Genomic DNA, 144179 nt, shown 5'->3' with positions numbered 1-144179 from the left:
CGGACCTGGCGGGAACTCCGTGCATGGATTGGACCGCGCCTAACACAGCGGCGGCTTTTAAGATGCTTAGGCAGCGATTGGAGCTGTACTTTCAAGTTAGAGGCATTACAGAGAACAACCAGGTGCCACTGATTCTGCTTCAAGTGGGAGAGGAAGGCCTCAAACGGTACAACACATGGACTTTAACAGAGAAACAGCGGCAGCAACCCGCACACATTTTAAATTGCTTCCTGGAACAAATGGAACCCTCGGGTAACTTCAGGATCTGTCGACTGGAGCTTCATTACTACAGCCAGAATCTCGGTGAGTCGCTGGACGCCTTTATCAGGCAGTGCAAGCTTCTCTCCCAGAAGTGTGATTTCAGCTCCAAACAAGAAGAGGACGACCGCTTGATAGAACATATCATTCATGTCGATCCACCACATGCCGATCCACCACGCAGAACCCCTATTGCTCTCAGGGACAAAATTAAATCAGAAATTGATGAGATGGTTCCACAGGGAGTCATACGGCGTATCAAGGAACCAACGGAGTGGGTCAGCTCTCTCACATATGTAACCAAAAAACATGGCAATATTCGGATTTGATTGGACCCAAAGCACCTCAATCGAGCCCTGATTAGCCCGTATCACAAAATAACTACAATGGAAGAGCTCAATCACAAATTTGCAGGAGCGAAATACTTCTCCAAACGTGATGCCAAGTCAGGTTATTGGTCTGTAAGAATCGATGAAGATGGCCAATAACTTCTTACATTTCAGACCCCAGCGGGCCGGTATTGTTTCCAACGGTTGCCATTTGGACTGTGTTTAAGCCAAGGAATACAGCCTGACCAGCAGAAGGTTGAAGATCTGAGAGCTGTTCCAAAACCCGAGAACAAAGCCGAGCTTCGACATTTCATCGGCCTCATGACATATTTGTCGCGCTTCATCAAGGACTTCAGTGTGAAATCCGCGACTCTTAGAGACCTTCTCAAAAAGGATTCTGAATTCCTATGGGAGCCGCACCATCAAATTGTATTTGATCATCTGAAGAATGAGGTGTCGGAAACATCTCTTCTCCACTACTATCAGCCAGAGGAGCCAGTCTACCTCCAATGTGATGCCAGTCTTCAAGGCCGTGGTGCAGCATTGCTTCAGGCCCATGGAAACCAGCTAAAGCCAGTGGTGTATGCAAGCAAAACTCTAACAGATACTGAACAACATTACGCTTGCATTGAACATGAGCTATTGGCCATCGTGTTTGGCATTGAACGTTTCCATACCTACCTGTATGGTCGGAGTTTCATTGTGCTCACCGATTATAAACCGTTGTTGATGATCATTAACAAGCCATTGATTGCTGCCCCACCGAGATTTCAATGAATGCTTGTCAGACTCCAAGGGTATAACTTTACAATGGAGTACCACCCTGGGGCAGACAATCAGCTTGCCGATGGCCTATCCCGCCTTCCTAGTCCACTCAATACAATGACAATTGACTTGGACCTGCGTGTTGACTTGGTCCGTTTCTCTTCTGAGAAGTTGTCTCAGCTACAAGAGGAAACACTTCGTGATTCTGACCTGAGTCAACTTCGAGACTTTATTATCAGTGGATGGCCAGACCATCAGAACCTCTCAGAGGCTCTTAGGACATACTGGAGTTTTTGGGATGAGCTGTCAATTGAAAATGGCGTAATTCTTAAAGGAGAGAGATAGTCGAGGGATTAAGGGAGATATGAGGCTAAGTTCGTGCAAATCAGTCTAAAAGCACCAAATTTGGCCCAGATGTAGCTCAGGGCATGCTCTAATGATTTAGCGAGAGCGCCCGAGCCGGCGACCCCCGGGGTCACCATGGCGGTCAAATCCAATATAGCCGCCGCCCGATCAAGGTTTCGGCTATAACTTTTGATCCAGATTTTATTTTTTTATTTTTTATTTTTTTTGTATACAAGATCGAGGCTCGTGAAAGAGCGAAAATACAAATGTGGTGTCTATTTTTATGTTTTTTGACCATTAGAAACACGTTGGAATGCTTATCTTTACGATTGGGTGTGTCTGGACCCCTAATTTGCATATTTCCAAGATGGCGACTACCCGAAAATGAGTTTTACCATAACTTGTGACTCTTTTGGCAAAGATGGTGTCTATTTTATGCTTTTTGAGCATTACAAACACATTGTAGTACTCAGATTGATATGATTGAATCTATCTAGAGCACTCTAATTTGCATATTACCAATATGGCCGCTATACCGAAAAATAAATTTAACATACATTTTCACCCAGATTGAGTGTAGAGTTGTAGGAACGAGTTAAGATTAAACTTGTGAAAACAATCACCTATGTATCTTACATATGTCATTTTTATTGAAACAATTCTACAAATAGAAGAGTAGAACCCATTCCAATTGATACAGTTAACAACCAGTTAACATGCATCAATTTCTGTACAAGTGAGTAGTAATTATGTCCATTGGAGGGGTGGGGGGGGGGGGGCCTGGGGGGTATAAGTTCTCAGGTATATGTTCTCAGTCCTTTTGATTTACCAGGGCGACTGTTTTTGGATAGTAGCTGTTGAGGTGATGAGTGTATTTTTGTTTTATCCTAATCACACAACCAGATTACTCAAATATCGTCGTCTCGACCCTCATTGTTGGTACAGGCACCCTCGCATCCACATATCGAGGTGCAACGGACTCCAGCTTTACAGCATTTACAGCGCCCACTACATGACGTTTTGCAGCCACAGCGGAGGAGGATGGCACAGGCTTTACTGGCATCTGCAAGATGGGTCCAGTAAGGTTCCCAAGTCTTGGTCGTGGAGTCCCAGTACCAGCCCCACGTACTGAACTCTGGGACATTTTGCTGGATGGAGGTTGCCTGATTCCAGTAGAAGCTGGCCTGCAGCAGTGCCCTTTTGACATGCTGAATCAGTGCAGCTTGGGTGGGAGGCAGGTTCTCGAGGGACTTGGTACCGTTTGAGAAAAGCCAATGTCTGGCTTCATCTACTCGGCTGGAGCCACAGCTCTTGCTGTACATGATGACGACCATACGCTCCAGTCTTTGGACATGGGTTGATCTGTTCAGGCTCTAAGGTGAGGGCGACCAGGGTTTCTGTGAGATCGGGTGTTGCCTCCCAAGCTGCCCATGCACTCATTTTCCCATGGCCCAGAAAGGCTGATGTAGTATCGCATCCTGTTAGCGAGTGGAAGAGAGGTAAAGCCAGTGACTTTTGGGGACCAAGAGCATTGCGGATCTCGTGAAAAGGAATGTCCCGGTAGTTCTTTCCGCATGTGAAGCCGATCCAGAGCTCTGTGAGGCCTAATGTGTCAAAGAAGCGGATTGCAAGTAATACAACATCGCTGTCGACCGTACGGACAAAATGCCTTTTTATGGCCATTGGCCCCAGCATGTGCCAAGTGCAGAATCATTCTCGTGTCTGCTTCAGGATGGTTACAAGGCTGAAGCGCAGATATGTCATATTCAGGTCTGTTGGAGAGTACAACATCCTTCTTGGTAGAAAGGTGAAGTTTACCCTGCATGTCATGCTTGGTGAGCTCATCACTGATAAGTCCAAATAGTTCTTTTTTGTTCTCTTCATTCTTCAGGAAGTCACTGTTCCAGTTGCGCTTTGGAATAGGAGTTCTGCCATGTCCTATTTTAGTTCGTGACCCCGTTCCTCGGCGTTGGTGAGTTTGTGCTTTGAGGTTCTCCTCTGGATACGTATCGAACACGATGTCCAAGCGCTCGACAGATTCACGGCTCATGTGCGACCTCCCAAACCCAGCAATATTTGTGTTTACTTAGTCCTGGAATGTTTTTGCAGTAATTGGCCGGACCATTTGGACCATTACTGCTCCATCGAGCACAACTACAGTGGCATCCCTGGCTGCTGCTACGCAGGTTTTTGCCGCATTCCCGCATTCAAGAATGTCCGCCTTTTGCCGCTGCGTAAAAGCCCTTGGTTGGAAATGCTGGGTGGCTCCCTCTGATTTTCAAACCTGAAGAATTCTGCCATGTCTGCATCAGGCCGGGATTGAAGGGAAAGGAATAGTTGGGTGACGAGAGTCATGTTTTGCTTGTGAATGCCATTCTTCTTTTTGTGTTTGGGTTTTGGGTCAGGTCGATTGGCAAACGTCAAGGTATTTGTCCGTGGGATCGTATCTGAAACGGGCTTGGTGACCTTGTCAAGTCGTAAACTGAATGTAGGGCCATACCAACTTCGTGAACACTTGCGAGCGATCCAGCCACTTCTGTTTCCATAACGTCTTGTGTGTTGAGTGCTATGAAGTCGTGATTCGCTGATAGAAAGGGATTTCTGTGGGTTTCCATAACCTCGGTGAAGGATTTGACATCTTTCCTGAACTTGACCTGCAAGCTATGTGCCTCTTCATGATGAGATGTTGACGATGATGAGCTGCTGTTATACACAGCTTTGAACTCGTGCACCAACCTGGCGCAGTCAGGCCCTGCAAGCATGAAGAGTGTGAGGGCTTCAGGGCTTTCATGGAGTCCAGCTGCTCCACCACAGGACTGCAGGATTTTGTTCGATTGCTCAAGGGATAGATCTTTTGCAATCAAGCTGAACTTACGTTCTGACCGCTGCACTACGAAATTCCCCTTCAAGAACTCTTCATAGATGGCAGGATTTTTTTCAGGCAGCTCAACCATATCTCGCACGTGGATGGGTAACCAGCGGCCGTAGTTTGTGTGATACATCACGTGAAACCAAGCACAGCTCATCACAAACTTGAACGTACAGCTTGAAGTGCCCTTCTCGAAGCGATTGAATCAATTGACAGAGTAGTAGCTCTAGATTCCATGATGCTGAATTATATATGAAAATATTACACATGACATACGTGAGACATGAAATAGTAGTTGTAGACATAAGTAAAACGAGAGGGTCTACCCTTATTTTCAGGATGTCTCCTATCAATTGAAATGATACGAATGCATTATTATGAGCAAAGGGAGAGCAATGCCGTCTTCATTGTGTCTTTAATGACTATTATAAAAATATGACTTCTCAAAAAAGTGGTTCTGATGACTTACGTGAGGCAGGAAAGAGTAGTTGTATACGTTGTCATTGTCCATCTTCATGACTTGTACACAAGCACTATTGTAAACAGCTGGATTTAACGGGTTTCTAATGCTCAAAAAGCATAAAATAGACACCAAGTTTGCCAAAAGTCACAAGTTATGGTAAAACTCATTTTCGGGTAGTTGCCATCTTGGAAATATGCAAATTAGGGGTCCAGACACACCCAATCGTAAAGATAAGCATTCCAACGTGTTTCTAATGGTCAAAAAACATAAAAATAGACACCACATTTGTATTTGTAGCTCATCTGGATCAAAAGTTATAGCCGAAACCTTGATCGGGTGGTGGCCATATTGGATTTGGCCGCCATGGTGACCCCGGGGGTCGCCGGCTCGGGCGCTCTCGCTAAATCATTAGAGCATGCCCTGAGCTACATCTGGGCCAAATTTGGTGCTTTTATACTGATGTGCACGAAAATATCCCAAAGGCCCTCGACTAAGAGTCATTATACCTAAGAGTATGAGAAACGACATTCTGTAGATTCGTAGAAACTCCACTCAGGCTATTTTGGACATGAGAAAACTAAACTGCTGGCGAAGGATACTGTGTACTGGTATAACGTTAACAAGGACATTGATCGGCTAGTGGAATGCTGTCCTATCTGCCAACGACACCGGAAATCTCAGCTGCCTGAACCACTACAGCAACATGACATTCCGCTCAGACCATGGAGCAAAGTCCGATGTGATTTGTTCTATTTTGATGCAGCTCAGTGGCTTGTCATCGCAGATTATTATTCCAAATTTCCTGTTGTTCGCAAACTGCCCGAGTCTGCTCCCAGTCGCACGATTATTGCGACCTTCGGACAGATTTTTTCTGAGTTCGGAATTCCTGATACGTTTATGAGTGATATTGGTCCTCATTTCTCCAGCGCAGAATTTCGTTCATTTGCTGGGAAATGGAATTTTGACCACATCACGTCATCCCCAACATACCCAAAATCTAATGGATTCATTGAGCGCCAAGTCGAGACAGTGAAATCTATCCTCCGCAAATCAAAAGTGCGGGAAATGATTTTCATCTGGCACTGCTAGCTTGGCGGTCCACCCCGGTGAGCTACAGCTTGGCAGGTCCTGCTCAACTGCTAATGGGCAGAAAAATAAAATCGCTGGTACCAACCAGAATCACCAACGTGCATGACGATGACAACCTCATCCATGAGGAGCTGGAGAGGCGCCGCTACTTACAAAAGCTCTCCCACGATAGGCATGCTCGGACACACGAAATGTCGGGCCTATACCCTGGACAGCGAGTTCGCGTTCAGAACCACAACACACATTGTTGGGAGCCGGCCACGGTTCTCTCCTCAGAACCACAACATCCATTGTTGGGAGCCGGCCACGGTTCTCGGCATGTGTGAAGAGCCACGGTCATATTTGCTCGCATCACCAAATGGTCAAACACTTCGACGCAACCAAATTCACATTCAGGAGCTCCCGGCGTGTGATGCGGTGCCCCGTCAATCTTCGGGCCAAAACAAGAGTTCTGAAGCCACAGTGAGTAGGAACAGCGAACCATATGCAAGGTCTGGTAATGAACCTGTGAATCATGAGTGTGACATCACTTGTGCGACCAGAGCAGAGATGGTTCATCAATCTCCCCAGCGTTCTGCAGGTTTTAGCCACAGGTTGCCTCCGTCACAGAACCTGACAGCTGTCCATACGAGGTCTGGCCGAGCTGTGATAGCGCCATGCCGTCTTGATCTATAAAACACTTTGTTTATCTGATGTTTGCATTTATACACTTTGGTTAACTCGTGTTAACTGCTCTGGGTTACTGGTGGAGTGTTGTAATGATCTCATGACAGTGCAGACATGTAATGGTATTATAAGGGTTTGCTGTTTTTGCTTTATTACTTTTCTTGTTGTGGGAAAGGGAGATGTAATGGTATTACATAAGTTGTAAATGATTGTTCTCTTTGACATCACCTCGTGATCTATTCTACATCAGAACCTAGAGAGAGAGAGAGAGAGAGAGAGAGAGAGAGAGAGAGAGAGAGAGAGAAAGAGAGAGAAAGAGAGAGTTGACTTTACTTTTATGTCCTTTTATTACAAAAGTATAAAATGAAGATTTTTTACAGTCAAAATAAACAAAACAGTTACATGCAATTTTACCATCAGGGAAGTCAAAACCAACAAACTGTTAAACTACCAAAAAAACACAGAAGGATATTTAATAAAGACTAGAGAGAAAGCACCAAATGACCCTCAGATATTTCACAAAAATCCTTTACACACCACATTCTTTCAAAAAGTTCAAGTTGGCTGGAAAGCGAATAACAGTAAAAATCAAGTTTTATCCGGCTCTCGCAAAAAGCTCTGAGCATTACTACAGTATCTGTACTGTACAAGTCATTATTTATCTTTGATTTTCTGGTTTTGTAAATTGCCAATTTTGCTTGGGAGATAAAGAAGTTTGCAAGAATTGTTGCTTGGATGTTTAAGGGGCCACTTGGCCCTAAAATAAACATTGGAAAATTGAAATCAATGGAAAGACGTGCAAATAGCACTTTCAAGAAAACAAAGAGAGGAGTTAAACGACTGCATTGAATATACGCATGGGCCAAGGTTTCTCTCTGTCCACAAAAGGGACACTGATCACTTGTCGCTTGTGAAAAGCGGTGAATGAGAGAGTTTGTGGGTATTATCCAATGTGCGATTCTCCATTGGAGATCACCAGCACGTTTTGGCACAGGATTTTTATAATACCATCCCCAGTTTGGGGAGAAAGGAGGAGTGTGTGGCAGGACTGCAGACCACTTACAAGGTGCTGGGGAAGACAAGGAGGGGAAAAGAGCTTTTAAACATTGGAAATATAAGGTTTTGCGGTTACCACTGGAAGAGGAAAAGGAACGGCCAAAATTTATTGGCTCCAAGTTTTCAGAGGCCGACAAAAGAAGGTTGGGGAAAGGAGAGAGGCTCGGCTCAGAGGGAGGTACAGGACGAACCAACCAAGGTTGGGAGGTACCGTAGGCATGAAGCACCACCCTTAGACATCTGTCTAGTTGGCGAGATGATCTGACGCCAGTCGCCAAGGCAATAGCAGCAACACTTAGCCACTTGTCATTTGCATCGTCTCTAAGGTGGCACACTTTGGTTATTGATGCAGCCACAAACTTTTGAATGAAGGCCCTGCTGCTTCCAAAACCTTCAAAAAGTGAGTTGCAAAACAGTGGCTCGTTAAAGAACATGGATCTCTCGTACGTAGTACGATCCCGATGGCTTTTGAGAGCTTGCCATGCATTTAACAAACTTCGGTAGAAAGAGGGGAGTGAAGAGAGATCAAACATTGTCAAGTCCATTAGAAAAAGCTCCTTAGCATGACCGAAATTCTCAAACCGACCCAAAATGCAGCATGCAAGTTGCCTCCAAAGCACAACAGGCTCGTGCAAAAAGGACCATATCGTACGTAGACGAAAAGCCATGATTCGGCATTTTACATTGACAAGTCCTTGACCACCCTCAGGTATCGGCAAATTTAGTCTTTCCGGTCGTAGCCAATGCATTCCAGACCAGAAGAAATGAGTGACGCTCTTCTGTATTCCGTCGATTAACCCAGCAGGTGGTTGCAGAGCCAAGACCTTGTGCCACAGAATGGAGGTAACCAGGTTGTTTATGACCAATACTCTGCCACGGTAAGACAATTGGCGGAGTAGGCCTTTCTATTTTATTAAAAGCAGTTCAATGCGTTCAGGCAAACCTTCCCAGTTATGCCTGATGAAATCTCCAGGACCTAGAAAAACTCCCAAAAACTTGATCCCATCTATTCTCCAAGCAATATTTGTGGGGAGAAGCGGGGGTGAAGGGGGGGGGGGGGGTGGGGAGAATGGGGGGTGGGAAAGGGATTCGAGCCACAGTGCCTCAGTCTTTTTCCAATTGATTTTTGCTGATGAGGCTCTGTTAAAAAGTGCTAAAGCATGCATCATCTATCTATAATTCCAGTAATCTCTGTCTGTCTGTCTGTACGTCTGTACGTTTGTCTGTGACCGCTGTTTCTCGACAACCACGGGTCCGATATACTTTTAACTTGCCAGGTATATTGCTGGGGACCCGAGGATGTGCCTTTTCAAGGTTTCATATTAATCGGACAATTACTTACCGAGCTATGTCCAAAAAACGATTCAACCAATCAGAGAGCAGCGAACGATCGCGTGTGCCGGCGTTGCGAATGGACCAAACCATTCCATGTAAATAGAGGGGGGGGTTCTGTGGTCGTTGCGAATGGACGAAACCATTTCATGTAAATAGAGGGGGGGGATTGTCACTGTACTCGCAAGCCGTTCGCCGTTCGCTTTGGCGTTGCGAATGGACCAAACCTTTTCATGTAAATAGAGGGGGGGGATATAATTTTAGATAGATATATAGTACGGGCATATATATAGTACGGGCATGCCCTAGTCTTAGCAATATCATCAGAGTTTTTGATACACACACATATATCATCAGCGTAGGCAATAGTCTTTATAGTGTGGTTTAAACCTCTCACAGTGAAACCAGTCAAAGACTTTCGAAGCGTGTTTAAGAGGGGTTCAAGGGAAAGGGTGTACAAAGCACCTGACAGTGGGCAGCCCTGCCTAACACCTCTTTTAATACAAAAGGGGGGCACAAGCTCATTATTTATGTTTAGCAGGGCAGATACGTTTGAATAACACATATGTATACATGATAAAATAAAGGGTCCAAAACCAAATCGATTTAAGACTTCGGACAAGTATTCATGCGAGACGTAATCAAAAGCCTTCTCCTGATCTAGGAAAACAAGGCCAACACTTTCATGATGAATATCACAAACATCAATCAAATCGCGAATAACAGAAATACTGTCATGGATATTACGACCAGGAACACAATAAGTTTGGTCCATGTCTACAATGTTCTTTAGGAAGGGTGAAAAACGTAAGGCAATAGCTTTGGAAAAGATCTTGTAATCAGTACATAGTAGTGATATTGGCCTCCACTGGGAGATGAGTAAAGGGTCGCCTTTCTTTGGAAGCAAGGTAAGTACTGCTCTTCTGCAGCTCAGCGGGAGTTCCTTCTTTTCGAGGCTTTCCTGGAAGACTGATAGCAGTTCAGGGCCAATTAGGTCCCAGAAAGATTCGAAAAATTCTGACGGTAGACCGTCGATGCCAGGTGATTTCCCTTTGCCAAGGCTCTTTAATGCGATGGAGAGTTCCTCAAGTGTGAGTGGTTTCTCCAGGCTCAGCCTTTGCTCTGGGGTTAAGGTGGAAACACCGTCAAATAAGTGAGAGACACCATTTAGGTCAACTTCTTTTGTTTTGTAAAGGTTGGAGAAAAAGAGTCTAGCTTCCCTCTTGATTCCTTCAGGGTGAGTGATGACAGAATTGTCAGGGCGTTTTAGAGCAGTAATTTGGGGGTGAGGAGCCTTCGATTCAAAATCAAAGAAATATCGGGTTGGCGTGTCCAAAAGGTTGAGCTGCTGAAACCGTAATCTTTTTAATGCCCCTTGGGTTTGGTTCTCAATTATTGTATTAAGGAAAGCTTTCTTTTCTTTCAGTCTCAGTTCTTGTTGGGGAGAAGAGTGAGTTTTTAAATTTGTTTGAATTTGTAGAATTTCCTTTTCTAAAGTAGCCTTTGTTCTACGTTCCTCTTGTGTTCTTAGGAAACAAAATTGTTGACAAAATCCTCTACATTGGGCCTTTATGTTGTCCCACCACAAACGCTGATCTGTAAACTGGTGTTTTTGATTTAATAGAACAGACCATACGTCTTTGAAAGCAGCCCTAAAGGAGGGGTTTTCTAAGATGGTGACATTAAGCTTCCAGAAAGAATGGCGATTCAAGGACAGATGTGAATGGTAATTCACAGTAATTAAATGGTGATCTGAAAAACCAGAAGGCAAAATTCCAGTGGTAGGGGAGAGATTAAAAAATGGTGAATTTATATAGATCCGGTCGAGCCTAGCTAGGGATACTTGGTTGTTTGTGATCTTGCTCCAGGTAAATTGATGCGTCGTGGGATTTTGTTGCCGCCAAAGATCCTGAAGCTTAAAATCCCTTAATATCTCTGCTAATAATTTAGCTGGTCCGGGATGGGGCTCCGCACCGTTCCTATCTAGGTTTGGTTGTAGAGTGCAGTTAAAGTCACCTGCCATTACAATACACCTGTGCAGGTCTATTTGCCTCATATAAGGCCCTAATCTAGCGTAGAAGCGTTGCCGCTCAGTGCTATTTGAAGGGGCATAAACGTTCAACAAAGTAAAATTTGTGTTATTAATAACAAATTCTAGGGAGGCTAGATGCCCCGGGATTATGTTTTTAAAGGAAAGTTTTGATGGATGGAAATGGGGATTCAAAAGAAAAGCCACTCCCGCAGTTCGGGAATTAGCATCACTAAAAAAATTGGTCGTTTTCATCATCCGGTTCCATTCTGCATGGGATGCTGGCGTAGTGTGGGTTTCCTGCAAGAAAAGTACGTCTAAAGTTTTCTGTAGTGCAAGGTTCACCACTTGGAGTTTGCGCAGCTGACTCGCGCCACCATTTATATTTAAGCTTCCAAATCTCATTTGTTTTGTTCATCTTTTGCTCTCACAATGTACTTTTTCAGCCTGCTACATTGGGCTTCTGTGAAATGGTGGTCGCTAGGCCGGCGGATGATGTTCCTTGCCGTGTCGATAAACCCGTGCAGGTCAGAGAAGTGATCTTTAATGTCTACGTGTCTCTTTCTAAAAGTGTGGTTGAGGAATTTCAATATTTGGGCTGGTAAGACGTTGGATTCGCTTGTTGTAGGGAACTCCTCAATTTCGTAAGATTCCTCATCTGACATGTCGGAACCACTGTCTGGGAAACTTTCAATTCCTGGTTCTTGGGGCTCTGAGGTAACTTGTGCTGTGCAGGTGTCATCCTGCTCCATATTAATAGGAGCAGGAGGGGGTAGTGGAATTGAAGGAGCTTCGGGTAGTGGGAGGGGTGCGGGGGAAACCGTCGCCGGTTTGACAGTTTGAGGTTCCCCATCAGTTTTACCAATGTGCTCAGGCATGTTATGTAAGGCCGCCAGCACAGGTACTGCTGGGGTTAGAATATTTTCATTGTGCTCAGAAATTGGAGCCGCTGGAAGTACGATCAGGTTTTCTGCTATCACGTTTCCTCCTATTTTTACGATCGGGTCTTGATGCACTTCGGCATCATTCACAGAAGGACACGGAACAGCTTTAATTTTCCCTTGAGGAGGGATGTAATTCCCCTCCGTTGCATTGTGGGGGAAAGTCTCAGGTAAGGGCTGGGGATCTACATTCTCATGCATGAGCAGTTCGTACCGGTTGCTGGTAGTAGTTTGGTCGGACAGAGGCATTCCCGCAATGTTTGACTGAAAAACTACCACCTTTTCGTTACGAGGTGTAACTGAATCCTGGGGTGTTTTTCTCTTCCTTAATGAGGAAACAAGTGTAAACCCATCCCAGATGTTCATGTTCGTTTTATCAGCGGTCGTTAAATTTGGTGCGATGCCATCCGAGACAGTAGTTGGGGGAGTTTGACCGTCAGTGTTGGGAGGTAGTGGGGGGTCTGAGACAGTAGTTGGGGTAGTTTGTCCGTCAGTGTTGGGAGGTAGTGGGGGGTCTGGGACAGTAGTTGGGGTAGTTTGTCCGTCAGTGTTGAGAGGTAGAGGGGGCACAGTATTGTCTAGAGAGCCTGTCTGCTCGATCACAGAGGGTGCAGTTCGGGGACAGAAACGTTTTAAATGTCCGAACTTTCCACAAGTGAAGCATTTTAATGTCTCGGTTGACGCATATACTTGGTAGTCGTGATCTTTTATACGGAATTTAATTACCACGTTTAATACTTTGTCCACGTTGGATGTGGGAAGTACAATGTATGCCTGGCGTCGGAAAGACATGACGTGCTTCGCCTGTTCACTCCGACAGCCCAGCGGCAGCATTTTGATCTGGGACACGACTGTACCATAGCGCGATAGTTCCGCTAACAGCGACTCATTTTCTACAAACGGGGGGACGTTGGATAGGAGTATTTTGACAGCTGGGGTATCGAGTGGGGAAACTAAGACGAAATGTCCATTGTCTGTGGACAGACCGGCCGCGACAACCTCATGCACGAGGCTTTCCTCGGCTAAAAAAACAACGATACGTTTATTCATCCGTGACGCTGCACGGATCTGTTCCATTCCAATGATATTCCCAATAGCAATAACAATGTGTTCCACACTAACCTCATCGGGAGGAACGCACACCACGCCATGCTTCCGTGTGAGAGCTTCGATCCCCTTCGAAAGCCGCATACGGGGAACGTGTCGACATTTTACTAATTCAAATTACCCGGGCTAAGGCTAAGCCGAGTTGGGGTCGGGGGAAAAGGAAGGGGTCGGGGGAAAAAGGGGCGTGGTCGGGTATAGTTTTCTGTAAAGCAAGGGGGAAAAAAACCGCAAGGAAAACGCCACTCGGCATGTACCAGCACGAGAAAACGAACGCGGTAAAACACACCTCTTAATGAGGAAAGGGGCGAAAACCCATCGCAACTCCTTAGAGTGTCGATAGGAATACGACTCACCCGTCGACCTCACCGAAAGGTGTGGGCTCTCTCTCTCTCTGTATCTCAGAGGAAAAAAGTAGAAAAGCTAGAAGAGAAAGAAAAAGAATCGAGACAGCAACACATGTAAGGGATGTACTAGGGGGGAAAGGGGGGTGTGGGGGGGGGGAGCGGGCAGAGGGAGGGTAGAACGGGTAGGATAGAACGGGTAGGATGAGGAGTTGCAGCAGCGGGTTGTTGAACTGGGGTGGTGGGGGCAGACAGAGAGTAGGCAAACGTGAGGATAAGAAGAAAAGTGGAAGAACAGAAATTAAGAAAGACAACGAGCAAGGGGGGGGGGGGGGGGGGTTAGAAAGATCAAAGGTTGGAGCAGCTCACACCTCACCACACATGCACGGCTGCCATCTTGCCATGCCCAAACAGCTAACGGCGAGAGAGAGAGAGAGAGAGAGAGAGAGAGAGAGAGAGAAAGAGACTTTTGACGTCCTTTTATTCCAAAAATTATAAAGTGCATGGATGTACAGTGTATAAAATCAACAAAGCCAAAAACAAGAGAAAACGATGAAGCGAGGAAACAATACAGATATATGCGTTGATCAGATCAACTTTTACCGAAAACAAATGCAATCTTCTGCAGCAATACTATGAATTGTAGAAATTATGAACAATCATGAGAAAAATAATACCAACTCGTTTTGGCGGACTTCACAGACACTTTTCAAACACCATTTTTCCACAAATCCATCAATTTCGCCCATGCTCTTGGAAAACTCAAACTCCTGTTTTAGCCTTGCAGCACACAGTGCGTTGAAAAACGTCATGACCTTGCATTGATGAATGGGCTTACCAATTCCGCTCCTCCTTTCTGGACAGGTAAGTAGCAAGCTTTGCTGTAGCTACAAAAAAGCACAACAGTTCATATTCCTTGTTGTGTTGCCGTCTCTTTTTGAGCCCAAAAATAAAGGATCGAAAAGTAAATCTGAAATTCATTTTGAACGACACAAAGTCTAACCATTCAAATAAAGGAAAAAGTCTTTCACAACCAATAAAAAAATGAAAAACATCCTCATTTACAGAACAAAAGGGGCAACATGCAGATATTGGGGCAAAATTCCATACATATGTATTACATGGGATGATCCAGTGGGCAAGGCGCCACTGAAGATCACCTGTTCTTTTGTTGATCAGCTTACTATACATTGATTCCCATACAGGTTCATTGGGGGGCCCGGCAGGGAGTAGCCTCTTCCATCGTGCTACTCCATTTAGCGGAGGAATACCAAGAACTTGAGATAACCACCACCTATACAGGCTCTTGCTGCTCTCAGCATGCAATACACTTGTCCCTGTGCTAACAGGTGGAAGTTCCTTGGGAAAGCAGTCAAAAATCAGTTTCGGAAACGGGGACTCGTTGGGGTGTCCAAAAGTATTCCAAGTCCAAAGTTTCTGTAGCTGATGACGTTTTTGAACAACCTTCCTCAAAATCGTTCCAATTGTCCTCTTGGACCGAATCGCCGTCAAGGTTGAAATTTCCTCCACATTCCTCCACCCGACACCGGAGTTTGGCCGAAGGTGCCATACTTTGTTTATGCCTGCCTCAATAAAGCGTTGGCACAAATGGCGACTCTTGAGAACATCAGGGAAGAGAGGATTGAAGAACAGGGGTTCAACCTCGAACATCCCTGGGGAGTAGGTGTCCGCTTTGCGGCTCACGGAAAGTCTTTCCCAGGCACTGAGAAGGCTCTGGTAAAATATGGGGAGCGTTGATGTATTCACGTACTTGAGGTGAGTCAGGAATACTTCGAGACCATAGCCGAGTCTACCCGCCTGCTGTAAAATATGGCAAGCCAAGGCATGGTTTGGCAGGTTTTCACCAAACAGGAGGCGTTGAATGGAGCACAGGCGAAAAGCCATGAGACGGGATCTCACGTGAACAAGGCTCTGACCACCTTCAGATGAAGTAAGGCATATTACACTTGGCCGCAGCCAATGATGGCCTCCCCAAAAAAAGTCCACAAGTTTGGCCTGTATCCTGTCCAGCAGCACTTCTGGTGGTTGCAGGCAAATAAAGCGATGCCACAACGTTGCAGCAACCAAGTTGTTTGCCACTAAGACTCGGCCCTTAAATGAGAGGTGCGGTAGGGCTCTTTTCCACAGGTTCAGCCTCCTGTCTATTTCTCCAGTCACACCTTCCCAATTCCTTTTCTCAAATTGTGTAGAGTCCAGGGACACACCAAGGTAATCAACACCATCTGTTTTCCACTCCAAGTTTTCTGGAAGAGCAGGCAGATGTGTTGAGACAGGTAGGCAGCTATTAAGGTATGGTACCCAAAGAGCTTTGCTTTTCGTCCAATTAACCTTCAGAGATTAAGCCATGAAAAAGGTTCTTAAGGACTTTACAAGAGCAACAATGTCTTGGTGGTTTTTTATAATGACGCAAACATCATCTGCATAGGCCGATATAGTCATTGGTGGGCTTCCAGGAAAACAGGTCAGGCCAGAGATATTCTTTCTCAGTGTGCAAAGAAATGGCTCCATTGCTAGCGCAAAAAGCAAACCTGAGACTGGGCAACCCTGCCGTACCCCCCTCTGAACCTTTATGGGGGGAACCAGTTCATTGTTCACCTTAATTACACTGGAGATGTCAGTGTACAATAAAGTTATAAAGGCCCTGAAAATTACCCCAAACCCACATGCTTCAAGAACATGGCACAAGAAAACATGGTCAATGCTGTCAAAGGCTTTTTCAAAGTCTAGAAAACATATTCCAAAATAATTTTGGTCATGGCGAGCATACATTAAATCCCGCACGAAAAAAATGTTGTCGTAAATCGAACGACTGGGGATGCAGAATGTCTGATCAGGTAAAACCAGATCACCAATGACTTTTTTTAAACGATTTGCCATTGCTTTCGAAAACAATTTATAGTCAGTACACATTATTGAAACCGGTCTCCAATTCTCCATCCGCCGGAGGTCTCCTGACTTTGGGAGAAGACTCACCACTGCTCTCCTTAGGCTTAGTGGCATTACACCTTTTCGCAAGGATTCTTGGATTACATTCAATAATTCTGGGCCCAAAATGTCCCAAAATTCCATGTAAAACTCAGCTGGCAGGCCATAAATTCCCGGAGCCTTTCCAGATTCCATTCCAACCAGGGCACGCTGTAATTCATCAAGGCTTAAAGGCACATCCAGCTCCAGGCGTTGAGTCTCAGTTAGGGTTGGGAGATGGGAGGTAAAACATTTTATTTTATCCTCATATATATCTTTTTTAGCAAATAGTTCAGAATAATACTTTCTAATAGTGATTTTTACCCCATCAGAACTTGTAATTTCATTCCCACTGGGGTCCTTAACTGATAAAATAAGCTGGGGAGGCTTCGTTTCAGCTTCTAAGTGAAAGAAGGCTTTGCTAGGACTATCCGATACTTTAATGCTTTTTACTCTCAGTCTAACTAGCAGTCCTGCAGCCTTCTCCTGTAATAGTTCCCGGAGTTGGGTCCTTTTTTCAAGGAGCAATTTATAATTTGTCTCATTTTCCTGCTCTGCCATTTTGTTTTGCAGTTTTAGAATTTCGGTTTCCAACCGTGCCAATGTGATTTGATTTTCATGAGTGATATGGGAATTAAACTGTTGACAAAACAGTCGTATATGAGTTTTCATATTATCCCACCAAAGGTTAGTGGAAGCAAAGAGGGGCTTTTTTCCAACTATTGCTATCCATAGGATGCGAAAGGCTTCCTTAAACAGGGTATCATCCAAAAGGCTTGTATTGAATTTCCAATAGGCGCTCCTCCGTTTGAATTGTGGGAAAGATAGGCCCATCGTGACCATGTGGTGGTCAGAGAAGATGGAAGGGGTAATAGTTGAGGAGGTTACAATATTCCTTAATCGTGGGGTGATGTACCAGCGGTCAAGCCTCGCTAAGGATACTTGGCCATTGGAGCATCGACACCATGTAAACTGCCGGTCATTTGGGTGCATCAATTGCCATACATCCAAAAAAGCCCCACCTGAAAGGAACTGGGAGAGGTCACCATGGGACTCGAGATGTGGTTCCGGTGAATTTCTGTCTATTTTGGGCTCTAGCGTACAATTGAAATCTCCCCCCATGCATATGCACTGATTTGGGTCAAACAAGTTTAAATGGTTTATCACTTCAGTAAAGAAGGCTTTACGGTCAGTACTCTCGCTTGGTGCATATACATTAAAAATAACAAGCTTCAGGCTATTGATCACCAATTCTAGGGAGGCAAAACGTCCCCGAATCACCTCCTGAAAGAGGCAAGATTCAGGTACAAGTCCTGGTTTTAGCAAAAACCCCACTCCAGCAGATACAGATGACATATTACTGAAGAAACATTTACCTTTGAACATGCTGCTCCAGTCATGTTCAACCTTCTCAATAATATGAGTTTCTTGCAGTAATATTACATCGACTTGTTTCCTTTTGAATAAGCTATTCACTTGGATCTGGCGGACGTGACTGGCCCCACCGCCATTTATATTGAGTGTTGCAAGATTAAGCGTCTTCATCACTCATTAGTATATTTTGTCTGACACTGTGAGTACTCACTCTTTGCCTTTGTTAAGATTTTCTTTAGTCGATGAAACTGCGATTTTGTTAGGTTTAGTTCCTCAGATTTTTTTATGATTAGTTTTGCAGCCTGAATAAAGGGAGCCAAATCAGGGAAATGATCCCCAATGATGACATTTCGCTGTCTATACGTTTCATTGAGGAATGAGAGAACAATATGGGGAGGGGTTGGGGGTTGATCTGGCATTAATTGTGATAATGCTGTTACCTCCACCTCCTCTTCCGATTCTGATAAATCAGAAAGTGGTCCAATGGGGTCTGGGTCAATACCGTTTTCTTCTCCTGCTATGCAACCTAGCCTTCCCTTGTCTGGGGGGTCCACGCAGTGCTGTGTTTGGGAAACATCAGCACATTGTTTACTGATTTCCTCAATTGGCGTGAAATCATTATTCCCACATTCCTGTGGATTTATGTTTCCGCCCTTTTCTGCTATATTGGCAGATTTATTATGGATGTCAGCCTGTTCGGCGACATTCGCTTGGATCAATGATGCACCATTCACGGTATCGTGGCCTGAATTATTTACATCATTAGTGTCGTCTGTGTGAGTAATGGAAGCGCGTTGTTTTAGCGGCTGAACTCTGATGCTCTTTTCTGGGTTTTCCTCTTTATTTATTTGGTCCGCGCTTTGCAGAGAGATTCCAGGTGCATCCTGAAGAGTTTTTTCACTAATAGCCTGCAAATCGAGCACAACCTTTTTACCTGCTCCAGATGAGTCACTATCATGCGGAGCCCTTCGTTTACTCGTCCCCACTTTACTATCAGTGTCCATTTCAACGTTTTGCTGAAGAGGAATAAATACGTTCACGCTTGGAACACTGGATTCACCCTCATTAGGAAGTTTAGGCGGTGGCAATGCGATAACCCCCCCCCCCCCCCCACTGGGAATCTCAATTAGTGGAGCAACGTTAACCTCCCTCCCACTGGGAGTATCCATTAGTGGAGCAGCGTTTACCTCCCTCCCACTGGGCGTATTCATTAGCAGAGCAGCCTCCTCCTTACAAACTATGGCAGTGTGACCTGTCTTGCCACACCTGACACACGAGGCTTTGGGACAAGGACGTTTTAAATGTCCATACGCTCCACACTGAAAGCATGTTAAGGTGGTGGACGATGCGTATAGCTGGAAATTTGCCTCTTCAAAATTAATTTTGAAAGTGATGTTGAGGCCTGTGTCGTCCCCACGGTCTGGAAGGACCATATACACCTGTCTGCGGAAGCTCATTACGTGCTTAACACGTTCATTCCGACACCCAAGAGGGATTGTTGAAATCCTCGATACCATTTTACCGTACCGTGATAGCACGGTCATTAACTTGTCATTTGGGATAAATGGAGGTACGTTAGATATAACCACTCTCGTCGCGGGGGTTAATAGCGGCGATGCCATCATAAAGTGACCGCTTTCCGTGGTTATTCCCGCACTTACCACGTCATGGACGAGTTCCTCATCCGAAACGAACACCACCACTTTCTCGTTCATACGCGAAGCTGCACGTATATTTTCATCCCCAACAATGCTCCCCACAGCGAGGATGATGTCCTCGACAGGGACTCCATCCGGAGGCACGCACACAAACGCGTGCTTCCTGGTTAAGCCTTCAAAGTCATCGCGACGAGAGCGTGCATTCGCCATTCCGGCGAAAATACCCCCCCCTCCCCCCGCTTGTCCGAGCCGGACAAGAGGGTATCAAACCTAAATAAACGAACTAAAGTAAATAATAAACGTGCATTATAAGCACAGAAATGGCTTACAACGCGCCGTCAACGCCAGTAGGCCGCACCCAAAATGGGCCCGCTCTCAATCCTCTCTCTCTCGAAGGCAAAGGTGTAGAACAGTTGAGAACAAATGCCAAAGCACACAGGATGGAAAAGGAGAGGGAGGGGGGGCAGGGGAGGGCAGGAGAGGGGGGAAAACTCACGACGAACTCACCAAAACACAGAGCAGTTGCTCACAGCCGCCATGACGCTACACCCAACGCACCGACGGCCGATAGGTGGCGACAGAGAGAGAGAGAGAGAGAGAGAGACAAACAAAGAAAGAGAGAAAGAAGAGCCCACGCCTTTCGGTGAGATCGAGGGTTGAGTCCATAGCACTCTGACGGGTTGTCATGATTTCTCGCCCCTTTTCCTCATTGAGAGGTGTGTATCCTCGCGATAGTTTCGCTCGTGCTGGTGTATGCTGAGTAGCGCTTTTCCCTTTTTTCCCCTCTACTGGTACAGAAAACTGTCCACCCTCCCCAAATCCATCTCGGCTTAGGCCGAGGGTTTTCTGATCGTCGTAATGTCGGCACGTTCCCGCTACGCTGCCTTTGAGGGCTTGATGCGGAAACATGGCGTGGTTTGCGTTCCTCCTAACGAGGTCACCGTGGAAGACATCGTCATTGCGGTGGGTAACATAATCGGGCTTGAGAAAATCCGTGCAGCTTCACGGATGAACAAACGCCTGGTAATATTCGTGGCTGAAGAGCAGCTTGTACATGAAATTGTGGCGACCGGTTTCGGGTTTGTCTTCCGAGAATGGACATTTTGTCCTGGTCTCCCCACTGGACACCCCAGCCGTGAAAGTCTTGATATCAAATTGTCCCCCATTCCTGAAAAATGATTTAATTTTAAAAGAGCTTTCTCGGTATGGTACAGTGGTGTCACTGATCACAATGTTATCTCTGGGGTGTCGCAACGAGCAGGCTAAACACATCATGTCCTTCCGGCGGCAGGCGTACAATGTGTTTCCTACATCCAATGTAGACAAGGTGCTCAACGCGGTATTTACGTTTCGTGTGGATAATCACGAGTACCAGGTATATGCGTCCATGGAAACGTTCAAATGTTTCAGCTGTGGGAACTTTGGGCATCTAAAACGGTTTTGTCCACAAATTGCCCCCGTGGTGTCCGAGCAGACAACACGCAACACCCCCTGATACTGTGACAGAAAACGTACCATCGACATCGAAAACCTGCGGAAATGATAACGCTTGGGATGGGTTTACACTCGTCTCCTCTTTGAGAAAGAGGAAAACACCTCGGAATGTCCCTCCACCCCGTAAGGAAAAGAAGGTGGAGTTAGACTCCAAAGCATTGGACTCAAGTACCACCTGATAAAACATCGATGAATAAATCAATATGAAGTATTGCTAAATGTGAATGCAGATCCTCTGCCTGCTGCCGATATGGACCCTCAGCCTCATGTGGAGGAGATGCATGCGCTACCTCCAGATGAGGTTGGAGTTCAAACTACATTAAATCCTTGTGCGGATTATGACACGTTGGGTCGAGACTCGACTGGGGGAGTAGGGGGGGGGGGGGCAAAAAAAGCAAATTTCGACCCCTCAGTGTTCCAACGCACCTGATGGCGATCTTTCAAATTGAATAGTCGTTGTACCGGCCAATTTAGAAAATGTACCTGAGCACAATGATTGTCCCAAGGAAGAACCTCAAATTGTGCAACAGGTTGCAGAATCGCCCCCCCCCCCTCCACCCCACATTACCCGGGGTTCTGGTGGAAACTCTCCCTCAACCTGTTCCTACAGAAACAGGGCAGGATGACACCTGCACACCACAGAATATTCTGGTGTCTCAAGAGCCAGGGGTCCCAGATAGTGCTTCTGACATGTCTGAGGAGGAATCCTATGACATTGAGGAATTCCCCATATACAGCGATTCCAACGTCTTACCATCGCAAATACCAAGTTTCTGAACCAGACTTTTAGAAAAAGATATATTGAAATAAAAGATCATTTTTCTGATCTACATGGGTTTATTGAAACAGCAAGGTGTATTATTCACCGACCTAGTGACCACAATTTCACGGAACCCCAATGCAGTAGGCTTAAGAAATACATTGTTGAGGCAAAAAATGAACTAAAAGGATGATATGCATATTTCCCTTTCCTTACCTCTTTTACATCTCTATGACGATTCTTGGTAGCCTCAATATAAATGGTGGTGCGAGCCAGTCTAGGATGCTCCAAGTGGTCAACCTTGTAAGGCAACGGAAACTAGATATGGCTTTCTTACAAGAAACCCACTCTACTCCATCGTCTCACGCTATATGGAATCGAATGATGAAAAAGGCCGGCTACTTTAGCGATTCAACCTCTCGTACAGCAGGAGTTGCATTTCTAATTAATCCCCATTTTTGCCCGCTCCAACTCTCATTTCAGGAAATAATCCCAGGTCACTTCGCTTCACTGGATTTTGTTGATGGGGACATTAATTTTACCTTAATAAATGTCGACGCCCCTTCAAAGGGCACGGACCGACGAACCTTCTATGACAGGTTACGACTCCACATGATGCACTTAGACTTGCAGAAGTGCATTATAATAGGCGGTGATTTTAATTGTACCCTGCAACCTGAGTGCGATCGGAATGGCGCAGAACCTCACCCCAGACCAGCCAGACTGTTATCTAAAATAATGAGATTTTGGTTTTCAAGATATCTGGCGGATACAAAATCCAGGTGCCCATCAATTTACCTGGTGTAAGGTTGCCAATAATCAAGTGGCCCTTGCCAGACTTGATAGATTTTATATAAATTTGCCATTTGCAAACCTCTCCCCCACCACTGAAATTTCCCCGTTTGGTTTCTCTGACCATCACCTCATTACCATGAGTTACCACGTAGGGTTATCTCCAAATTGCCACTCTTTTTGGAAACGAAACATTTCCATATTAGATAACCCCTCCTTTAGGAATGCCTTTGAGAGGGTGTGGTCCAGTCTGAGAGGCTCCAAATCCCGTTTTAAGGACCAGCGATTGTGGTGGGACAACACAAAGGTCCAAATTAGAAGTTTCTGTCAGCAGTTTTGTTTTCTAAATACACAGGTAGAACGCAGAATGAAAGTTGAGCTGGAGAAGGAGATTCTCCAGATTCAAACAAATTAAAAAAACCCATCCTACCCCCCAACAGAAACTAAGACAATGTGAGAAGAAGTCTCTCCTTAATAATATAATTGCTAATCAAACCCAAGGAGCCATCTCTCACCCCGTCCATTATACACATGGACGAGATTACGCTTTCAGCACCTTTACCTCCTCGATTCTCGGACCCGGTTTTTCTTTGAGTTTGAAACAAAATGTCCTCATTCCCAAATTACTGCTTTGAAACGTCCTGATAATTCAATCACGACCAACCCTGTAGGAATTAAGAAGGATGCAAGACTCTTCTTCTCTACACTTTACCAGACAATAGATGTCGATGCAGAACTTCGTCCTAATTTGTTTGATGGTGTCGGTTCACTAACTCCAGTGCAGAGAACGGATTTGGAGTCACCGCTCACGCTTGAGGAACTTTCTGTTGCCCTTAAAAGCCTGGACAGAGGGAAATCACCTGGCCTGGATGGTCTGCCAGTGGAGTTCTTCGAGAAATTTTGGGACGTGATTGGACCTGATTTGCTTCTGGTTTTTCTGGAGAGCTTGAAGAAGGGTGAACTTCCACTGAGCTGCAGGAGAGCCGTGCTTACTTTGCTTCCTAAAAAAGGAAATTCATTGCTCATATCACAGTGGAGGTGTCCATATCCAGTGTCCTTATTGTGCATGGACTATAAAATTTTCTCAAAGGCTTTGGCCTTGTGTCTCTCACCCCTACTAGGAGACTTTATACACATGGACCAGACTTATTGTGTTCCTGGTCGCAATATTTAGGATAATATCTCTGTTGTCCGAGATGTCATTGAAATCTGTGAGATTAATTATGAAAGTTGTGGCTTGATCTTCCTCGACCAGGAGAAAGCTTTTGACTGTGTTTCTCATACATATCTTTTTGAAATGCTAAAATGTTTTGGTTTTGGACCTCTCTTTCTATCCCATATACAATTATGTTATTCAAACATATCGGCTATCTTGAAGATAAACAATGAACTTGTACCCCCCTTTTGTGTTGGGAGAGGGGTAAGGCAGGGCTGCCCTCTGTCAGGAATTTTGTACGCTTTATCCCTTGAGCCCCTCTTAAATACCTTTCGAAAGTCCTTGTCTGGTGTTACTTTTGGAACCCACCCCTTAAAAAGCATTGCTTATGCAGATGACATCTGTGTCTGCATCAGACATTCAGAAGACGTTGGTTTGATGATGAGTGCATTGGATCTCTTCAGCAGGGCATCATCGGCCAAGATAAATTGAACAAAAACAGAAGCGCTGTGGCTTCAACCCTCTACCTATCCCCTACCTGCCCCCCTGTTTCCTCTCCCTCCACCTCTCCCTGCCAATCTTTCATGGAGAAGAGATGGAATTAACTTCCTATGGGTGTTCATTGGTCCTGGGAATTTTGTGAGGCATAACTGGGAAGGCTTGTTGGCACAAATTGAAGTACTCTTACTGAAATGGAAGAACTTCTTCTGCCAACTGTCCTACCAAGGTAGGGTACTAGTCATCAACAATCTGGTCACCTCTACGTTATGGTACAAGGTTCTTTCCCTGCAGTTGCCCTAAACTCTGGTGGAGGACATACAAAAATGCATCACCCATTTCTTCTGGTCTGGAAAGCATTGGCTGAGACCAGAGATTCTAAACTTACCAACTGCAGAGTGTGGCCAAGGGCTTGTCAATGTCAAGTGCCGCATCATGGCTTTCCGCCTACGAACAACATGGCACTTCTTGTTTGAACCATGTTTGGCCTGGAGACAGCTTACCAGCTGCATCTCATGTCAAGCGGGGAAGTTGGACCTTGCACAGGAGCTGTTCCTATTGGACTCGACCAAGATAGACCTATCGATGCTACCTGCCTTTCACCAAAGCCTACTGAATGTGTGGCAAGCCTTTACCTGTCTCCGTTATCCCTCGACTTATGTTCGATCCATGTTCTTCAACGAACCATTATTTCACAACTCTGTATTTGGTGATTGTGTGAATGAAAGCACCTTCATTCAACAGTTTATAAATGCCTCAATAACAAAAGTGTGTCATTTGAGAAACGCCACCAATGACAGGTGTATCAGTGCTACCGCTCTGGCTTCGTCGGTTGGCATTAGATCGTGTCGCAGAGTAGACAGCTTTTTGAAAATGATGCTTCGCATCTACTGTGCCTCAAATGGCTGGGCAAGCAACCCTCCCGTACCCACTTCTGAATCTTATCCACCCTTCCCCAATCTTTGTCTATCTGGTTCTCTCAGTTTGGAACCGATTCGTTTTGGCCGCTCTCTATCCTTTTCTGGTAGCAATCGAAAGACCCTGTATGTGCAATGCTTAAAAATCCTTTTTCCTTCGTTGTCCTCCCCTGTATCCTGTAGATGGCCTGCAGTCCTGCCGAAAACCCCTCCCCTTTACCCTATTTGGGGGTGGTACTATAAACAGCCTGTGCCGAAACGTGTTGGGGATCTTCAATGGAGAATTGCTCATTGGATCCTACCCACAAATTCCCTAATTCACCGCTTTTCGCAAGCGATAAGTGAGCAATGTCCATTTTGTGGACAAACTGAAACCTTGCCCCATGCGTATGTATGCTGTGATCGGTTAACTCCTTTATTTGTTTTCTTTAAAATGTTACTTGCACGGCTTCCTTTGTCTTTGATTTTCCTACCTTTATTTTTAGCCCTAGTGGGCATTTCAATTCCCCAACAACAATTTTAATTCATTTCTTTCTTGCGCTTGCCAAGTTGGCGATATATAAGACAAGGAAATCAAAGATACGCAATGATTCTTATAGTACAGATGTTTTGGTTATGTTTAAATCTCTCTGTGTTTCAAGAATTAAGCTGGAATTTTGTTGTTGTTCTGAGGTACAACTCTTTGAGAAGCAGTGGTGTGTGAGAGATGCATTTTGCAAAATAGCTGAGGGTCAGGTAGTATTTACTATGTAGTTGATTTCCTTCATACTTGCTTGTTTATTTGCTTATATTTTGTTTATTTATCATGCAAAGGTTTGTGCAATTGTTGTGATTGTTTTTCTTTGAATCATTTATTGTTTTTTTTTTACTTTTGTAATAAAAGGACATAAAAGTCAAGTCTGTCTCTGTCTCTGTCTCTGTCTCTGTCTCTCTGTCCCTCTGCCTTCCACCCTTTACATTTCTCCTGCCTGCACCCCAGTATGAAGATTGCATGGTGGCTTCTGTCACGTCAATGGCTGTTTCTTTTTCTCCTGCATGGCTCACACTAATTGATAGATACATTTCAGGGAGACAGAGACGAAACTACTGGAAATACTAGGCCATCATTTGAATGGGAAATACAAGGCCATCATTAGGATGGGAAATACTAGGCCATCATAAGGATGGGAAATACTAGGCCATCATAAGGATGGGAAATACTAGGCCATCATTAGGATGGGAAATACTAGGCCATCATAAGGATGGGAAATACTAGGCCATCATAAGGATGGGAAATACTAAGCCATCATTTGGATGGGAAATACAAGGCCATCAAAAGGATGGGAAATACAAGGCCATCATTTGGATGGGAAATACGAGGCCATCATAAGGATGGGAAATACTAGGCCATCATAAGGATGGGAAATACTAGGCCATCAAAAGGATGGGAAATACTAGGTTGTGGCGGACACGAAAGCACTGACGTGGTGACATCACCCCGCACACCAACTGGGGGTGGGCCACGCCGGGGAGAGAGGCGTGGCCTCAGGATATACACGGGGCGCGCAGCCCCGAGCAGCTCAGTGCTGCAGTTTGAGTGCTTTGAATAAAGACTCTTTTGTATGAACCGCGTTGTCCGCTTGCTCCTTTCGTAAGCCTTAGCGCGCGCTTCATTTAGAAGGATTGACAGACTGAGAGCTTTTCACGATTCTGTGGGTGGTGGTGCATGGCCGTTCTTAGTTGGTGGAGCGATCCGTCTGGTTGATTCCGATAACGAGGGAGACGTCGCACAAGAGGGCCGCGCCCGCCCAAACGCCGTTACAGTACCTTCGACCGCGAGTTGCTCAGGCTTCACTTGGCGGTCAGGCACTTACGCCATCTGTTCGAGGTCCGTGCGTTCACGGCCTTCGTCGACCACAAGCCGCTGGTCTTCGCGATGGGCAAGGTCACCGAGCCGTGGTCGGCCCGGCAGCAGCGTCACCTCTCGGCCGTGTCCGAGTACACGACGGACATCCGGCATGTCGCGGGGAAGGACAACCCGGTGGCGGATTGCCTTTCCCGGACCGTCGCCCACGCAGTCCACCTCGGCATTGACTATGCCCGGATGGCAGCGGACCAGGCCGCTGACCCCGACGTCCAGGCCTTGCGGACTGCCGTCACGGCCTCCGCATCACAGAGGTGCCGTTCGACGGTGCGGGCGCGGCCCTCTTGTGTGACGTCTCCCTCGGGCGGCCTCGCCCCATCGTGCCCGTGGGCTGGCAGCGCCAGGTGTTTGACGCCATCCACGGCCTGTCCCACCCGGGCACGAGGGCCTCCCAGAGGATGATCGCCGACAAATTCGTCTGGCATGGCCTCCGGAAGGCCGTCCGCGGCTGGGCCAGGACGTGCCTCGCGTGCCAGCGCGCCAAGGTGCACCGGCACACCCAGGCCCCATTGGCCCCATTTACGGTGCCGGAACGCCGGTTTGACCACGTCCACGTGGACCTGGTGGGACCTCTGCCCCCCTCGCGGGGTTTCACCCACGTCCTCACCATGGTGGACCGCACCACCCGGTGGCCGGAGGCCGTGCCCTTGGCGTCGACGACGGCGGCGGACGTCGCGCAGGCGTTCATCGCCACCTGGGTCGCCCGGTTCGGTGCCCCCTCAGACATCTCGTCCGACCGCGGCCCCCAGTTCACCTCGGAGCTCTGGGGGGCGGTCGCGCGGGGGCTCGGGGTCCGGCTGCACTGAACCATGGCCTACCACCCCCAGGCTAACGGCCTGTGCGAGCGATTCCACCGCTCATTGAAGGCCGGGCTCCGGGCCACCCTCCGCGACGGCGGCTGGGTCGACAGGCTCCCCTGGGTCCTGCTGGGCCTCCGGACGGCGCCCAAGGATGACCTGCGTGCATCCGCGGCGGAGTTCGTCTTCGGGCAACCGCTGCGGGTGCCGGGCGAGGTTCCTCCCCGACTCCACGGCACCATGGGCCGCGGCACAGCAGCGCTCCGCTCTGCAGGAGACCGCCCAGAGGTTCGCCCCGGTGCCAACGGCACGCCACGGGCACCCACCGACGCACGTCGCCCCGGAGCTACGCACGGCGGAGTACGTCTTCGTCCGCCACGATGCCCACCGGACACCACTGCGGCCCCCGTACGACGGGCCTTTCCGCGTGCTGGAGACAGGGGTGAAGCACTTCACCCTGGACATCGGCGGTACTCCTGACCGCGTTTCTGTGGACCGCCTCAAGCCAGCCCACCTCGACGTGGACCATCCACCACCAGTGGCCCGACCCCCGTGTCAGGGCCGCCCCCCTGTGGGCGGACCCCCGGCACCGCCCAGCCCGCCGCCACGCCGCCCAGCCCCGCCGCCACGCCGCCCCCCGGGCCTGCACCCATCCCAGGGGCAGCCGGAGGCATCCCAGATGGCATCCCTGCATCCCGGACGCCGCCAGTCGCCAGGGGGCGCTTCGGCCGGGTCATCCGTTTGCCCCGCAAACTGACCCTTCAGGTGCGCGGGGATTCTGGGGGGGGGCGCGTGTGGCGGACACGAAAGCACTGACGTGGTGACATCACCCCGCACACCAAGTGGGGGTGGGCCACGCCGGGGAGAGAGGCGTGGGCTCAGGATATACACGGGGTGCGCAGCCCCGAGCAGCTCAGTGCTGCAGTTTGAGTGCTTCCCCGGCGTGGCCCACCCCCACTTGGTGTGCGGGGTGATGTCACCACGTCAGTGCTTTCGTGTCCGCCACAAGGTCATCATTCGGATGGGAAATACTAGGTCATCATTTGGATGGGAAATACTAGGCCATCATAAGGATGGGAAATATTAGGCCATCATAAGGATGGGAAATACTAGGCCATCATTAGGATGGGAAATACTAGGCCATCATAAGGATGGGAAATACTTGGCCATCATTGAGATGGGAAATACTAGGCCATCATTAGGATGGGAAATACTAGGCCTTCATAAGGATGGGAAATACTAGGCCATCATAAGGATGGGAAATACAAGGCCATCATAAGGATGGGAAATACTAGGCCATCATTCGGATGGGAAATACTGGGCCATCATAAGGATGGGAAATACTAGGCCATCATAAGGATGGGAAATACTAGGCCATCATGAGGATGGGAAATACTAGGCCATCATATGGATGGGAAATACTAGGCCATCATTTGGATGGGAAATACTAGGCCATCATAAGGATGGGAAATACTAGGTCATCATAAGGATGGGAAATACTAGGCCATCATAAGGATGGGAAATACTAAGCCATCATTTGGATGGGAAATACTAGGCCATCATAAGGATGGGAAATACTAGGCCATCAAAAGGATGGGAAATACTAGGCCATCATAAGGATGGGAAATACTAGGCCATCATTAGAATGGGAAATACTAGGCCATCATTCGGATGGGAAATACTAGGCCATCATTAGAATGGGAAATACTAGGTCATCATTCGGATGGGAAATACGAGGTCATCATAAGGATGGGGAATACTAGGCCATCATAAGGATGGGAAATACTAGGCCATCATGAGGATGGGAAATACTAGGCCATCAAAAGGATGGGAAATACTAGGTCATCATAAGGATGGGAAATACTAGGCCATCATTTGGATGGGAAATACTAGGCCATCATAAGGATGGGAAATACGAGGCCATCATTAGAATGGGAAATACTAGGTCATCATTCGGATGGGAAATACTAGGTCATCATAAGGATGGGAAATACTGGGCCATCATAAGGATGGGAAATACTAGGCCATCATTAGGATGGGAAATACTAGGCCATCATAAGGATGGGAAATACTAGGCCATCATTTAGATGGGAAATACTAGGCCATCATAAGGATGGGAAATACAAGGCCATCATAAGGATGGGAAATACTAGGCCATCATAAGGATGGTAAATACAAGGCCATCATAAGGATGGGAAATACTAGGCCATCATAAGGATGGGAAATACTAGGCCATCATTAGGATGGGAAATACTAGGCCATCATAAGGATGGGAAGTACTAGGCCATCATTTAGATGGGAAATACTAGGCCATCATAAGGATGGGAAATACTAGGCCATCATAAGGATGGGAAATACTAGGCCATCATAAGGATGGGAAATACTAGGCCATCATAAGGATGGGAAATACTAGGCCATCATAAGGATGGGAAATACTAGGCCATCATAAGGATGGGAAATACTAGGCCATCATAAGGATGGGAAATACTAGGCCATCATAAGGATGGGAAATACAAGGCCATCATGAGGATGGGAAATACAAGGCCATCATTTAGATGGGAAATACTAGGCCATCATAAGGATGGGAAGGCCATCATAAGGATGGGAAATACTAGGCTAAAGCGCGGCGTTACGCGCGCTGCTTGTAATCAAGGAGGAAGCGGACAACGCGGTAATTTGGTAAGAGTCTTTATTCAAGAGCTCACTGTAACACTGGCGCGCTCCGGGCTGCACGCCCGGTGTATATCCTGAGGCCACGCCTACCCCTCGGCGTGGCCGCTGCCCACTTGGTGCGCGGAATGATGTCACCACGCCAGTGAGCTTCCGTGTCCGCCACACGCGCCCCCCCAGAATTCCCGCGCACCCGCGGCAAACGGACACCAGAATTCCCGCGGCAAACGGATGACCCGGCCGAAGCGCCCTCTGGCGACCGGCGGCATCCGGGGTGCAGGGATGCCAGGTGGGATGCCCCCGGCTGTACCCGGGATGGGTGCCGGACCGGGGGGCGGCGTGCCTGCGGTGCTGGGCGGTGCCGGGGTCCGCCCGCAGGGGGGCGGCCCTGACGCGGGGGCCGAGCCACCGGCGGTGGGTGGTCCACGTCGAGGTGGGCCGGCTTGAGGCGGTCCACAGAAACGCGGTCAGGAGTACCGCCGATGTCCAGGGTGAAGTGTTTCACCCCGGTCTCCAGCACGCGGAAAGGCCCGTCGTACGGGGGCCGCAGTGGTGTCCGATGGGCATCGTGGCGGACGAAGACGTACTCCGCCGTGCAAAGCCCCGGGGCGACGTGCGTCGGTGGGTGCCCGTGGCGTGCTGTCGGCACCGGGGCGAACCTCTGGGCGGTCTCCTGCAGAGCGGAGCGCTGCTGTGCCGCGGACCATGGTGCCATGGAGTCGGGGAGGAACTCGCCCGGCACCCGCAGTGGTTGCCCGAAGACCAACTCCGCCGCGGATGCACGCAGGTCCTCCTTGGGCACCGTCCGGAGGCCCAGCAGGACCCAGGGGAGCCTGTCGACCCAGCCGCCGTCGCGGAGGGTGGCCCAGAGCGCGGCCTTCAATGAGCGGTGAAATCGCTCACACAGGCCGTTAGCCTGGGGGTGGTAGGCCGTGGTTGGGTGCAGCCAGACCCCAAGCCCCTGTGCGACCGCCCCCCAGAGCTCCGAGGTGAACTGGGGGCCGCGGTCGGACGAGATGTCTGAGGGTGCACCGAACCGGGCGACCCAGGTGGCGATGAAAGCCTGCCCGACGTCCACCGCCGTCGTCGACGCCAAGGGCACGGCCTCCGGCCACCGGGTGATGCGGTCCACCATGGTGAGGACGTGGGTGAAACCCCGCGAGGGGGGCAGAGGTCCCACCAGGTCCACGTGGACGTGGTCAAACCGACGTTCCGGCACCGTAAACGGGGCCAACGGGGCCTGGGTGTGCCGGTGCACCTTGGCGCGCTGGCACGCGAGGCACGTCCTGGCCCAGCCGCGGACGGCCTTCCGGAGGCCATGCCAGACGAATTTGTCGGCGATCAACCTTTGGGAGGCCCTCGCGCCCGGGTGGGACAGGCCGTGGATGGCGTCAAACACCTGGCGCTGCCAGCCCCCGGGCACGATGGGGCGAGGCCGCCCGAGGGAGACGTCGCACAAGAGGGCCGTGCCCGCGCCGTCGAACGGCACCTCGGTGACGCGGAGGCCCGTGACGGCGGTCCGCAAGGCCTGGACGTCGGGGTCAGCGGCCTGGTCCGCTGCCATCCAGGCATAGTCGATGCCGAGGTGGATTGCGTGGGCGACGGCCCGGGAAAAGGCAAATCCGCCACCGGGTTGTCCTTCCCCGCGACGTGCCGGATGTCCGTCGTGTACTCGGACACGGCCGAGAGGTGACGCTGCTGCCGGGCCGACCACGGCTCGGTGACCTTGCCCATCGCGAAGACCAGCGGCTTGTGGTCGACGAAGGCCGTGAACGCACGGCCCTCGAGCAGATGGCGGAAGTGCCTGACCGCCAAGTGAAGCCCGAGCAACTCGCGGTCGAAGGTACTGTAACGGCGTTCGGGCGGGCGAAGCTGCCGGCTAAAGAACGCCAGCGGTTGCCAAGCTCCACGCACCCATTGCTCATGCACCGCGCCCACCGCGTAGTCCGAGGCGTCGGTGGTGAGGGCGATCGGCGCATCGGGCGCCGGGTGCGCGAGCATGGTGGCGTTAGCCAAGGCGAGCTTCGCGCCCGTGAACGCCGCGTCCATCTGCTCGGTCCAGGTGACGTCGCCTTTGCCCGGCTTACCTCGGAGAGCTTCGTGCAGGGGGTGCAGAAGCTGGGCGATACGGGGCAGGAACCGATGGTAAAAGTTCACCACGCCCAGGAACCCCTGCAGCCCCCTGATCGGTTTGGGGGCGCGGAAACCCCTTCACCGCTTCCACCTTGGCCGGCAGGGGGACGGCTCCGTGCCTGGTGACGCGGTGTCCCAGAAAATCGAGTTCGGCGACGCCGAACCGGCACTTTGCGGGGTTCACAATCAGGCCATGCTGGCCCAGGCGTTCGAAGAACGTGCGGAGGTGGTGTAGGTGCTCTTCGTGGGACGCGCTGGCGACCAGGATATCGTCCATGTAGACGTATACAACATCCAAGTCGCGCAGGACGCTGTCCACCAGCCGCTGGAATGCCTGAGCCGCATTCTTCAGACCGAAGGGCATCCGCAGGAATTCGAAGAGTCCGAACGGTGTGATGACCGCCGTCTTCGGGATGTCCTCCGGCCTGACGGGAACCTGATGGTAACCGCGTATGAGGTCCACCTTCGAGAAGAAGGACATGCCCGCCATACGGGCAGAAAAGTCCTGAATGTGGGGGACGGGGTAGCGGTCGGGGGTGGTGGCGTCATTGAGACGGCGATAGTCCCCGCACGGTCGCCATCCCCCGCCGGGCTTCGGCACGATGTGCAGCGGCGACGCCCAAGCACTCTCCGAGCGCCGAACGATGCCGAGTCGCTCCAGGGTAGCGAACTCCGCTTTTGCTACCGCCAGCTTCGTCGGCTCGAGGCGGCGTGCCCGGGCGTAGACCGGTGGCCTGACGGTGGGGATGTGATGGGCCACCCTGTGCTTGACGGCCCCCACCGAGAAGGTGGGCCGCGTGAGGGCCGGGAAGCCGGCGAGGAGGTGGGTGAATTCGTCCGCTGCCGGAAGCGTACAGATCAACGTGGCCGGAACCGAACCGTTCAGCAAGCCGCTTGGCAAGCCGCTCGGTGAGCCGCCCAGTGGGCTGCTCGACGAGCTGGGCAGCGCACAAGCGAGTGAGCTGAACGTCTCGGCCTGGACAAGACGTCTGTGCTTTACGTCGACCAGGAGCCCATTTGCGCACAGGAAGTCCGCGCCAAGCAATGCCATGGGCACGTCGGCGGTGACGAACGACCATTGGAAAACCTGCCCTCCGAACCGCAGAAAGAGGCAGCGTTTTCCTTACGTACGGATGGGCGTCCCGTTTGCGGCAAGCAGCGCGGGGCCCCCGCCCGCGGCATGCTTGTCCGACATACCGGCAGGAACGACACTCACCTGCGCTCCTGTGTCGCACAGGTAACGGTGCCCGGATAAGGTGTCCGTGATGAACAGCAGGCTGTTCGAATGGCTGGCGCTCATTGCCACTATCGAGTGCCGGCCCGGGCGTTTCCCGACCTGTCGAAGGAGCATGGCGGATGACACTGTCGAGCCTCGTGGCCGAACCTTGCGTGGAACCGGCACCAGGTGGTGGAGCTGCAGGAGCGCGGCTGGCTCCGCCAGGCCGGTGGAGCCGGCGGTTTTCCCCGCGGTGGTGGTTTTCGCCGCGGCGGTGGGCCGGGCGTGGCGGCGGCCACGAGGTGCATATCAGCATGCTGTGTATGCTGTGGAAGCTGATGCTGTGGATCAGCCTCGGCCTCGGGATCCACGAGGTGGGCTGCACTGACTCTCGCCCACGTGTCCGAAGCCGCGAAGTACCTGTCTGCCTCGGCGGCCAATGCTCGGGGTTCCGTTAGCACTGTCCCGGCCAACGTGAGGCGTACCTGTGCTGGAAGTTGGCGACGGAAAAGCGCCCGGAATAGAGAACCAGGGGCTTCGTCGCCCAACAGTGACAGCATATGGTCCATTCGGACCGACGGGCACGTGTCGCCGAGCTCGGGGAGATCCAGGAGGCGGTCGGCCCGTGCGTCCTCCGTGAGGCCGAACGTGGCTAGGAGCAGCTGCTTGAGTGCCTCGTACTTGTGGCCGTCCGGTGGGTGGCGAAGGACGGACACAACTCGAGCGGCCGTGCCGGGCCCGAGGGAGGCGACGACGTGGCAGTAGCGCATGTCGTCGTTGGTGAGGCGCCGAAGCTGAAACTGGGCTTCGGCTTGGACGAACCAAACTTCGGCCTGGGCCTCCCAAAATTCGGGAAGTTTAACCGACATCGCGTTGTTGGGCATGGCAATGGCGTCGTGTTTGGAAGGATCGCTACGGCAGATCCAACGTCGAGGGTCAACAGTAAAACGCGGCGTTACGCGCGCTGCTTGTAAACAAGGAGGAAGCGGACAACGCGGTAATTTGTAAGAGTCTTTATTCAAGAGCTCACTGTAACACTGGCGCGCTCCGGGCTGCGCGCCCGGTGTATATCCTGAGGCCACGCCTACCCCTCGGCGTGGCCGCCGCCCACTTGGTGCGCGGAAAGATGTCACCACGCCAGTGAGCTTCCGTGTCCGCCACAATGCCATCATTTAGATGGGAAATACTAGGCCATCATAAGGATGGGAAATACTAGGCCATCATAAGGATGGGAAATACGAGGCCATCATAAGGATGGGAAATACTAGGCCATCATAAGGATGGGAAATACAAGGCCATCATTAGGATGGGAAATACAAGGCCATCATTAGGATGGGAAATACAAGGCCATCATTTAGATGGGAAATACTAGGCCATCATAAGGATGGGAAATACTAGGCCATCATAAGGATGGGAAATACTAGGCCATCATAAGGATGGGAAATACTCGGCCATCATTAGGATGGGAAATACTAGGCCATCATTAGGATGGGAAATACTAGGTGGAATATTATTTTAAAAAATGGCGGCAAGGCTGATGGAGGTATATGGAGAAGGGCAGGCTAAAATGAGGTTTGGATTGTAGGTCTGGCGGCTTGATCTGTAGCAACTGTCGGGAGAATGAAGACAAGCACCCAGCCAGGGGGAGGAGGCAGGATCGGAGGCACGGGCAGTGATATCCATGGAGGGTGGGAACGGATCATGAGCGTGGGGGTGTAGGCGTCCACTGGCCAGTCTCGGTTCGCACCAATGGTTCCTGGTGTAGGAAGGGTGTGAAGTAGGCTCGGAACGTGGGTCATGGCACCCACAAAGTGTACCCTGCTCATAGTGCTTGTCGCTTGTGAAACTGCTATTTCTGCACACTGGTGAGTACACTGTGTTCGGTGGTGCCTGCACAGAAAAATACCTCGTGTTGTTCCAAAAACAGGTTTTCCTTTTTCGGAGAAAGTTAAGTTTGTTAAAATTGCGCTCGAAGCACGTTACATTTCTGCATTGCTGTGGTCATGGCCAGACATGGCACGTTTCGTGTTTCGGAGAAACTTTCTGGACTCTTGAGAAGGCCAAACGTAATGTCTCGGACGTTAAAACCATTCTTACACGTTTCGTTTTAACAAACATTGGCTTTAAAAAAGCATTTTTCATTGAACACAAAAATCTGCTTTGGGTATTTCAGGGATGTTTCAATGAAGTAAAATTAACAGTTTCCTACGTTTGTTTATGCAGACTGAATCGTTTCGAATCATATTGAATGTGATACATAACATAATATTGGAAATACTTATGGAAACAGATGCAGTGTGTGCACAATTTATTTTTGGTATACAGAGTCGAGGCTCGTGGAATAGCTGGAATACTTAACGGATCAGGTGCAACGGGACTACAGGAAGAGTAGAGAGAGGGACGTCAACAACAAGATTGAAAAACAATATGGAGGGAGACTTGGACAAATATTGGATGGAGGGAGGAATTAGGGGTGGGAAAATATGCATGGGCTGAGCCTGGTGTTGGCTTAGCGGTTCGGGTGCCGGCTTGGGATTCTCGGATCCTGGATTTGAATCCCGGTCGATCGCTGAATTAACGCCAGGGGGGTTGACTCAGCCCGTCATCCTTCCGAGGTCGGCAAATTGAGCAACAGTTCACTGGTAATTCCGTGCGTGTTGCAAGAGGCGACTAACATTTTGGCGGCAGTAAGAGCATCCGGCCATAAAATAGTGCTCCAGAAAAGGGGACCACAGTGCCCAAAAAAGGGGACCACAGTGCCCCAAAAAGGCCAACCCCTGCTCTGCGGGGAAAATGGCCTCTAAAGGTGGTTCAAAATATGCATGGGCTGGATAACATGGATACAGAATGGAAGCAAATTCCCAGGAAGGAAAAACTGGAAATTTTGAAGGAGGAGGATTTTGGAAGTGAGGGTTATTGAGGGTAGCAAAGATCATGGTTTTGCATTGGACATGATCTGAGATGGTCGTTCAATGACATTGAAGAGGATGTGGAAGCTGGTTCCACATTCTGGAAAAAAGTACCAAATGAGTGGAGGTGAGCAGTGATTGTAGGTGGATAGGATTTTAGGTGTGCAAAGGAAGGACTTTGTCCGATGGAGGATGCCCAGTCGGCGGCTGGTTTTGGAGGCCAACTTTGAAATGTGGTTTGCAATAAAGAGTAACAATTGCACCTGAGAGATGCATGTAATACATAAACAATGCATTATTCTCCCACCTCTGGAACAAACTTCATCACTCTCTTCAATCCTTCTCTTCTCTCCAGGTCTTTACAACAGCTGTTCACCACCATCTCTTATCTTCCCCCATCCAAAACCTTGATCTTTTCTACTCCCGTTAATACACCCCAAATCCACCTCCTTCAATCTCCAACTTCATTCCTGAAATTCATAGTGGTGTCCACTTCTTTTATACCGTGTACACCCCCCCCCCCACCCCCCGCCCTCGCCCCAGCCCTCTCCCTTCCACAGATCTCCCGATGTCCCTGCTCTCACATGTTGTACTCGTGTGCTCTTCCCTCTCTCCCCCCCTCTTGTCTCCCGCTCCCTTTATTATATGTTTTATGTGTACGTTTATGTTTTTTTGTATTTAATGTGTTAGCTCTTACACGTACCTCGACTTTGCATAATGTACAAACATATATATATATATATTACAGGATATATACAAAAACATAATGAATACCTTGTGTAGCGCCTTCATATTTTGTATGTGAGCCCTTTTCCTTATATAGAGCTGCACCCTATTTTCATGCTGCCACTGTTCATCAACGTAACCCAGGCAAAAGTTTTCAATGAAACTGTACTATGGTAACTTTAATAGTTTACTCGGTAATGTATCGCCGCTGTGGTATGTTGTTGCAAATATGCTGTAATTGTACTTTTCACAATTCATCCAAAGAGTTTCATCACAGTTTGACATTGTCAGGATCCATATGGCCCCATATATCCTCACTAATGTTCATATCAGGACTGTGTGGTTCCAAAGAGTTTTTCACCACATTGGCTCTATGCTTGGGGTCATTGTCATGTTGGGAGATTAATCCTCATCCAATGGAACACATTCCTCATGCAATGGAATGATGCATCAGAACCAACATGTACCTGTCCGCAGTCAGTGAACCTTCACTTTTATGCAAATGTAGGACATATTTGGCTGAGATGTAGATCCACACTTGTATTTATCGACCCCCATGCTTCACTGTACGTGTTGTACGCTGACCAATAAACTGCTCCGTTCCGCCTTTGAACAAACTGCTATGTATTTTGCCATAACTGTTCAAACTTGAACTCCTCTGCAAAGACTTCCTTCCAGGTTTGTTCATTCTACTGTTTCCTTTTACTGCCCCCTTTCAGCCTTTTTGATTGGTTGTTTCTCCCCGGAAAAGGTCTTTGGGCAGCTCGGGCATCATTGAACTAATATGTATCTTACTGTTCTTGAACAAAGCTTTACACCCTTGGAGAGGTTATTTGAAATAAGACCTTCACTGGATCGTCATATTTGACATAGAGAATATACCCTGAGGTACTTAACATAACTTTTGGAGAGTTTGGCCTTTCTTCTTCGTCTGCTTCAATTGTTAACATCACCAGGGATTTGCGTAACCTCCTCAGAGTCTTCAATACAGCTCATGCTGAAACATGAAGTCAGGCTGCAAGCTGCCACAAATAGCCTTCACTAGCTAAGACTTTGATTTATATGTGCTTGTCATGTGATATTTCCTTCCCAGCAGTGTAGTATTCACGACACATTCATAACACCATAATGATAACACCGCTTATACTTTCATAGACCTGCAGGTGTTGTAATTTTCTGATTGCTTGCCTGACAAGCAATCAAAGAGATTTTACAATGAAGAATTTCATATATATATATATATATATATATATATATATATATATATATATATATATATATATATATATATATATATATATATATATATATGTATCTATATATATATATATATATATATATGAACTTCACTTCAATCACCTGGTTGATCAACAATGGCATGCTTGAGTGGTTCTGTATAGGGATCTTTCCCTTTAAATAATGACCCTCATAATGAAATCCTTCAGTTCTCGTGGTTAGATATTCATTTACTGCTGTCTTTAATCACTCTAGAGGCTTCTGACAGGGGAGGGAAAACAACAAAAAAATTTCAGATTCCACGCCTGACTAGGCCTGTCCGTTTCTGAACAACATTTAAGGGCAATTGGGATGCTCGAGGCTGGTGTAAGCCAGGTAACAATTGCCCAACGTCTTGGTTGCTCACAGCCTGCAATTTCCAACCTGGCCAGGCGTTACGGTTAAACTGGAACTGTGAATGATGGTCCACGAAGAGGAAGACCACGGGTAACCACCCCAAACCAAGACCGCTGGATTGTGCTGCAGCATCTTCGTGATCGTTTCTGCCCTGCGACGCAAACAGCTGCAGTGACAAAAGGTCGCCACAACAACCGCATCAGTGTCTCTACTGTGCGGAGGTGCTTGAGAAGTCAGGGCCTGATGGCAAGACGTCCTTGCAGAGGTCCAGTGTTGAACGCAGTGCATCTGCGGAACAGACTAAGATGGTGTCTGCAGCATCGCCGCTGGACTCAGCAACAGTGGAGTGCAGTCTTGTTCAGCGATGAGTCCAGATTTTGCCTCCATGCTGCTGATGGGCGTCAACAGGTATGGCACAGAGGTGGGGAAAGATATGCATCATGCTGTATTCGCCAGATCAATAGTTGGGGAGGACCCAGTGTGATGGTATGGGCCGGCATTTCCACCCGTTTCAGGACACCTCTGGTCGTCATCGAAGGCAATCTCACTCGTCAGCGTTATGTCAATGAAGTTTTAAGACCTCATCTGCTGCCATTTCTCCAGGCTCATCCTGACATCGCAGTTTTCCAGCAGGACAACGCTCGACCCCTTGCTGCTTGCCTGACTACCAACCTCCGACAGGAACAGGGTGTTGAAGTGATGCCTTGGATGCCTTATTCCCCTGACCTCAGTCCCATTGAGCATTTATGGGATGAGCTTGGTCAACGTCTTGCATCGAGGAGATCAAGGCTGTCAATCGGCAAATTCTCATTCAAGGCTTGCAGGAGGAGTGGCACAGACTTACCCAGGACCGCATCAGATGCCTGGTGCAGAGCAAGCGTCGGAAGTGTACAGCCTGCCTCACAGCTCAGAGAGGACACACACGATATTGAGGACTGCTGTCATTCTGCCTTTGACTGTTAGGAGTGTTGTGTCCATTCCTGTGTCATTTTGTTTTGACTGTATTCAGGTGTGTGCCTTTGTGTTGCAGTGCTGTGACTTTTGTTGCACCACCCCTTGTGATGTTCATGCTTTTTATTTTTTGTGATTGAGGCAACCTCTTGTTTATTGACATGTGTTTAGTAAAGATAGCTGAACTTTACCCTCTGTGCTCAAATATTTTTCATTTTTGCGTGGAGGATTTCAATGAGTGTCCTTCTAAAGATTTGATAAGTTTTGTTTGATGTTAAGTATATATATATATATATATATATATATATATATATATATATATATATATATATATATATATATATATATATATATATATATATATATATATATATATATATATATATATATAGTTACGGATTCGTCACTTCCGTTGTGGTTTTCATCCACTTGAAACATTTTTGGTTCCATGTACTATTATTGTTTTCAAAAGGTTTATTGTGTATGAACTGTTTTCAAAAGGTGAAAAGTTAGTGTTAAAAAGAAACAGGAAACCGGATCGGGAACCAGACGACGAAGAGGAAGAAGAGGAAAAGAAGGCGGAGCGAGTGGAGTCGGACAAGAAGCATAGTTGCTTTGCGGTCTGGAGCGAATGTTGACGAGCAGGAGTCACGAGTGAACTTTGGGTTTCCCAGGAAAGGGATTCCTGTGACAGAGTTGTTATCGCTGTGACAGATCAACCTGCGTGTCAGGTTTTGCGGTGGATTCTGAAGAGAATCATCGTCATCATCGTCCTGCCGTTGCACCACGAGACCGGGCGGTCGGCCATTTTGACTTGCGCGCTTTGCAGCGCTCAAGGTTTTTTGCCTCGTTTTAGTCACTGTCACCGCATTCAGACGTGGATCTGGCGTGTGTGTGTGACGTGGCTTTTGAAGGTTAATTTGTGGTTCGCCGACTGTGAGCCGTGTAACGTCAATACCCGAGGGTGTGATTTCCCAGTCGCCTGGAGGGAGCCTTTGGATTTCCAAGTCGCCTGGAGGGTGCCTTTGCACAGCTTTGGCAGCCGGGCTGTACCTGCCAACCCAACGGGATTCTGGTCTCGATTGGACCTGTCGATCGCTGGAGCGGATCGACTCTGGCTTGAAGCCGGGGATTAGAGACATTGGGGATGTTCTTGTTTCACTCACCTGGAGCACAGTGAGTTATATATTATAAAACTGATGGTACCATCATAGGATATTGATTGTACTTTTGATTCATATTATTGTTGTACTGTTATTCTTGTGTGATCTTAATACAATATTTGTTTGTAACAATTGGTGTGGCTTCCCCAGTGATCTTTGACAAACAGAATAACACATTTTTCTGCCGTGACTCCTCTCGGGGCTCGGAGGTACACCGTGACCATATAGACTTGGCATTTAATATGGAATATTTTTTTGTGGGGGTGAACTTACTTTTCAAGATGTCTTAGAACCAAAAGTTCATTGGAATTATGTTGAAATTATTCTAGATTTTGTTAATGTGACCTTTAAAAGAAACAAAAACCACATTTGACATTTTGAAACAAATAAATTGATCCTTGAAAGTGATGTAAACTGATATCGAACTCAACTCATGGACAGTACTGTGTTAAACATCTGTACGTTTTCCAGAAGTATCTCTTTATTTTGCACATTAGCCAAAATTTTTTTAAACAAAAACAAAAGTTAAATTACGACTGGGATTACGGACAGTAAAATTACAGTTCAGTACTTCGTGTAACCCCCATGAGCTTTCAGGAGAGCACGTACACGTTGAGGCATGCTGTTCACGAGATTTTCCAAGGTTTGGACAGGAATCGCTTGCCATGCAGTGACAATAGCCTGCTGCAATTCACGCACAGAGGTCGGTTGCTGGTCCAAGTGGTCGATTTGACGCGTTAATTCTGCCCACAAGTTCTCCATCGGATTCATATCCGGGGACATGGCAGGCCACTCCATATGCTCTACACCACGGTCAGCAAGAAAGTGTTGGATCATGCGAGCACGATGAGGCCATGCATTGTCATCTTGGAAGACAAAGTTTCCTCGAAAGCCTGCAGAGCAAATGGAAGCAATGTTTCTTCCAGAATGTCCCTGTACTTGAACTGGTTCAGGTTTCCATTCAGAGCAACCAGGTCAGTTTTGCCCCCTGCATGAAAAGCAGCCCAAACGGTCACCCCACCACCTCCAGCTTGGACTCTTGGCACTATACAATCTTTGTTGTAGGCTTCATGCACTTGTCTGCACACTCGGACGCGGCCATCTTGACGATAGACCAGAAATCTAGACTCGTCACTGAAGATCACGTGATTCCAGTGTCCTGGCTGCCATTGACGGTGCTCTCTGGCCCACTGCAATCGACGCTGGCGGTGTTGTCTGGTCAGGCGTGGCTTTCTCAGGGGACGCCTGGCACGATAGCCTGCTTGAACCAGTCGTTGGTTGACGAGGCTTCTGCATACAGGCACATTTGTCAGTTGCTGCCACTCAGCCCTAAGCCGATTAGCTGACTTGCTACGGCCATTGCGGACTAACCGGTGCAGCTGGCGATCATCCCTCCTTGTGGTTCTGCGGGGATGTCCTGGCCTCGGTATTGGAGTAGAGACACCCCTCTGAGCATTTCGTTTCAGGATCTTTGACACCTGACCTTGAGAGATGCCATACTGCCGAGCAATAGCACACTCTTTCATGCCGTAATTTCGTAAAGCCACCACTCCATGACAAACAGCATTGTCGAGTTGACGGACCATCTCCAGAGGAAGCGGCAATAACTTTTGGAGACGTGCAGCAGTTGTTTTCCACGAATACAGAACGCAACAACCCTTGTATACCCGACTGTGAAACCAATCGTCAAATGCACCTGTCCGTACATTTTGCCACGCCACCTGTGATATAATTCTGTTGTTGAATTCTTGCTGCGACAGACAATCAGTGACATGGTTCTTTTAACAAATAAATCACCAAAGTGTAAAAGAAACTCACCAGATTGATATACTGAGTTAAGAAAGTAAACCCAAGTCAAGAAAAAAAAAATCCATATTAAATGCCAAGTCTGTGTATAACTGTATATATCTATATTATTTAACAGGAGTGTCTGTCTGTCTGTCTGTCCGTCCCCAAACTACTCCCTCAGGTTTGGGGCTAGCCCCGCCAAACCTCCTGTGGAATGTTTTGGGGTCCCAGTAGATGTTGTAAGGTAGGTCGGAGGTTTCAAAAATTCCTCAATAAAATTATGATTTTGAAATTAACTTGAAACGAAGCTGCCGCAAATCCGGAAGTGGACAGATGACGGCAATGAGCTGGTTTGATTATATCTCAATACAATCGTCATTTAACACAGTATTTTGTTGAAGTATCAATTTATGATTGGAATAACGTTTGGAATTGAGTGAATACAATTACGATTTTAAATTCTTAATTGTATTCACCCAACCGTACAGAACTACTCCACATCCGGATTTAAATATTTGTTTATGTCACGAATGTTGGTGAAAGTATATTTTTTATATTAATGCTATTTAATTTTAATTTGTGATTGGAGTTATGCTGTTTCGAATGAAAATAGAGATATTGATTTCAAGTGAATGAGGAATTGCCGTGACGGTTTCTACTTTCTAAGTGTTACATTCACGGATCACCATATGCATATTCACCATTGACTGGGTATGGAACCATTCAAACAGGTACGTTTTTCCTGGATGTCCTTCAAGAACCTGCTGTCCATGCTTGATGTTCAACTACAGGTGGCACAGGAATGTGGAATTTATTGGTTCCATGGTTTCTAAATCGTCGGTTTTTTTTAACCCAAGTCTTTCATGAACCTGCTGTCCATGTATGACGTGCGACTGAAGATGCTACAGAAATGTGGAATTTATTGGTTTCATGCTTTAGCATTAACCCTTTCTGCATTGTCTGTTTGCTGATGACCTCCCACCCATGCGTAGTACCGGTTCCTCGCTAGTGTATATATATACACACATATATATATATATATATATATATATATATATATATATATATATATATATATATATGTATATATATATATATATATATATATATGTATATATATATACACAGTCACGTGAAAAAGTAAGCACACCCCATGTATAGTTTTGACTTTTTCAACATATTTCAACATACAGCTATTTGATCTTCATTTCAACAATATTGATAGATAAAGGTGATATAATGTAATAAATATCATGAAACATTTACATTTTGTAGTCCATTGTATCATTTAAATAAACATAAATGCAAATTTCGCATGTGGAAAAAGTAAGTACACCCTTGGCTCTAATAGGTGGTATTGCCCCCTTTGGCAGAAACAACCTCAAGAAGGCGTTTCTTATAACTGTCTACCAGTCTCTGACATCGACTGGGAGAAATTTTTGCCCACTCCTCCATGCAGAATTCTTTCAGCTGTGCGATGTTTGAGGGGTTTCTTGCATGCACAGCTCGTTTCAAATCCGCCCACAACATCTCGATGGGATTTAGATCTGGGCTTTGACTTGGCCAGTCCAGAACCCATCCATTTCTTTCTTTTCAGCCATTCCTTGGTGGATTTACTGGTATGTTTAGGGTAATTGTCATGTTGCAAGGTCCACCTTCGGTTGAGCTTCAACTTTCCGACAGATGGCCTCACATTATCCTCAAGCACCCTCTGGTACAATGAAGAATTCATCGTGGTTTATACGATGGTGAGCTGCCCAGCCCTGATGCAGCAAAGCTGTGCCAAACCATAATATTTCCACCACCATGCTTTACAGTTGGTATCAGGTTCTTGTGGTCAAATGCTGTCTTTGGTTTTCGCCAAACATGTCTTCTGGTACTGTGGCCAAATAGCTCTACCTTTGACTCATCTGTCCAGAGCACATTTTTCCAGAAGTGCTGGTCTTTGCCGAGGTGTTCATTGGCAAACTTTAGTCTTGCCCTGATGTTCTTTCTGGACAGCAAAGGTTTCCTCCTGTCACACCTCCAATGTAGATCACATTTGTGCAGCCTGTTTCTAATGGTAGACTCGTGCACTTTGACATCAACAGTGGCAAGCGCTACCTGTAGGTCCCGTGATGACATTCTGGGGTTCTTAGAGACTTCTTTCAGCATCTTGCGGTCTGCTCTCAGGCTGAACTTGCTGGGGCGGCCTGGCCTGAACAAGTTGGCAGATGTTTGGAATCTTCTCCACTTGTAGATGATCTTCCTGACAGTCGAATGATTGATTTCAAATTGTTTGGAGATCTTTTTAAATCCCTTCCCAGACACGTAGGCATCTATAACCTTCTTTCTGAAGGTCTCAGAGAGCTCTTTTGGTCTAGGCATGGTGACGCCGCACACTTCAACAACAAAGAGCAAACCAAACTAAATGTCTGAGGTTTAAATAAGACAGGTTCCTCCAAGATCCTCTCCAATGATGTTCTAATCATTTGCACCTGAGCTGGAGCACCTGATTCTAATTTTAGGTATTTGAAGTAGTGATAAATGTAGGGGTGTACTTACTTTTTCCACATGCGAAATTTGTATTTATGTTTATTTAAATTATACAATGGATTACAAAATGTAAATGTTTCATGATATTTGTTGTATTATATCACCTTTATCTATCAATATTGTTGAAATGAAGATCAAATAGCTGTATGTTGAAATATGTTGAAAAAGTCAAAACTTTACATGGGGTGTACTTACTTTTTCACGTGACTGTATATATATATATATACTATATATATATATATATATATATATATATATATATATATATATATATATATATGTATATATATATATATATATATATATATATATATATATATATATGTATATATGTGTATATATGTATATATGTGTATATATATATGTATGTGTATATATATATGTATATATATATATATATGTATATATGTATATATATATATATATATATATTTCCGGAAACAGAGTACGGCACTCCCCTTAGCGGGGTGGGGGGGGGGGGGTTAATCCCCCTTCTATTTGCACTGGCCGTCTCCGCTCCTGAAGCTACGCCGCTCCCTCCACGAGGCAGGTGGGCAACTTCGCTCGAGACCATGGACAAGATGTTATTTTGATTTTGCTGAGCGGTTTTTAGCAGCCCGCGGCTCGAGCCATTAACAAAAACTAAACCCGATCCTAAACGTTGGCCAAATCGTGCCACAGGTGTTCAATGTGGAAACCTCTAAAGCGACCGAATGTGAAGAAGCAAAAGGGGTAAAGAAAGAACACAGGGATTTATTAATTATTTACACACAACCAAAGCAGAAAAGAAAAGAAATGTAATTTACAGGGAAATGGAAGGAGCAGAAGGACACAGAGCAATTTCTAGCTTATCTATACAGTCTTACTTATTCCCCAGACAGAACAAACAAGACAAACTCACGTACACAAATGGATGAATGAGGGGCTGATATGGAACGGCAGAGGAGGGTCCCGGCAGATGGTAGGCGTCGAGGTCCGGCTCCAAGCTTGCGCTTCGGTCCATGCTTTTTGGGGTCGAGGCGAAACCCGGCACACAGCTCCGCTCCGGGCTGGCAGCAAGGCGGCGGCAGGCACACGTCTATCGTTCGTTGCACGCGGCAGAGCTGGTTTTTGCCTCGACACGCCTCTGGCTCTTTCGGTCATCTGCTGGTGGGGGCTTCCCCCCCCCCCCACGGGTTATATAGCCACACCCTACCAAGCCATAGCCACTCCTTACCAAGCCGTGCCCACCGAGTCCTGGTTGGGCGCAAGGGCTTCCTGTCTCCACCTCCTGAAGACGATGGGCCTGCCACGCCCTTCTCCCCCGAGTTGACCGCGTGCGTAATGGAGTTTGGACTGAAGAAAACAGCCCAATGCAACGGTGGCGAACGCCGCAGAAAACCGCCCAATGTTACTGGCACTTTTGAAGAGATGATTTGGGGGAAACTTGAAAAGGGAACTATCTTATTCGATTCGGTGCAATGCAGTGTCAATTAATGGGAAACAGAGCCTTATACTGACATAGAATAAGAAATAACTATAGAGAGTTTCTATGGTGGCCTACGTGCTTGAACATGGACTAGCTACGGTGCACTCATTTCAATTAACAACCAATTAAAGGGGAAATGTACATAGGAAATTTTAATACTAAATTTACAAAGTGAAGGTTCTGAAAACCGTAACAATATATATATATATATATATATATATATATATATATATATATATATATATATATAGATGTTCAGGATCCCACAGTGTCCTTCATGAAGATAAGCGAGCTATCTCCGACACCTTGGCTAAGTATCTTACTTCAGCATGGTGATTTGGTGATAAATATATATATATATATATATATATATATATATATATATATATATATATATATATATATATATATATATATATATACATACATACACAGAGCGTATATGGCTGGCAAGTCAGCTTCGGTCAGCTCTGAACTCTCTCGCTTGGGTTTGAATCTCGACTCGCCTATAAACTGTCACCCTGATGTTTTGCGTTTGTGGTGATACATCAGTGTTTGCTTCATCCCTCTGGTAACCATTGAACTGAATATCCCTTCTGCTGGCATTAGTTAGTGGATGTTCAGGATCCCACAGTGTCCTTTATGAAGATAAGCGAGCTATCTCCGACACCTTGGCTAAGTATCTTACTTCAGCATGGTGATTTATCCATGATTCTAACCCCATCCAAAGTAACTCCTTTAGCAGAACCACTATATATATATATATATATGTATATATTTGGTTTAATTATTGATGGAATATTATCTTACGTGACTTGGTAGTCATTTGAATAATCCTGGAGCTCTGCCCTGGTATGCAACTGCCAGCTGGACTTTTCTGGCCTGGCATGCCATGGAATTGTGTGGTGGCAGGTGAAACAACTGCCTACAAGATGAAGTGTTTTGCACTAGATGTTTTTTTTATTCTTACAATAACTATTATATAAGCACAAGTTAGTATGATGGAATTTGAAGTGTTTGAAGATCATATTGTCAATTGATTGGGTGGTGAAGCCATCCAACCTCGTGCACACACGTTTCAACCACTGTTTACAATTGATCGTGAAAGTGTTTCAGACAAGAACACACTTGCTGATTGGGATTGTTAGCCTTAAAATGCATTATATGATCCAATACAGTTGTGCTACTTTAAAAACTGCTACATGAAGTTTGACTCAGCTATTCAACGTAGGGTGCTAGCAATACAGATTACACAGGAAGGACACAACCATTCAAATGTTGAGCATTGTACTTCTCACCCAACTCAGCACTTAATTGTGACTTTGTGTGCCGAAAATTGCAGTAAATCGAATCCACACCACTTACTGTACCGAACATAATTACAATGTGATAACATGTATTATTCCAGGAGACGTACATATTGTTTATTTTTCCCTTTTGAAGTAAATATCCCCTTCCCAGGCAGCCCAAGGTACAGAAAGTAGCTGGAGACCTTGCGGTGCAAGAAATTTCCATCCGTGGCCTTTGCAAGTTTGGACGTCTCTTGTCCTGCTGCTATGGATGGCACGTTGGAGAAACTGGTGGATGTGAACGTAAGTAAGCCCCCACGGTGGTTATTGTTACTTTACTTAATCTTCATTCCCAAGCTTGGTGTTTTTTATGCGCATGCAGTAATTCCCCATTTTTTCGACACGAAAATCAAACCCTTGCTGGAATGCCTTGGGTGCTTGTGAGAATAACAACTGTTCGCAGCTGCTCTCAACACGTGCAACGTGATGCAATGATTGAGCACCAGTCTACAAGATTATTTTGCCTGATTATGATGAGACCAAAAACATCATATTTTGGTGTATTACGCCTATATTTTTTATTGTGAAATTACAAACTTGCTTGTTACTTTTTATGAGGTCATCTCACCTCGATTCTCGAAGCGATGAACTTATAAAATCGGTCGTGATGTCCAGATGTTTTTCTGTCCGTCCGGTTTTCCATCCGTTAACTTTTTGCTATTTTTTTGTTATTTTCCCTTGTCCCCGAGCTGATTGTTTTGAAAATTGACACATGAATACAAGGCAGGAGCTGGCACAATTGCTCGGTCTTCGATTTTTGGATCATGGGGGCTCCAAGGGGGGGGGGGGGGGGAGGGGGCGGGGTTAACCCCTAAATGTTGGATCCCCACTGGTCCCTTATTTACCAACCGATTGCTCTGAAACCCAAAAACAGTCCTTCTACTCGATGGTTTACAGGTTCGCTCATTCTTGGATTTTTTATTTATTTCAGATCAGGGGGCTCCCAGAGGGGGTTCCCCCAAATCAGCAGAGGTATGAACTACAACCTGAAGAGATGACTGTCAGCCCACTCGGGGTGGGGGGGGGATGGGGGAGAGCTATTTTTAATGTTCTTTCTGTTTTGAATAAAAAAAGGCCTGAACAGCAGCTGTGTGGTCACGTCAACAGTGGCTGCTTCCTTCGATATATGTATCAGTGCTGTTTTGATTTCTTGAAACCAGTGCATTCCTTTGCATCCCGATCACACATGAACAACTACAACAATGAATGAAGTTTTACCCGAGTTTTGCTTCATGTGAGATTCTTCAGGGGTCACATAATCAGTCGAATTACAAACATCCAACAGCTTTTTTGAAGGATTGCTTTTGTCATCATCAAGCATGGTCAGTTTTTTTTTTGTTCTTGTTGATGCAAATCAAGTCTGGCAGATAGGTATGCCATGGCCTGTCCAACCGTGCTATATACAGAACATGATGCATGCTGTTTGAATCTGCATTATGCCGAAACTATTTTAGTTCTGCCCAGATTCATCTTGTGGTTTCGTTACTTGGAGACTCAACACCAAAGCCATTCCCAGTACTGCCACACATAGCTGTCCTAAAATCCCAGCAATTAGGCTGCATTGCATTGGACGTGAAGTCCAGGCTCAAAAAAACAATACAAGTTGAAATTGCATATGTATTCATGGAAATGTGTATATATATAAAAACTAGCGGGGTCACCCGTGGGAATCCCACGGGCATGGATGTGTGTGACATTTCGACATATTGAGTTAGATGCTGCACCTGCACATTCAGTTATATAAAATGGTTACTGGCAATAATTGATCACATCCACAAATGATGTAATCCACACAATTTATGTACTTTACATAACGTTAATAGGAATACATACATGCCCGTGTAGATGGGAAATACAGTTTGTTTGAAAGAAATCACAAATATCAGAAGAAAGTTTTAAAAATTTAGAACTATTCTCACTCAGAGTTAAACAACACCGTAATATTATGCGGTTGCTTCAACGTTTTCGTTGAATTATATGTCATCATTGTGAGATTTTTTTTGGAATTTTTTTTTTTGAAATGAGATTTTTAGGCAAAACGGCAAAAAAGCAACAGAACAGCTGTGAAACAACATCAAAACAGCAGTGAAAAAGCATCAAAACAACAGTGGAAAGCGTCAAAACAGCAGTGAAAAAGCATCAAAACAGCTGAAAAAGCATCAAAACAGCAGTGAAAAAGCATCAAAACAGCAGTGAAAAAGCATCAGAACAGCTGTGAAAAAACAGCACTGAAAAAGCATCAAAACAGCAGTGAAAAAGCATCAAAACAGCAGTAAAAAGCATCAAAACAGCAACAATAGTCCGGTGATTTTTCAATCACCGCAACTAAATGTGTCGGAGTAATTAACTATTTTCCTTCGTGACCTCCTTTTGTTGCCTGAATGGTGTCACTGCAGGACCTCCGGGTAAACAACATTACGGGTGAAGATTCCACTGCGGCCATCAATTTTTCCCTGTTGGCCATTACTGACTACCTTTACCTTGACATCCTCAAATCGTTTAGCACGCGACAATGCAACATATAATTGGCCATGGCTGAAGACGGGTTCTGGTAGGTAAATCCCAACTTTGTGTAATGTTTGACCTTGACTCTTGTTTATTGAGAAAGAGAATGCCACACGAACTGGAAATTGATGGCGTTTGAGTACGAATGGTAGTGTTGTATCGGAAGGTGCAATACTAATCCTGGGTAAAAATGTGCGTGTTCCTTTGTGACTGCCAGAAATTATTTCTCCATCTATTATGTTTGGCAACAATCTTTTAACAACCAATCTTGCACCATTGCACAGTCCCTGTTTCGGATCAAAGTTACGGAGTAACATGATGACAGCACCATCTTTGAGACGAAGTTTGTGCAATGGCATTCCAGAAGGAGTTAATTGATTTAGGAATTCCATAGGATAATTTAGTGCCTCTTCAGGGTCATCACAGACAATGGAATCAGCGCTGAAGTACGTCTTTTCTTCCCCAGGAAATGCATCCAGTATCTCATCGTTGATCACAAATGTGGATTCATTCTTTGGACACAACACGGCTCGTTGTGCCAGCGCATCATAGTTTGAATGGATTTCGTTCAAATTACCAAAAACAGCCTCTGCTAAAGACATGTTGTCTTCTACACAGATACGATCAGGCAGTCGTATTAAATCTGAGTCAGGAATTGTTTCCACAGTCCCATTTCCAACCGACAGTAACCATTTTGAGAATTCTTCGTCATCATTAGCTCTCATGTTTGATTTTAAGTTCAGCAGTTTGAACTTTGGCCACAACTTGCTACGCTTGATGCATGTGGCGATGATTGCTGCAGGTGCAGCGCGAGGTACAACGGGCAAAACCTGCCTGAAGTCCCCACCAAGAAGTAAGACCTTTCCACCAAAAGGAATGTTGTTGCTGGTTACATCCCGGAGACATCGATCAACAGCCGCTAAAGCATATGCTGGAGCCATAGGTGCTTCATCCCAAATGAATAGGTTGGCCTTCCTTAGAGTATCTGCATCTTTACTCGTAGGTGATATGTTGCATGTGGAGTTTTCCAAAATGGGCACTGGCAATTTAAATCGATGGTGCGATGTACGGCCCCCTGCTAGCAATGTTGCTGCAATGCCCGAGTACGCCATTGGAAGAACCAAACGACACTGGCCTTGCAAGATGTGCAGAAGCGTATTATAGAGAAAGGTCTTGCCACTTCCGCTCGGTCCATCAACGAAAAACAACCGGTTGCCTGTGTACTGGTCCCTACAATGAACGGCCTGTAGGACCTCATCTACAATTTTGATTTGGTCATCATTTAGTAGTTGTCTGTTGTTTTCACCTTTTTCATGTTCATCTCCCGGTACATACTGATAATCATCGCTCGAAAGATCTTCAACAGTGTCTGGAGGTACTGGTAACTGAAATGCTTCCAAGGTCTGTCCATGTCTTAGGAGGAAGGACTGTATTTCTCGCAATGCCATGAAAATACTTTGTTCCAAGATATGGCCGCTGTGCACAAAATCTTCGCAAAGGTCGTTTTTATATTTTTCCCACAGTGCCGACGTGTCTGTTGGTGTGCAGAATATGCATAGGGTTGCAAAAAGAGATCTCAATTGTTGTGGCATGGCAAAGATAACTCCATCAGCTAAGGACCTGTCCCATTCTGTATCATCTTCTGTTAAATGTAATTTCCTGGCTGCATCCTTGTATGTTTCACAAACTGCTCCATCTACGGTTCTGAGATCTTCAAATGATGTTTTACCAGGGCAGTGCAGCAGGAGTACACGAAGATGAAAGCGCTCAATGTCCATAGGGCTTGCCGAAACCATGCGTCCGATAACCTTGTTGCCGCCCCGGCGTCGAAGTTTCCATGTCTTTTGTCCATCTTCAAATACGTAATATTTTGGAATGTCATGGTACAGATAACTTCGTGCCTCAGGGTCTCTCTGGTTTAACTGAAACCAAGCTGTAAGTGTTGTACCCCTATGTCGTACAATGGCTTCTTCCTCGTTACCATCCCTGAACACAACAGTCTGCAATTCAGGTAAGTGTACCGCAAGTCTGGTGATGGAATGGGACTGTTTGTGCATTTCAAATTCCATCAATCTCCATGCTGCCTCTGGGGCACTGACATATCTACAGTCCAAATAGGTCTTTATTTCGTCCACCTCCACTCTCCCGCGCTCTCGAATTTCGATGCTGGCACAGTCATGTCCCTTGTACACATATTTAAATAAGTACTTTATACTCTTTATGCTTGCGCAAACCTCAATGTTGATGTGTGCTCTGTACTTCTTCAGTAAATAAGCATTGAATGGGACGACATATTGGCAATCAACATCGGTTCCATGAACGGTTATGGTGGGTCCATTTGGGGGACGCTTGTAAAGGGCATAGCCATCTATGCTCGCAAGTGTCTCTGCAGCATACGCTTTTGGAAAGCCTTTACTGCACACTCCATCTTTCACACAAATCGAATGGCGATTTAAATTGCCACACGGACCATGTATCATGTGAGACTTCACCAAGGAATGGATCTCTGGTGACTCATTTGAATTAGGAATTTGTGCGGAAACAATTCTGTCAATGTCTTCAGCGGTACAAATTTTATCTTCTTGGCACAGCATGAGTAATATGTGGGCATGCGGTAGGCCACGCTTCTGATACTCGACGACGTAGAGAAATGCACGTACTTTGCCCAACACGTGCTTCTTCGTTATATCGTCGATTAACTCTTTTAATTTCAGATGAAACACGCGTGCCACTAAATCTGGTCTGCCTTCAGCTCGTTGGTGTTGGCCGATGTTTTCTTGTATCTCTGTCCATTTTGGATTACACGTGAACGTGATGAAAAGATCTGGTTTTCCGAATTTGCGAACAATGGCCATAGCATCTTGGTAGTTCTGCTGCATAGCTCTGGGACTCCCTGCAAAACTCGACGGCAAAATGACGATACGACCGACAGGACGTTGGTTATCAGCAGCAACGTTCTGGACGTGGTCCAGTAGTCCTCTGTATTCCATGGCTCTAAGGGTTTCCTGATTTTGTTTGAAGTATTGCAGTCGATTTGCTTCTGCCTTGCAATAACCGTCGACAACATACTGCTGGAACAATTTCCCCGAAGAATGGATAGTGCTGAATTCATTTCGAATAGCCAGTCGGTAGGCATAGAATTCACGATGAGTTACCTTGTTTCGAACCGCAGTCTGTCGCTGGTGAGGCATGTTTATCATCCATCCAGGCTCGCCATGTGGAAAGAGAATGGGATATGTCATGGGATCAATGTGAGAGGAAAGTGGAGAGAGATTGTGTAAGCCCTGGTCATGCAAATGAACCTGGAAATCCCTGTTTGCAGGTGGTTCACCATCTTGTCCACTAACGAAGACAGCAGCAATTTCATCAGCAGTTGGTATGTTGTAACGTCTTTGGTCGTCTGCACACAGTCGACGAAAATGCATTTCCAAGGTAGAAGGGAGGCGATCTTCAAGGACAGCTTTCCTGATTTCTTCCTGTTCACGCTCGAACATAGTCTTGTAACATGTGACATAAGGATTAACGTCAGATAGTATGTTGTGCAGTTCTGCCATCAATTCTTGCAAACATCTGTGATTCTCAGGTCGATTCATACGTTCCTTTGTAGCTTGAGCTGTATCCAAAATAAATAATTGTGCAAATTGTGCTTGTTCATGTACATGTGATGGATGTAATGGACCACAGCGATGGTAAATTTGACCGTGGATTTTGAAACAGTATGGTCCATTTCCTGGAGGAGATGAGATCTGAGCACCCATTGATGCAAAAGCTAATGCCGAATTGTAATTCCGGATATTGTCTCGGAAGTTGCGACATTTTCCATCGTCACCCTGATAAAGTTGTTGCAGTCGAGCAGGTACGGCAAATAGTGGAGGCAATTTAACTTTTCCCTTGGAACAACACAGTGTAAATCCATCCCCTTGTCCTGTTGATTCATTTGTGAAATGGTGTGCAGAACAGTACACACATGGTGACGTCATTGGACCGCATTTATGCTCTTGAACAATATTATCGGATACTTCGGCCGGATCCATTATGGCTGCGGTTGTATATGTTTGCTGAGCACTCCAACGTCTTTGTTGCTCAGCATGCCGTGCGAGTCTGTGTTGGCGTTCATCGACGGTCTCGTTCTCGCACCTCATCGTTGTTGCAGCAGCATCCTGTGCGAGTCTGTGTTCACGTTCGTCGAGGGTCTCGTTCTCCCTCCTCATCGTTGTTGCAGCAGCATCCTGTGCGAGTCTGTGTTCACGTTCGTCGAGGGTCTCGTTCTCCCTCCTCATCGTTGTTGCAGCAGCATCCTGTGCGAGTCTGTGTTCACGTTCGTCGAGGGTCTCGTTCTCCCTCCTCATCGTTGTTGCAGCAGCATCCTGTGCGAGTCTGTGTTCACGTTCGTCGAGGGTCTCGTTCTCCCTCCTCATCGTTGTTGCAGCAGCATCCTGTGCGAGTCTGTGTTCACGTTCGTCGAGGGTCTCGTTCTCCCTCCTCATCGTTGTTGCAGCAGCATCCTGTGCGAGTCTGTGTTCACGTTCGTCGAGGGTCTCGTTCTCCATCCTCATCGTTGTTGCAGCAGCATCCTGTGCGAGTCTGTGTTCACGTTCGTCGAGGGTCTCGTTCTCCCTCCTCATCGTTGTTGCAGCAGCATCCTGTGCGAGTCGGTGTTCACGTTCCTCAACTGTCTCGTTCTCCTGTCTCATTCGTTTTCTTGCTGCAACCTGTTCAAGTCTGCATTGACGTTCGTCGACGGACTCGTTCTCCCGTCTCATTCGTTTTCTGGCTGCATCCTGTTCAAGTCTGCATTGACGTTCGACGACGGACTCGTTCGCCCTTCTCATTCGTTTTCTAGCTGCATCCTGTTCAGGTCTGCGTTCTTCATCCATTTTGGAAATGGAAGTTTCCACGCACCGCATGAATTGTCACGATCCTCAATAGGAAGTGTCTCATAATTATCAAATGACAAATGGCAAGTAAATTACATTGTGAAAATTTAATATTTCAAATAGACCTATTTAAAGTGTATGCGCAAATAACTAATAAATAAAAAAACGAAGAAATATGTCTCGGTAATTTCCTGAACTCGGTAATTTCTCGGTAATTTTACTTCCGGCTAAAAATGTTGAATGAAATAAAAACGAAGAAATATATGTCGTTTTGTGACGACTGTCACCAAAGGTAAACGGTGAATTCACTCGGTTTATTCGGTTCGGCTCGGTTTAAAGAAAAAGCGATAATGTCGAAATGTTGACGTCTGTGTCATGTTGGGCGGTGTATGATACTTGTTGGCTGTTGGGCGGTGATATGGTGTATTTTTAAAAATATATCTCTGCGTTTTCCCGCGTTGCTGACACCGAGTCTAAAACCATGATGGTGAGTTATATTGGAGATAAAGGCGTGAGAGAGACTCAATGGCCTTGAAGTTACAGGCATTTGAGAATTCATTTCGTTCTATAAACGGCAACTTTCATCGGATTTTCTTCTCGTTTTTTTTCAACCGAGTCTAAAACTATGTTAGTGACTGTGAAAAATGAAATGATATATCGAATTTAAAATAGATATCGACACATTGCCGTCGGTGTCATGTTGGGCGGTGTATGATACACCATGACGCGATTTTAAAAAATATATCTCTGCATTTTCCCGCGTGTGTGGAATGTTTGTGGAAAATTAAAGATTTCAAATAAACCTATTTAAAGTGTATGCGCACATAACTAATAAAAAAAACGAAGAAATATCTCTCGGTAATTTCCTGAAACATATTTTACTTCCGGCTAATATGTTGAATGAAATAAAAACGAAGAAATATATGTCGGCATCATTGTTGACGTTTTTGTGACGACTATCATCAAACGAAATAGTAATATATCATAACGGAAAAGCAAAAGCGAATTTTTAATATATATCGACACATTGCCGGCGGTGTCATGTTGGGCGGTGTATGATACACCATGACGCGATTTTAAAAAATATATCTCTGCATTTTCCCGCGTGTGTGGATTGTTCTCAATTATTGCTGACACCGAGTCTAAAAGTAAAACCATCGATAAAAATGAAATCATATGGTGAGTTAGATTGGAGATAAAGGCGTGAGAGAGACTCAATGGCCTTGAAGTTACAGGCCTTTGAGAATTCATTTCGTTCTATAAACGGCAACTTTCATTGGATTTTCTTCCCGTTTTTTTTCAACCGAGTCTAAAACTATGTTAGCGACTGTGAAAAATGAAATGATTTATCGAATTTGATTTGAAATAAAACTGGGGGAGAGCAAGACACCACGGGCCTACAAAACAGGACTCAAAGCTATGCGAGTTAATAAAATGGTGGATATTTGTTTATAGCCACTCCCAGAATGGGTGGAGCTACTCTGCAAACCGAGTAAGCCACACCCCGGACAGACACCCAACAGATAGACAGACAGACAGACAGACAGAATCATCTACGGCTATTATAATATAGATAACCACCTTTAGAGGCCATTTTTCCCCGCAAGCGGGGGTTGGCCTTTTTTCGGGAACCGTGGTTGTTGTTGTTTCTTGGTCCCCTTTTTGAAGCAATGTTTTTACAGCCGGATGCCCTTCCTGACGCCAACCCTTTTTGCCGCCTTTAACGACAAACAGGGAATTACCAGTGAACTGGTACTCAATTAGCCGACCTCGGAAGGTATGACAGGCTGAGTCAACCCCCCTGGCGTTAATTCAGCGATCGACCGGGATTCGAACCCAGGATCCTAGGCTTATCCTAAGCCGGCACCCTAGCCGCTAGCCCAACACCAGGGATCTAATGCAGAAATGTGTACAGAAATGTGTACAATGTGTACAGAATCTAATGCAGAAGTGTACAGAAAAAAATGTGTACAGAATCTAATGCAGAAATGCAGAAATGTGAAATGTGAACCCAATGCAGAAATGTGTGAACACGGAAAATGTTACAACTTTGTCAAAGTGTTCGGTCAGGTTTGCGACTGACAGGACGACGCAGACATATACACTTCATCTCTGAGCCATCTAGTCTGGGTTTGAATCTCGGGCCCAGGAGGTGGGAAAAAAAAGAGGAACAAATGAGTGGAGATGAGCAGATATTCTGGATATTGTGAGTTTTACTAAAAGGGGATTGTTGGTGAACTACGTGTGTGCAATGCAGATACTCAGGAGGAGGAGGGGACAAAGCACATAAAGAGCAGAGGGTGCAAGACCAGAAATGAGATGGTAAAATACAGAGACCACTGACATGTTGGCGATGGCGGAGTGATAGGCCCACCGACTCAGCTTCAGTGCAGGAGATTCAAATACTCCTGAAGGTCTTGGTTTCCATGGTGTCAAGCTGAGCAAGATGTGAAGCAGGGGAGACAACCCAGATGGGAGAGCAGTACTCCATCAAGCTGCACATGAAGGCCTTGAAGGTGGATATGAGTTCAGCTGTGCCAATGAAGGGCTTCTTCATAATCGAGGATGCCCAGTCAGTGGCTGGCTTTGGAGGCCAACTGAAATGTGGCTTGCCCAAGAAATATCATGGCGATAGTGAGACCCAAGAATTTGAGTGACAGAACTTCTTGGAGAGGATTATTCAGAAAGTGGATGGGAGGGTTGTCCAGTCGGTCTTTTCGGAGATACATCGTAAGAGTGTGAGATTTGTCAGGATTGAAAGACATGTTCCACTTGTTTGACCAGTCTGTGATTTTGTCCAGGTCTGCAGAGAGTGAGGAGGCTGCAGACTTCCGATCTGAGGGATGAGGCTTTTCCAGAGAGTCGGAGAGATCATTGATGAAGACCAGAGAAAGCACAGGGCCCAGAACACTGCCTTGGGGAACTCCAGCCTGAACAGGAAGGGGAGATGAGAGAAAACCATTCAGGGCCACACGTTGACTACGACCAGAGAGGAAGTCCACAAACCATGCGTGGAGATTTCCATGGATTCCATAGGAGGAGAGTTTGGTGAGCAGAGCTGGGTGCCAGACCGTATTGAAGGCACGTGATATGTCAAGGGAGACAGCTCTGATTTCCTGTTTGGCATTGAGGATCTCCATCCATTGTTGAGACAGCAGAAGCAGCATGTCCAGAGTAGAGTGACCTGGTCTGAATCCAAATTGATGATCGGAGATCAAGCCATTGGAAAAGAGGAAGGATTTGATGTCAGAAGCGATGATTGATTCCAGGACCTTGCTGATGATTGGGAGCAGGCTGATTGGTCTGTAGTTGCAAGGATCTGTTTTTGCACCTTTTTTGTGTAAAGTGGTAATGTTGGGACACTCCTCACTGCCCTCTCCCTACCACACACTCCTCCCTCAACCATGGTCCTCTCTCTTCCCCACTCTCCTCCCTCGCCCACTGCCCTCTCCCTCCCCCACTGTCCTCCTTGACCCCTGCCAGACTCCTCCCCTCCTCAGACGCACATAAGGCGCAGCTGTAAATCTATCGAGACAGAGTATAGTTGAATTAATGGTACAGAAGTCAGAATTCCACAGAATCTGACACAGACAGTTCAGAAGAGGACAAGATAACACAGTACGGCCGATAAAATGCATATACAGAAGCTAACGTATGTACATGACTTACCATTTAATGCATACATGTTTGTATTTCCATGCTATCTTCACTTTTGATATTGCCCACCTTTTAAACAAATAATATTGTGAGCCTTAATTATTTACTTTGAACAAAAATGAAAATCTAGTGAGATCGAAAAATATACAAGTAGCAGGCACTAACTAGAACTATGTCAAACTTAAAGCTGGAATGTGCTTTAAAAAAATAAGTTGGTGAATAAATGCGAAAAGAGTTTGGCTGTTTAAGTTTGAGCTTTTGTTGCCATTAGCAGTTCTGTAGATACAAGTCTGAACTGGCATCTCGGTGGCTGTGAAAGGCACTCACTCCCCTCAAGCTCAAAAGTTATATTATTGAACCTCACCAACTATTTCAAAAAAAACAGTGCAATGCACAGGTGATGTTTTTCCCTGCTAGATCTTACCTTGTTGTGCTGCATTGTAGAATTTGTTTTCGTATCGCTCAGGTCGACTCCTCAGATAGCCGGAGAACAAAATCTCACCCTTTTGACGTTTTTTCTCTTTCTACCTCTTTTTTTTCCTAAAGTTTTGTCTTTTCTGCTTCTTCAACGTTATCCTATTCCCGCTCCTCATTTAAAAACAAAAAGTAATTTAGTTTTCACTCCAAAACACGATCTCACTCTGCCTTACACCTATACTTTCTTCTTATCTCCCCCTTTTCTCAATTTCTCAATATTGATGATCAGAGATCAAGCCATTGGAGAAGAGAAAGGATTTGACGTCAGAAGCGATGATTGATTCCATGACCTTGCTGATTATTGGGAGCAGTTACTCTCTTGAAAATCCTCTCTATCTCTTTGCTGATGACTCTACTCTCTGTCACTCCATTCTTCATCCCTCAGATCGGCAGTCTGCAGCCTCCTCACTCTGCAGACCTGGACAAAATCACAGACTGGGCAAACAAGTGGAACATGTCTTTCAATCCTGACAAATCTCACACTCTTACGATGTATCTCCGAAAAGACCGACTGGACAACCCTCCCATCCACTTTCTGAATAATCCTCTCCAGGAAGTTATGTCACTCAAGCTTTTGGGTCTCACTATCTGCCATGATCTTTCCTGGAAAAACCACATTTCAAATCTGGCCTCCAAAGCCAGTCGCCGACTGGGCATCCTCCGTCATGCGAAGTCCTTCCTTGGCACACCTGAGCTCCTCACCACATACAAGGCTTTCATCCGCAGCTCAATGGAATACTGCTCTCCCCTCTGGGCTGGTGCTCCTGCCTCACACCTAGCTCGTCTTCACGCTGTTGAAACCAAAGCATTCAGAATCATTGGAATCTCCCGCGATGAAGCTAACTCCAAGGGCCTCTCACTCACTCACCGCAGGCATGTTGGTGGTCTTTCCGTCTTCTACCGACTCCTCTCTGGCCTTTCCCCCCCAGCTCTCTCTGGGCTCCGTCCCGCAAATATTCCTACAGGTCGCACAAGATCTGCCTGCAACCCTCTTATGGTTAAACTGCCAAAATCAAGACTCTCTGCTCACCTTCACTCCTTCATTCCTCTTTTCTCCCGCCTCTGGAACAAACTCCCTCACTCTCTTCAATCCCACTCCACCCTCCAGGTCTTTAAAACAGCTGTTCACCACCATCTCTTATCTTCCCCCATCCAAAACCTTGATCTTTTCTATCCCTGCTAATTTCACCCCAATTCCACTTTTTTGAAATACCAACTTCTGTCTTGGAAGTCCTTGGTGTCCTTGTGTTTTATACTTCTCCAACCCCCCCCCCCCCACCCCCCTTCCCACGCCTCCTCCCCCCAAGCCCTCTCCCTCCCACACATCTCCCTGCTCTTAAATGTTGTGTGCTCTCAAGTGTTTGTGTGCTTCCCCTTCTCTTGTCTTCCGCTCCCTCTTTTTATATATTTTGTTTGTCTGGTTGATTTGTTTGTGAAGTAAATGTCAGCTCTTTCACGAGCCTCGATTCAGTATACAAAAAAAATAAAAAAATAAAAATCTCCAAACTGAATATTCATTGAAGGAAATGCTTCTTCCTTCCTTTAAAAGCTTTTTAAAAACATTTTAAAAGTGCTTCACTTTCTTTATTTTTCTGTCATGAGTAACCCACATGATCTTCTTCTTTATCATGATCTTTATCCTCTTCTTCTTTTTCTCCTTCTTCGCCCTTTCTCTCACCTGCGTCCATCAATCTACCTCCCAAACCTACAGCCCCACCTTTCTCAAAAAAGAAAGAAATTCCTTCCACACATCCCATTATCTTTATCTCAAAATGTCGATTTGGAAATCTTAATAAGTCCAGTTTGTAGAGGTTGTTTGATCATAACAATCAAAACACATTCAGGTTATTTTAATGGTGTCAAACCCCTCCATGTCAGTACCCTCACCCCCCCCCCCATCCCCCACATCTCCTACAACCCCACCCCTTCCATATGTCCCCCTCTTCAGCATTCATCCACTTCATATCCCCTCTTTCTACATCCCCCCTTAACCCCATCCCCTCAAAGCTTCCACCTCACCACACCAACTCAAAGTTTCTCCCTCATCCTGCACCCTCCCATCTTCCTCCCTCCCCTACTAGTGTAGGCTGCTATGTCTTAAAAATGGCTGTCGTGTTTTTTTTTTGTTAAAAGCAAAATTCCACTTGATTCCTTGTCTTTGGGGTGTCACGTGTTCGAAAAAATAGGTTGTTAATTTTTTTAAACGGATTAAGGGTGTCAAATCCAAGATGCCCACCAAAATATATAAATTCCATTAAAACTGGTATTCTGAACACAGTATGAGGTCCAAATTAATGATAATACGCATAATTTCAATACCAAGGAGTTCAAAAACAATTAATTTCAATATGGCAGTCAAATTCAAAATGGTGGAAAAATCCAAGATGGCCGCCACTTCTTAAATAACCACAGTACAAAAACTTAATGTTCTTGATAACACAAATTGTGAATGATGGAAAAGGTCCATTTGGTGGTAATACCCGCACAAGCAATGCTTAGCCGTTGGGGAAATATGTTACTGATTCGTTGAAAACGGTGGATGGCAGCCATCTTGAATTTTAAAATGGCTGCCATTAGAAACACAGGCCGATCTTATTATTTGAGTGAGTGAAAACGTCTACATCCTCTACCAGTATTACAATATTGATTATAATCTTGACATTAATGTACAAAGCACTGTTTCTATTTTAGGTTACTATGCTGTCAACCATGTCCATCCCCAGATTTTGAAGTTCAGGACAGATTAGCAAGCAAAAAAGTTGTTAGCTGTACCATGGTAGGAGTCCTTACCCACTCAAGATATACCGTATCTGAACAAGCGTTTTGATAGTAGCCAGGTTAGTGAGTAGTATTGGAAAATGAACCAGAAACTTAAGCAACAAAACAAGAGAAACTGAATAGCAGAAAACAATTTGCATTGACAGTAAAGGCGGGCAATGGTCCTTCAATGATCCTTTTTATACATCCACGGTATGTACTGATTCCTGTCATATTGTATTATATCTGTAGTGCATTAAACACTAGTTGTCCTATGTACACATTTGCTGTTATACTTGTAGGTTAGAACGCCCTAAACCCTGTTCCTCCCCTTCTCCGAAGTTTGAACAAGCATCTCGTATCAAAGTTGATAAGAAGCCACGGGTAGAAGCCCTGACGACAAGCACAAAACACAACGTAGTGGATTTATTGCCAGGTTAGTGGTGGATTGTTAAGTGTAGTTACAGTTATATGCAGCAACATTGGATACTTATTATGACGAGTTTGATTCTACATTGATAGTGTTACTGAAACAAATATCAAAAGCTGTTAATACATCAAATAGTGATATCTTTTAAAATTGGTGTCACTACAACTATCATGATGTATACCTCACTCTCCTTAATTTGAACCTATAGGTGAGGTTGATACCCGTGATGGAAGCTCTTTCCCCCGACAAGAGGCCAAAATCCGTGGATTTCAAGCTGTGTTTTATTTGCCAGACTGGTGTTCGGCAAGCTGACTACAAAAGCTATGTAGCAAAACCTGCATTAGATTCCATTCAGAATATCATTGACTCTGCTCAACTGCGATATGGATATGGAGACACAGACTATGCTGAACTGAATGCCCGTGTTCAGGACTTTTCTGCAGAACAACTGATAAATGAGGGTGTTTCCTATCACAAGAGATGCTATGCAAATGTTACACACAAAGGTAACATTGATAAGGCAAAGACATGATTCAAAAAGGCAGCATTAGTGGGAGATGTTGCTGTCATACGACAGAAGAAGATAGGACGTCCTTCTTGTTCTGCAGCGGATTCTCCTTCGACGTCCGTGAGAGGTAGAAGAGAAAAATATACTGACAATATCAAATGTGTTGTGTGTGCTGAAGACACAAGAGTCAAGCTCCATGATGTTGCAACCAAGAATATGGGATCCCAGTTTATGGAAATTGGCCGAAACACAAATGATGTAAATCTGAAGGCAAGGCTAAGTAATGTTATTGCAGCAACTGATCCCCTAGCAGCAGTTGCTTATGATATCAGATATCATCTACCTTGCTTTGTAAAAGCAAAGAGGGACATTGCAAGAGCGAAGGAACCCAGATCAGCAAAAAAATTTGGCCAAGCCATATCTGACCTTGAGATACTTGAAGTAATAGCAAATGAACTGAAAACTAGAGAAACTGCTTTGAACATGAATGATATTCAAACAACTTACATCAACATATTAGAAGGAAACGGAGTGCCCTTAACTTCCAAACAAATGTACAAACCGTTCCTAAAGCAGCTGATTCTGGATAACATCCCTGATGTGCACTTCAACAGACCACCAGACAAGACTAAACCTGAACAAGTTCTTCCAACTAAAGTAAAAGAAGCAGCTCTGTCAACTGCTCTAGAGACAGAAGATTTCACAGGAGAATTGAAGATCCTGTTGAAAGCAGCCACAATAGTAAGACGAGATATTGCCAATTCACCCAACTGGAAGTTCCGTGGGACATTTCAAGACTATGAACCACCTCCACTGTTGTACACATTTTGCAAACATGCCATTCAGGGACCAAGACCAATTCAAACTGAAAGGAGGAGAACATCTGTAGATCAAAGTGCCTCCGTTTTAGCACAGCACTTTGTTCAAGCTTACAAATCTGACAGACAGGTGTCGTTTACACCAAAACACTTAGGGAGTGACTTCAGAAACCTCTGCGAAACTCCTCTTTCAGTGGGCTTGGCCTTAGACGTGCACAAGAATACAAGATCGAAGACCCTTGTATCAAAGTTGGAACAGCTTGACATTGGCATCAGTTATTCCAAAGTTATGGAAATTGAGACTGGCATCGCCAATACTGTCAGAAAGCAAATGGATTCAGTAGGTGGACTTTGCCTACCACCTTGGCTAGTTAAGGATACATTTGTTTGGTATGCCTTAGATAACATTGACTTTCTGGAAGTCACGCCTTGCGGTATGAACACGCTCCATGGAACAGCAATAGCTGTTTACCAGTCCACAGACCACAACAAGCCAGCAATGTTGCCCAAAGTCGAAATTGACCGTACATCAAGTTCTCAAACATTGGTTGATGCCATAGAATGTGAGTATCACACATGCAAGAAGCCGGAGATTATACAGAAGAAGTTTCCGTGCAAGCTAAGCAGCTCTCATCCCATCACAGATATGAGCAAGAAGACCGATATGGCATGGATAATTGGCTGTTTAGATCTCGAGGAACATAGCGATGAAACGCAATCACAAACCACTTCGTCAGAAACACAACTCAGGGAAAGAGATGACGAACCTCAAGCACAAAACGAGACTCCAGAAACACATCTCGATACAGTTGAAGATCAAACACAAGCAACACAAGCAAAATCAAAGTCTCAAGGAACATGGGGTGCTTTTAACTCCCTGCTGTCTTCTTCAGCGAGCCGAACCAATGTCTCTTTAGTTCCACCACTGATATGATCACCACCTACAGACTACGGAACCCTTTATACTGGTCTGATGAGAGCACATAATATGACAACTCAGGTTCATGGAAAAGACAAAATAACAGTGATGACACTTGATCTCCAACTCTATGATATGGCAATGAAACTATGGGTAGAAAGAGATGAAATGAAGAAGCAGTTCCTGTTTCGGCCTGGTGAGTTGCACGTAGTCTTCTGGGCATTGGCGGCATTAGGCAAATACGTGGAAGGAAGCGGCATTGACCAGGCTTGGGTCGAAGCTGGACTATATTCTCCAACAACCGTAACGCAAATCCGAAATGGAAAACATCTCTACAGGTCCCTAGAAGCACATACTGTAACATTGCTTGCTCTATACCATCTCTACTTTGACAGGTTCCTAACAAAAGCACCAGAAGAGAAAGTGTTCCTAAGTGAAGCGTCCATTGATTTGGAAAAAGCATATCAGAAAGATATCAGCATGAACACAGGCAACCGTCAAAACCTCAGAGATGCCGTCAGAGAAACCATGACCATGTTCGAATCTAGAGATATCCTCACAAAGTTGGGACAGTTTGAAAGCAATCCAGCACCAATTCAACACTACATCCATAACTACTTGAGGCAGTTTGAAACTATCCTTCAGTATATTAGAGCTACCAGACAACGGGACCTGCTGCTGCATATGGAAAGCACTGAAGCTCTTATCAAGTACTTCTTTGCTCACAACCACCTGAACTACGCACGTTTGCTCCCTTTGTACCTGTCAACAATGCAGCAAACAGAACATGTTTTTCCAGATGTCTGGGCAGAACTCCTGAAAGGAAATTTCTGTGTGACGAAGGGGATTGCTGCATTCACTTCAATAGGTCCAGATCACGGAATTGAGCAGGAGAACCGCAAACTCAAGGTCATTGGAGGCATTACTGGAATAACCCAAATTGAGAGAGCTCTAGACCGTTTCTTCCTGATTGCACCTGACTTGTCTAATCTAGTAGAGGAGTTTCAAAGAGAATATGGCATGGAAGGTGCTGATACCAGAGACCAACACCACGAGATCACAGGGGGAAAGTCCACCCGAGTAATGAGAAATTCCGCTAGATTGACAGAGGTATTTGTTGTTCATGGAGACCCATTCGTAACCGATGAGAGTGACCTGTGTAACCTTCTTACCAAGAAAGTAATTGATGAAAAGGTAACAAAGGACATAGTAGACCGCGATGCCATCGGAAAACAGTTGTTCCAGACATTTGTCAAAGAACGCCTTACAGAAGGAAAACTTTCAGTGTGGGATCCAATGAAGAGAAAGAACATAGGCACTTTCAAAAGTGCCAACACAGTGAAGAAAGTGAAAGCAGGTGACAAACTCATTAAAGTCAAAGAAGAACGAGGACTCCTACAGAGGTTTATAGTAGCATCAAGAAGCCGTCCAGACCTTGATCTAAAGGACTGTATTGGGAAGTATGAATTTGGAATTGTTCCACGTGCCTTTTTCGCTTCGGATGGGTCACTTCTCCTAGCATATGACAAGGCTAAGGTCCTTCATCATCTTGAAGCGCTAGTTACCAAGGAGCAACCTAGCCCAACAGAAGCCACAAGCGATCCAGCTAATGCCATACCGAGTGTTTCTGGCGACCAAGTATTGAGTGAAAACTCCCAAACTGAAGTACCACCCCAAGCCGAGGCGCCTGAAGTACAAGAAGCGCAGCCTGAGCAAGAAGCTTCAACTGACATGTCCGACATGTCTGAGAAATTTAAAGTTGTAGTCATAGATGGCATGGCCCTCGTTAACTCCATCTCCAAGACAGAAAAAATGAAAACATGCAGTGATTTTGCCATGTCATTTCTTGAAAAGCTTATCAGGATTGCAGCTAACTACGACGAAGTAAGACTGGTATTTGACAGATACGTCGAAAGTTCTCTGAAAGAGCAAATGAGAAAAAAGAGAACAAAGGGAAACTCGACCTACTATCACATCCAAGATAGTACACTGATCCAGAATATTTCCTTGAAGGACTTCCTTTCAAGTGTCAAAACCAAGGCAGAACTTGTAGAGTATTTAGCTGCAAAGACTCTGGATCACAGCAACAGCTCTGCCAACAAATTGAAGAAGTTCATGGTAACCTTCGGCACTGAGACAAAAGGCAATGTAAGTGTGCCTGATGAATTGGTAAAACACGGTCATGAAGAAGCGGATACGTTACTCTTGCTCCATGCCCTAACAGTTAACGGCGATGTAGAACTTGTAATAGACTCTCCAGATACCGATGTCTTCTTGCTGATGATCCACATGTATCCACAGCTACCTGCTGAGACATATTTCCTTACCGGAAAAGGAAAACTGAATAGGAAAATTGCAGTCAAACCTATCTTTGAAAAGTTAGGAGTTAACCGCGCCTCAGCTATTTTTGGGTTTCATTCTTTCACAGGATCAGATATGTGTGGCAGGTTCGCCGGCAGGACAAAGGACTGGTGTATGAAGGTGTTCATGTCCTGCGATGATATGATACTGGATTCACTTGCTTCACTTGGCAAATCTGCTGCTACACCCTCTCCAAACGCAATTGACCAACTGGAAAGGTTCGTTTGCTTGTTGTACAGATCCAAAACACACACCAAAGTAAATGCACTACGATGGTTCTTGTACTCAAATCGACAGGCCGTGGGAGAGAGTCTGCCTCCAACCTCTGGATCATTGACACCACACATTCTGCGAGCACATTATATTGCAATGATATGGATGCAGGCATGCGAAAGTCAACCGTCCCTTCCTTCTCCCACTGACTACGGATGGAAGTCAGAGGAAAATAGATTTCTTCCGGTGATGTGTTTGAACCCTCCAGCACCAGAGGCCGTGACTAAGCTGGTAAAATGTGGCTGCAAATCAGGATGCAAAGGAAACTCCTGTAGTTGCCGCAGCAATAAACTCCTATGCACAGAGGTCTGTAGCTGTTTGAACTACGGCTGTAGCAACAATGAACAATCAGCTCAGAACATTGTGGGAGATGAACACGAGGACTTGTAAGGTAAAACGGATGATTGTGAGACAGGAATATTTAAATATGGTCAAACAGGAAATTACATTACGCTATCATTGTTATAGCAATGTGGACCTTTGTGTAAAACAGTGGTAGCCATATTGGATTTTCTCACTATTTCTCACTATGGCAGGTATCCACCGATTTCAACGAATCAGTAACATGTTTCCCCAATGGCCTAGCATTACTTATGTGGGCATTACCACCAAAATGGACTTATTTCATCATTCACAATTTGTGTTATCAAGAACATTAAGTTTTTGTACTGTGGTTATTTAAGAAGTGGCGGCCATCTTGGATTTTTCCACCATTTTGGATTTGACTGCCATATTGAAATTAATTGTTTTTGAACTCCTTGGTATTGAAATTATGGGTATTATCATTAATTTGGACCTCATACTGTGTTCAGAATACCAGTTTTAATGGAATTTATATATTTTGGCGGCCATCTTGCATTTGACACCCTTAATCCGTTAAAAAAAATTAACAACCTATTTTTTCGAACATGTGACACCCCAAAGACAAGGAATCAAGTGGAATTTTGCTTTTAACAAAACAAAAACACGAAATGACATAACAGCCTACACTATACCCCCCATAATGCACCCTCCCAGCCTCACGATAATGCACAGCCACCCACCCCCATAATTCATACTCACTCTGTCGAAAATAAAATTCTGAGTAGCATATCTCAGAACAAATTGGCAGTCATTCTCAAAATGATCCCAACAATCTGTTCGTCTTTCCAATAGAACAATAAATCCCAATGCCACTTCTTCAGATCCTCCTATTATTCTTTAATTCCTTCCTTGTGATGACCTTCAGCATGCCCAACCTAACCCAATCTTAACTCTTTTTCGAACTACTCATTTCCTTCCTCTGTGTCTTTTTTTTACTCGATTTAAGGCTCGTAGTCTGACAAACATGGACATACAGCCAAATACAAGAGACACAACACAAGACTGTTAGATGAGAAAAAAACAGCCACTGAGCTTGGGGGAAGGGCCGTCATTCACAGGCACTCTGGGTACCAGCGACGTCACAACAATGGCGCCACCTTTCTCACCACACTCAGTGGGACATTTCCAAAGGAGGAATTTCCTCCTCCCCGTTGATGCCAACTTAAGGGGATTTTCCATGCTCTATCCTTTTAAATGCTGAATGTCAAGAAAGGAACATTTCAACACAATATTTTAGGCTATGAGTTCCGATTGTGAAATATGGAAGCAGATTTCAAATACCACCTGTTAATAAGCCTATACGATATATTATTCAATCTTGCCAGGAGCCGATCACATTGCACCAATGCACCTAGCCTCACACCAGCCAATCAGCGTAACCGTGAATGGATGAACGGACAGCCATCTCTGTTGTATATATATATATATATATATATATATATGTATATATATACATACATACATTACCGGAAGAAGAACTTCCCAAACAATATTTGATTTCCATTGTAGAAAGATTGCCACGAGTGTGTTCGGCGGTTATATCTGCAAAAGGTGGCTACTTTGCTGAGTCAAAAATTTAAATTAAATTTTGTTAAAATGATTCTATGATTTATTTTTTTATCTCCAATTGTTTATTTGTTCTATGCTTAATTTCAGAGTACATTGAGACATTAAACTGCGTAAATTTAAATAAAAACTGGAAAAATTGAGGTGTTCTAAAACTTTTGACCGGTAGTGTATATATATATGGATTGTTTTCTGATATCAGTCTCAATTTCTGGGATTTTCCATTCCAGGTTTTCATTCTGAAACGTTAGTAAGTAGGTTTCAGCCATTATTCCCTGTGGTGTCAAAATTTGATTTAATTTATTAATTTGTCGTTTTATTGGTTGTTTAACTTTCCTTTTCATTGCTTTATAAAGCTATTTGCAAGCCACCATGCAAGAATGGCAAGTGTGTAGGACCTGGAAAGTGCAAGTGTTTACCTGGATACACAGGAAAGACCTGCAACCATGGTAGGTGAAGACATTGGGCATGCCATTTTATTATTATATTTAAGACTATAATCTACTGGGTATATTTTTTGTATAAAGAAATTCATTGTGGTTTGCTTTTAATATTTTTTTCCCATTACCACCATAATTGATACATTGTGAGGGTGCATGAAAAACCCTTCATTTTGCACTACATACCTTATCAATTTACGAGCCTTAATGTCTTATAACTTAACGCCATCTGTATGATTCAAAATAATGTTTATTGCAACATGTTTATTGCTCATGCTATGTATTTTTCATGTGTGGAACATTTGTTGTACCAAAACATTAATATATATGATAGAGCAGTAAAGTCAAATTCACTCTTCAATAATTTGACAAAAAGAAAGTCTGTAAGCTCTTTGTTTATTGAAAATGCAATTACAAACATTTTAAATGTATGTTTTAATTTTTCTCATGATATGAAATATACTGTACCGGTAACCGAAAATCATAAAATTAATAAGTTCATTTTATTTGATTGCAAAATGTGTTTGCTTTCAAATGAAGTACAGATACACAATTGTAATTCATCTATATAACCGAAAATATATATATATAAACCTTGTGTGTGTGTGTGTGTGTGTGTCGTTGGTTGTTATTTCCATTTGTGGGTTTCAGAAGATGGAACGGATTCTTCCCAGGGCTCAATGTATCCTCTTCCATTTCAGTAAGGGATCACGATACATGGACCAAGTTGTGAAGTTTTCTTATTCTCAAAGTTTTGTTCCTAGTGCTCCTTTGAGGAACGTCACCGAGCCTCAGACAGCTTCCAACTGTACTTTGTTTGCAATTATATTTCCAGAGATGTTTTTTACGGTCTCCGTAAGGTTCTTCTTAATCATTCCCGTTGTTCCAACTATCACTGGTACAATTTTGGTTTTCTTCAGAATCCAAAATCTTTTGACCTCATATTTGAGATCTTGGTCTTTAGTCATTTTCTTGATTTCTGTGTTGTTTAGACCAAAATCGCTGGGGACTGACACCTCAATTAGCAATGCCTTTTTTTCTTGTTTTTCCCTAAGTACTGCATATGGTTGCATTGTTTTCTATACCCGTGCTTGATGGGATAATCAGGTCAGACATGAGCATTACTTTCTTGTTTTAAATGATCGCTTTTGGTTCATGTTTCCATAAGTTTTCTGGGACTGGGATATTGATTTTCTTTTGTAGAAGTGCCAGTAGATTACACTCTAGATACTTTGGTGTGCCTTTGGGTGTACAGCTGTTCTGACATGAGTTTTTTTACATTCCAATAGGAGGTGACTCGTGCTTTCTCTTTCTTCCTTTCAAAATCTACACTTGTCCGATTGACTCAGTCCCACTATATTCTTAAATCTATTGGTGTAGTGAGTGTCCTTGGTCTTGGCCATTTATAATGATTCGTTCTACATCCCAGTTGAGCTGACCTCTTCTTAGCCAATCCAATGAGCCTTCTTTGTCTACTACCATTCTGTCCAACCTTTTTTTTTTATACCTTCCTGCTCTTTTATCATTCTCCCAGTTGTCGGTGTATATCTGTTGATATTTCCATTTATATTTTTATTTTGTCTTTTTATAAACGTTGGTGCTGTATTTATTGCTGTTTCAGTTTCATGTGTGACATTTTATTTGAGGTTTGATGTGTTTGTGTGTGTGTGTCTGTTTCACAAAAAATAGGTTATTCTAACCAAAGCTGTAACAAGGTGTACTCTCCCCAATTTTGACACAAATAGGAAGGAGGAGACCATATCTCAGGAAAAACTTTCATCCAAATTATGAATAATAATTTTCCCTCCATTTTATTTTGTATTCATTGGCTTGTGCTGTTTCATTGTAATTTTCGATAAGGTCATTCCCTCAGCTAGAATACAATTTTGGAAATTCCTGCTTTGTTATTTTATATAGACACAAAATTATGACATTTTGGCACTTTTTACCGTTCGGTGGTTTTCGTGTCTGAGTGTTTTTCTTGTTCAAAAAATACACGATCCCAACGATTAGTCACTGAAAGCAAATTGCTTCATGCTGTAGACTTGAATGAATGCGGTTTGAAACCCCGGCCTTGCAAGCACCGGTGCATGAATACGTATGGGAGCTTCCGTTGCTACTGCCTCAATGATTACACACTGATGAGTGATGGTTCATGTGTTGGTGAGTGTTCCAACTTCCACTACTCATGTCCGATCCTTATTATGTCTCACAAGATGTTCATTGTTATAATAATTATCAATCAAGTAAGTCATTTTAAGAAAAAAATAATTCAGTTCTGTATTTTATATCGGATGTAATTTTTTGTAGACTTCCATTTTTCAGCAAAACCAAAATACCACAACATCAATACGGATGTGCAATTTGCACAAGTATTGTAGAAATGACTTTTGTGAACTTACACAGTCCACTCTTCATTTATACAGTGCTCTTTGAATGATTATTACTGACCACAAACTTGACTGGTTTTGTGACAAACAAAATTTCATTCATGCTATATTCATAAAGACATGCTAATTTTGAAGATTATGATTGGACGTCACACTTAATGATGAAGATAATCTTTGCAATTCCTCACCTCCTTTCTTTACTCTTTTCCTGCTTGTTCATTCCATTGTGTTTGGCCCACTGTTAATTCTACCTTGCACTTACATGAGCCTCACTCCTGTAAAATATATAAATACGAGTCATTGAAATGGATTGCACTTACTGACAGTTAAGTAAACTGATTATATCAATATGTTACTCCCCAAAACTTACAGCAAACTGTTAAGCAGAATACCCAATACGAAGATCTTTGTAAACATTTTAGACTGATTAATTTTATTGCATTCATACATTTAGTGATTATATTTTCCAAAACATTATATGACCAACTTTGAGATTTGAATGATATTTATTAGTCCCCATCGAACACAAGCTCATGTAAAATCAAGGCAAAGTGATTGTGTACTTATCTTCTATATAATGTTAAGTTATTGATATAGCAGCTAGGCCATTTGCAGTTGTAATATGATGAAGGGAGGAAACTTTTCAGGTCGACGTACATTTCTTACTTGCATACATGTGCCAATCACAGATCCATGGGCATGCTCAATGAGGCGCTGCCAATATGGCTGTGAGGATATAAATGGATTGGTGCAATGCACGTGTCCCTCCCGTGGACTGCATCTTGCTTCTGATGGCCGAACATGTCTGGGTAAGTTGACGCACTGAAGATAACTTGTTTTTTAAAGTTGAAGTTTATATGTTTACAAATGGGGTATGCTTACACCTTGTAAGCAATAAGTATGTAGGAACATAATAAATGGAAGCTTTATGATTTGAGGCAAGCATCAATGACCTCTGCTAGATATCATTTGTTTTATTTTGTTTTTGCTTTTTACAGACTAGTTTACGATTTTTTAGTAAATTTTCATTGAGGATTTTATTTCACAGTTATCAGTTATAGAACCACCTTTAGAGGCCATTTTTCCCCGCAGAGCAGGGGTTGGCCTTTTTCGGGCACCATTGTCCCCTTTTTGAAGCAATGTTTTATGGCCGGATGCCCTTCCTGCCACCTTCCCTGTTAGTCGCCTCTTGCGACACACAGGGAATTACCAGTGAACTGATAATCAATTTGCCGACCTCAGAAGGATGACAGGCTGAGTCAATCCCGCTGGCGTTAATTCAGCAATCGACTGGGACTCGAACCCAGGATCCTAGGATCCCGAGCTGGCACCCTAACCGCTAAGCCAACACCAGGCTACAGTTAACAGTTATAGAAATTACAATTTTCAAATGCTAGATATTGATTGAGGTTTTTTTTTTAACGGACGCTTTTACAGTTTTATATGTAAATTTTCATTTACAGACTCTCTTTCGTTTTCCCCTTACACACATTATTGTCATGTTTATTTCACAGTTTACAATCATATAAATTACAATTTTCCAATGCTAGATAGCGATTGAGGTTTTTTTTTAAACGCACGTGTTTACGGTTTTTTACGTAAATTTTCATTTACGGATGCTTTCTGACGGTTGTGGTTTTTCTCATGATATGAAATCAAGTCGAGACCTCGTTTCCCAGATATGAGGCTTCATTGAAATCTATCTCCACATACCCTATACGCACAGAACAAGGAATAATATCAGAACAGCAGCAAAGATTATACTGACATTTCATTGTCCATCGGCAAGCAAATAATTCATTACTTGTCATACCTTCTCGAGCGTCCGCTCACAAAAGATAGACACGAAATCAAAACTCCTCCTTTCTCGTACAACCCGTTATATTCCGTTCTTAAGGCTATTCCATTTGAATCCTCTTCTTCATATTTCATCACATTCACCCTCGTTAAAATACAATCTAGTGAACAAACAAGTAAGCAATGCAACAGTAACAAAGCAAAGCTCTACCAACCAAAACGAGTTGGCGGTTGGCACAATCTTCCAGCACGAGTTCGATAAATCCCCTCAGTTTCCGGGTCCCCAGATTCACAAAGAGAATCTTCCTAATCAGTCTGCCCCTTTTGAGATATCCATGACTCCAACGGGATCTCCGTTACCTTGACATTATCAAGCATTACTTTATCCCCGGTCGATCCTTGCTGCGACTCACTTTGACGGGTGAACCTGAGATTCCGTTTCCCGTGTCATCAGCAATGTGCTCATTTCTCTCACCGCAAGGCGCTAGATGGTGAATAGATACAGTAGTCTCACGCCCGTCCAGAAACCTCACACGAGCATACTCTGGATTTGCCTCTAGAATTGCTACGTGATCCGCCAACGGCTCGTATTTACTTTGTCTGACCACTCTTCTCAGAAGAGCCGGACCGGGCCCGGTCAACCAAGAGGGCAACGCTCGCCCGCTAGCACTACGTCACTGAAAGTGAAACATCCTTTCATGTGGAGTTTCATTAGTAGCGGTACACAGTAACGACCGGATTGTGTGCAGTGCATCAGGCAGTACACGTTCCCACTGCTGCAAAGGGTAAACCACGCAACTTGAAGCTCATAGACTGGCTCTCCAGATAATTCCGTTATAACGTTCCACCAAGCCATTGCCTTGAGGATTGTATGCCGTGGTACGGCTTGTAGCGACACCTCGATCCTGGGGAAACTGTTTAATCTCTCGAGACAGAAAAGCCATACCTCTGTCGGAGTGAATGAAAGCAGGATATCCGAACACATAAAAACAATTGCCGCAAACATTCAATCACCGTTGCAGAAGACATGTCAGGGCATGGAAAAGCAAACGGAAATCTGGAGTACTCGTCGACAACAGTAAGAATGTATCGGCGTCCCCCAGCTGCTGGCAACAGACCCTTGAAATCAACGTTCAAACACTCCCACAGTCGTCCGGCATGAATCAGCGTCCCTATAGATGGTTTATAAAAACTTGGTTTTACTTCGGCGCACACGCACACTTCGGCGCACACACTTTACAAGCATGTCTTGTAAAGACGTCTGACGTCATCAATAGAAAAAGGCAAATTCCTGCTATGCACGAAATGAGGAAAATCGAGTCACCCCGGGGTGACAGAGTGAATAATGAATATCCCGTAAATCGCCGGTGATCATTCCTGAGCAGACAGGTCGGGACAGAGCGTCGGCAGCCAGATTATCTCATCCCGGCCTGTGAATGATGTATAAACTGAAGTCAGCTAATTTTACGTGCCAGCGAGCGATTTTCTCATTTTTAATCTTCTGCGTATGGCGTCCATCATACATGGATGTGGCGGACTGCTGGTCCGTGATTAACTGGAAATGTTTCCCTAGAAGGAAATGGCGCCACCATCTGATGGCTTCCATGATCACGTAAGCTTTCTTCTCGATAGCAGAATGACGTTTTTCACTATCAGACAGTGTGCAAGAGAAAAAGGTGACCTACCTTCCTGCTTGAATGAGGGTAGCCACGATAGCACAGTCCGAGGCATCTGTATCACTCATAAAAGGAATAGCCTCGTCGATCGAGGTCACAACAGCATTAGCTATGTCTGTTTTCAATAGCTGAAAAGTGGCCTTCACGGCTACATTCAGTGGAAATATTTGGCATTCCACCAAAGGCCTTATTTTCTCTGAGAACCCGGGTATCCACTTGGAATAATGCGCGAACAGCCCCAGTACTCTGCGCAAGGTGCTCGGTCGGTGGGAGGGGACATTTCTAGCAAAGGTTGTAGCCGAGCAGTGTCAGGTCGTATCTCCCCAAAGATCCACTGTTTGGACGGAATAATTACACTTCTCTTCGTTGAAGGTCAGTCTGTATTTCTTTGCGACATCCAAGAACCGCCGTAAATTTGAGTCATGTTCTACCTGATCGTGGCCACATACGGTGACATTATCGACATACACAAAAACATCTTTCAGTTGTTCCCTGGTTAAAATGTCATCCATCACCCGTTGGAAACACGAACCCCGTTTGTGACTCCGAAAGGAATTATACGAAACTGATACAGCCTTTGACCAGATTCGAAAGCGGGGCAAGGTCGATGATTCTCCCTGATAGATATCTGGTGGTACGCACTTCAGAGGTCCAAGGAGCTGAATACCCGGTAGGTAGATATCTCTCTGACCATGTCATCCATTTGGGTAGTGGGTAGGCGTCAAGTTGGGTAAAGCGATTGATCGTCTGAGAATAGTCAATGACCATATGCTTCCAGTGATTAGGGTTAATGACAACGAGCACTTGAGCCCTCCAGGGCGAGCCATTAGGCTCGATTATACCCTCGTTTAGAAGCCGCTTGGTCTCGTCAGTGATAAATTGTGCATCTGGCCGCGAATATCGCTGAGATTTCACAGTTATAGGGTGACAATTAGGGGTTAAGCATGGGAACAGTGGGGGTGATTCAATCGACATCTCCGTCAAGCTACATACTGAGAAGACTTTAGAGGGTTGTGCACTGTCGAAGTGCATCTCTAAACATCCGTGCCTATTCAAAAAATCATGTCCCAGGAGAACGTCGGAGCACAGATTCGGCAATACCGTCATTTTAACATTCGACTACAGTATCTCGTTAGCTACCAAGTTCACCACACAGAATCCTTTGGAGCTTTGCCATGGGGCCGCTGATGCCATGTACATGCGCTGAGTGGCCGGCACAGTGGACCAGCCATGTCTGCGAACAAGATCCTGGCTGACATAACTTTCACTGCTCCCAGTGTCGATCAAAGCATCTGCAGCTTCGCCGTTAATCACCACAGGAATCATAGCCCTCGCGGCAGGAATCATAGCCCACGCCAGGCCGTGAGGCACAACCCCCAGAGCCATCCTCGGGGCACGTGTGCCCGCGAGCATCGTTCATCTGGTCCTAGCTGATCGACAAACTTTGGCAAAATGTCCTTTCTTACCATAACTATTACACAGTGCATCTCTAGCAGGGCTTAAGCTCCTAGGACGTCTGCGATTCCCGCAAAAGGAACATTTGCATGTCATCGCAGCAGGGGTCGTGGCCGCCGTGGTAACCAAAGCACTCTCCTCAGCATCTAGATTATCGTCAAGCATATCCAGGCAAGCGGCGTGCGATGGACAACTTGTCCCTGCAGCTGATACCGTGTCCGAGTGTTTCTCGGCGGTAGCAGCGTTCTCTGTCATAAAAAGGTCTTCCGTATGTCTCCGATCGAGTCTGGGCCAGCTGCAAAACTCGGGCCCGTGCGTACGCATCCTGAAAGGTCATAGTCTCGGTCTCTAGCAGCCGCTGACGGATGGCCGGAGAAAGGAGACCAGTAAGGAAAGCATCTTGCATTAGATCATCGAGGGCCATCTGATCCAGCACTCCACAGTCCTTGCCGAGTTGTCGTAACTCCTGCGTATACTGCTCCAAAGTCTCAGTAGCCTCTTGCCTGCGCGTAGCAAGCAAATGTCGAGAATAAATAATGCTTCGTCGTTTTACATAGAGAGCTTGCAGGACCACTACAGCGCCGGCGTAGGTTTCATTGTGGGAGAAATAGTCATAGACATTGCTGGACACATTGCAGGTGAGAACCTCCATCTTCTGTTGATCTGCTTCATCCACGGCTTCGGGCAAGGCTCACATGTAGAGCTCTAGGGATTTGAGCCAGTGGGTCCAGTGTCGTCCAGCATTGCTGGCATTGGGATCGCCGTCGAACCTCTCTGGTTTGAGAAACTTGTCCATGGCACTCGAGAGGTGAGATGGATTTCAATAAATTGTTATATCTGGGAAATGAGGTCTCGACTTGATTTCATAACAATTTATTGAAATCCATCTCATATACCGGCTTCGATGTCCGGTGGCACTCCAGAAGGTACCGAACATTAAAATCAGTCAGTGGTTAGAAAGATCTTTATATATTAGATGATACATATGTTTCATTTCTTTTTTTTCCCAATACCTCTCTCAATTTTGGCCAAGCAGCTGTTTAATTGCCATACATAAAAATCTGCATAGATGAACAAGAAAGAAAGACGTGCGTTCGTTTGCATATCTTCCATTCTTCACTCAACCATTTTCAAAAACGTTAACTGTAAATCCACATCAGCAGATCCAAATACATTCAAAAGGTTATTTGAAATAGTTACTCCCAATAGTTAATTAAACATCCGATGCAAGAGTTGAACACAAGTTAGCAAAACTTGCTTTTCTTTTCTGGTTCCTATCACAGCCATGAATCCTCCAATAGAAGATCATATCAGCATTTCACATCTTATTCACAGATGTCAATGAGTGCAAGATGAATAGAGTGGTGTGTTCACATCATAAAACGTGTGTGAACACTTTCGGGAGTTACCGATGCAAGTGTATGGAAGGATTTGATCTGCAATATGTGCATGGAAAGTTTCAGTGCAAAGGTCAGTATCATGGATGGTGCTTTACTCCAATTTTACTGCTTCTGAAGCATGAGGTTTGCCTTTATATTGCATGTGAGTCTCTTTTTTTTCAATTATGCTTAGTTAGTACAAAATGGTTGCATTTGAAAGCGTTTTGTGATTATATGCTTTCAGATATGGATGAGTGTATTCTTGGGAAGCACTCTTGCAGTGAGCATGCCACCTGTTACAATACTCCAGGTTCATACAGATGCAAGTGTAATGCTGGTTTTCGTGGCAATGGGCATGATTGTTCACGTAAGTAAATGTACATTGGTGTCATAGGTAGGGAAAGAACAGATCAGAAATGAATTTCGTTAAATAAAAATAGATCAATTATATTATAATATATACAGTCGTGGCCAAAAATATTGGTACCCTTGCACTTTTTTTCAAATAATGCACCATTTCTTCCAGAAAATTGTTGAAATTAAAAAATATTTTGGTATCCACATATGTATTTCTTTGGTTTGAAGTGGAAGAAAACAAAAAAACTTTTAAAATTACTAAATCTTAGCTTATTCCACACAGAAATTCTAAAATGGCCCGGACAATATTATTGTCACCTTTTAGAAGTTTTTAGACACAATTAGATTTCAGGCAGGTGATTCTCCTTTACTTTGGAATTGAACTCACCCGTGATGAGTTGCCGGTGCCTGCAATATAAAAATAACTCATTCAACCAGTTTGAATAGACAAAAGGAGTCATTCTGCTGTTTTGTGTCACTGTGTGTACCGCAATGAGCATAGACAAAAGAAAGAAAACCAGAGAATTGTCTCAGGAGGTCAGACAGAAGATTGTAGCCAAGCATGGACAATATCAAGGCTACAAGTTCATTTCCAGAGACCTTGCTATTCCTGTGTTCACCGTACGCAATGTTATCAGGAAGTTTAAGGCCCATGGCACTGTAGCCAACCTACCTGGACGTGGCTGCAAGAGAAAACTTGATTGAAGATTGCAGCGAAGGATTGTTTGAATGGTGGGGAAAGCACATCGATCAACTGCCAGACAGATTCAAGCTGACCTTCAGACACAAGGAACGACAGTTTCAACTCACACCATCCATCACCAACTCAATGAAAGGGGTTCTATGGTAGGAGACCAAGGAGGGAACCCACTGCTGAGAAAGCCTGATTGGAGTTTTCCAAAACACACCTGAACAAGCCAAAATCCTTCTGGGAGAATGTCCTGTGGACAGATGAGACCAAATTAGAGCTTTTTAGTCAAGCACATCATCTCTATGTTTACAGAAAACAAAATGAAGCCTTCAAAGAAAAGAACACCTCCCCTATAGTAAAAGATGAAGGAGGTTCAGTGATCTTTTGGGTTGCTGTGCTGCTTCTGACACTGGGTGCCTTGAATGTGTGCATGGCATCATGAAATCAGGAGATTACCAAGGCATTTTGGAGCGCAATGTTCAACCTAGTGCTAGAAATCTGCGTCTCCATCGAAGCTCATGGGTCTTGCAGCAGGACAATGACCCCACACACACTTCAAAAAGCACCCAGGAATGGTTCAAGACCATTCCCGATGGACTGTTCTGAAGTGGCCATCAATGAGTCCAGACCTAAATCTCATTGAACACCTGTGGGGAGATCTGAAAACAGTAGTTGGGAGAAGGCGCCCTTTAAATCTGGGAGAACTGGAGCAGTTTGCCCAAGAAGAATGGGGCAAACTGCCAGTAGCGAGGTGTAGGAAGCTCATTCATGGCTATAGGAAGCGCTTGACTGCAGTTATTTTGTCCAAAGGTCGTGCTACCAAATATTAAGTCTTGGGTGTCAATAATTTTTTCAATGCCATTTCTTTTTATTTTCTGATTTGAAAGGATATATTAAGTTCTGAATCAAAAACAAAGGTTCTGTAATTTTAACAGTGAAATAATGAATTGTGGAGACCACATACTTTTGTCAATTTTAACTTATTTTTAGAGAAAATTGTGAGGTATTTGAAAAAAGTGCAAGGGTGCCAAAATTTTTGGCCACGACTGCATATGTATATATATATATATATATTTAATTGACATATGTGGGAAAAGTACACTCCCAGACCAGGAATCAAACCCAGGTCCTCTGGTGAACCATACCAGTGCTCTGCCATCTGAGCTATCTGGGCGACTATGACCAAGCATGCAATTTGTAATAGCGAACATGGATTTGTACTCCCATTGGAGGAAGACCCTCTCGTGAGCAGGCCGTTGGTGCTCCTATGGTTGGCAGCGAGTGCCCCTGAAGCATTGACGGAAAGAGAGTGGCAATCATATGTGTGGTAAAATTTCACACTCAGCCAGGGTCGCCGAGATAGCTCAGATGGCAGAGCAATGGTACGGTTCACCAGAGGACCTGGGTTCGATTCGTGGTCAGGGTGCGAATTTCCCCATATATTTCAATTAATTAATTATAGTTCTGTTTATATATATATATATATATATATATATACACAAAGATTTGCGGTTGGGAGTAAATCCAAATGACTCCATGGTAAAATCTCCAACCTTTAATTGAACAAACAATGACTTGTTTTGTTTGTTCAATTAAAGGTTGGAGATCTTACCATGGAGTTATATATATATATATATAAATGAATGAATGATCGTTGTAAGGCCATTTTCCCCGCTGGAGCGGGGGTTAGCCTTATATATATATATACACACACACACACACACATTGGATTTATCCTGTTATGAAAAGTGTTACTATATCCTTAAGAAGTAATGGAAACCCCCAGAAAGTGCTTTTGGTTTCATATCATAACGATTTATTTTGTTATCCCATCTAATTTAGTATATTTGCTAGTGAACTCAGACTTGTTTACACCACTGAACATGTAGCTCAACTCTCAGCTATGTGTATAGCATGACAACATATGAAATCCTATTACAGTAACAACTGCATGATCTAAGAACAACAAACTTTGCATGCCATGCGAATGCATTGTCTTCTGCATTGCTAAAGTTCAGCCATACATCGACAATTTGCAGTTGGAAAGAAAAGATCAACAAAGGGAGTTCTTCAACTGCAAGCATCATCACGATTTCGTCAAAATGAGCTCACTGCGACCCCTAGGGCGCTTCTGCAGCACTTTTATTATAGTCAGGGCCTTTAGGGATATTTTGGTTCAAATTCTTCCAAAAGCATCAAATTTGGCGCAGATGTTGCCCATGCCATACTCTTTCGATTTTTGACGGGCACCAAGGGCGGTATGATCCGGGGACCATACCGGTCCATCCCGCCATGTCACCTGACCTATGACGTCATAAGTAGGATATGCATCCAATCACATGGCGTACTATAAGTGGTCAAAGTTCAAAATGAATCGATCGAAAAATGAAGGCAGGGATCCATTTTAAAGGTTTTCATAAAATCCAATATGGCCGCCAGGTCACATGACCTGTGACGTCATATTTATGACATGTATACAATCATGTATACATGAACCCGGATCATGATCGCACAAAAATTAAACACAAGGATATGGCATACAGTTCATAAAACATCAAAATCCATACATTTGTAATTAGACCGATGAACTGCATATGCCTGAAAATTAGGAAATAGACGTGTAAATATTTACTCTAATTGTCAAAAAGAAGGTCAGAGTTCGATTACCCAACCCAGAAACATAAAATGGTGAACCTCGCGTAAATCTTGACAAAAAACTCAAAAACCGACATGTTTGACTCAAAAATGACCTTTAAGATGACCTTGAGGGTTGACCTTGACCTCGAATCATCAAAATAACATCATAATTGGATTCCTCGACCTCGAAAACCCCTGAAAAGTGGTATCATACATGATTCCAACCCTTTTGGTTATTTAACTGATTTTCCTCTAATCCGGGTGGCGGCCATTTAGTATTTCGCCAATATGGCCCCCCCGGGGGGGGGGGGCGCCCGTCTTGGCGCCAGTCAAAAATCGAAAGAGTATGGCATGGGCAACATCTGGGCCAAATTTGGTGCTTTTGGAAGAATTTGAACCAAACGGCCCCAAAATATCCCTAAGGGCCCTGACTATTCCCTAAGGGAATATTTCCTAAAATATCCCTAAGGGCCTGTGTGGAAGGTTAATTATGCTGCAGACAAATAGAAGTACATCTGAGAGGGACTATTGGGGCTGAGCTACCTATAACTTGAATTGATGTTCAAGCCACGGCAGATGGTAGGGGAACTTTGTTGTGCTTATGATCCCCAACCAGGATGATACATATTCACAGCTTTCTGGTTAGGCCACAGCTCGAATAATGTGTTCAGTTAAACCATCTTATTTCTTCACATTGTTGTCTTTCATTTTTAAGTTTGCCTTATTCTTCCCTCCGACCCACTCTTTGAATTGAAAATGAAAAAGGAATTCACCATAATGTAGATTGCCAGTCTTGCCATGATCACCTGGAAATAGTTGCGATGTATGTGTTTAAATAATGGGATGATTGATATTCTGCAGAATATCATTTTCCTGTGCTTTCAATTTCCTCGTACATCATTGTTTGAAGTTGAATACAGCCACACATGAAATAACACATAAGCTATAACCGAGCCAAGAAGAGGGGGGTCATGGGACATTAGAATAAATGGGAAAGACATGAAGGCTTTGAAATGAAATCACAATTAAATTAATAAAAGGAATATTATTTACACGAGTGACATGTCATCAGATATAACAAGCAAATTTGAAACTTCTCCACTTACTCGAGCAATCCTTTTGTACCCATTTCTCTTCATTATTTTAACTTACATGGATTAATACATGTACCTTTTAAAGTCATCACACTGTCCAAAAATAAAACAAGTACAAAAAGTTTTAATTAAAACAAAAGCCGCGTCGATGTTACACAATGCCTAGATGCAGCTGTGCCTATAACGTCGATGTTATAGGCACAGGACATTCCTATTGATTCGATTACTTGATGTTATTTTTGTGCAAAGTGAAAATATATCTCGGCAATTTCCCGTGTGTGGCGACGAATTTTTAATATATCTCGGCATTTTCCCATCTGTTATTTCAGGCGGTGTATGACTGACCATGCCGCGATTTTAAAAAAATATATCTCGGCAATTTCCCGTATGTGGCGACACGTGAACGAAGCTATGCTCCTCTCTCCACATTATTGTAACGACATATAAATTAAATATTTCATCGTGACGATTGTCATCCAATGGACGAATTTTTAATATATCTCGGCATTTTCCCGTCTGTTATTTCGGGCGGTGTATGACTGACCATGCCGCGATTAAAAAAAAAAATATCTCAATGGACTTGAAGTTACAGGCCTTTGAGAATTCATTTCGTTCTATAAAGGGCAACTTTCATCGGATTTTCTTCCCGTTTTTTTTCAACCGAGTCTAAAACTACGTTAGCGACTGTGAAAAATGAAATGATATATCGAATTTGATTTGAAATAAAACTGTGTGAGAGAGGAAGACACCACGGGCCTACAAAACAGGCCTCAAAGCTATGCGAGTTAATAAAATGGTGGATATTTGTTTATATGAAGCCTCTCCCACAATGGGTGGAGCTATGGTTCCCAGAATGGGTGGAGCTTTGAGGTTTTGTCTTCTCTGCAAGAACAACAAGAAGAAGAAGAAGAACAAGAAGAATAACAACAACAACAACAGCAGAGGGCACTCTATGACCAGCGTCTGTGACGCGGCTAAAAATAAAAAAATTAAAAATACAATGAGCATCCTGAAACTTGGAGCTGCCTATGAATATTTGAATAGGAAATGATGTGTGACCACTTTGCGCTAGGCCATAAACTTAACAGATGTGTAATGGTCAAGCAGTGAATTACAACTGATGACCGCACTAGCTACTGCTGTTAGTATCTATTGGATGAACATTTGTCTCCCTTACCTCTAGCCACGAGTGAAAGCAGACATGATCCTCCCAATGTGTTCATTGGAGACAACAAGCTGCTTGTTGCACCACCTCATGCAAGCCGCCATCAGACCTTCCATACAAATGAGGTGATGCCAATCCCAAGAGACATCTGGGAAAGGAAAAAGATGCCAGGATACTGGAGGTGGGAAAACGAAAAAGTAGAAAACCCCAAAAACAAAATTGTCCCTGAGCTTGGGAGAAGTGAAGAAGTGGACGGTGTGGAAGAAAATGAGGAGGATGTGATCGAAGAAGAAGAAGAAGAACATGTACACGGAGTAAAGAAAAATAAGGAAGAGGATATGGAGGAGGAGGTGGAGGAAGAAGAGGAAGAAGATCAAGAAAAGGAAGCGAAGTGGGAAGAGAATGAAGGGAGTGAGGAAACGAGCTTGATGGTGGAGAAACCAAACAAATCACGTGGAGATGTTTACGGTACCCTTTTCATCATGCTTTATAACTGGACCAAAAAATATTTTGTACAAATTGGTTTATCTTGTGTGATTATATCCCAAAGAAAGAAAAATTGTTTGTTCGATTTAGCTGAGAACATTCATTATACAATTGAGATCAAAATGTACAAATATTTAACAGAACCGTAAAGCTCAAATGAAACTTAAAAAAAATTGTGGTCATTTAAGAGACGTGTTTTCGTATTAGTAAGGGCATTTTATGAGATATTTCACAAATCTGTTAACTAAATTGTTACCAAAAAATTTCTTCACCAATATGTTTGTAAAGGTGTGTTATAACATGTGTTAAAATGTTGAAGTTCAACTCCCGTGGGAAACCCAGAAAAAAAGCTGTTGAATTCGGGTACCGAAAAATTATTTTCGAGAATTTTTATTTTTTTTAATCGGCCCTTAAGTAACTTATGAGGGGTCAAATAAGGGTTTTTCATGATTCTGAGTTGATTGTTAACATTTATATTTTCACTTTTACATTTACACACAAAGTAGCTTTTATTTCACATACATATATAATACTCAAGAGTTATTTCTCATTCACAATGTCAGAAGTTTCAACAGTCATTGTCTATGTCTTCTTCAGACTCAACAACATCATGACTGCAGTTTCTGCATGTAATGCCATTACAGACTCCACAGGCCGAGATGCACGTGACCCCATTCTTCTTGCAGCTGCATCGCCGGTTGCTGCAATCTCCATGACAATTACAGCTCGTGAACTGCAATAGCTCCTCAGGAGCCGTGGGGTCCAGTGTTGGAACTGGCTCATACCCATGCACACCTATTGTCCATCCATAGTCCACATCCACAGTTGGAGTGTGGGAACTCAGGATCGTTGGCTTTGATCACCCACCCCGCTGCCCAGAGTGTGTCACCTGGAGTGAGGAGTGGCTGATCATGAGCCAGGGAGGAGGAAAGCTCAGCGAGGGGGAGAAACATGATCGCGTTCGTTCCTATCTGTTTCCTGTTCGTAAATGGAATAATCTTTACTTCAGTTCCTCTCAGGATCTTAGCTTTGTCGAGTGCCTTCAACTTCACCCGGGGGAAAGCTGCTGTTGTCTGTGGATCTGGCAAAGGTGGTGCCGGAGAGGTGACTTCGATCCAACCCATTGAGTGAAAGGGAGAGTTTCCGTGAATAGAGACAATGTTTAAATCTATATCGTCTCCAACAAACTGAGTGACTGCATTGTTTGTTTCCCCAACCTCCATAAAGACCACCTGATCATTACTTGACAATTCACTTTCACTGGCTGGCACTTTGGCTGTCATCACTGATTGATCCTCAAGCGCAGCATCAACCGCAACCTCATCATTGATCTGTTCATCGGTTTCCTCCACAATGGTGTCAAGAGTGCCAGAAGTATCTGGAACATCATCTCCACTCCTACTATTAAGGAAGCAGTATTTGTAGTTTTGTGTCTCCGTGTAAGACTCAGTGTATCCCAGCCGGTGGAACTTGTTGAGCATCCATTTTGACCCAAATCTATGATCAAGTTGTATGGCAAGCCCCATTTGGTGTGGCAATACTCCAGACCGAGGTCGACAGGCCTTAATAAAATTCTGCCCCCAAACGGCAACTCTTTTGTCTGTCTTGACAATCGGTCTCAAGAACATCTGAAGGCTTGCAGGAACAAGTGTCAGCTGACTATCGATGTCAGTCATACTGTGTGTGGTGGGGTATGACTTTGGACCTAAATCAATCAAGGCAATATCATTGGATATGAACTTGAGTGCCGTCTTTATGATCTGAGTCTTCTCATCTCCATGGTCAAGATTAGCATGATGCTTATCAGAATATTGTCGGTGCCATCTTTGAGACAGAGTACATCTGCCCTTCTTTCCTGTGTTGTGAAATACAAGGTGTCTTCGTATTTCTCTAGAAGTTTTATCTTTAGCCAATGCTTTGAATAAGAAAGGCTCTTCTCTGGTGACTGATCAAACTCCTGCAGCTTTTCATGGACTTGGTCCATGTTCATTACCCCATGCTCTAATTCTGAGTCTAACCATTCGCAGAATTCAATAAAAACTGCCTCTCGCTCCTCATCAATACTCCTCTGTCCTCTCTTCCTTTTTCCTTCCTCATCAGTCTTGGACAAACTGTCACCTCTCGCAAACATAAGTTTGCATCGCAAATGGTACAGTGTTTCTTCTGCTACCAAGTCGTTGATCCCTTCCAGGTGTACAGTGACTTCAGTGCCCCAGTCATCCCCGTGACTCCGTGCTGTCTTCAGCAAGCTTGCCTTCAGTGTATCTGCAGTCAAATTATCTGGCACTCTGTATTTCTTTCTAGCTTGTGCTGGATTATTTTTGTAGAGCTGGGCTGGTTGGTTGCAAAGAATGCATACATCCTTATACAGGAGGTCAACTGACTGTGATCTTCTAGAACTGCAGCCAGTTGATGAACTGAACTCACAAGTAGTGCGTCTTCTCTTCAACTTTGATGACTCTTTCTCTGCCTTTGATGCTTGAGCTGACTTCTTGGTGGTTGCAACAAAGTTGTTGTATAGATCATTTTTACACTTCTGGTGGTACCTCAGTTTTCCTTCCTTTTGAGCCTCCTTCATACGTTCCACAACAGTAACATTTTCGACAGTTTCTGCTTGTTTCAATAAAGTTGAGTATCCCTTTGGAGTTGCCTGTATGAGCCTTTCAGCTGGTGTATCCGAGCATGCACAGATGAAGCAATTGAGCACAGGTGGAGTAACGTCTTCATCCATATTGCTAGACTCCATGTCCTGCAAAGTAGAAAATGAGATATATTTAGAAATTATTTTTCCACAAAGGAGTGTCTGTGGTGAAATATAAATGTTAACAATCAACTCAGAATCATGAAAAACCCTTATTTGACCCCTCATAAGTTACTTAAGGGCCGATGAAAAAAAATAAACATTCTCGAAAATAATTTTTCGGTACCCGAATTCAACAGCTTTTTTTCTGGGTTTCCCACGGGATTTGACCTTCAACATTTTAACACATGTTATTACACACCTTTACAAACATATTGGTGAAGAAAATTTTTGGTAACAATTTAGTTAACAGATTTTCATATGTTTCCCTTACTATATGTATTTTAAATGATTTCCTGTTTATGCAAATTGAAAGAAATATGTATGGTATTCTGACAACATTACCTTGAATTGTGTGTTATAGCACATTATAACTAAATAACTGTAATCATTATTATTCTCACTCCGTTAAGTCATGTCCAGTGAATTATCATTTTCAGCTACATACAATATTAGCAATTGGTGACTTAATTTGAATAAGTGATTCGGGATTAACAAACACTTACAATACCGGATCCGGATAGGCCGGATCTGCTGACCTGAACGAAAATCTAATCGGCTTGTTCTTGTCGACTAACTACCTTCATCCACCAAGTTTTGTCATAATCCGTCCACAACGTTTTGAAAAATATAGTTTCTGGCCCCGTCTCTCAATGCTGAAGGATGACTAAAAAAATTAATGTATCCGGATCTTCACCAAAATCGAATCAATTCGGCCTTGCTACACCTGTTTACCAAGTTTCATCTGAATCCGTCCATAACTTTTTTAGGTATCCTGCTCATAAACAAACAAATAAATAAAATATATACAGTATATTAACCGGATCCGGATCCTCATCAAAATCCTCCTATTCATTGTCAATTGATCACTGGCTTCGACACCAATACGAAGTTTTATTATGGACCATAGGCATCAAAACCTATATATATATCAAACAAATAGTTTCAAATGGAGCACCTCGCTGCCACTAGAGCATTTGAATTGCATCAGATGTGGCAATAAATGCAAATTGTTGCTCCCAGCCAGCTTGACGGCCCGATGATGGAGGATGCCATTTACATTTTTGCCGTCTCCATCCCTACCCCATTTAAAATCTCGCGTGGGCACGGGCAACTTGCTCGTCTAATCAACTTGTCCTTGTCACACACCCACACTGTCAACCAGGTTTTGTCCGAATCTGTCCCCAACTTTTTGAGATATGGTGCTATATATAGTTTTTGGCCCTATCTCTCAATGGTGAAAATTCACTCAGAAAATTATGGTATCTGGATCCCGGCCTGATCTTCACCAAAATCTAATCAATTAATCCTTGTCAAACATCTCACCAGTACACCAAGTTTCATCGAAAATGCATCCAAAACTTTTTAAAGATGTCCAACCCATATACAGACAGACAAATGGGTGAAAACATAACCTCCATCACCGTCGGTGGTGGAGGCCGGAGGTAACAAACCTTATAAATCTGATACACTCTCCACCTCCCATCCCCACCATTTGTCAGTCCACCCCTCCACTCACAATCCCTCTCACTGATCTCCTTACCTAGTTTGCATGTGTGTGATGGCATTTTGAATGTGAAAGTGGTGTTTACCTTAATTTAGGTGATTTGTTGGCCTACTTCATTTGGGATCTCTCATGGAAACTGCATTCCTGCCCAACCTGAGACCTTTGTAGTAAAGAGAACATTAATACCCAGACCAATATCCTCAGGGCAACAACAATTTGGCAAACAGTGCCTAAGGGTATTTATCACCATATTTTGTAGTAATGTATTTTTTATTCACACCTTCATATCAATTCCAAGTCGGTGAACTCCCATCATGTGCATGCCAACTTGCTTTTTGACCAACAGTTGCAAGATGGCACCACAACCTCACACTAAGTTTATTTCCATAATTATCTTTAATATGTTAACTACTCAAAGTCGGAGTGAATATTGTAATTCCATAACATCTGTGTATAGGTTGATGATCTGTGTACAATTAGCGCCAGTTTTAGTAACCTCTGGCGTTAGCTCCTCTCAATGCTAATGGGCAGGTTTGCCTCCAAAATGTCTGCTACAAGATGAATTGCAATGGATATATTTTTAGGAAAGTCATTTGTTAAGTAATGATGTTTTAAGTGCCTTTGGTTTCGATCAGGTCATATTCACTGAATGTTAATAACTCCCTCTTGCCCTAAAGATCATTGTTTAACTGAGGTATACTACTCATGCTATATCACATGCAGAGAGAAGAGAGAGAGAGAGAGAGACAGAGAGAGAGGTGAGAGAGAGGGAGAGGGAGAGAGAGAGGGAGAGGGAGAGGGAGAGAGAGAGAGCAAGGAGAGAGCAAGGAGAGAGAGCAAGGAGAGAGAGCAAGGAGAGAGCAAGGAGAGAGCGAGAGAGATAGAGAGAGGGAGAGAGAGGTGAGAGAGAGGGAGAGGGAGAGGGAGAGAGAGAGAGAGAGCAAGGAGAGAGCAAGGAGAGAGCAAGGAGAGAGCGAGAGAGAGAGAGTGGGATAGAGAGAGAGTGGGATAGAGAGAGAGAGTGGGATAGAGGAAGTGTGAGAGAGAGAGAGAGAGAGAGAGAGAGAGAGAGAGAGAGAGAGAGAGGGAGAGAGAGAGAGAGAGAGAGGCAGGGAGATAGAGAGGGGGGGAGAGGGAGACGAAGATGGAGCAGGGAGAGAGAGAGAGAGAGGCAGGGAGAGAGAGAGGGGGGGAGAGGGAGATGGAGACGGAGCAGGGAGAGAGAGGGAGAGAGGGAGCAGGGAGAGGGAGCAGGGAGAGAGAGGGAGAGAGGGAGCAGAGAGGGAGCAGGGAGAGAGAGGGAGAGAGGGAGCAGGGAGAGAGAGGGAGAGAGAGGGAGAGAGAGGGAGAGAGAGGGAGCAGGGAGAGAGAGAGGAAGCAGCGAGAGAGAGGGAGCAGGGAGAGAGAGGGAGCAGGGAGAGAGAGGGAGCAGGGAGAGAGAGGGAGCAGGGAGAGAGAGGGAGCAGGGAGAGAGAGGGAGCAGGGAGAGAGAGAGAGCATGGAGAGAGAGAGAGCATGGAGAGAGAGAGAGCAGGGAGAGAGAGGGAGCAGGGAGAGGGGGTGAGAGAGAGGGAGAGAGGGAGCAGAGAGGGAGCAGGGAGAGAGAGGGAGCAGGGAGAGAGAGGGAGAGAGGGAGCAGGGAGAGAGAGAGGAAGCAGGGAGAGAGAGAGGGAGCAGGGAGAGAGAGGGAGCAGGGAGAGAGAGGGAGCAGGGAGAGAGAGGGAGCAGGGAGAGAGAGGGAGCAGGGAGAGAGAGGGAGCAGGGAGAGAGAGAGAGCATGGAGAGAGAAAGCATGGAGAGAGAGAGCAGGGAGAGAGAGGGAGCAGGGAGAGGGGGTGAGAGAGAGAGAGAGAGAGAGAGAGAGAGAGAGAGATCTTTTTCTACCCCCCTTAAACTCCCCATTCTGGAGCAAATTGTGACATGTCGCAGGTAAAAAGTATTAGTGAGGTTTATTCAAGCCTGACTGCATGCACGGTATTCGCCTCCCTAAAAAAATAGCGTGAGGTAATTTTTGAACAGCCCCATATTCGAGTTGAACAATCCATGACTGTGTGCCAAATCAGCTAGTTCTAATATTACCGTGGGGAGCATGGCCATGGATTGGAGGTGTCGAGTTAATCTTTTAATAACGCATTAAATGTGGGTTTCAAAACCGCGCTGTTCATCTTTTAAGTTACCGGATTTTGTCGTGACCGTTGTGACCACAATGCGGTCATTCTTGTTCATTCACCGCAAACTTCGTTACACAACCTCAGCACATTACACAACCTATTTGGAGCCTTCTTGTATTTCCAAATACACAACTTATTTGCAAATGGCCAGAATTATTTATACAGCTGTGACATCATTTCATACAGGAATTAACGCTACTAATTCACAATTCTTCAGTGAGCTATAATTATTTTATTTTAATTGAGAACAATAAAATTATTCCTGCAGCTTTGTCATTGAAACAGTATTGTCATAGTTGCTTTTGCTGCTATTGTAAGGTACTCAGAAAGATATTGTTTGTCTCATGGCTTATGTTGCAGTCCCTCCAGCCAAATCCCTCAATGGTTATGGCAACGTACACCCAGTATTCATTGAGGAATACTCAGAGGAGCCCAGTCCTGCCTTTCCCTGTAAGTGCCTCATGTGATTCTCAACATAAATACAGGTAAAGGACAAATGTGAACGATAAAGGATGCTTGTATGTCATTCTGTAGCAATTCAACAAATGGCTGCCGCTTAAACATCCCAGATTTTCTTAAATTGGATTCACAGAGTCAGCACAGTTCTTGAAACTCCTGCAAAAACCCAAAAGCATTTTCCAGTATTGGAGAGTCCTGGGAAACTTGTCCTTGTCATTGAAAATCGTGGAAAATCGAGAAAATTGTGCAAATATAAATAATTTGGCAATTGCCCCCCCCCCCCACCCCTTTGTTAGAATTATTAATTCCGCTGGTCTCTTTAAGCTTTAAGACAAAACTACCAATTTTAACCTCCCCCAAGGATTTACCATAAAAGCCGCATCAAAATGGTGTATCAGTTGGTCACTCCACACCATACAGAGCTAACCTTATAGCATTGTGCTAATTTAGATTCAAAGTTCCTCCTGAGTTAGTCCCCGCTGATGTTATTCTATTATATCTGCCCCTATTTATGTGTTAGTGGCTTCTGCCGTTTATCCATTTAGATCAAAAATATTAGAGGACCCCTGGGACTTTACACATATCTACACTGTAAAAGGAGCCGTGCTGCGTTTGTGCATGCGAGTTCCAGACCCCACTATACCTTTAATAACCCTTAACACCCCCCAAACCCCCTTGATACCCCAAGACCGTTTAGAACCTTAAGACCTTAAAGAATCTTGAGACCCTTACAACCTTCAAGACTCCTCAAGACTCCTTAAGACCCTTTATAACCCAAAGAACCTTAATACCCCGAAGACTGTTTGGAATCATAGAACCCTCAATACCCCTAAGAGCCTTTAGACCCCTAAGACCCTTGAGACCTTTTATAACCCTAAGACTCTTTAGACCCCTAAGACCATTCAGACATTTTAGACCCTTTATAGCCCGAATACCCTTTAAGACTCTTTATACCCCTAAGACCTATCAGGCCTTTAAGAGCCATAAGACCCTTTAGACCATTTATAACCGAAAGAAGCTTTAAGACCCTTTAAGACCATTTACACATTTAAGACCCTTTATACCCTTTAGAAAAAAAATTAGAAAACGTATTGACCAAAATTGACCAAATTCATTCATTCATATTGACCAAATTTGTTGTGAATAACATTCAATCATGTAAAACACTTCATTGGTCAAATTTTAGAAATTACCAAAATGCTGTTTCCATGGCAACTATTGTTTATTTGGATTTCGCAAATACACGGTGTCCTCGCTTAACGTTGTCCTGGTTAACGTTGTTTCATTATAACGTCTATACTAATTAGATACCAAAGCTTCACAGAACATCGTGATTATTTACCTATAACTCGCTATTACGTCTTCTGGTTATATAAATGCCATGGAAGGTCTTCGGTGCTACTACGAAATATATAAAGAAAAGAAGAGGGAGAACAAGCAGTCATTCATTGATGCTTGTTTTCGGAAGCGAGGAAAACGGTCATCTCAACAGCCAGCAGAAGACTTCACGTCACAGCAAGGGGGAGAACCCTCCGGGTCTCAGGGATTCGCCATACTCCCATGCTCCACCAAAATATCTTTTTTTATTGTTCTAAAGGGTGATTTTTTTGTAGTTTATTTTACATTTATTTACAGTACTGTATTACAATGTACAATACAGAATATATAAACAATGACAAGTGCATAAATTTACTTAAATGTAATGCATTTAATGGGGGCAAAGGAACCTAAACCCCTTCTCCCCCTATTTACATTAATTATTATGAGACAATTTGATCCATTAAACGTCGTTTCACATAATGTTGTGATTTCAAGAATGTAACCAAGATGCTAACCGAGGACCAAGTGTATCATGCTTTGCACAACATATATATTTTTAATCACTACCGATAGTTCTTCTTCTGAGTGGACCGCCATTGTCTATAAGGTAAACCTGTACCACGTGTCACAGTCCACATCATCACTTTACTTTGAAATTCCCCTTTATACCAATACACACTCCAAAAAATTGTTCATTGGAGGAGAGACATCTACGAACCCTTTGGAAACGGGTACCCAGCTAGTAATTGTAAATCAGCGGCGCTGCTGCGGTGAAGGTGTTAACAGAGACTCGCCTTGGCATACAGTACTGTACCCATGTACTGTACCGGTACCTATCTCCGCATCATTACTGTGTTCGAGGGAATCATAATCAATTCCTTTGTTTTAGGTTATTATTGTCCTTAGTGATTTTTTTTAAAATCGTGGCTCCCAAAAGGAAAACTGCTGCTAGTGGTGAACCAAGTGCAAAAACGTCGAGGAAAGTAATGTCTTTGACAGAGAGTTCTGTTTTGGATAAGCTTGGTCGAGGCAAGAGTGCACGGCACCACTGCCGTGCACTTCCAAAGTGCACGTTCAAAGTGCACTTCCAAAGGGTCAGACATTATAGTGTTAACGAGTCCAGTATCCACTAAGTAAATAAATTAGCAGAAAACATAAGGGCTCCCAAAAGAGTAGTGAATGCTCTGGTTTTGCCCCATGAGCGAGGGTGATTCCGGTAAACTGCTCCAGTTCATGACAAGTGGGTTTATAGCTGAAAGGAAACGTAACCCCCGGGTAAAACAAGGGTTTACTGCAGTCCAAAATCCTCCTTATATGTGGAGAGCATAATTTGTTGACTTCAATTTGTTGACTTCAATGGAATAACAGGAGACAATGTTTCATTCTTATTCCCGTGGTGTATTCCAATGTCACTTGTTACATAAAGCATTTGTATTAAAAGTCCTGGAAAACAACTTTTTTGTCCTGGAAAACTCCTGGAAATTTGGTCTTCCTTGGCTGTGCGAACCATGATTCCTATGTTGTGCCATATGACAACCTGCACAGCTATAGGGATGCATTTCCAGTATTTTTTTTAAGTGGCAAAGCCTCTTTAACTACTTAAAGTGAGCCCTTAGAAATCGAAATTTATAAAAGATATTTCAAAAAGATATTTGAGCTTTTCAGATATAGCTAAAAAATATCTAAAACAATGATGTTCATGGTCCACTAATTTTCAGCCAAAGTTAGGTTCATGGAAAAAAACTTGAGGTCAAACTTCAAAGAGAGAAATATTTGACAGTCTCTCCCCTCTCTTCCTGTCTTTTTAATGTTAAAAAACCCCCTGAGATTTGAAGGATTTAGATGTATCTCTAACGGTCATTACGAGGGTTTTTGTCTGCACATATGTGGAGCTCAAAGTTTTGATCACTGGATTTGAAAACTTTCAAATCCGTTTATCTTTTTCTAGGTTGAAAGAAAACATCTAAAAACACTGGAAATCGAGAGATCTCGCAAAGCTGTTCATTTTAACCTATATAAGTATATACCCTACCGGCGCATTTCCAGTCAACGAGAGAGTGCCCCAGAGGGGCTCGATACACTTTAAGTAGTTCATGTTTAAAGTGAAGGAGAGAGGGGCATGGCTTGCTCAAAGTGGCCAGCAAAATTAGTCCAAAATTGACAAGTAAACTTTCCACTTAATTACTTAAATACTTACTGTTTGAGTCTTGAAATTTCTTTGCTAATAAGCTACGGTGTAGACTTTGGATGTACATTAAAAAAGCGGGTTATAAAATCATATGGCGGTGTCAGGAGGCAATCAAGTGACTGATACTTTGCAAAAATTATCAGTCAAAACCTCATGGGGCTGTTTTGTAAGATTTCTGAAAGTTATATATTGTTTTGTAGCATTGCTATTTACTACAATTGTACTAAATTTGTTGTACTTACCCTCTTTCCTGTTATCCTGTATGCTTAAAAGTAGTAGTTAATATAGGCACTCACCCACAAGGTATTCCATATGTTTAATTCTGCAACAATATCATAAAGATGGACATTTCAAGGTTTATTTACATTTATGAGCATTCAGCATAATCCATTACAGATATATCTTCCTTCCTAAAGTGCTGTTTCTCAATTGTTCATTACCTCGCTCAGGAAATGTAAACAAGTTTGTTAAATAATAAACATGCTATACTTTTTGTACAAAAACAATAAGAAAATGGTTGATTTGTCTGCCGTGAAAGATGAAAAGGTGCTGACAAAAACAAAACAAAAGGTAAAGCCCAAAACTTCAGCACCTTTTCATTAATGTTTCATTTTTCTCCTTTCCTCTCCTTCCTCTGCTGCTGATACATGCCCTTTCTGCTCTTATGTAAATGATGAAGCAACATAACTATTTAATACACCTGTTATCACACTTTATTCAACAAGCTTCCATTTTCTATCCCTCATTGGGACTACACCTGTCCTAACCCGCTCTTTTACCTTCAATCATACATACTTTTAAAATTTCCTTGAAACTGTGTTTAATGTTCCTTCTCGTATGCCTTTCATAATCTATTCTAGTTTGTTGAGTTAGTTTCTTAACTAGCTGGAGAGTGTAAAGATGCTTGATTCATGCTGCAAGCGCACAAAATTCAGGAAGGGAAAAAATTGTTGGTGATATATTGTTGGACCCGGTATACGTTGGGGATGCATTCCTGAAAAGTGCGCCGAATATCGAAATGACGCAAGTTAATAAGAGTTAATGGAATAAGCGAGGAATGTGTTCCTAGAGTCTCCACTTGACCTATTATATTTTACTTTTTACAGATGATATTACCCCTTTTTTGATTAATGGCTGTTATATTCAAGTATACATGCGTATATATACTGGATATTTGCACACACACACATATATATATATATATATATATATATATACACAAAGAATTAAGTTAAGCACCCCCCCCGTTTTTTTACAACCTCGCACATTACAAGTTTGTTGTCGTCAAAACAGTGTAATATACCCATGTTATTGCTATATTTTCTGGAGAAGTGATATTATGGTCACATAAAAACATAACAATCATGCCGTTTTCAATATTTTATTCTGAATAATTTAAGGTGAAATCTTTTGGGAATTTTAGGCATATTTTCACCTCAATTTAAGTATGGAGCTATAGGTCCATCACGGACAGTGTGGATGACGTTTATGTTTTCTAACGTACAGTCATTGTTCTGAGAAGACCTCTAGCGATCTTTGCGTCAATAACGTGTGTAGGACCCACGTGATCGGATCACTGACTCAACCAATCACTTTTTTTCACTTTGATCACTCACTTTCATCAATGGATAATTGCTAATGTCATACCAATCATTATTTGATCTCACATACCTTAGAATATATGCCAATGTATACATATACACAAAGAATATATATTAGGGGGTGCTTACCTTAATTCGTTGTGTAGGGGTGCTTAACTTAATTCTTTGTGTGTATATATATATATATATATATATATATATATATATATATATATATATATATATATATACAGAACAATTACCAGACATATTTAAATAAAAATAAAGCTCTTCCAGAAAAGTGGTCAAAGTTGACAGCACATCTTCTCACATGAAAATTGTCATTTTTATAGGTGGTACATTGTAGTCGGAGGCAAACTTAATAACCCGGCAATATAAACGGCACATTTACCAGCATCCATTCGACGAATAACATCTAATTTAACTTATAAGGTAACGCTTTTACAATGCTTCTCAGCAACTTTACAGTACAACACATTTATTTGTGCTATGCAAATTACTGTAGTTCTTTCGGCAATTTTGCGATTTCCCGATTTGGTACTTTTGTGATGTATTTTGGTGTCTTTATCAGTCTTGTAAGTTCTCATAATTCTCAAGAATAAAAGGTATGCTCTTAGTGATTAAGGCCTAACTTTTAATGTCTAACTTTTATTGTGAAACAAAAGTAAACTTCAAAAATTTCAAATATACTTGATCTAATCAAAATGTTTACTGGTTCTTATTTTACTAATTATTATCGGCAAAAACATGCAATTAAAACGCAAATGCCTCATGAAAGTAACTACACGATGTAAAGCTAAACATGGACCAAAAAGGTGAATTCACTGGACATTCTGTTCATATATGGGACACAGGGGATGTCCCATATATATTCTTTGTGCAGAGAATACAACCTTAAATAATATATATTAACTTAACTACAGTTAGCCGGATTTGGGTTATAATCTACTTTGAAGGTAGAACTATTTGGAGAAAAAGAAGCAAAAGTTGATAAACAAATGTAGTGGGAATATCTTAGCTTGTCTAAATTTCAGCAAATGAGATAAATCAGGTTCTAATAACTGGGTAACTGCAGTTCACAGTTGAGTGTCCTGTTTGGGAGCAACAATTCTGTTCCTTAATATTGTCTTGAGCACATAAATTGCCTAAAATATCCTCTCACACAAGTACGTTGAAGCAATCATTTAAAAAAAATTGTTTAAAGGAAAGAAATTGTTGAAATTGTTTCCGAGAGTTGCGGATAAAATTGTTGCAAAAAATTGTCGGTACTTTAGGATAATCATGATGTAAACCATTGTAGGCCTACAGTAATACCCCGATTTATGTCTCTCATTTTAACGTCGTTTCACAAATACGTCATCAAGTTATTGATACCACTAATTGACTAGCGTCGCATCAACTCGCACACATGCTTTAAAAGCCGTAGGCCTACGTATTAATCTCAAAAGTTGTGGACGGATTCGGACGAAGCTTAGTGAACCGGTTGGGTGTGCAACGAGAACGAATCGATTCTATTTTGATGAATATCCGAATCCCGATCCAGATACAATAATTTTTTGATTTTTAAAGTGATTCTCCACCATTGAGTGACAGAGCCAAAAACGATATATAGCACGATATTTCAAAAAGTTATGGACAACTCAATGACAAACTAGGTAGATGAGTTGGTTAGGTGACTAGAACTAGCCGATTCGATTTTGATTCAGGTCCAGATTCAGATCCGGCCTATCAATGGGCCAGCGGAAGTATGCCCTCTACCGAGTACTGTTCTAATTTGTCTTGTAATGTTTATGTTAAGACAGATTTGGTGCATTTGAAGCCAAAATGGACAACTGATGTATCTACTGAACAGAGCAAAGTCATTTTAGAGCTGTTCTGACTGTATTACTTTTTTGCTTTTCACAGCGGTGATGATCAAGTGCAAATTTGAGGAAGATATATGTGACTGGTCCCAGGATGTTGCTGACAACTTGGACTGGGAACTGGCCCACAGTGATGAAGGTATGCCAAAGGTGCACAATGACTTAATCCGTAGCCTGTGGCCTTTTTTTGCACATGGCTCGGTCAACTGCTTTGACCACAACCACAGGCAGCATGGAACCTGAGCATGGTGGAGATTCACTCCGCGAATGACCGTGCATATGTGGTCACAAACATGCACCCGAGCAACGAATGCACTTTGCACTTTGAACAGGTTTAAACCACCTTGGTATGGGTTATTGGCCGGGTATTGGGTATTGGCGCCAATTTAATTTCCCCAGCTGTTATCAATTAAAACAAATATGTTTGTGCAGAATGGATGACATGCACACAACAACTTAGGCAATAAATAAACAATTTAATAAAAGCACAGAAAAAAACAATAACGAAATCCCAAATGAAGATTTTTTTTTTGAATAAATAATCACGAAAACGTAACAAAAAAAGTAGGGAAACTAAACTCGCGAAGGGCCACACACAAAAAACATCCCTACAAAAACCAGGCGAGATAGAAATTCCAGGCTGGAATTTCCCAAGTCAAACAGGGAGGTGGTTTTTGGCAGCTGGGGAAGCAGAATGTGCTGCCAGCAATGTTCGCCAAAGAAGGCTCATGAGGGCTGTCTCAGTCGACTCACTGACCCAGAGAGCACACCACGTTGTCCACTCCCCTCACCCACTGTCCCAGAGAGCGCACCACCTTGTCCACTACCCTCACTCACTGACCCAGAGAGCACACCACCTGGTCCACTACCCTCACCTACTGACCCAGGGAGCACACCACCTTGTCCACTACCCTCACCCACTGACCAAGAGAGCACACCACCTTTTCCACTACCCTCACCCACTGACACAGAGAGCACACCACCTTTTCCACTACTCACCCACTGACCCAGAAAGCACACCACCTTGTGCACTACCCTCACCCACTGACCCAGAGAGCACACCTCCTTGTCCACTATCCTCACCCACTAACCCAGAAAGCACACCACCTTGTGCACTACCCTCACCCACTGACCCAGAAAGCACACCTCCTTGTCCACTACCCTCACTCACTGACCCAGAGAACACACCACCTTGTCCACTACCCTCACCCACTGACCCAGAGAACACACCTCCTTGTCCACTACCCTCACCCACTGACCCAGAGAGCACACCACCTTTTCCACTACCCTCACCCACTGACCCAGAGAGCACACCACCTTGTGCACTACCCTCACCCACTGACCCAGAAAGCACACCACCTTGTGCACTACCCTCACCCACTGACCCAGAGAGCACACCTCCTTGTCCACTACCCTCACCCACTGACCCAGGGAACACACCACCTTGTCCACTACCCTCACCCACTGACCCAGGGAACACACCACCTTGTCCACTACCCTCACCCACTGACCCAGAGAGCACACCTCCTTGTCCACTACCCTGACCCAGGGAACACACCACCTTGTCCACTACCCTCACCCACTAACCCAGGGAACACACCACCTTGTCCACTACCCTCACCCACTGACCCAGAGAACACACCTCCTTGTCCACTCCCCTCACCCATGAGGTTTCCCAATCCGTTCTCCTTTGTCGCTCCCAACTAATCACGCATCGCTAAAGCTCAGTGACAGCATTGTAGCCCAATTAAATGGTAGCATGGCTACCAAGCCATTCCTGAACTAATCGGTGCCGTGACTATCAAGCAGTGCAGTCACATTGCACATTGACTGGCGCATCACCAATCAGTGGAGGCTTGTAGGATCATCAGAGATTCTTCCTCTTCCCCAGGGCACGAGGTCGAGGGGGAAGGGGTGGATGGATGTGCTGCAACGTGGACAATGACAGGCCCAAAAAGTCTCCCTCTCACCCTGTCTCCACCCAGTTAGACACAAGAGACCCATGACAAGACATCCATAACCCTTTCTAGCTACCTAAGGTTAACACCATCTCCCAGTGGTACATCAACAAACAGGATGACTTGTATCTCTATGCACGTGTCATTAATACAGTGTTTGAAAGTCGTATCATCTATGGGGATGCAAATGAAGGTCTCTGCCTTTATTCTAACAATTGAACCTCCTCCCTCTCTGCCTTCTTTCACAAATGCAACGATATCTATCTGCCATTCAAGGCTCGTGGGAGAATTTTAAATGCCACAGTCAGAAAACAAAACGAGCAATACAGTTTATTTAAGGCATTGTGTGAGCATTTGCAAATATGAACCTCCATTGATGCATTTCTACATTTCAATTGCTTAAGGTTACATTCTTGCTTCAATACATTCAGAAGAAAAAATACTTTAAAAAAACAAACTCTTGTCCAAAGAGAATGATGATGCAGCATGTTGAGATAAGCTGCAGAGGAAGTTAGAAGGTAGAAGCTGATCCTGCCACAAAGATAGTCAACTGCATGGCAGTGGGCATTCATATGGCTTCAGGATCGGACTCTTGCTGCTTCTATGTCCCCATGATGAGGCAGGAAAGCAAAACTAGATCTATTGCTGAAAGAATAAAAGATCTGAAATGAGGAGTCCTTTGATCCAGTAAGATGAATAAATAACAGATCAATTGATTTATTGAAGGTCGAGTATAACGTTTGTGGAGAACAGAACGTTTGTGGAACCGCTAATTTCACCCCAACTCCACTTTTTTGAAATACCAACTTCTTTCCTGGAAGTCCTTGGTGTCCTTGTCTTTTATACTTCTCCCCCCTCCCCTCCCCCGCCCCCTTCCCACGCCTCCTCCCCCCAAGCCCTCTCCCTCCCACACATCTCCCGATGTCCCTGCTCTCAAATGTTGTGTTTTTGTGCTTCCCCTTCTCTCCCCATCTTGTCTGCCGCTCCCTCTTTTTATATATTTTGTTTGTCTGTTTGATGTGTTTGTGTGATAAATGTTAGCTCTTTCACGAGCCTCGATTCTGTATACAAAAAAACAAACAAACAAAAAAAAACATTCAATTGCTTTAGCCAGAATATTCAATTGTGAAGGTACCATTTCAACATCCAATGTTCCATGAAGCTAACACCACTTCAGCAAACTGCTGAAATGTTTCAGACCCTAATCTCTGAATAAGAAATGCAATCGGTTTCCTCAGTACAAGAAAATGCAAGGCCTAAGTGACACACCAATGAAGGCAGAAGAAATCGACGTAATTGATTCCATGAATAACCACAAATAACCCAGTCCTGATGGCATTTCAGCCAAAATATATGGAACGGAGCACCTGGTTTTGATCAATGTGCTCGTTTCAAAGGATGTTCGACACAAGAGAAGTTATTTTCTTCGACAGTTTTGCAATCGTCCGTGCCCAGCAAACCGCTGGTTGTGTCAAATCGCTCACTTGACTGCTGTACCATCTACATTCTGGTGTTGCACTGTGGTTTCTGTGCCAAAGCACCATAGACATGATCTTCACAGTTCAGCTACTTCATAAGAGTTGAATACAGTAGTTTATTGTCATGAAGTAGGGTTGTGTTCATGAAAGTCACCCAAGCTGTGATCACAAACTATACTACACTAATAACTGTGTCATCCCAGGACTCCCAATAGCTAATCTCCAGATATATGTCAAAACCTTTGTTGAAGCAACTCAGAATTTTGATCGCGTTCTCAATCTCACCAACATTGAGGGATTGTATCAATACTACAAGATGAACCACAAGTTCCTCCATATATCTACAGTGGACTTGTGAAGTTGAAAGTCTCACAAATCCTCTACAACTTCGGCAGCTAAATCGCAGATGATGTCTCCACTGACTGTGAAATTGAAAGCAGCGTCGGTAAGGCATCATCAGCTTTCAGCCACCATCAGGAAGTCACAGTACTTTGTCCTCCATCGACAAGCTTAGAGCGAGATCTCTTGGCAAAAATTTGCTTTAGTATTATCAAATCCAAAGCTATTACGATGGCATAAAGTTTTATATTGATTTCACTTCCCTTAAACAAATTACCCTGTTAAAATTTTAATATGGACCACTCCTCCCCATTAAAAAGTAAAAAGGGAGCACAGGCTAAATTCCACTTTCTGCCATTTTCACTAACTTTTTTGTCTGCACTAACCGCCAACTAATCCAATTCCATGATAAAAATGTTCCAATTCCACTTAACTCTCCTCTGTTATGGCTCGGCCTGAGAACACACTTCTAAGTAAAACCAAAACAATTACCTGCCAATCTGTTACAAACACTACTGTAACCGTAATCAATAATGAATATACCATACCTTAAACAAAATCAAAACAAGTACAGATACATTCAAAGTACAACACCCCCATGCCAAATAAATAAATAACATCCTCCAGCGCGGCATTGCCGGGGCGCCTCGGGCGCCCGGTGATACTGCCATGCAGCATACAGAGACGGTATTGGGAGGGAGAGGTGTACAATAATTGATTCATTAATTGCATAATTAAAATCAATAAACAATAATCATAAAATAATTTCTTAATCAATTGGCTAATAGCATACCTAAACCACCAGTGTTTCATCTGAAGCTGTAACATTTTGAAAATTAATTAAATAATTCATTAATCAAAAAAATTAAATAATTAATTGATTAATTGATTAATCAAGAAATCTAGGCCATAATGCACAGGGAATTTACCCTTTCTTCCATGCAACAGAGCTATGGATTACCCAATTGCTTCACTAAAATTAAGATAATAGCCGGCGAAGCCGGTGTTGTCAATGAACGCGTACGTATTATGTTGAAAAGCCAGATTTTGCCGGATCCCTTGAGAATTTCGAAGCTTTGACGCACCAAATCGCTCAATGGAGGCCGCCATCTTGCGGATACGGAAGTATGCATAACAAATTGAAAAAAGTTCAATAGGAGTTTGTTTCACCCGTCTTTTTTTGATTCACAATCTTATACACCTTTAATTTGTAATTAAAATAATTTAAGACCAACCTCGGCCCGCATGGGCCTGGTTATCTTCAACGAAAATCGTCATCAAACACCGGAACCAATGAGATTCGAGCATTTGAAAAAATATTTCAAAAACCAAATCGCTCCATGGAGGCCGCCATCTTCCGGATGCAGAAGTATGCATAAAAAAATTGCGAAAAAGTTCAATAGGAGTTTGTTTCACCCGTCTTTGTTTGATTCACAATCCTATGCACCTCTAATTTGTAATTAAAATACTTTAAGACCAACCTCGTTCCCCGGGCCCACATGGGCCCTGGTTATCTTCAACGAAAATCGTCACCAGTTACCGGAACCAATGAGATTCGAGCATTTGAAAAAATATTTCAAAAAAGCTTTTTACCACATTTCGGACGCTGAAAACGGCGTCAAATATTCTAAAATTGACGAAGAATTATTTTTTAGAAATCTCGCGGCCGTAGGGGATAGTTTTTCACGGCCGGAAATATCCGAAGTTGAGATGGAATTCACCGAATTAATCAAGAAGGAAATTTTATAAATTTTAATCTCATCTAGAATGCAAATGGTGTCATTTTGAACTAGGTACGGTACCTACTACACCTATCTACTACCAACTACCTAACCTACTGATGCCAGAGTGATGGGTAAAATAGTGGCAAGAGGCTTTGGCTTCGCCGGCTCATTGTGGTTTTGCAGTCGGGTACTAGTATTATATTAACCTCAAAAAATCTTATCCCCATGTGCTATAAGCAGCTTATTTTTAGAAAATTGCTATAATTTGAGTCGAATTTATCAACATAATTTCGTAAATGTTCGTGAACGTGCCCGTATTCACGTGACAATTTTTGACGAATCTGCGACTTTATTCCAGAACTCACCAATGTTAATGACGTCAACGGTCGGAATTGTCCAATCGCGCATCGTGTTTTATCGAACTTCGGTTGGACAAAATGGCGACTTCCATTCACGGAAGTGCCGGAAACCTGTGTATTATGCACGTCGTTTTGTCCAATAAATCCAAGTTTATCCGTTTGACAAAGGAATCTTGGAATAAATATGTCGAATTTGCTACTAAATGGCAAAAGTATGACTGCAAAGAAGCAGATGCGGTGTGAGAAACGGCGACGAAACTCGGGCTACCTTTCGACGATGCACTGTCATGGGGAAATGCACTGCCGTCGTCAATGTCAACAAGCAGCGTTGGGTACCACTACGAATGCTATAAGCGTTTCTGTGACAAGTAAAGTCAACAGAAAGAAAGAGGCCCATCAGAAACTATTATCTGCAGCTAAAGGGGAGATTTCGTCAGCTTATTTCTTGTCGCTATTAGTCTAGCTAGCCCTACATTTAAGTTGTGACTTGTGTGTACATGACATGTCCTCGGCCCTAGGCTCGGGCTAGGCTGTACTGAATTTCACACACACATTCAAAAGATTCAGACATGACGATGTTTGCCCTCGTACTGAACTCTGAAGTATGTTTAATTCAGAAAGCTTGTTGGTGTTATTTTGTTTATTTGAGTGTGCAACTTGTGATCAATATAAGACTTTTAAACATGTAGGGTATTTGGCAAAGTCACCAGGAATAAATATTTAGAGGTCTATTAATAATAACTTTTCCTGAACTCGAGACATATAGATCTACGGTAAGTCATGAAATTGTGATTGTGTTTATCGTGCTATATATTTATTGGAATGTAATATTGTAAGTAATGTGTACTCGTGTGTGTTAATGCATACATATTGTAAGTATGTATGCATACAATGTAGCTGGAAGAAGTCGAAGTGCATTGCAACCAAGACAACTGAAGAGGCAGGTGGTACTGGAACCCGTCCCAAGTGCTGCAGTGAGATAGGTTTGCGTTGCACTGACCTATGCACGTGTACCAGGTGTAGTAATAGCATTGAAGATTTAAACTCTGATGATGACAACGATGATGAGGAATTGGACTCTGAGGATGATATATGAACTGTATCAATACCAGTAAGACTTAAGAATTGGTAGGCTGGCTTCCTGTTGCTTTTCTGAAGAGCTACCATTTGATCACAAAAGTCTTGAGTAAAACTGGTATGTTTGGTAAACATTGGTAAACATTGGAAACCAAAAAAATGTGAAAAGCAGTTTTTTTACATGAAAAAATTACCTTTTTTAACAATTTTTTTTAACTTAATCCTGCAATGTTTGAGTTGAGTTTGGCAAATTGAATGCATGCAATTATTAAAAGTTTTACTCCAATTACTTCCCAAGCAGTTTAATTCTTTAAACATATCATCTCGACTAAATTAAGTTGCCATATTTGCCATATAGATCGTTTACCATTGGTTTCTATGGATTTTCATCAAATGCACGGTAAAAAAATTATGTGCACCAAATGCACGTGGGGATAAGGTGATTTTGACTCGGGATATAATTTGGAACTCAAATATAGCAATTTCATGCAATCACCACCCTTGTTGCACGGAAACCAACATTGAGACCTTTTTTGCCCATCTATGCAATAGCCTAATTAAAAATATCCTTTATAGCCACATCACTTGGTCACTGTCGTGTCCAAATATCAGCTTCCTAGCTCAAAAGGTGCTTGAGATATTGCCCAGATGAGAAAGGAAATAAATAAGTACTTAATTAATCGATAATAATTAAGTAATTAATTAATTAAATAATTGATTAACCAAAAAACAAAAAATAGCGTTTTTGCCAAAGGACTTGCTCACTATTGTGCCAAAATTTCAGCTTCCTAGCTCAAAGTATGGCTGAGATATCGCCCAGATAAACAAGAAAGAAAGAAAACAAGAAAGAAACCGGAGTGAAAACTGAGTACTCCCTTTCAGTGCGCGTCATCACCGGGCCCCCTTCGGTGCCGGGTGATGACGTCATGCAGCGCCTGGAGACATAATATGAAAGAAGCGGTGTGCAATAGCAAATACAAAGAAAAGAAAGAAAAATAACCACATGCGCCATTCTGACAAACAGTGCTGAATACAGTGACCGATCACTCCTAAATCACACCCTTTGCATTGTAAAGAACAACAACTCAACCGCCATTTCACCTGTTGTCATTGTATTCAACAATTTTTTCATTTCACTATGTCGTTATGATGAATGTATAGGCCATAAAATCCAATGTTTAGGAGACATGCATGTTGAAGTATAGAATTAATGGCCTGCAATGGTGGCCATGTTAAAATTCAAGATGGCCACCATAGAGGGCATTGAAAAAAAATGTTTTCTCTTTTGGTGCATCATATGATGAAGAAAATGTATCGGTTTGGAAATCTCCAAGGAACAAAGCATTTTTTTTTTTCTGCACATCATGAACCTGACCATTTGCAAAGGGAACGTAAAATGAACAATGTGAAAAACCTCCATAGAGATCAGTTAGGTATTTTGGTGAGAAGGAAGTTTGGCAGTCAAAACATTAAAATTGTATGAGTTTGCATGAAAGTCAATTTTCATATTTAATGCATTGATTTTAATGGGTTGTGTGTATGTGTATACTGCATTTTCACACTCCCAGGACCATATAGTACTTATATGCAAGTATCCAACTCACCAAGCTCTGAACCCCAACGTATTGCCAGACTCTGGCTGGCACTGCCCAACACCTCTTCCATCGAAGTCTGCCTCTCTTTCTATTACCGCTTGGTGGGGCCTTGGCCTGGTCACCTGAGGATCCACATTCGGCATGGTGAGGTGGTGGGCCCAGCTGTCTGGGAGAGGAGTGGTGATGGGGATGAAACCTGGAGGCTCTCAGGCCTAACGCTACTCCCACCGAGAGATTCAAACACTCCACAGAGTGTGAGTTATGTCGGGATGCACTTGATCAGTTTTGCCAGACTTCTGCCATTTCGTGGATTTTCACTTTTTGCCTCAAGTTTTTTTTAATTTAATGTTTGACTTTTTTTTCATTTCCTCTATTTCGCAATCCAGCCCCTAATGGTGGTCGTGGTGGTTCTTGTTGCATTCTGATAACCTTCTGAGTTTTGGTAAATAAAAAAAAAAGGTAACGGGGACCGAAAGGATGTGATGTGGAGGTAGGGCCATCGTGCCGGGGACCGAAAGGCTCCGCGCAGAGATGGCGCCTGGAACCTTGGCCCAAGCATGCTTCCTCCCCAGAATCGAAAATGCCGGACGGACCCAACCAACAGGAGACCAACCACCCGCATGCATTGCTCAGCTTTCCGAAGCCGAGCTGTGATGACGAAAATGTATTTCCGCACCGAGAGGCTCGAGTATAGTGGACGAATGGCAATAGTGATGGCGAATGGTATCCGGTGTAGAGGGATGGCAGATCTACCATCCCTCGCATTTTGGGGGCACATGCGCTTTAGATTATGGGGATGGCAGAGAAAACCGCTCTGACTGCTCTGACCATGACCGCGCTACCCTGACAATTCTGGGCAGCAGGGAAGAATGGGGAAGATTTAGCCCCCCGCCTTGCATTTGGGGGGTACAACCACCGCAAAGAGGCGTCCCCAATAGTTGTCTTGGTATAGTTATCTAAGTGTGCGGAACAAGTCCTGACCAAGAAAGGTCATTAATTACACTGGCATTTAACTGAGTGGACCTTCAACTCATATGAAGTTTCCATATTTGCGAGCGTTGAAAAAGAAGATGATGCAAATATGTACGGATGAAAGTCACTTCTTGAACGGACTTGAAAAACTGCCATCAGGGAGACAGTTTCCCTCTCCGCTTATTTATAAGAACATTTTCAATAGTAATTTGTACCACATTTAATTCAAGTGTTAAATTCAAATTCTTAGCCATTTTGCTGTTTAATCCATCTTACCTATTTTACCTGATATTCTTATTCCTTTTGATGTTTTATGTTTCAACATGATGTTTTGAACTTACAGTGTCACTGAAGAGGAATTTCCATGGATACAGAACAATAAAGCATATTATCAAAATTCCAAACAATTTAACTCGTTCACTTCATTGGGTAATTCATACATGATTAATCACAGAACATCAAGCATGAATACAGTCAATCTCGTACGCTAAACCTCAATCATCGTTCAACATTTATGTATTCGTATAAGGCAAAAACAGTAATCAATAGTTCATTTCAGTCACTCTAGATGCCAGGTAATTATGATAGAAGTTGTAAAGCCAAACACAAAACAAAGGATGACATTGCCCACAAACCCCGTTTCAATAACTTGGGAATCACTTCGTTTCTTGTAGCTTTCCTGTACATGGACCCGTCAGGTGAATTCCAGTCATATGAGTTCTAGTCATACTCAGGTGAAATCTACTCGTACAAGTGTCACTTTGTAACAGCAGCAAAAAAATAGTTATGTGAAAAAGTAAGCACACCCCATGTAAAGGTTTGACTTTTTCAACATATTTCAACATACAGCTATTTGATCTTCATTTCAACAATATTGATAGATAAAGGTGATATAATATAACAAATATCATGAAACATTTACATTTTGTAGTCCATTGTATAATTTAAATAAACATAAATGCAAATTTCACATGTGGAAAAAGTAAGTACACCCTTGGCTCTAATAGGTGGTATTGCCCCCTTTGGCAGAAACAACCTCAAGTAGGCGGTTCTTATAACTGTCTACCAGTTTCTGACATCGACTGGGAGAAATTTTTGCCCACTCCTCCATGCAGAATTCTTTCAGCGGTGCGATGTTTGAGGGGTTTCTTGCATGCACAGCTCGTTTCAAACCCCCCCACAACATCTCGATGGGATTTAGATCCGGGCTTTGACTTGGCCATTCCAGAACCCTCCGTTTCTTTCTTTTCAGCCATTCCTTGGTGGATTTACTGTTTAGGATCATTGTCATGTTGCAAGGTCCACCTTTGGTTGAGCTTCAACTTTCCGACAGATGGCCTCACATTATCCTCAAGCACCCTGTGGTACAATGAAGAATTCATAGTGGATTCTATGATGGTGAGCTTCCCAGGCCATGATGCAGCAAAGCTGCCCCAAACCATAATATTTCCACCACCATGCTTTACAATTGGTATCAGGTTCTTGTGGTCAAATGCAGTCTTTGGTTTTCGCCAAACATGTCTTCTGGTACTGTGGCCAAATAGCTCTACCTTTGACTCATCTGTCCAGAGCACATTGTTCCAGAAGTGCTGGTATTTGCCGAGGTGTTCATTGGCAAACTTTAGTCTTGCCCTGATGTTCTTTCTGGACAGCAAAGGTTTCCTCCTGGCACACCTCCCATGCAGATCAAATTTGTGCAGCCTCTTTCTAATGGTATACTCGTGCACTTTGACATCAACAGTGGCAAGAGCTACCTGTAGGTTGCGTGATGACATTCTGGGTTCTTTAGAGACCTCTTTCAGCATCTTGCGGTCTGCTCTCGGGCTGAACTTGCTGGGGCGGGCTGGCCTGAACAAGTTGGCAGTTGTTTGGAATCTTCTCCACTTGCAGATGATCTTCCGGACAGTCGAATGATTGATTTCAAGTTGTTTGGAGATCTTTTTAAATCCCTTCCCAGACTCGTAGGCATCTATAACCTTCTTTCTGAAGGCCTCAGAGAGCTCTTTTGGTCTAGGCATGGTGACGCCGCACACTTCAACAACAAAGAGCAAACCAAACTAAATGTCTGAGGTTTAAATAAGACAGGTTCCTCCAAGATCCTCTCTAACGATGTTCTAATCATTTGCACCTGAGCTGGTGCACCTGATTCTAATTTTATGTATTTGAAGTAGTGATAAATAAGGGGGTGTACTTACTTTTTCCACATGCGAAATTTGCATTTATGTTTATTTAAATTATACAATGGACTACAAAATGTAAATGTTTCATGATATTTGTTATATTATATCACCTTTATCTATCAATATTGTTGAAATGAAGATCAAATAGCTGTATGTTGAAATATGTTGAAAAAGTCAAAACTTTACATGGGGTGTACTTACTTTTTCACGTGACTGTATTCGTTATAATTAACAGCAACTTATTTGCAATGCATTGTGCAACGCCACATGTAATCTCGCACTCAGCGGCATGTTTTCTGTGAACTGGAACTAAGGCAAAGTCGTGACCTCACCGGAAGTAGGTGAATTTGAAGCTCATGCATCTCCAGGCTTCTTGCTGCCTCCCTCTCCAGACAAAACCGAAGTTCATCCTTGTCCGAAGTAAACGTCCTCTTTCCTTCAAGCCTCAGCAGCAACCTTCTGAGCCATCATAATATGTGTAAACATGCCCTCTTCGTGGGTCTGGATGTCCAGGTTCCCAGGAAAGACGTCACTTCCGCCATTTTTCACACCAAAAATGCCGGCATTTTTACTCCTGCATTCAAGGTCGAGATGGGTTTTAGCTTCCATCCACATCAAAGCGATGCCAGCAAGTTGGTGGGGAAATGCCGGCATTTGTCTGGAAGCTGATGCGATGTGAATATTGTTTTGATATCCTGGAAGCATTCTGCCTTTCTTTCTGGCAAGGTGAATTTTAGAACAAGGTCAGCTGTTGCCTCCCCAATGTCACAATTATTGATCTACTAGGCATTTTTACCTGTTGCTTTGCTGACAGATGTAATCAAAAGACAGCATGTTGTATTTTACAAACATTCTGCTCTATTCACTCCATCATTTGTCTTCCATCTGCTTGGAAGTCAGCTAACATAACGTTCATCAACCATCCTTGCTTCTTATATATGGTGCGAGCAAAAATCACTTCCATTTCGCTGCAAAGCTCAGGATTGGATGCTTTGGTTTGAACCTCCGCTTAAAATGAGTTAAATTAAACATTTTGAAAATTATTCTCACTCGGATTTCAACATCACCGCAATACATATTGGTAAGTTGTTTAAACTTTCTTTATATAAGAAGACAACTTGTAATACTGGATACCACCAGGTGGCGATATGTATCGTACATGTTTGCATAGACAAAATTAGGGGTCTTCCCCCACACACTGAAGCCCCTCACCCATCCATATATGCGACCCTGACAGAAACCATACTTGGGATACCCTTGGGCAACATGCAAAATTTGGTTGGATTTGGTTTAGTAGTTTTTCAATTTTTGAAGCCTATATAAACAAACAAACAAACAATTACTACATATAAACATACACATTCACTTTTATAATATAGATGTACATGACAATAATGAGGCTTTACTACTTGTACGTCTTAAAAAGAACAACAACAAACATGCAGTTTTGTGTTGTAGGCTGTTTTTGAAGTGCAGCAAGGAAGAGGAAATGTCAGCAGCATCGGCCTTGCAGCTGTTGTCTTTCAATCTGGAATCTGCCCTGAACATGTTCTTGAAGAAGAGTGAGCCCCGATACTTAGTCCATTACCTATTTCTCATTTCAGTGACTGATTGTTTTGTTTTTTGATTTTTCCCCTTTACACGAAACCCAGAACTTTTTTTCCCCATAATCTTTCTTTGGTTTCATCCACCGATTATTTATTTAGTTTTTAATAAATGTCATATTCAGATGTGTTCTTGGCCTTTGTGAGACAAAATAGTTGTTGAACATCTTCTGCAGATGCATTGTGGCTCTTGGTAATACATTGTCCTGTCTCCCTCCACCAGTGAAGAGTGGCTTGGTTCGGGTCTAGCATTTGACAGTCACGACGACTCGTGATCTGGGTTCACACCTCCTACCCATGCATTCTCTGCTGCACAGCAGTGAGAGTTGTCCGCAGCCTCCACATCATGACTGCGGTACACCAAAAGTTGATTCGTTATATGCCTGGGCATCAAAATAAAATACTGCACACTGCATTATAGAAAATATGATTGATGTAGAAAGAAAGTATCAAATAAATAATGTTATGAAAAAGGCGATGCTTATCAGCATTGTAACCTAGCTGTGGAATTTAGTAAAGCCAGATGAGAGCACCAGTCATCGGGTGCTTTGGGTGAATACAAAACAGAAAACGTGATAAGCACAACAAATTACTTGCATGCGAATGTTATGCCACCTCTGATAAATATTCTATCATTAACATCAACAGTTAGTAAGGCATATACATGTGTGTATATATATATTAATGTTGGTACACGTATAATTAAAATGTATTGCCTGCCAAAGAGGTTTATTGTCATAAATCAGAGTTAATAATATTTACCTGATTATTCTTCCCATTGTATTTACAGCATGTTGCTGCCCTTTTCTTATGTTGTGTTCCTATCAAACCAAAACATTCATTAAACGATTGAAAGAAAGACCTTGTGTTGGGGTGAAACTTTTAACGCCCTCACATGGTTTGGCATTCTCCATTTTTTGGCCAAGTCATTCACGAACTGGGAACCCACGCCTGCAGTTAGAATGGTAGGATTAGTGTTAAAAGGTACACTGATTTTACACTACTACTCCCATAGTTTTGAGGCCCTTTGAAATGCACTTTTTATGCGACAAGTACAAGCCATAAATAATTATTTCCTATTTTAACTCATGAATGGCGAAGACATCTTGCGTATGGCGTACACCAACTCCTTAATTGTGTCATTTTAGTGTTCATACAAGAAGAACCACCTTTAGAGGCCATTTTTGGTGGTTCTTCTTGCGTTCATACACACTTCGATAATAATATGGTGAGTTCCCATACAACGAATTAAAATGCAGGAGCTCATGTTCCCATACAAAACCATTTCTGCTGCATTGAAGGTTCCCAAGAGCACAGTGGCCTCCATAATTCTTCAGTGGAAGAAGTTTAGAACAACCAGGACTCTTCCTAGAGATGGCCGCCCGGACAAACTGAGCAATCGGGGGAGAAGAGCCTTGGTAATAGAGGTGACCAAGAACCCGATGGTCACTCTGGCTGAGGTCCAGAGATCCTGTGTGGAGATGGGAGAAACTTCCAGAAGGACAACCATCACTGCAACACTCCACCGATCTGGGCTATATGGCAGAGTGGCCAGACGGAAGCCAAACAGTTCAATCTTGGTTTCATCAGACCACAGAATCTTGTTTCTCACAGTCTGATTCCTTTAGGTGCTTTTTTGCAAACTCCAAGCGGGCTTTCATGTGTCTTTCACTGAGGAGAGGCAGACCAGAGGAACTGCGTCACCAAGCATATAAATTATTACCAATCTTGTTGTTTATTTTTCATTGAATTATGCTACATTTTGTTTGATTCAACGTGTATTTAATGGTTGTTTTGATTTAACATCCCAAGGTGTGGTTTCAGTGGTGCAACGATTTTGATGTCCGGTTTAAATATTGTTGCGGTTTTAGAACCCACACTTTTGTAAATAAATAATCACTTGTAAATATGACATTAAAGGTTAAAGGTTGCACCCCTAGTTAGTCCACAAGCAACACGTAGGCCACCATAGGAACTCAGTTGTTTCATTATTATGTGTTTTAGATAAGGCCGTGTTTCCAATAGTTGAATCTGCGTTGCATCAATTAAATAAGAGTAGGTCCCCAATCCAATTCCAGCCATTTTGCCAACCTCTCTCTCCCAGCGACGCCATTACGCGCCTATGCCAGCAGCAGCCGCCTCCGCGCTCGCTCAAGCCGCCATTAACCATGCGGTCAGGCCCGAGGAAAAAGGGGGCGGAACTCCAAGAACAAGGTGTGGCCTGTCAACCAGCCATCAAAGGCGTGGCCGGTAAGCCTTCACCAGCCAACCAGAGCTGATGTAACATCGTCGACGGGTGTGGCTTTATGAAGCGCGGAGTGATCTTGGCTCGCATGATATAAGCGCGAACACAATGCCCTTTGACGGGACTGCACAGAAGGACTTCTTTCGGAGGACTTACGCGGTGTTGGAGGCGCGCACATTTGCAAAGAACTTGTACGGACTTATTCAGCGGCGCTCATGTGAAAGGACTTGGTCGGGAGAGTGCATTGAAGAGAGAGATACGGCAGCACTCGAGTGGAAGGTTGGCGGTAAAAAGGACTCGGGTTGGAGACGCGCTTATACGAGTTGGTTGGAGATGCGCTTATACGAGTCTGATTGGGAAATGCGCACGGGTTTGGTTGGAGACGCACTTATTAACGGACTTGTCCAGGAGCACACACGTACGGGACACCAGCCTCCCTCCCCCCCCCTACTATATGTAAGGTCCGGTCGCGTTTACAAGATACGCGGAGCTGCCTGCCGGGTTTTCGCCCGCTGAACCGGAGCCCGGACTGGAGCCCCACCTGGAGCCTGGACCCCATCACCGGACCCTCTACCTGACCACCTACCAGCTACAATCCCCGTGTGAGTGTGTATGTTTGTTTGGGGTATAGAATAAGACTGCTTTAAGACTGCCCTGTGTCCTGCTTCTTCTTCTTGCTTTCTTGTACATTCTTTCCTTTCCTCTTTTTGTTTGTAATAAATTCACCTGTTCCTTCTGGTTTCATCTTAATCCCTTCGCTTTCGTCTTTTCTCAATTGAGTACCTGTGGCACGATTAGGAACCGCTCAGAATCGGGTTTAGTCTCTTTGTTAATAGCTCGGATCGCGGATTGCTATCTGCTCGGCATTGTCCATCACATCCGTGGTTCGAGCTGGAGTTATTCCCTCGTTTCCGGCTGGCGTTGGTACTTAGGTAGCAGCGAACCCCGAGGCCTAGCAAAGCCTACCTAACGCCGCGCCGGGAAGGATGTTATAACTTCTAGGACTCGGGACGGCCAGCTAAAAAGACAAGGGGATTAACCCCCCCTTGATAAGGGGAGCGCCGACCCCCAACATCCGTAACAATATGAATGGCACGAGTTGTTCCAGAATGGCATTGATTGGTGGTTCGGTGTCCCCACCCTTTTTCCCTTATATAAGGGAGGGTATAGAGTTGTTTTGCTTTACTCTTTAGAAAGGTCAGTAGATGCACGTTTATCCGTGTTGCTGATCGAAACGTCGAGCAGTTGTTGGTTTGCTCATTAAAGGTTGGAGAACTAAAAATGGATTCATTTGATATATATATATCAGTAATTAGGCGACTCCATACTATCAGTGGTGAACCACCATTAAGGTATCCCATTCAGCTATCGCTGTACCTTAACGTACATTGCGTGGAGACGTGGAGACGTGGCGTACATATGTGGCAGTGGCGTCAGTGCGTGCGCCCATTTGGTTGGAGAACTAAAATTAGATTATTATATATATATATATATATATATATATATATATATATATATATATATATATATATATTGTCGTGTGTCTGCCCTGTAGTGAACACCGCAGGGCAACAGATGACCAACCGAGCTTTAACTCCGAGGCGTTCAATCCAATGGCAGACCTTCTTCATACGTGAGGGCAAGGAGTGGGGGAAGGGCCGCGTGCACTTACCTGCACGGGTCCACCGGACGTCTTCGAACCTGCGATAATTAACTCAAACCGATACAGAATTCAAATGTACAAAAATACCAGCTTTATTGAAGAAATGCCGGTAACAAAGAATGCATAATAAAAATAGGATTCCTAAATGGGATGTCCCCATACAGACCCGTATACACACAGAGGGAAAAATAAAGGTGGAAAATAAATGTGTGTGTTTCTCAACTAGGCACTTAGCTATGAGCGGCTCCTGAACCCCGTCAGGAATCGTCCAGGCCCCGAGCGTGAAATCCGGGCACAGCACAGGCCCTGGCGGGAAGTAGGCCTCAGCACGCCCTTGTTCACTCAGCCTCGCTCGTCCTCGTCGTCCGCCTCACCAGCACCCACGTCTCCCAGCGCAAGAGCGCTATGAACTGTGGCTGCACGGCACCGATGATCCAACACAAGAGCTTATCGGCGACCGTTCACCTCTGGTCCACAAGCCGGGAGAAGGGCAAGAGCGATTGTGAACATCGACCGTTTGTTGTGAAATCCCGAAGCAGAGAGAGATATAAAATCGTGACCATTCTCAATGAATGTCCCTCGCTCAAGAGCGCACCATATATGTGACTGTTCGCTATGGAGGCTAGCCCAGAGGGAGTGATCGAACCAAAGAGACAAAATGTCAGGAAGCGACAGTTCGCCACCAAACGCAAAAAAATAAGAGACAAAATGTCGGCCCTCCAACTCCTTTGTACTCAAGGCTCTGATGTCATCTGACGACGTTTGCATCCCCACTCCTATCAGCTAGTGCCATTTCATCGCTCTTGGTGTCCTGACCAATCGCTGCTCTTCGGGGCATGGCCTTACGAGTCTGCCTGCTTGATGTGGTGATGTGGATGCTGGCAGCACCAGCGGTATTGTTCAATGTCTTGTTCCGGTCACTTTTATTTAGTGTTATTAATGCGCGATTTCTTGCTATGTGTGTGTGCTGCATTTTCAATTAGGAACAGAGGAAAAAAAAAACAGAGGCAATTACATACAGGGGATTTATTACCCACTAGTACAAAGCCCGTAAAAAATGATGGGTTGGAACAGTTTTTGATGGTAGAGCCACGTGAGCATGCCAAAGTTTGTGGTCTGGGCATGGTGTCATGGGTGCATATATCATCTTTATTTGTGAGACATCCTGCAGACGTAAATGAACACTTGCTTTACTCTGCACACATTGCACATCCAGTGCAGAAAATTTCCCCTTCCTGTGCCTTGTATTTATTGTGATTTAAAAAATACTGCTTCTGTACACTGACCTTGAGGCTCAGTTTGCAAGCACCGTCTACAATTCCAATGTAAGAGGCATAATTACTCTTCTTTTGGGTCTTCGGAGTCCCTTTTTTAATTTTTTTGGATACAAGATCGAGGCTCGTGTAAGAGCTAACATTGATCACAAAAAGACAAACTGACACATAAAACATCAAACATGTGATAAAGGGAGCGGGAGACAAGATGGAGAGCAGGGACATCCGGAGATCTGTGGGAGGGAGAGGGCTTGAGGGGAGGAGGCATGGGAATGGGGGGGGGGGGGGGAGAGGTAAAAAAACACATGGACACTGCTAGGACTTCCAGAAAGAAGTCGGTATTTTAATAAAGTGGATCTGGGGTGAATTAACGGGGGTAGAAAAGATCAAGGTTTTGGATGGGGGAAGATAAGAGATGGTGGTGAACAGCTGTTTTAAAGACCTGGAGGGAGGAGTGGGATTGAAGAGAGTGAGGGAGTTTGTTCCAGAGGTGGGAGAAAAGAGGAATTAATGAGTGAAGGTGAGAAAAACGTCTTGATTTTGGCAGTTTAACCATAAGAGGGTTGCTGGCAAATCTTGTGCGACCTGTAGGAATATTTAGGGGACATTCAGTGTTTTCAGCATATTTTGGGTCTTCAGGTTCATCAGTGTCTTTTGGGTCATTTGATTATTTTGGGTCCTCTAGGTCTTTTGATTCCTTTGAGTATTTTGGGTCCTCGATCTGGATCTTTGGGGGTATTTTGTGTCTTAGGGGTAATTTGGGGTCCACTGGGTCCTCAGGGTCTTTAAGTGGCTCCAGTCTTTTCGGTCTTCATGTTTTGTTGGGTCTTCATGGTATTTTCAGTCTTCTGTATCCTTTCAATCTTTTCGGTCTTTGGGTTTTTTGGGGTCTTCTTGGTCTTTAAGGGTCTTTTGGATATTTTGGGTCTTGGGGTCTTTTCGTTTTTCTGGGTCTTTTCGATCCTTTCAGTAACCGGGATATTTTGGGTCTTCGGGCTCTTTTCGGTCGTTAAGGTTCTTTGGGTCCTTTGGGTCTTCGGGGTATTTTGGGTATTTTTAATTTTTTCGGTCTTCGGGGTATTTAAAGGTCTTTGGGGTATTTTGGGTCTTTGAAGTATTTTGGGTCTTCATGGTCGTTTGGGTCTTTAACAGTCTTCAGAGTCTTTGTGGTATTTTGGGTCTTTAAGGGTCTTGGGGTATTTTGGGTATTCGGGGTCTTTATGGGTTTTTGGGGAATTTTGGGTCTTCAGGATCTTTTGGGTTTTTGTGGTCTTTTGGATCTTTAAGGGTATTGGTGTCTTTGGGATATTTTGGGTTTTCAGGGACTTGTCGGTCTTTTACGTCCTCTGGGTCATTTGGGTCTTCAGGGTCTTTAAAGGTCTTTGGGGTAGTTTGTGTCTTTGGGGGTATTTTGGGTCTTTTGGGTGTTTAACAGTGTTCAGGGTCTTTTTCGGTCTTCGGGGGGTATTTAAAGGTCTTTGGGGTATTTTGGGCCTTCGGGGTGTTTATGGGTTTTCAGGGTCTTTAAGGGTCTTTAGAGTCTTCATGGTCTTTGGGGTCTTTAAGGATTTGGGGCCTTCTGGGGTTTTTGGGTCTTTAGAGTATTTTGGGTCTTTAACTGACTTCGGTGTCTTTGGGGTCTTCAGGGTATTTTGGGTGTTTGGGGCCCATTGGGTCTTCAGGGTCTTTTGTGTCTTTGGGGGTATTTTGGGTCTTTGGAGTCCTTGAGGTATTATGGGTCCTTGGGGTATTTTGGGTCCTCTGGGTCATTTGGGTTCTTGGGATTGTTTGGGTCTTTTGGATCCTTGGGGTCTTTTGGGTTTTCAGGGTCTTTTGGGTCTTCCAGGTATTTTGGGTGTTTGGGGTCCATTGGGTCTTTGGGATCTTTTGGGTCTTTGGAGTCCATTGGGTCTTTTCAGTCTTTTGGGTTTTTGGGGTCCTCAGGGTGTTTTGGGTCTTCGTGGTCTTTAACAGTCTTCAGGTTTTTTTTTTGGTCTTTGGGGTATTTTGGGTGTTTGGGGTCCATTGGGTCTTCAGGGTATTTGGGGTATTTTGGATCTTCAGTGTCCTTGGGGTCTTTTGGGTCCTTGGGGTTGTTTGGGTCTTTTGGATCCTCGGGGTCTTTTGGGTCCATTGGGTCTTTTCAGTCTTTTGAATCTTTGGGGTATTTTGGGTCTTTGGGGTATTTTGGGTCTTCAGAGTTCCTGGGGTCTTCATGGTCTTTTGTGTCTTTAACAGTCTACAGGGTATTTTGGAAGTTTAGGGTCCATTGGGTCTTCTGGGTCCTTGGGGTATTTTGGGTCTTCAGAGTCTTTTCGGTCTTTTAACCGGTTGACACACAGTCGTGTTCAAAGATTGCCCCTTAAACCCCCCCCCCATCCCCCCCCCCCCCCCCCCCAAGCACGACTCAAAGACTTTAAAACCTAGCCTTATGAAGGGGGACAGACACACAAACACACACACACACACACACACACACACACATTGTGTTTTATTTGGTAGATAATGCCTAACTAATTAACATAACCCCACCCTTCTCATGGGGACAAAGATACGCACTTACACGACATCCGGTCTAAACTAATTTCCTATTTATGATAAATGGGGTTTCTTCTTCTTCACGACAGTCGGAGCATACTACCTATACAATTCTACCTGGCTCTAAGGTAATCATCGTCTAGCCCCCATAAACGTAACAATATATATATACAAGTACACATACATTCAAAGTACACCGCCCCATGCCAAATAATTAAATATGCTGCAGCGCGGCATTGCCGGGGCGCCTCCGGCGCCCGGCAATACCGCAGTGCAGCTCATTAAGGCTGCATTGGGAGGGAGAGGTGTACACTAATTGATTGATTAATTGTATAATTAAAATCAATAAAAGATTATCACAAAATATTTTCATAATCAATTGGCTAATCGCATAACTAAACCACTAGTGCTTCATCCGAAGATGTATCTTTTAGAAATTTAATTAAATAAGTCATTTATAAAAAATTAAATAATTAATTGATTACTCAATAAATAATTAATCGATTAATCAATAAATAATTAATAGATGAAATGATTAATCAATAAATCAAAAATATCCTTGATAGCCACATCACTTGGTCACTTATGTCCAAATATTAGCTTCCCAGCTCAAAAGGTGCCTGAGATATTGGCCAAATGAGAAAGAAAATAAATAAATGATTAATAATGAAAATAAATAAATAATAATCATAAAAAAATTAAATTGGTAATCAATTTGGTCAGAGAACACATAAACTACCACTATTTCATCAGAATCTGTAACTTAAAAAAAAAATTTTTTTGGGTCATTAATCGAATAATTAAATAATTAATCGATTAATTGATTAATTAATAAATCAAAAATATCCTTTGCAGCCAAATCACCTGGTCATTGGCATGTCCAAATATCAGCTTCCTAACTCAAAAGGTGCCTGAGTTAATAATGGTCAGAAGATAAATGAAATTTAATTAATTAAATAAGTACTTAATTAAACGCTAATAATTAAATAACTCCTCAATTAATTGATTATTCAAAAAACAAAAAATACCGTATTTGACAAAGGACTTGCTCACGACTGTGCCGAAATTTCAGCTTCCTAGCTCAAAGGATGGCTGAGATATCGTCCGGACAACCAAGAAAGAAAACAAACAAGTACACATACATTCAAAGTACACCGCCCCATGCCAAATAATTAAATATGCTGCAGCGCGGCATTGCCGGGGCGCCTCCGGCGCCCGGCAATACCGCAGTGCAGCTCATTGAGGCTGCATTGGGAGGGAGAGGTGTACACTAATTGATTGATTAATTGTACAAGTACACATACATTCAAAGTACACCGCCCCAATGCCAAATAATGAAATATCCTACAGCGCGGCATTGCCGGGGCGCCTCCGGCGCCCGGCAATACCGCAGTGCACCTCATAGAGGCTGCATTGGGAGGAAGAGGTGTTCGCTAATTGATTGATTAATTGTATAATTAAAATCAATAAAAGATTATCACAAAATATTTTCTTAATCAATTGGCTAATAGCATAACTAAACCAGAAGTGCTTCATCCGAAGACCTATCTTTTAGAAATTTTATTAAATGTCATTAATAAAAATTAAATAAGTAATTGATTCATCAATAAATAATTAATCAATTAATCAATAAATAATTAAGCAATTAAATGATTAATCAATAAATCAAAAATATCCTTGATAGCCACATCACTTGGTCACTCATGTCCAAATATTAGCTTCCCAGCTCAAACGGTGCCTGAGATATTGGCCAAATGAGAAAGAAAATAAATAAATGATTAATAATGAAAATAAATAAATAATAATCATAAAAAAATTAAATTATTAATCAATTTGGTCAGAGAACACATAAACTACCACTATTTCATCAGAATCTGTAACTTTAAAAAAAAAAGATTTTTTGGTCATTAATCGAATAATTAAATAATTAATCGATTAATTGATTAATTAATAAATCAAAAATAGCCTTTGCAGCCAAATCACCTGGTCATTGGCATGTCCAAATATCAGCTTCCTAACTCAAAAGGTGCCTGAGTTAATGGTCAGAAGAGAAATGAAATTTAATTAATTAAATAAGTACTTCATTAAACGCTAATAATTAAATAACTCCTCAATTAATTGATTAATCAAAAAACAAAAAATACCGTTTTTGACAAAGGACTTGCTCACTATTGTGCCGAAATTTCAGCTTCTTAGCTTGAAGGATGGCTGAGATATCGCCCGGACAACCAAGAAAACAAACAAGCAAACAAACAAACAAACAAGTACACATACATTCAAAGTACACCGCCCCATGCCAAATAATTAAATATGCTGCAGCGCGGCATTGCCGGGGCGCCTCTGGCGCCCGGCAATACCGCAGTGCAGCTCATTGAGGCTGCATTGGGAGGGAGAGGTGTACACTAATTGATTGATTAATTGTATAATTAAAATCAATAAAAGATTATCACAAAATATTTTCATAATCAATTGGCTAATCGCATAACTAAAGCAGTAGTGCTTTGTCCGAAGATGTATCTTTTAGAAATTTAATTAAATAAGTCATTTATAAAAAATTAAATAATTAATTGATTACTCAATAAATAATTAATCGATTAATCAATAAATACTTAATAGATGAAATGATTAATCAATAAATCAAAAATATCCTTGATAGCCACATCACTTGGTCACTCATGTCCAAATATTAGCTTCCCAGCTCAAAAGGTACCTGAGATATTGGCCAAATGAGAAAGAAAATAAATAAATGATTAATAATGAAAATAAATAAATAATAATCATAAAAAAATTAAATTATTAATCAATTTGGTCAGAGAACACATAAACTACCACTATTTCATCAGAATCTGTAACTTTAAAAAAAAAAATTTTTTTGTCATTAATCGAATAATTAAATAATTAATCGATTAATTGATTAATTAATAAATCAAAAATATCCTTTGCAGCCAAATCACCTGGTCATTGGCATGTCCAAATATCAGCTTCCTAACTCAAAAGGTGCCTGAGTTAATAATGGTCAGAAGAGAAATGAAATTTAATTAATTAAATAAGTACTTAATTAAACGCTAATAATTAAATAACTCCTCAATTAATTGATTATTCAAAAAACAAAAAATACCGTATTTGACAAAGGACTTGCTCACTACTGTGCCGAAATTTCAGCTTCCTAGCTCAAAGGATGGCTGAGATATCGTCCGGACAACCAAGAAAACAAACAAACAAGAAAGAAACCAGAGTGAAAACTGAGTACTCTCTTTCAGCGTGCGTCACTGCCGAGCCCCCTTTGGTGCCCGGCAATGACGATTTGCAATGCCTGGAGATGGCATAGGAAAGGAGCGGTGTACAACAAGAAACCAGAGTGAAAACTGAGTACTCTCTTTCAGCGTGCGTCACTGCCGAGCCCCCTTTGGTGCCCGGCAATGACGATTTGCAATGCCTGGAGATGGCATAGGAAAGGAGCGGTGTACAATGATTAATAATGAAAATAAATAAATAATAATCATAAAAAAATTAAATTATTAATCAATTTGGTCAGAGAACACATAAACTACCACTATTTCATCAGAATCTGTAACTTAAAAAAAAAAATTTTTTTTGTCATTAATGGAATAATTAAATAATTAATCGATTAATTGATTAATTAATAAATCAAAAATATCCTTTGCAGCCAAATCACCTGGTCATTGGCATGTCCAAATATCAGCTTCCTAACTCAAAAGGTGCCTGAGTTAATAATGGTCAGAAGATAAATGAAATTTAATTAATTAAATAAGTACTTAATTAAACGCTAATAATTAAATAACTCCTCAATTAATTGATTATTCAAAAAACAAAAAATACCGTATTTGACAAAGGACTTGCTCACTACTGTGCCGAAATTTCAGCTTCCTAGCTCAAAGGATGGCTGAGATATCGTCCGGACAACCAAGAAAGAAAACAAGAAACCAGAGTGAAAACTGAGTACTCTCTTTCAGCGTGCGTCACTGCCGAGCCCCCTTTGGTGCCCGGCAATGACGATTTGCAATGCCTGGAGATGGCATAGGAAAGGAGCGGTGTACAACAAGTACACATACATTCAAAGTACACCGCCCCATGCCAAATAATTAAATATGCTGCAGCGCGGCATTGCCGGGGCGCCTCCGGCGCCCGGCAATACCGCAGTGCAGCTCATTGAGGCTGCATTGGGAGGGAGAGGTGTACACTAATTGATTGATTAATTGTATAATTAAAATCAATAAAAGATTATCACAAAATATTTTCATAATCAATTGGCTAATCGCATAACTAAACCAGTAGTGCTTCATCCGAAGATGTATCTTTTAGAAATTTAATTAAATAAGTCATTTATAAAAAATTAAATAATTAATTGATTACTCAATAAATAATTAATCGATTAATCAATAAATACTTAATAGATGAAATGATTAATCAATAAATCAAAAATATCCTTGATAGCCACATCACTTGGTCACTCATGTCCAAATATTAGCTTCCCAGCTCAAAAGGTGCCTGAGATATTGGCCAAATGAGAAAGAAAATAAATAAATGATTAATAATGAAAATAAATAAATAATAATCATAAAAAAATTAAATTATTAATCAATTTGGTCAGAGAACACATAAACTACCACTATTTCATCAGAATCTGTAACTTAAAAAAAAAAAATTTTTTGTCATTAATCGAATAATTAAATAATTAATCGATTAATTGATTAATTAATAAATCAAAAATATCCTTTGCAGCCAAATCACCTGGTCATTGGCATGTCCAAATATCAGCTTCCTAACTCAAAAGGTGCCTGAGTTAATAATGGTCAGAAGATAAATGAAATTTAATTAATTAAATAAGTACTTAATTAAACGCTAATAATTAAATAACTCCTCAATTAATTGATTAATCAAAAAACAAAAAATACCGTATTTGACAAAGGACTTGCTCACTACTGTGCCGAAATTTCAGCTTCCTAGCTCAAAGGATGGCTGAGATATCGTCCGGACAACCAAGAAAACAAGAAAACAAACAAGTACACATACATTCAAAGTACACCGCCCCCATGCCAAATAATGAAATATCCTACAGCGCGGCATTGCCGGGGCGCCTCCGGCACCCGGCAATACCGCAGTGCACCTCATAGAGGCTGCGTTGGGAGGAAGAGGTGTTCGCTAATTGTTGATTAATTGTATAATTCAAATCAATAAAAGATTATCACAAAATATTTTCTTAATCAATTGGCTAATAGCATAACTAAACCAGTAGTGCTTCATCCGAAGATGTATCTTTTAGAAATTTTATTAAATGTCATTAATAAAAAATTAAATAATTAATTGATTAATCAATAAATAATTAATCAATTAATCAATAAATAATTAAGCAATTAAATGATAAATCAATAAATCAAAAATATCCTTGATAGCCACATCACTTGGTCACTGTCATGTCCAAATATTAGCTTCCCAGCTCAAAAGGTGCCTGAGATATTGGCCAAATGAGAAAGAAAATAAATGAATGATTAATAATGAAAATAAATAAATAATAATCATAAAAAAATAAATTATTAATCAATTCGGTCGGAGAACACATAAACCACCACCATTTCATCAGAATGTGTAACTTTAAAAAAAAAAAATTTTTTGTCATTAATCGAATAATTAAATAATTAATCGATTAATTGATTAATTAATAAATCAAAAATAGCATTTGCAGCCAAATCACCTGGTCATTGGCATGTCCAAATATCAGCTTCCTAACTCAAAAGGTGCCTGAGTTAATGGTCAGAAGAGAAAGGAAATTTAATTAATTAAATAAGTACTTAATTAAACGCTAATAAATAAATAACTCCTCAATTAATTGATTAATCAAAAAACAAAAAATACCGTTTTTGACAAATGACGTGCTCACTATTGTGCCGAAATTTCAGCTTCTCAGCTTGAAGGATGGCTGAGATATCACCCGGACAACCAAGAAAGCAAGAAAACAAACAAACAAACAAACAAGAAACCAGAGTGAAAACTGAGTACTCTCTTTCAGCGTGCGTCACTGCCGAGCCCCCTTCGGTGCCCGGCAATGACGATTTGCAATGCCTGGAGGTGGCATAGGAAAGGAGCGGTGTACAACAAGAAACCAGAGTGAAAACTGAGTACTCTCTTTCAGCGTGCGTCACTGCCGAGCCCCCTTCGGTGCCCGGCAATGACGATTTGCAATGCCTGGAGGTGGCATAGGAAAGGAGCGGTGTACAACAAGTACACATACATTCAAAGTACACCGCCCCATGCCAAATAATTAAATATGCTGCAGCGCGGCATTGCCGGGGCGCCTCCGGCGCCCGGCAATACCGCAGTGCAGCTCATTGAGGCTGCATTGGGAGGGAGAGGTGTACACTAATTGATTGATTAATTGTATAATTAAAATCAATAAAAGATTATCACAAAATATTTTCATAATCAATTGGCTAATCGCATAACTAAACCACTGGTGCTTCATCCGAAGATGTATCTTTTAGAAATTTAATTAAATAAGTCATTTATAAAAAATTCATTGATTACTCAATAAATAATTAATCGATTAATCAATAAATAATTAATAGATGAAATGATTAATCAATAAATCAAAAATATCCTTGATAGCCACATCACTTGGTCACTCATGTCCAAATATTAGCTTCCCAGCTCAAAAGGTGCCTGAGATATTGGCCAAATGAGAAAGAAAATAAATAAATGATTAACAAGTACACATACATTCAAAGTACACCGCCCCATGCCAAATAATTAAATATGCTGCAGCGCGGCATTGCCGGGGCGCCTCTGGCGCCCGGCAATACCGCAGTGCAGCTCATTAAGGCTGCATTGGGAGGGAGGGGTGTACACTAATTGATTGATTAATTGTATAATTAAAATCAATAAAAGATTATCACAAAATATTTTCATAATCAATTGGCTAATCGCATAACTAAACCACTAGTGCTTCATCCGAAGATGTATCTTTTAGAAATTTAATTAAATAAGTCATTTATAAAAAATTAAATAATTAATTGATTACTCAATAAATAATTAATCGATTAATCAATAAATAATTAATAGATGAAATGATTAATCAATAAATCAAAAATATCCTTGATAGCCACATCACTTGGTCACTCATGTCCAAATATTAGCTTTCCAGCTCAAAAGGTGCCTGAGATATTGGCCAAATGAGAAAGAAAATAAATAAATGATTAATAATGAAAATAAATAAATAATAATCATAAAAAAATTAAATTATTAATCAATTTGGTCAGAGAACACATAAACTACCACTATTTCATCAGAATCTGTAACTTTAAAAAAAAATTTTTTTTTGTCATTAATCGAATAATTAAATAATTAATCGATTAATTGATTAATTAATAAATCAAAAATATCCTTTGCAGCCAAATCACCTGGTCATTGGCATGTCCAAATATCAGCTTCCTAACTCAAAAGGTGCCTGAGTTAATAATGGTCAGAAGAGAAATGAAATTTAATTAATTAAATAAGTACTTAATTAAACGCTAATAATTAAATAACTCCTCAATTAATTGATTATTCAAAAAACAAAAAATACCGTATTTGACAAAGGACTTGCTCACTACTGTGCCGAAATTTCAGCTTCCTAGCTCAAAGGATGGCTGAGATATCGTCCGGACAACCAAGAAAGAAAACAAACAAGTACACATACATTCAAAGTACACCGCCCCCATGCCAAATAATTAAATATCCTACAGCGCGGCATTGCCGGGGCACCTCTGGCGCCCGGCAATACCGCAGTGCAGCTCATAGAGGCTGCATTGGGAGGGAGAGGTGTCCACTAATTGATTGATTAATTGTATAATTAAAATCAATAAAAGATTATCACAAAATATTTTCTTAATCAATTGGCTAATACCATAACAAAACCACTCGTGCTTCATCCGAAGATGTATCTTTTAGAAATTTAATCAAATAAGTCATTAATAAAAAATTTAATAATTAATTGATTAATCAATAAGTAATTCATCGATTAATCAATAAATAATGAATCGATTAAATGATTAATCAATTAATCAAAAATATCCTTGATAGCCACATCACTTGGTCACTGTCATGTCCAAATATTAGCTTCCCAGCTCAAAAGGTGCCTGAGATATTGGCCAAATGAGAAAGAAAATAAATCAATGATTAATAATGAAAATAAATAAATAATAATCATTAAAAAATTAAATTATCAATCAATTCGGTCACAGAACACATAAAGCACCACCATTTCATCAGAATGTGTAACTGGGGGCAAAAATTTTTTTTTAGTAATTTATCGAATAATTAAATAATTAATCGATACATTGATTAATTGATTAATCAATAAATCAAAAATATCCTTGATAGCCACATCACTTGGTCACTCATGTCCAAATATTAGCTTCTGAGCTCAAAAGGTGCCTGAGATATTGGCCAAATGAGAAAGAAGATAAATAAATGATTAATAATGAAAATAAATAAATAATAATCATAAATAAATTAAATTATTAATCAATTCGGTCAGAGAACACATAAACCATCACTATTTCATCAGAATCTGTAAGTTAAAAAAAAATTTTTTTTTTGTCATTAATCAAATAATTAAATAATTAATCGATTAATTGATTAATTAATTAATTAATAAATCAAAAATAGCCTTTGCAGCCAAATCACCTGGTCATTGGCATGTCCAAATATCAGCTTCCTAACTCAAAAGGTGCCTGAGTTAATGGTCAGAAGAGAAATGAAATTTAATTAATTAAATAAGTACTTAATTAATCGCTAATAATTAAATAACTCATCAATTAATTGATTAATCAAAAAACAAAAAATACCGTTTTTGACAAAGGACTTGCTCACTATTGTGCCGAAATTTCAGCTTCCTAGCTCAAAGGATGGCTGAGATATCGTCCGGACAACCAAGAAAGCAAACAAGAAAGAAAACAAACAAGAAAACAAACAAACAAGAAAGAAACCAGAGTGAAAACTGAGTACTCTCTTTCAGCGTGCGTCACTGCCGAGCCCCCTTTGGTGCCCGGCAATGACGATTTGCAATGCCTGGAGATGGCATAGGAAAGGAGCGGTGTACAACAAGTACACATACATTCAAAGTACACCGCCCCATGCCAAATAATTAAATATGCTGCAGCGCGGCATTGCCGGGGCGCCTCCGGCGCCCGGCAATACCGCAGTGCAGCTCATTAAGGCTGCATTGGGAGGGAGAGGTGTACACTAATTGATTGATTAATTGTATAATTAAAATCAATAAAAGATTATCACAAAATATTTTCATAATCAATTGGCTAATCGCATAACTAAACCACTAGTGCTTCATCCGAAGATGTATCTTTTAGAAATTTAATTAAATAAGTCATTTATAAAAAATTAAATAATTAATTGATTACTCAATAAATAATTAATCGATTAATCAATAAATAATTAATAGATGAAACAAGTACACATACATTCAAAGTACACCGCCCCATGCCAAATAATTAAATATGCTGCAGCGCGGCATTGCCGGGGCGCCTCCGGCGCCCGGCAATACCGCAGTGCAGCTCATTGAGGCTGCATTGGGAGGGAGAGGTGTACACTAATTGATTGATTAATTGTATAATTAAAATCAATAAAAGATTATCACAAAATATTTTCATAATCAATTGGCTAATCGCATAACTAAACCAGTAGTGCTTCATCCGAAGATGTATCTTTTAGAAATTTAATTAAATAAGTCATTTATAAAAAATTAAATAATTAATTGATTACTCAATAAATAATTAATCGATTAATCAATAAATACTTAATAGATGAAATGATTAATCAATAAATCAAAAATATCCTTGATAGCCACATCACTTGGTCACTCATGTCCAAATATTAGCTTCCCAGCTCAAAAGGTGCCTGAGATATTGGCCAAATGAGAAAGAAAATAAATAAATGATTAATAATGAAAATAAATAAATAATAATCATAAAAAAATTAAATTATTAATCAATTTGGTCAGAGAACACATAAACTACCACTATTTCATCAGAATCTGTAACTTAAAAAAAAAAAATTTTTTTGTCATTAATCGAATAATTAAATAATTAATCGATTAATTGATTAATTAATAAATCAAAAATATCCTTTGCAGCCAAATCACCTGGTCATTGGCATGTCCAAATATCAGCTTCCTAACTCAAAAGGTGCCTGAGTTAATAATGGTCAGAAGATAAATGAAATTTAATTAATTAAATAAGTACTTAATTAAACGCTAATAATTAAATAACTCCTCAATTAATTGATTATTCAAAAAACAAAAAATACCGTATTTGACAAAGGACTTGCTCACTACTGTGCCGAAATTTCAGCTTCCTAGCTCAAAGGATGGCTGAGATATCGTCCGGACAACCAAGAAAGAAAGAAAACAAGTACAAATACATTCAAAGTACACCGCCCCATGCCAAATAATTAAATATGCTGCAGCGCGGCATTGCCGGGGCGCCTCTGGCGCCCGGCAATACCGCAGTGCAGCTCATTGAGGCTGCATTGGGAGGGAGAGGTGTACACTAATTGATTGATTAATTGTATAATTAAAATCAATAAAAGATTATCACAAAATATTTTCATAATCAATTGGCTAATCGCATAACTAAACCACTAGTGCTTCATCCGAAGATGTATCTTTTAGAAATTTAATTAAATAAGTCATTTATAAAAAATTAAATAATTAATTGATTACTCAATAAATAATTAATCGATTAATCAATAAATAATTAATAGATGAAATGATTAATCAATAAATCAAAAATATCCTTGATAGCCACATCACTTGGTCACTCATGTCCAAATATTAGCTTCCCAGCTCAAAAGGTGCCTGAGATATTGGCCAAATGAGAAAGAAAATAAATAAATGATTAATAATGAAAATAAATAAATAATAATCATAAAAAAATTAAATTATTAATCAATTTGGTCAGAGAACACATAAACTACCACTATTTCATCAGAATCTGTAACTTAAAAAAAAAAAATTTTTTTGTCATTAATCGAATAATTAAATAATTAATCGATTAATTGATTAATTAATAAATCAAAAATATCCTTTGCAGCCAAATCACCTGGTCATTGGCATGTCCAAATATCAGCTTCCTAACTTAAAAGGTGCCTGAGTTAATAATGGTCAGAAGAGAAATGAAATTTAATTAATTAAATAAGTACTTAATTAAACGCTAATAATTAAATAACTCCTCAATTAATTGATTATTCAAAAAACAAAAAATACCGTATTTGACAAAGGACTTGCTCACTACTGTGCCGAAATTTCAGCTTCCTAGCTCAAAGGATGGCTGAGATATCGCCCGGACAACCAAGAAAACAAGAAAGAAAACAAACAAGAAAACAAACAAGTACACATACATTCAAAGTACACCGCCCCATGCCAAATAATTAAATATGCTGCAGCGCGGCATTGCCGGGGCGCCTCCGGCGCCCGGCAATACCGCAGTACAGCTCATTAAGGCTGCATTGGGAGGGAGAGGTGTACACTAATTGATTGATTAATTGTATAATTAAAATCAATAAAAGATTATCACAAAATATTTTCATAATCAATTGGCTAATCGCATAACTAAACCACTAGTGCTTCATCCGAAGATGTATCTTTTAGAAATTTAATTAAATAAGTCATTTATAAAAAATTAAATAATTAATTGATTACTCAATAAATAATTAATCGATTAATCAATAAATAATTAATAGATGAAATGATTAATCAATAAATCAAAAATATCCTTGATAGCCACATCACTTGGTCACTTATGTCCAAATATTAGCTTCCCAGCTCAAAAGGTGCCTGAGATATTGGCCAAATGAGAAAGAAAATAAATAAATGATTAATAATGAAAATAAATAAATAATAATCATAAAAAAATTAAATTGGTAATCAATTTGGTCAGAGAACACATAAACTATCACTATTTCATCAGAATCTGTAACTTAAAAAAAAAATTTTTTTGGGTCATTAATCGAATAATTAAATAATTAATCGATTAATTGATTAATTAATAAATCAAAAATATCCTTTGCAGCCAAATCACCTGGTCATTGGCATGTCCAAATATCAGCTTCCTAACTCAAAAGGTGCCTGAGTTAATAATGGTCAGAAGAGAAATGAAATTTAATTAATTAAATAAGTACTTAATTAAACGCTAATAATTAAATAACTCCTCAATTAATTGATTATTCAAAAAACAAAAAATACCGTATTTGACAAAGGACTTGCTCACGACTGTGCCGAAATTTCAGCTTCCTAGCTCAAAGGATGGCTGAGATATCGTCCGGACAACCAAGAAAGAAAACAAACAAGAAAGAAAACAAGACAAGTACAAATACATTCAAAGTACACCGCCCCATGCCAAATAATTAAATATGCTGCAGCGCGGCATTGCCGGGGCGCCTCTGGCGCCCGGCAATACCGCAGTGCAGCTCATTGAGGCTGCATTGGGAGGGAGAGGTGTACACTAATTGATTGATTAATTGTATAATTAAAATCAATAAAAGATTATCACAAAATATTTTCATAATCAATTGGCTAATCGCATAACTAAACCACTAGTGCTTCATCCGAAGATGTATCTTTTAGAAATTTAATTAAATAAGTCATTTATAAAAAATTAAATAATTAATTGATTACTCAATAAATAATTAATCGATTAATCAATAAATAATTAATAGATGAAATGATTAATCAATAAATCAAAAATATCCTTGATAGCCACATCACTTGGTCACTCATGTCCAAATATTAGCTTCCCAGCTCAAAAGGTGCCTGAGATATTGGCCAAATGAGAAAGAAAATAAATAAATGATTAATAATGAAAATAAATAAATAATAATCATAAAAAAATTAAATTATTAATCAATTTGGTCAGAGAACACATAAACTACCACTATTTCATCAGAATCTGTAACTTTAAAAAAAAAAAATTTTTTGTCATTAATCGAATAATTAAATAATTAATCGATTAATTGATTAATTAATAAATCAAAAATATCCTTTGCAGCCAAATCACCTGGTCATTGGCATGTCCAAATATCAGCTTCCTAACTCAAAAGGTGCCTGAGTTAATAATGGTCAGAAGAGAAATGAAATTTAATTAATTAAATAAGTACTTAATTAAACGCTAATAATTAAATAACTCCTCAATTAATTGATTATTCAAAAAACAAAAAATACCGTATTTGACAAAGGACTTGCTCACTACTGTGCCGAAATTTCAGCTTCCTAGCTCTAAGGATGGCTGAGATATCGCCCGGACAAACAAACAAGAAAACAAACAAACAAGAAAGAAACCAGAGTGAAAACTGAGTACTCTCTTTCAGCGTGCGTCACTGCCGAGCCCCCTTTGGTGCCCGTCAATGACGATTTGTAATGCCTGGAGATGGCATAGGAAAGGAGCGGTGTACAACAAACAAGAAACCAGAGTGAAAACTGAGTACTCTCTTTCAGCGTGCGTCACTGCCGAGCCCCCTTCAGTGCCCGGCAATGACGATTTGCAATGCCTGGAGGTGGCATAGGAAAGGAGCGGTGTACAACAAGAAACCAGAGTGAAAACTGAGTACTCTCTTTCAGCGTGCGTCACTGCCGAGCCCCCTTCGGTGCCCGGCAATGACGATTTGCAATGCCTGGAGGTGGCATAGGAAAGGAGCGGTGTACAACAAGAAATCAACCAGAGTGAAAACTGAGTACTCTCTTTCAGCGTGCGTCACTGCCGAGCCCCCTTCGGTGCCCAGCAATGACGATTTGCAATGCCTGGAGATGGCATAGGAAAGGTGCGGTGTACAATGATTAATCAATAAATCAAAAATATCCTTGATAGCCACATCACTTGGTCACTTATGTCCAAATATTAGCTTCCCAGCTCAAAAGGTGCCTGAGATATTGGCCAAATGAGAAAGAAAATAAATAAATGATTAATAATGAAAATAAATAAATAATAATCATAAAAAAATTAAATTGGTAATCAATTTGGTCAGAGAACACATAAACTACCACTATTTCATCAGAATCTGTAACTTAAAAAAAAATTTTTTTTGGGTCATTAATCGAATAATTAAATAATTAATCGATTAATTGATTAATTAATAAATCAAAAATATCCTTTGCAGCCAAATCACCTGGTCATTGGCATGTCCAAATATCAGCTTCCTAACTCAAAAGGTGCCTGAGTTAATAATGGTCAGAAGAGAAATGAAATTTAATTAATTAAATAAGTACTTAATTAAACGCTAATAATTAAATAACTCCTCAATTAATTGATTATTCAAAAAACAAAAAATACCGTATTTGACAAAGGACTTGCTCACGACTGTGCCGAAATTTCAGCTTCCTAGCTCAAAGGATGGCTGAGATATCGCCCGGACAACCAAGAAAACAAACAACCAGAGTGAAAACTGAGTACTCTCTTTCAGCGTGCGTCACTGCCGAGCCCCCTTTGGTGCCCGGCAATGACGATTTGCAATGCCTGGAGATGGCATAGGAAAGGAGCGGTGTACAACAAGTACACATACATTCAAAGTACACCGCCCCATGCCAAATAATTAAATATGCTGCAGCGCGGCATTGCCGGGGCGCCTCCGGCGCCCGGCAATACCGCAGTGCAGCTCATTGAGGCTGCATTGGGAGGGAGAGGTGTACACTAATTGATTGATTAATTGTATAATTAAAATCAATAAAAGATTATCACAAAATATTTTCATAATCAATTGGCTAATCGCATAACTAAACCAGTAGTGCTTCATCCGAAGATGTATCTTTTAGAAATTTAATTAAATAAGTCATTTATAAAAAATTAAATAATTAATTGATTACTCAATAAATAATTAATCGATTAATCAATAAATACTTAATAGATGAAATGATTAATCAATAAATCAAAAATATCCTTGATAGCCACATCACTTGGTCACTCATGTCCAAATATTAGCTTCCCAGCTCAAAAGGTGCCTGAGATATTGGCCAAATGAGAAAGAAAATAAATAAATGATTAATAATGAAAATAAATAAATAATAATCATAAAAAAATTAAATTATTAATCAATTTGGTCAGAGAACACATAAACTACCACTATTTCATCAGAATCTGTAACTTAAAAAAAAAAAATTTTTTTGTCATTAATCGAATAATTAAATAATTAATCGATTAATTGATTAATTAATAAATCAAAAATATCCTTTGCAGCCAAATCACCTGGTCATTGGCATGTCCAAATATCAGCTTCCTAACTCAAAAGGTGCCTGAGTTAATAATGGTCAGAAGATAAATGAAATTTAATTAATTAAATAAGTACTTAATTAAACGCTAATAATTAAATAACTCCTCAATTAATTGATTAATCAAAAAACAAAAAATACCGTATTTGACAAAGGACTTGCTCACTACTGTGCCGAAATTTCAGCTTCCTAGCTCAAAGGATGGCTGAGATATCGTCCGGACAACCAAGAAAACAAGAAAACAAACAAGTACACATACATTCAAAGTACACCGCCCCCATGCCAAATAATGAAATATCCTACAGCGCGGCATTGCCGGGGCGCCTCCGGCACCCGGCAATACCGCAGTGCACCTCATAGAGGCTGCGTTGGGAGGAAGAGGTGTTCGCTAATTGTTGATTAATTGTATAATTCAAATCAATAAAAGATTATCACAAAATATTTTCTTAATCAATTGGCTAATAGCATAACTAAACCAGTAGTGCTTCATCCGAAGATGTATCTTTTAGAAATTTTATTAAATGTCATTAATAAAAAATTAAATAATTAATTGATTAATCAATAAATAATTAATCAATTAATCAATAAATAATTAAGCAATTAAATGATAAATCAATAAATCAAAAATATCCTTGATAGCCACATCACTTGGTCACTGTCATGTCCAAATATTAGCTTCCCAGCTCAAAAGGTGCCTGAGATATTGGCCAAATGAGAAAGAAAATAAATGAATGATTAATAATGAAAATAAATAAATAATAATCATAAAAAAATAAATTATTAATCAATTCGGTCGGAGAACACATAAACCACCACCATTTCATCAGAATGTGTAACTTTAAAAAAAAAAAATTTTTTGTCATTAATCGAATAATTAAATAATTAATCGATTAATTGATTAATTAATAAATCAAAAATAGCATTTGCAGCCAAATCACCTGGTCATTGGCATGTCCAAATATCAGCTTCCTAACTCAAAAGGTGCCTGAGTTAATGGTCAGAAGAGAAAGGAAATTTAATTAATTAAATAAGTACTTAATTAAACGCTAATAAATAAATAACTCCTCAATTAATTGATTAATCAAAAAACAAAAAATACCGTTTTTGACAAATGACGTGCTCACTATTGTGCCGAAATTTCAGCTTCTCAGCTTGAAGGATGGCTGAGATATCACCCGGACAACCAAGAAAGCAAGAAAACAAACAAACAAACAAACAAGAAACCAGAGTGAAAACTGAGTACTCTCTTTCAGCGTGCGTCACTGCCGAGCCCCCTTCGGTGCCCGGCAATGACGATTTGCAATGCCTGGAGGTGGCATAGGAAAGGAGCGGTGTACAACAAGAAACCAGAGTGAAAACTGAGTACTCTCTTTCAGCGTGCGTCACTGCCGAGCCCCCTTCGGTGCCCGGCAATGACGATTTGCAATGCCTGGAGGTGGCATAGGAAAGGAGCGGTGTACAACAAGTACACATACATTCAAAGTACACCGCCCCATGCCAAATAATTAAATATGCTGCAGCGCGGCATTGCCGGGGCGCCTCCGGCGCCCGGCAATACCGCAGTGCAGCTCATTGAGGCTGCATTGGGAGGGAGAGGTGTACACTAATTGATTGATTAATTGTATAATTAAAATCAATAAAAGATTATCACAAAATATTTTCATAATCAATTGGCTAATCGCATAACTAAACCACTGGTGCTTCATCCGAAGATGTATCTTTTAGAAATTTAATTAAATAAGTCATTTATAAAAAATTCATTGATTACTCAATAAATAATTAATCGATTAATCAATAAATAATTAATAGATGAAATGATTAATCAATAAATCAAAAATATCCTTGATAGCCACATCACTTGGTCACTCATGTCCAAATATTAGCTTCCCAGCTCAAAAGGTGCCTGAGATATTGGCCAAATGAGAAAGAAAATAAATAAATGATTAACAAGTACACATACATTCAAAGTACACCGCCCCATGCCAAATAATTAAATATGCTGCAGCGCGGCATTGCCGGGGCGCCTCTGGCGCCCGGCAATACCGCAGTGCAGCTCATTAAGGCTGCATTGGGAGGGAGGGGTGTACACTAATTGATTGATTAATTGTATAATTAAAATCAATAAAAGATTATCACAAAATATTTTCATAATCAATTGGCTAATCGCATAACTAAACCACTAGTGCTTCATCCGAAGATGTATCTTTTAGAAATTTAATTAAATAAGTCATTTATAAAAAATTAAATAATTAATTGATTACTCAATAAATAATTAATCGATTAATCAATAAATAATTAATAGATGAAATGATTAATCAATAAATCAAAAATATCCTTGATAGCCACATCACTTGGTCACTCATGTCCAAATATTAGCTTTCCAGCTCAAAAGGTGCCTGAGATATTGGCCAAATGAGAAAGAAAATAAATAAATGATTAATAATGAAAATAAATAAATAATAATCATAAAAAAATTAAATTATTAATCAATTTGGTCAGAGAACACATAAACTACCACTATTTCATCAGAATCTGTAACTTTAAAAAAAAATTTTTTTTTGTCATTAATCGAATAATTAAATAATTAATCGATTAATTGATTAATTAATAAATCAAAAATATCCTTTGCAGCCAAATCACCTGGTCATTGGCATGTCCAAATATCAGCTTCCTAACTCAAAAGGTGCCTGAGTTAATAATGGTCAGAAGAGAAATGAAATTTAATTAATTAAATAAGTACTTAATTAAACGCTAATAATTAAATAACTCCTCAATTAATTGATTATTCAAAAAACAAAAAATACCGTATTTGACAAAGGACTTGCTCACTACTGTGCCGAAATTTCAGCTTCCTAGCTCAAAGGATGGCTGAGATATCGTCCGGACAACCAAGAAAGAAAACAAACAAGTACACATACATTCAAAGTACACCGCCCCCATGCCAAATAATTAAATATCCTACAGCGCGGCATTGCCGGGGCACCTCTGGCGCCCGGCAATACCGCAGTGCAGCTCATAGAGGCTGCATTGGGAGGGAGAGGTGTCCACTAATTGATTGATTAATTGTATAATTAAAATCAATAAAAGATTATCACAAAATATTTTCTTAATCAATTGGCTAATACCATAACAAAACCACTCGTGCTTCATCCGAAGATGTATCTTTTAGAAATTTAATCAAATAAGTCATTAATAAAAAATTTAATAATTAATTGATTAATCAATAAGTAATTCATCGATTAATCAATAAATAATGAATCGATTAAATGATTAATCAATTAATCAAAAATATCCTTGATAGCCACATCACTTGGTCACTGTCATGTCCAAATATTAGCTTCCCAGCTCAAAAGGTGCCTGAGATATTGGCCAAATGAGAAAGAAAATAAATCAATGATTAATAATGAAAATAAATAAATAATAATCATTAAAAAATTAAATTATCAATCAATTCGGTCACAGAACACATAAAGCACCACCATTTCATCAGAATGTGTAACTGGGGGCAAAAATTTTTTTTTAGTAATTTATCGAATAATTAAATAATTAATCGATACATTGATTAATTGATTAATCAATAAATCAAAAATATCCTTGATAGCCACATCACTTGGTCACTCATGTCCAAATATTAGCTTCTGAGCTCAAAAGGTGCCTGAGATATTGGCCAAATGAGAAAGAAGATAAATAAATGATTAATAATGAAAATAAATAAATAATAATCATAAATAAATTAAATTATTAATCAATTCGGTCAGAGAACACATAAACCATCACTATTTCATCAGAATCTGTAAGTTAAAAAAAAATTTTTTTTTTGTCATTAATCAAATAATTAAATAATTAATCGATTAATTGATTAATTAATTAATTAATAAATCAAAAATAGCCTTTGCAGCCAAATCACCTGGTCATTGGCATGTCCAAATATCAGCTTCCTAACTCAAAAGGTGCCTGAGTTAATGGTCAGAAGAGAAATGAAATTTAATTAATTAAATAAGTACTTAATTAATCGCTAATAATTAAATAACTCATCAATTAATTGATTAATCAAAAAACAAAAAATACCGTTTTTGACAAAGGACTTGCTCACTATTGTGCCGAAATTTCAGCTTCCTAGCTCAAAGGATGGCTGAGATATCGTCCGGACAACCAAGAAAGCAAACAAGAAAGAAAACAAACAAGAAAACAAACAAACAAGAAAGAAACCAGAGTGAAAACTGAGTACTCTCTTTCAGCGTGCGTCACTGCCGAGCCCCCTTTGGTGCCCGGCAATGACGATTTGCAATGCCTGGAGATGGCATAGGAAAGGAGCGGTGTACAACAAGTACACATACATTCAAAGTACACCGCCCCATGCCAAATAATTAAATATGCTGCAGCGCGGCATTGCCGGGGCGCCTCCGGCGCCCGGCAATACCGCAGTGCAGCTCATTAAGGCTGCATTGGGAGGGAGAGGTGTACACTAATTGATTGATTAATTGTATAATTAAAATCAATAAAAGATTATCACAAAATATTTTCATAATCAATTGGCTAATCGCATAACTAAACCACTAGTGCTTCATCCGAAGATGTATCTTTTAGAAATTTAATTAAATAAGTCATTTATAAAAAATTAAATAATTAATTGATTACTCAATAAATAATTAATCGATTAATCAATAAATAATTAATAGATGAAACAAGTACACATACATTCAAAGTACACCGCCCCATGCCAAATAATTAAATATGCTGCAGCGCGGCATTGCCGGGGCGCCTCCGGCGCCCGGCAATACCGCAGTGCAGCTCATTGAGGCTGCATTGGGAGGGAGAGGTGTACACTAATTGATTGATTAATTGTATAATTAAAATCAATAAAAGATTATCACAAAATATTTTCATAATCAATTGGCTAATCGCATAACTAAACCAGTAGTGCTTCATCCGAAGATGTATCTTTTAGAAATTTAATTAAATAAGTCATTTATAAAAAATTAAATAATTAATTGATTACTCAATAAATAATTAATCGATTAATCAATAAATACTTAATAGATGAAATGATTAATCAATAAATCAAAAATATCCTTGATAGCCACATCACTTGGTCACTCATGTCCAAATATTAGCTTCCCAGCTCAAAAGGTGCCTGAGATATTGGCCAAATGAGAAAGAAAATAAATAAATGATTAATAATGAAAATAAATAAATAATAATCATAAAAAAATTAAATTATTAATCAATTTGGTCAGAGAACACATAAACTACCACTATTTCATCAGAATCTGTAACTTAAAAAAAAAAATTTTTTTTGTCATTAATCGAATAATTAAATAATTAATCGATTAATTGATTAATTAATAAATCAAAAATATCCTTTGCAGCCAAATCACCTGGTCATTGGCATGTCCAAATATCAGCTTCCTAACTCAAAAGGTGCCTGAGTTAATAATGGTCAGAAGATAAATGAAATTTAATTAATTAAATAAGTACTTAATTAAACGCTAATAATTAAATAACTCCTCAATTAATTGATTATTCAAAAAACAAAAAATACCGTATTTGACAAAGGACTTGCTCACTACTGTGCCGAAATTTCAGCTTCCTAGCTCAAAGGATGGCTGAGATATCGTCCGGACAACCAAGAAAGAAAGAAAACAAGTACAAATACATTCAAAGTACACCGCCCCATGCCAAATAATTAAATATGCTGCAGCGCGGCATTGCCGGGGCGCCTCTGGCGCCCGGCAATACCGCAGTGCAGCTCATTGAGGCTGCATTGGGAGGGAGAGGTGTACACTAATTGATTGATTAATTGTATAATTAAAATCAATAAAAGATTATCACAAAATATTTTCATAATCAATTGGCTAATCGCATAACTAAACCACTAGTGCTTCATCCGAAGATGTATCTTTTAGAAATTTAATTAAATAAGTCATTTATAAAAAATTAAATAATTAATTGATTACTCAATAAATAATTAATCGATTAATCAATAAATAATTAATAGATGAAATGATTAATCAATAAATCAAAAATATCCTTGATAGCCACATCACTTGGTCACTCATGTCCAAATATTAGCTTCCCAGCTCAAAAGGTGCCTGAGATATTGGCCAAATGAGAAAGAAAATAAATAAATGATTAATAATGAAAATAAATAAATAATAATCATAAAAAAATTAAATTATTAATCAATTTGGTCAGAGAACACATAAACTACCACTATTTCATCAGAATCTGTAACTTAAAAAAAAAAAATTTTTTTGTCATTAATCGAATAATTAAATAATTAATCGATTAATTGATTAATTAATAAATCAAAAATATCCTTTGCAGCCAAATCACCTGGTCATTGGCATGTCCAAATATCAGCTTCCTAACTTAAAAGGTGCCTGAGTTAATAATGGTCAGAAGAGAAATGAAATTTAATTAATTAAATAAGTACTTAATTAAACGCTAATAATTAAATAACTCCTCAATTAATTGATTATTCAAAAAACAAAAAATACCGTATTTGACAAAGGACTTGCTCACTACTGTGCCGAAATTTCAGCTTCCTAGCTCAAAGGATGGCTGAGATATCGCCCGGACAACCAAGAAAACAAGAAAGAAAACAAACAAGAAAACAAACAAGTACACATACATTCAAAGTACACCGCCCCATGCCAAATAATTAAATATGCTGCAGCGCGGCATTGCCGGGGCGCCTCCGGCGCCCGGCAATACCGCAGTACAGCTCATTAAGGCTGCATTGGGAGGGAGAGGTGTACACTAATTGATTGATTAATTGTATAATTAAAATCAATAAAAGATTATCACAAAATATTTTCATAATCAATTGGCTAATCGCATAACTAAACCACTAGTGCTTCATCCGAAGATGTATCTTTTAGAAATTTAATTAAATAAGTCATTTATAAAAAATTAAATAATTAATTGATTACTCAATAAATAATTAATCGATTAATCAATAAATAATTAATAGATGAAATGATTAATCAATAAATCAAAAATATCCTTGATAGCCACATCACTTGGTCACTTATGTCCAAATATTAGCTTCCCAGCTCAAAAGGTGCCTGAGATATTGGCCAAATGAGAAAGAAAATAAATAAATGATTAATAATGAAAATAAATAAATAATAATCATAAAAAAATTAAATTGGTAATCAATTTGGTCAGAGAACACATAAACTATCACTATTTCATCAGAATCTGTAACTTAAAAAAAAAATTTTTTTGGGTCATTAATCGAATAATTAAATAATTAATCGATTAATTGATTAATTAATAAATCAAAAATATCCTTTGCAGCCAAATCACCTGGTCATTGGCATGTCCAAATATCAGCTTCCTAACTCAAAAGGTGCCTGAGTTAATAATGGTCAGAAGAGAAATGAAATTTAATTAATTAAATAAGTACTTAATTAAACGCTAATAATTAAATAACTCCTCAATTAATTGATTATTCAAAAAACAAAAAATACCGTATTTGACAAAGGACTTGCTCACGACTGTGCCGAAATTTCAGCTTCCTAGCTCAAAGGATGGCTGAGATATCGTCCGGACAACCAAGAAAGAAAACAAACAAGAAAGAAAACAAGACAAGTACAAATACATTCAAAGTACACCGCCCCATGCCAAATAATTAAATATGCTGCAGCGCGGCATTGCCGGGGCGCCTCTGGCGCCCGGCAATACCGCAGTGCAGCTCATTGAGGCTGCATTGGGAGGGAGAGGTGTACACTAATTGATTGATTAATTGTATAATTAAAATCAATAAAAGATTATCACAAAATATTTTCATAATCAATTGGCTAATCGCATAACTAAACCACTAGTGCTTCATCCGAAGATGTATCTTTTAGAAATTTAATTAAATAAGTCATTTATAAAAAATTAAATAATTAATTGATTACTCAATAAATAATTAATCGATTAATCAATAAATAATTAATAGATGAAATGATTAATCAATAAATCAAAAATATCCTTGATAGCCACATCACTTGGTCACTCATGTCCAAATATTAGCTTCCCAGCTCAAAAGGTGCCTGAGATATTGGCCAAATGAGAAAGAAAATAAATAAATGATTAATAATGAAAATAAATAAATAATAATCATAAAAAAATTAAATTATTAATCAATTTGGTCAGAGAACACATAAACTACCACTATTTCATCAGAATCTGTAACTTTAAAAAAAAAATTTTTTTTGTCATTAATCGAATAATTAAATAATTAATCGATTAATTGATTAATTAATAAATCAAAAATATCCTTTGCAGCCAAATCACCTGGTCATTGGCATGTCCAAATATCAGCTTCCTAACTCAAAAGGTGCCTGAGTTAATAATGGTCAGAAGAGAAATGAAATTTAATTAATTAAATAAGTACTTAATTAAACGCTAATAATTAAATAACTCCTCAATTAATTGATTATTCAAAAAACAAAAAATACCGTAT

General features: G+C 42.1%; 1 protein-coding gene across 3 annotated transcripts; it reads left to right on the top strand.

The window, feature by feature from the left end:
- The first annotated feature begins 35554 nt into the window (after positions 1–35554).
- On the top strand, positions 35555–113647 carry LOC137415186 (epidermal growth factor-like protein 6). 3 transcript variants are annotated; one of them, XM_068100764.2, is made up of 13 exons: positions 35555–35808; positions 48577–48707; positions 70332–70424; positions 72459–72578; positions 73495–73614; positions 79069–79203; positions 79357–79479; positions 85075–85524; positions 92381–92470; positions 99494–99589; positions 107954–108234; positions 112591–112694; positions 112960–113647. In XM_068100764.2, exons 1-13 carry the CDS (start codon positions 35741–35743, stop codon positions 113009–113011), a joined length of 1863 nt encoding a protein of 620 aa, XP_067956865.2. In that variant the 5' UTR covers positions 35555–35740; the 3' UTR covers positions 113012–113647. The 3 variants fall into 3 exon arrangements, with proteins under 3 accessions (XP_067956865.2, XP_067956867.2, XP_067956866.2); XM_068100766.2 differs by lacking the exon at positions 85075–85524; XM_068100765.2 differs by lacking the exon at positions 92381–92470.
- Positions 113648–144179: the final 30532 nt, after the last annotated feature.

This window comes from Myxine glutinosa, chromosome 12 (assembly GCF_964187855.1).
Source record: "Myxine glutinosa chromosome 12, kmMyxGlut1.1, whole genome shotgun sequence".
In the NCBI taxonomy this organism is placed as follows: Eukaryota; Metazoa; Chordata; class Myxini; order Myxiniformes; family Myxinidae; genus Myxine; species Myxine glutinosa.
The sequence above is the reverse complement of the archived record's forward strand: the minus strand, read 5'-3'. Positions and strand labels throughout refer to the sequence as shown.

Excerpts from the sequence above, each read along its gene's own strand:
- LOC137415186 (XM_068100764.2), top strand. The coding sequence starts at position 35,741 with ATGGCACCCACAAAGTGTACCCTGCTCATAGTGCTTGTCGCTTGTGAA. Across the intron at positions 48,708-70,331 it reads AGAAACTGGTGGATGTGAAC|CTATTTGCAAGCCACCATGC; the intron begins GTAAGTAAGCCC and ends TGCTTTATAAAG. Across the intron at positions 99,590-107,953 it reads ACTGGCCCACAGTGATGAAG|GACCATATAGTACTTATATG; the intron begins GTATGCCAAAGG and ends TCACACTCCCAG.